The sequence below is a fragment of the Aristolochia californica genome, unplaced genomic scaffold (genome assembly GCF_029961685.1).
Source record: "Aristolochia californica isolate CCGP_79_NKW_82.1479 unplaced genomic scaffold, dmAriCali1.0.hap1 SCAF_9, whole genome shotgun sequence".
NCBI classification, from domain to species: Eukaryota; Viridiplantae; Streptophyta; class Magnoliopsida; order Piperales; family Aristolochiaceae; genus Aristolochia; species Aristolochia californica.
This window is the reverse complement of record NW_027182290.1, coordinates 2,950,761-3,088,729: the sequence shown is the minus strand read 5'-3', so window position 1 is coordinate 3,088,729 and position 137,969 is coordinate 2,950,761. Positions and strand designations below refer to the sequence as shown.

General features: G+C 39.1%; 18 protein-coding genes across 24 annotated transcripts in view; 5 read left to right on the top strand and 13 right to left on the bottom strand.

Moving 5' to 3' along the window:
• LOC137941490 (autophagy protein 5) overlaps positions 1-11,275 on the bottom strand; it is an 11,323-nt gene extending 48 nt beyond the window's left edge. Inside the window, exons 1-8 of one of the 2 annotated variants that reach the window (XM_068786930.1) lie at positions 10,983-11,275; positions 10,412-10,536; positions 10,211-10,277; positions 9,444-9,533; positions 1,630-1,717; positions 1,263-1,406; positions 773-904; positions 1-395 (exon numbers count right to left, since the gene is read on the bottom strand). The exon at positions 1-395 is cut by the window's left edge and continues 48 nt beyond it. In XM_068786930.1, the coding sequence (XP_068643031.1) occupies positions 22-395; positions 773-904; positions 1,263-1,406; positions 1,630-1,717; positions 9,444-9,533; positions 10,211-10,277; positions 10,412-10,536; positions 10,983-11,093 (1,131 nt within the window). In that variant the 5' untranslated portion in view covers positions 11,094-11,275 and the 3' untranslated portion in view covers positions 1-21. The remainder of the gene's footprint in view (positions 396-772; positions 905-1,262; positions 1,407-1,629; positions 1,718-9,443; positions 9,534-10,210; positions 10,278-10,411; positions 10,537-10,982) is intronic. The other variant, XM_068786931.1, reaches the window with a different exon arrangement.
• A 5,571-nt stretch (positions 11,276-16,846) lies between these two features.
• On the top strand, positions 16,847-18,642 carry LOC137940248 (methyltransferase FGSG_00040). Its single transcript, XM_068785195.1, has one exon. It carries the CDS (start codon positions 16,871-16,873, stop codon positions 18,446-18,448), a length of 1,578 nt encoding a protein of 525 aa, XP_068641296.1. The 5' UTR covers positions 16,847-16,870; the 3' UTR covers positions 18,449-18,642.
• On the bottom strand, positions 18,579-30,488 carry LOC137940247 (protein SHORT ROOT IN SALT MEDIUM 1-like). The gene is made up of 23 exons (XM_068785194.1): positions 30,317-30,488; positions 29,268-29,349; positions 28,933-29,115; positions 28,424-28,729; positions 28,291-28,317; positions 28,105-28,208; positions 27,169-27,855; positions 27,023-27,068; positions 26,335-26,427; positions 26,173-26,228; positions 25,830-25,944; positions 25,256-25,470; positions 25,070-25,133; positions 23,296-23,475; positions 22,990-23,020; positions 21,705-22,888; positions 20,408-20,482; positions 20,224-20,298; positions 19,739-20,119; positions 19,424-19,621; positions 19,231-19,272; positions 19,088-19,150; positions 18,579-18,962 (listed from the first exon to the last, which is right to left on the bottom strand). Exons 2-23 carry the CDS (start codon positions 29,337-29,339, stop codon positions 18,852-18,854), a joined length of 4,308 nt encoding a protein of 1,435 aa, XP_068641295.1. The 5' UTR covers positions 29,340-29,349; positions 30,317-30,488; the 3' UTR covers positions 18,579-18,851.
• A 1,713-nt stretch (positions 30,489-32,201) lies between these two features.
• LOC137940189 (uncharacterized) lies at positions 32,202-32,582 on the bottom strand. Its single transcript, XM_068785124.1, has one exon. It carries the CDS (start codon positions 32,580-32,582, stop codon positions 32,202-32,204), a length of 381 nt encoding a protein of 126 aa, XP_068641225.1.
• An 11,188-nt stretch (positions 32,583-43,770) lies between these two features.
• LOC137941004 (NAC domain-containing protein 100-like) lies at positions 43,771-45,943 on the bottom strand. The gene is made up of 3 exons (XM_068786193.1): positions 45,229-45,943; positions 44,831-45,108; positions 43,771-44,705 (listed from the first exon to the last, which is right to left on the bottom strand). Exons 1-3 carry the CDS (start codon positions 45,413-45,415, stop codon positions 44,061-44,063), a joined length of 1,110 nt encoding a protein of 369 aa, XP_068642294.1. The 5' UTR covers positions 45,416-45,943; the 3' UTR covers positions 43,771-44,060.
• Positions 45,944-48,581: 2,638 nt separating this feature from the next.
• LOC137942151 (pentatricopeptide repeat-containing protein At5g15300) lies at positions 48,582-51,197 on the top strand. Its single transcript, XM_068787843.1, has one exon. It carries the CDS (start codon positions 48,601-48,603, stop codon positions 50,227-50,229), a length of 1,629 nt encoding a protein of 542 aa, XP_068643944.1. The 5' UTR covers positions 48,582-48,600; the 3' UTR covers positions 50,230-51,197.
• A 99-nt stretch (positions 51,198-51,296) lies between these two features.
• On the bottom strand, positions 51,297-54,378 carry LOC137941005 (2-hydroxy-palmitic acid dioxygenase mpo1-like). Its single transcript, XM_068786194.1, has 4 exons — positions 53,960-54,378; positions 51,850-51,912; positions 51,688-51,759; positions 51,297-51,606 (listed from the first exon to the last, which is right to left on the bottom strand). The coding sequence occupies exons 1-4, from the start codon at positions 54,311-54,313 to the stop codon at positions 51,490-51,492; spliced, it is 606 nt and encodes a 201-aa protein (XP_068642295.1). The 5' UTR covers positions 54,314-54,378; the 3' UTR covers positions 51,297-51,489.
• A 10,754-nt stretch (positions 54,379-65,132) lies between these two features.
• On the bottom strand, positions 65,133-66,087 carry LOC137942176 (casparian strip membrane protein 1-like). Its single transcript, XM_068787870.1, has 3 exons — positions 65,802-66,087; positions 65,582-65,705; positions 65,133-65,498 (listed from the first exon to the last, which is right to left on the bottom strand). Exons 1-3 carry the CDS (start codon positions 66,026-66,028, stop codon positions 65,283-65,285), a joined length of 567 nt encoding a protein of 188 aa, XP_068643971.1. The 5' UTR covers positions 66,029-66,087; the 3' UTR covers positions 65,133-65,282.
• Positions 66,088-67,085: 998 nt separating this feature from the next.
• On the bottom strand, positions 67,086-71,351 carry LOC137941387 (WD repeat-containing protein 55-like). Its single transcript, XM_068786770.1, has 15 exons — positions 70,917-71,351; positions 70,764-70,796; positions 70,569-70,633; positions 70,387-70,474; positions 70,227-70,299; positions 69,965-70,071; positions 69,801-69,843; positions 69,663-69,719; positions 69,412-69,488; positions 69,256-69,301; positions 69,106-69,152; positions 68,921-68,994; positions 68,774-68,829; positions 68,516-68,636; positions 67,086-67,449 (listed from the first exon to the last, which is right to left on the bottom strand). The coding sequence occupies exons 1-15, from the start codon at positions 71,009-71,011 to the stop codon at positions 67,385-67,387; spliced, it is 1,047 nt and encodes a 348-aa protein (XP_068642871.1). The 5' UTR covers positions 71,012-71,351; the 3' UTR covers positions 67,086-67,384.
• Positions 71,352-71,776: 425 nt separating this feature from the next.
• Positions 71,777-81,752, bottom strand: LOC137940992 (geranylgeranyl transferase type-2 subunit alpha 1-like). 4 transcript variants are annotated; one of them, XM_068786170.1, is made up of 9 exons: positions 81,561-81,752; positions 81,128-81,273; positions 80,881-81,040; positions 80,635-80,795; positions 80,445-80,549; positions 77,919-78,683; positions 77,593-77,773; positions 72,606-72,792; positions 71,777-72,333 (listed from the first exon to the last, which is right to left on the bottom strand). In XM_068786170.1, the coding sequence occupies exons 2-9, from the start codon at positions 81,238-81,240 to the stop codon at positions 71,945-71,947; spliced, it is 2,061 nt and encodes a 686-aa protein (XP_068642271.1). In that variant the 5' UTR covers positions 81,241-81,273; positions 81,561-81,752; the 3' UTR covers positions 71,777-71,944. The 4 variants fall into 4 exon arrangements, with proteins under 4 accessions (XP_068642271.1, XP_068642274.1, XP_068642273.1 ...); XM_068786173.1 differs by having other exon boundaries at positions 81,128-81,248; XM_068786172.1 differs by lacking the exon at positions 81,561-81,752 and adding an exon at positions 81,442-81,520.
• Positions 81,753-89,796: 8,044 nt separating this feature from the next.
• Positions 89,797-90,360, top strand: LOC137940188 (probable calcium-binding protein CML45). The gene has a single exon (XM_068785123.1). The coding sequence runs from the start codon at positions 89,797-89,799 to the stop codon at positions 90,358-90,360; it is 564 nt and encodes a 187-aa protein (XP_068641224.1).
• A 1,068-nt stretch (positions 90,361-91,428) lies between these two features.
• On the bottom strand, positions 91,429-94,268 carry LOC137940187 (pentatricopeptide repeat-containing protein At5g39680). Its single transcript, XM_068785122.1, has 2 exons — positions 92,106-94,268; positions 91,429-91,650 (listed from the first exon to the last, which is right to left on the bottom strand). The coding sequence occupies exon 1, from the start codon at positions 94,266-94,268 to the stop codon at positions 92,184-92,186; it is 2,085 nt and encodes a 694-aa protein (XP_068641223.1). The 3' UTR covers positions 91,429-91,650; positions 92,106-92,183.
• Positions 94,269-94,408: 140 nt separating this feature from the next.
• On the top strand, positions 94,409-96,306 carry LOC137941818 (uncharacterized). Of its 2 annotated transcripts, XM_068787406.1 has the most exons (5): positions 94,409-94,777; positions 94,901-95,139; positions 95,267-95,415; positions 95,715-95,982; positions 96,086-96,306. In XM_068787406.1, the coding sequence occupies exons 1-4, from the start codon at positions 94,596-94,598 to the stop codon at positions 95,958-95,960; spliced, it is 816 nt and encodes a 271-aa protein (XP_068643507.1). In that variant the 5' UTR covers positions 94,409-94,595; the 3' UTR covers positions 95,961-95,982; positions 96,086-96,306. The 2 variants fall into 2 exon arrangements, with proteins under 2 accessions (XP_068643507.1, XP_068643506.1); XM_068787405.1 differs by having other exon boundaries at positions 95,715-96,306.
• A 1,459-nt stretch (positions 96,307-97,765) lies between these two features.
• LOC137942122 (transcription factor MYB105-like) lies at positions 97,766-99,945 on the bottom strand. The gene is made up of 3 exons (XM_068787807.1): positions 99,530-99,945; positions 98,966-99,409; positions 97,766-98,287 (listed from the first exon to the last, which is right to left on the bottom strand). The coding sequence occupies exons 1-3, from the start codon at positions 99,927-99,929 to the stop codon at positions 97,989-97,991; spliced, it is 1,143 nt and encodes a 380-aa protein (XP_068643908.1). The 5' UTR covers positions 99,930-99,945; the 3' UTR covers positions 97,766-97,988.
• Positions 99,946-108,909: 8,964 nt separating this feature from the next.
• On the bottom strand, positions 108,910-113,195 carry LOC137941376 (transcription termination factor MTEF1, chloroplastic-like). The gene is made up of 2 exons (XM_068786758.1): positions 112,213-113,195; positions 108,910-109,624 (listed from the first exon to the last, which is right to left on the bottom strand). The coding sequence occupies exon 1, from the start codon at positions 113,152-113,154 to the stop codon at positions 112,234-112,236; it is 921 nt and encodes a 306-aa protein (XP_068642859.1). The 5' UTR covers positions 113,155-113,195; the 3' UTR covers positions 108,910-109,624; positions 112,213-112,233.
• Positions 113,196-115,780: 2,585 nt separating this feature from the next.
• Positions 115,781-120,557, top strand: LOC137941829 (agamous-like MADS-box protein AGL65). 2 transcript variants are annotated; one of them, XM_068787421.1, is made up of 11 exons: positions 115,781-115,989; positions 116,629-116,688; positions 116,784-116,802; positions 116,940-117,004; positions 117,091-117,106; positions 117,221-117,282; positions 117,417-117,513; positions 118,004-118,048; positions 118,153-118,280; positions 118,539-118,899; positions 120,200-120,557. In XM_068787421.1, exons 1-11 carry the CDS (start codon positions 115,805-115,807, stop codon positions 120,209-120,211), a joined length of 1,050 nt encoding a protein of 349 aa, XP_068643522.1. In that variant the 5' UTR covers positions 115,781-115,804; the 3' UTR covers positions 120,212-120,557. The 2 variants fall into 2 exon arrangements, with proteins under 2 accessions (XP_068643522.1, XP_068643520.1); XM_068787419.1 differs by having other exon boundaries at positions 117,091-117,109.
• Positions 120,558-125,853: 5,296 nt separating this feature from the next.
• LOC137941228 (chlorophyll a-b binding protein 4, chloroplastic-like) lies at positions 125,854-127,108 on the bottom strand. The gene is made up of 3 exons (XM_068786547.1): positions 126,820-127,108; positions 126,321-126,736; positions 125,854-126,227 (listed from the first exon to the last, which is right to left on the bottom strand). Exons 1-3 carry the CDS (start codon positions 127,026-127,028, stop codon positions 126,094-126,096), a joined length of 759 nt encoding a protein of 252 aa, XP_068642648.1. The 5' UTR covers positions 127,029-127,108; the 3' UTR covers positions 125,854-126,093.
• Positions 127,109-129,381: 2,273 nt separating this feature from the next.
• LOC137942124 (expansin-A1-like) lies at positions 129,382-131,109 on the bottom strand. The gene is made up of 4 exons (XM_068787810.1): positions 131,046-131,109; positions 130,799-130,927; positions 130,370-130,682; positions 129,382-130,148 (listed from the first exon to the last, which is right to left on the bottom strand). The coding sequence occupies exons 2-4, from the start codon at positions 130,920-130,922 to the stop codon at positions 129,842-129,844; spliced, it is 744 nt and encodes a 247-aa protein (XP_068643911.1). The 5' UTR covers positions 130,923-130,927; positions 131,046-131,109; the 3' UTR covers positions 129,382-129,841.
• Positions 131,110-137,969: the final 6,860 nt, after the last annotated feature.

Here is a 137,969-nt window from a genome sequence, read left to right as displayed (position 1 = left end):
TCAGAGGGTATACAATTGTTTTCATCTTCCTTCAGCTCGACTTGCCAAGACTTCTAAGTAGACACAGACGTGTAGATAAAACTCAGGATTCAACAAATTTGAGATCACCCAGGACAATGGCAAATCCAAATTGGGTTCAATTCCTTGGATACGAATAAGCTTTACTCTTGACTTTGATGATGAGCAATGTGGGGAGTGTCTGTCGGATATGCCCATCGTGATATTATTAACTGTGCTGCTAACTTTCTCCAACTCCCCACTGTGTGAGTCACTTTCAGTGAACCGGGGAACATCCTCCAGTATCATGTTTGAGTTCTGCTCATCAAGAGAGGATTCATCCATAAAGATTTCAGGCAACAGAGCTTTGAGTGCATCATGTAGTGTGAGGTACATGCCTGCAGTAACGTGATCATTAGTAACTAAGCAAAAACAGATTTACTATTTATCACTGAAACAACAAGTAAGCATCATAAACTCCAAACGTCCAACAATGCAATCAAGAATACTGTAATCCAAGTAGAGTGTAACTCTTTGTTATTAGAAGCAGGCCTTTTTTCTTTGGTAAATGTCATGATTCAAATTAAAGGCAATAGTAAGTTACATGAGTTTCCGTACATCTATGGAATTTAAAGCAGTCCACCAAAATATACTCCAGATGTCTACAGAAAACATAGAATTACATATTTTAGCACAGACAGGAACAGGAAAGGTATGAAAGTTAAAGCGAGGTGTAATATCATTTATGAAACTAAAAGTTACACTTATTCCACACCTTCATTATTGCGAATCTCAATAGGTCGGTTCAGATAAGAGATCTGGTCCCAACTATTAATTGGAGTTGCATCAGTCAAATCATCCAGATGCTCCTCTATATTTCGTACATACAGCCGGACAGGAATTCTGCCTGGCCAGAGCTTCAATAATAAGAAAAGGTCAGGCCTCACCATGATTTTAAGTGAAATCAATCTGTGCTTGCACCATAAAAAGTTTATTTTAGAAACAAACAGAACAACAAACTCAATATCTGAAAGCAGTTATTAAATTTGCATGCTCAAAATAGCCCATGAAGTCTTACTGCTCCAACAATAATAAATTCAATGTTCTTGGATATGGTCACCATATGTCATCACCATGTCATTTTCTCATGAATCCAAACAAATTGGCCATCCAGCTTGATTTTCAATTCTTTTTAAACGTTGAGCCATTTTAATGTATCTCCATACCCACCTATTACATGAAAAACAAAATGGAGGAAAATATACCAGTTCGGCTTGGTCCTATATGATCAGCATCAGTAGTCCCCTGATGAGGCTGCATTGAGGAACATTGAATTCTTGCCATAAACTCTTCCATGGCTGTTCCAAGTTTGAGTTTAGATGAAATTCGATGATAGCCTTCCATGTTAGCTGATGCAAATTGATGTTAGAAAAACTTAACAACAAAAGAGCATCACAGTTCTAAAATATTTCTTCAGCACAATGGATAATATTATAGTTTAGCAAATGTCATTTTATTTTTTCAAAAAAATTTAAACAAAAATAGAAAATGGAACTGCTTCTTTTCTGTTATAAAAAAACATACAGATATTTCAAATCTCAAACTGGACTCTTAGTTCCAGTCAGCATTTACCTTTTCCAACACACTTCCACAGTTCCAACTGGTCAGACTGGGACATGTTCATTACATTCTTGCAGTTCCCATTGACTACATATGCTGCCTGTATGCAAAAAAGAGTACGACTAAGAACCTGAATGATGATGCAAGTGCATTGGCAGTTTTGTAAGACTCCGAGGAAAAACATAGTCATCATTTTGCAGAATGGTGACCTACAGTAGCTAGGAAAAAGCAAAACAAATGAACTGTTGCAATCTAAAAGCTAAAGTTGGATTTACATATCAATCCAGCTAAAGATTAAGGCTGGGATTTGTTCCCCCTCAACTGCAGAGGCTTCCCTGAGGAGCTTTATCGAAGAACTCTTCCCTAGAAGAACTTATTTGAGAGAGGAAATATGTTTTCACTACAACTATTTCAAATTAGCTTATTACATGCAAAAGTCACATATTATGATTGGTTATAGTTTAAAAAAAAAAAAAGATAATGGTAACTGCGAGAAAATCGGCTCAAGGGTATTTGGGTCATTTTACATGATTGGATATTTTATATTACAGCACTATCTTGTTCAGCATGTTTGATTTAGTCAGTGTATAAATTTTCATATTCATAGGAAGAGTAGAATGGGAATTATAAGGGAATAAGTGTTTTCTATGTAAGATAGGCACTTTTGTCATTTCTTTAATTTATGACTAAAAACCTAATAAATAGCATTCGGGGTCGTGCATAACCCCCAACGCAGCTCATTCAGAACTTGTGCCTCTTTTCTCTCTTTTTTCTCTCTTGCTCTCCTTTTTTTCTCTTTCTCTAGATTTTTCATACTTTTCACATGGTATGAAAGCAGAAATCGTTGTTGGAAGTACATCTTAACCAGAAAACATCTTTATCTGATGTCTTCACAAAATCAACGTTTTTCAAATCTCCTCGGTGACTGGTTGGTAAAAATTCAATTTTTCTCTCTTATCTTCTGCCATAACTTAGGGTTACTGATTCTATCATCCTTTAAAAGGATTATTCATACTTTGATTGCCTAAAAGGAACTCTTTTTTTAGAGATATCGGGATGTGTGTCAACTATCCCTAGGCCTGTGATCGTGTCATCAATCGGCATGTTGACGTCAGCCCTAATTGTAGTCTACTTGTTGAATTTATGGAATGAGAAAAACTTCATTGACTTTATGTAATTAGAGTATATGAACCCCTATTTATAATAGAGGAAAGTAGTAGAGTCCAATTACAATTAAACTACTATTGTCCCAATTACACCCAAACTCTAACACTTAAAGATAAGTCCTAGCATAATTAAATAACTCCACATAAATAGAAGACTAACATAACTAAAACACCTTTAAACTGAGACTCTCATGTGAGACCACCTTTTGTGAGACTCTTGTAAGACTCCACCATATTAATTCTGGCTCTGTGAGACTACTTACTATCAGAATCATGTAAGAGGCTTCCATATCTTCTCTTCAACACTATTCGTGAAGGATCTTCAATGTATTTAATGTATAGTGTTGAATTAAGCATATATCACTTGCGCACATCTCATCCTTGCCTTAACCCTAATTTTTACGAAGTGGAACCTACATCTTGGAATTTGCAAAAGTATTTGGATATTGAAATTGAATATTTTTGGTCACTCTGTACTTAATCTATGGCTGATTCGGGTGACGTTTATGTACCATCTAGCGCTATAGGTGGATCTGATGGCAAAAATGTAGTGTTTATGACATCAAAGAAGTTGACAGGACTAAATTATCTTAATTGGGCCAGGTCGGTGAGAATGTTCTTGAAGGGAAGGAAGACAAAATACATCAGAGATGACCCTCCAATCCCAATGACTGATGATTGGGAAGCTAAAGACAACCAAGTTATGACTTGGATTGTCAACAATATTGATTCAACATTAAGGATTCAAGTGATATATTGTGAGACCACAAAGGCTGTGGGTTTCTTTGGGGTATCTGTATACTCAAGAGAGCAATTTATCAAGAGTTTATGAATTGTACACCAATTTCTTTAGTTCGAAATGGGGTAACAAGACTGTTACACAATATTACAGTGCATTTGTGGGACTCTGGCAAGAAGTTAATGTATATCATCCATTCACTACGGATGAGCAGGAATTAAGAAAACAACAGAACCGACTACTAGTGACAAAGTTTCTTGATGGCCTAGCTGGGAAGTTTGATAGCATTAAGGCACAGATCTTAGCTTCATAAGAGGTACCTTCATTACCCACTACTTTCAACAAAATTGTAAGAGCATAAACAATTTTGGTATCCAAAGAAGAAAAAGGAGGTAGAGTGACAGATGTAGTGTTTATGACATCAAAGAAGTTGACAGGACTAAATTATCTTAATTGGGCCAGGTCGGTGAGAATGTTCTTGAAGGGAAGGAAGACAAAATACATCAGAGATGACCCTCCAATCCCAATGACTGATGATTGGGAAGCTAAAGACAACCAAGTTATGACTTGGATTGTCAACAATATTGATTCAACATTAAGGATTCAAGTGATATATTGTGAGACCACAAAGGCTGTGGGTTTCTTTGGGGTATCTGTATACTCAAGAGAGCAATTTATCAAGAGTTTATGAATTGTACACCAATTTCTTTAGTTCGAAATGGGGTAACAAGACTGTTACACAATATTACAGTGCATTTGTGGGACTCTGGCAAGAAGTTAATGTATATCATCCATTCACTACGGATGAGCAGGAATTAAGAAAACAACAGAACCGACTACTAGTGACAAAGTTTCTTGATGGCCTAGCTGGGAAGTTTGATAGCATTAAGGCACAGATCTTAGCTTCATAAGAGGTACCTTCATTACCCACTACTTTCAACAAAATTGTAAGAGCATAAACAATTTTGGTATCCAAAGAAGAAAAAGGAGGTAGAGTGACAGATGTTGCTGCATTTAATACTTTGGGCCCTAGTCCTAGCCCAGCAGACTCGTCTCGAGGTCGGACAAGTTCTGGGCAAAGTAGAGGTAGAGACAATTCAGGCAGAGGTGATGGTAAGTTCGAGAGGAAGTGTATCCATTGTGGATGAAATAACCATTACACTAAGAGATACTGAATAAAATTAGGAAAGCTTGCCTGGGCAAACTCTACCAACAATGAGACTAGTGGAACAATCTCAGAGGTTGTTGCTTTTGTCCCCTCAGGGGAAGCTAATGAAGTACAACAACAATAGATTATGCAACATCTAGATCAGTTATCAGTTAGCTCATCCTCAACAGCTATGGTTCATGCTCCTACTCCTACTACAACTCTAGATACTTCAAGTATGTCCGTTCTTCAAGTGTCTTCTTCTCCTACTTGGGTTATCGATTCTGAAGCTACTGCTCACATGTCAAATATGTCATTCTTCTTTTCTAACATGCAAGAGTCATCACATATAAAGCAAGTAAATTTAGTTGATGGGTCTATTTCCTTAGTCCAGGGTGTTGGTATTGTTATCCTTGCATCGTTTGTGTCTCCTCAGTTTGTTTTACTAATTCCTAAGTTTCCCCTAAATCTATTGTCAGTGAGCCAATTAACTAAGTCTATGAATTGTTATCAGTTAGCTCATCCTCAACAGCTATGGTTCATGCTCCTACTCCTACTACTACTCTAGATACTTCAAGTATGTCCACTCTTCATGTGTCCTCTTCTCCTACTTGCGTTATCAATTCTGAAGTTACTGCGCACATGTCAAATATGTCATTCTTGTTTTTTAACATGAAAAAGTCATCACATATAAAGCAAGTAAATTTAGTTGATGGGTCTATTTCCTTAGTCCAAGGTGTTGGTATTGTTATCCTTGCATCGTTCGTGTCTCCTCAGTTTGTTTTAATAATTCCTAAGTTTCCCCTAAATCTATTGTCAGTGAGCCAATTAACTAAGTCTATGAATTGTTCTCTGACTTTTCATCCTATTCATTGTCTATTTCAGGACCCTGTGACGAAGAGGACGTTTTGCACGTGAGAGAAGTGGTTTGTATTATTTGGAGGGTCACTTACTAGATAATACATTTGCTACTCCATTCCAGTAGCATTTGCTATTAGGTCATCCCTCGCTGGCAAAACTGATTCAAGTCTTTCCAGAATTTCCTTCCAATCTTACACTTCAGTGCGAGTCATGTTCAATTGGGCAAGCATCACCGGAGCTCTTTTCCAACCTCACAACATAAGAAAAGTCAACTATTTGAGGTTATTCATTCTGATATTGTCTTGTAACAAGTTTTTTTGGCTTTAGGTACTTTGTCTCATTGTTTGATGATTTTAGTAGGTGTACTTGGGTCTATCTTCTTAGGGAGAAGTTTGAAGCTTTCAATGTATTCAAACTCTTTTACGATGAAATAAATAATCAGTTTTCAGCTTCTATCCATATTTAGTACACTAACAATGGTCTTGAATTTATGAATAAAAAAGTTTGATAGTTTTTTGTCAAAATCACGAGATCATCCATCAAACCTCATGTGTGTTTTCTCCACAACAAAATGGAGTTGTAGAGCGTAAAAATCGTCATCTACTAGAAGTAGCTCGCACTATGATATTATATATGAAGGTTCCTAAGCACTTTTGGGGTGCTGCAATGCTTACTGCATGCTACTTGATCAAAAGGATGTCTTCTTCTGTCCTTAAAGGTAAAATTCTCATTCAGGATTTGTTGCCTTCAGCTCCATTGTTCTCAGTTTTGCCTCGTGTCTTTGGATGTTTGTTTTACCCATATTATGGGATCATCCAAAGATAAGTTATCTCCTCGTACTATTAAGTATATTTTTCTTGGGTACTCTCGTACACAAAAGGGGTACAAGGGTTTTTGTCCATCTATTAGAAAAACATGTGTATCCACAGATGTCACATTTTTTTAGGATACTCCTTTTTTGAGTCTAGTACTCCCATTGATGTACCATCTTCTTCCCCAGTTTCTGAGTCAGTTATTCCCTTGCTAGTTGATGTTTTTTTCTTGGACCTACACAAAATACCACTGTTGAGAAACCCTTGCAGGTATATCATCATCGACAGATGCATCCCTCTCAACCAACAACCTCCTCTCTCATGCCAGACCATGACTCATCTTTGTCTCAGGATCCTGAGATAAATGATCTGCACTTACCCATTGCTTTAAGGAAAGGTACTCATCATATGTTGTCTCATTTTGTGTCATATGATCATTTGTCTGAAAAATGCAAAAAGTTTGCATTGTCTATCTCTACTTGCATTATTCCTTCTTTAGTGCAGGATGTTATGTCCTCTCCATAATGGAAGCAAGTCATAGATCTTGAGATGGCTGCTCTGTTAGAGTGAGGAACCTGGCAGTTATGTGAGTTCCCTTCAAGTACTACAATGGTTGGCCATAGATGAGTGTATACAGTCACATATAGGGCTGATGGCTTGGTTGAGAGTTATAAAGCTCGTTTGGTGGCCAGAGGATATACACAAGCTTATGGTATGGATGTGTTTGAAACTTTTTCTCCAGTAGCTCAATTATCTTCAGTACGAATTTTGGTGTCTATTGTTGTTACTCAAGGTTGGCCCTTATACCAGTTAGACATAAAGAATACTATATTGTATGGTGACCTAGAAGAAGAGGTCTACATGGAGCAACCTTTGGAGTATGTTGCTCAGGGGAAGATGCACAAGGTATACAAACTCAAGCAAACAATTTATGGGTTGAAACAAAGCCCTTGTGCTTGGTTTAAAAAATTTAGCGAAGCAGTGATGTGTATGTGCTTTCCATGAGCCATTGCGATCATTCGCAATTTGTCATGAAAAGGCCTTCGGGGATCATAGTTTTACTTATATATGTGGATGATATTATATTGTCTGGTAGTGATACCCCTAGAATTGAAGAAGTTCAAAAGCTACTTGCTACGCACTTCCAAACCAAAGACTTGGGAGAATTGAAATACATCTTGGGCATTGTTGAAGTTGCAAGATGCAAAGAAAAACTGGTGCTATCTCAAAGAAAGTATATACCTGATATGCAACATGAATATGTATTATTGGGAGCTAAACCGGTCCGATGGAAGTTGGACTCAATCTACATGATGACCAAAGTGTAGAATTGAGTGATAAAACATTGTATAGGAGAATGATTGGGAAGCTCATACATGCCACAGTTACGCGCCCAAATATATCCTTTGCAGTAAGTGTAGTAAGCTAGTTTATGGAACACCCAAGGAAGATTCATCGTGAAGCAACTCAAAGGATCTTAAGATATCTCAAGGGAATACCAGGGAAAGGTCTTTTCTTTAAAAATAATGACCACTTGAAAATTGAGGTCTTCTCCACTGCAGATTATGCCGGGTCAAAGCTAGACATAAAATCAACTACAACCTACTGTGTCTTTCTAGGTGGCAAATTAATCAATTGAAAAAACAAAAAACAAAATGTAGTAGTTAGAACTAGCGCAGAAGTAGAATACAAGGCTATGGCACATACTGTAAGCGAGCTCATGTGGGTGAAATCAGTCCCTAGGGAGTTAGACTTCCACCAGAATGAAGTCATGACTTTATTCTATGATAACCAGGCTGCTATATTTATTGCCAACAATCCAGTTTTTCATGAGAGAACAAAACGCATAGAGGTGGATTGTCATTTTGTTAGAGATGTTGTGATGAAGAAATATGTGATCAACCCCTAGGACCTCATGGATATATATGCTCTAGCTTGAGGGGGAGTGTGAGGAAATCAGCTCAAGGGTATTTTGGTCACTTTTCACACTAACTTACTAATAGTACCCTCACAAATATATTGAATTTTATAAAAATATGTTTAATTATATAACAAATTTTAAAACTAGATTATGACCCACCATTTTATAGGACCAGGTTGGCCCCACATTCCATGACTGAAACCATAATTAATAAGGAAACATGGCTTTAGAGCACTATGGGGAGCTATAATATGCATAGGTGTACATTAAGTAGGCACACAAAAAAGTTGTAAGTATGATCACATTACATGGGCCTACTATTCTCGAATAAGATAGATTCATAAATTTTAGGAGCACAAAAACGATAGGCCATGATTTCGGCATATTGCTTTTTGGTAGGCCCCATATCAAATTTATAAGCACATATTAGATGCACCCACATCAAATGCATAAGAAAATACTAGGTGGGTCTTATTGTTTGTAACACCGGTGGGCATATCTTTTTTTTTTTATGACTACCTTCTAGTTGCTAATAATAGTAACTTTCCTGTCTCAAATAACTAATTACACAATTCGACTTGCAATTTCTAAACTGACAATACTTGCTAAAGAAAGAATCCCAGTGGCTAGTTAGTAAAAGAAGCATGAAGTAACGTTAGAGGAAGAACATAAGTCAAAAGGCAGAGCTGAAAGACAGCTAATGGGATTTGACTTTCCAAAAATGGGCAGATACTAAAAAGTCTGACATCCAAGGCTCTTTATATTCTTTTCACTGAATATATAGTTACACAGAATTTGCCTTCTATATGCAATGTGTTAACTATTAGAGCTGACAGTAGAACTTTTCTTAGAATATAAAAATAGAAGAAGAAGATGTTGTAGCCAGTTTGAAAATCAGGGCAATTTTCTAAAAATGCATTTACTGAAGCCTTTTATATTTGATCCATAATCATATTGGTTATCCTGTCAATTTTGCAGCATCAATGGCATTAAACAAAGAGGGCTTAAAATTACCCACCATCCTTCATATCTTCACAACTCAAAAATATAGCCAGAATAAGGAAAACATGCAAAGAAATGAAGAAAAAAAACCTTAATTTTGGACCAGCTAATGTTTACAGACCCTAAAAAAAGAAAAAGAAAATTCAAGGTCAAGCAATTCAAAGAAGTCAATTCTAACCTCTTTTAATGAGTTGATGAAGCTCCACTTTATGCTGTCTTCACCATCACAAGGCATCAGTATCTCTGCAGGATATCCTCTAAAATGAACCTGCACCCTGAGTCTGTTAGTCAGATTTTTATAGAGGAATGAGAACAGCAAAAGGAAATTCTAATAATTAGTCATGGCATATAGTGGAGCTAACGAACACTTCAACTGGTTGTCTATCTCTAAATCACCACAGGACATTCTCCATCCAAAATTTTAAGAGTACTACAATTTTGGAGACAGCAACTCATTTTTTATTTGAATTGAATTACATACTAAAGTAAAGCAAAGACTACAACTTGAATGAAAGTGATCGTGCCACAAAAAAACATTTCTCTTGAGATTAAAACCATTTTTATCTTATATCATGTTCAACCTCAATACAAGGAGGAAACCCAATGGGGACGACATACTGGGGCTTAATCTCCATAAGTGCAGAGTGGGTATGCTTGTGAGACACACACAAAAAAAAAAAGCCTCATGGGACCACAATTGACCTTCTCTTTTCAATAAATAACTGCCTCCTCAATGGGCAAAAGAATTTATAAGCAGGCGATTGCCAGCTCTATTACCCAAAAGACAACCATCTCTTTCAAACCGAATGGCTTTTCTCATAGATCTAGAACCTCATCATCAGACACATAAACCATACACAGGATGAACGAACAGCACAAGAAGCTGTAGCAAAAGCAAGAAAGCAGACTATTAAAAATTACGCTAAATGAACTAAAACCACTAACCGTAACATTCCAAGGCCTTTCTGGTTCTGCACATAGAAGATCAAAGAGAACCCCGATAGGTATATACCTGAAAACCATGTACAAATATCTGCTTAAGAATATTTTCCTATGAATGAGGTCACTCACTAGTAATGAGTTGACCTAATGAATCCTATTTTTAAACCACAATCATACAATGTTTTAAGTTCAGAAGAAATGTACCACTTCAGTGGCAGGCCTTTGTAGTCAAACCAAATAGTGTCAACACCAGGAGGAAGTGAGCTGTTAAAGTGAGGCTTTAAAAGAGGAATCAATAATGGAAGGTACCCAAGCCGATGACCCATTACCTGTAATGGGCATTAGAATGTCATCTAATTTCATTTGATAAAAAATTTAAAACAACAACGGTTAAATTTCATGATACGCAGAAAAATAGTAATCAAGGCAGAAAAATCCAGAACGAAATCATGATAAGCAGAAGGAGCAATGATATAGCAACTATGCCCAATTAGACTTGTCCTACTGGGACGCAATCGGTTCAGAAGGAAACTTAACATGGTACTCCAACACGCGCAATTAAAAGGAAAAAATATAAGAACAGAGAAAGAGTTTCAAATGAAGCTGCAATTGATCATAGATAGTAATAAATAATGAGAAGCAAAACATCGAAGCGTCTGAAAACAAAACGAGATATATGGAGCATCCGAAAAACCGAGTTAATAAGAAAACTGCATGTAATCGAGATGAAAGAAATCAACACTTGAAATGCAGGGTAAAGGCCAGTAACGATCACCAGGGAGGGTGGAGGAGGAGTGAGGGTGGTAATTTCGGATTCATCGAGATGGATCTGAAGAGGGATTGCAGCACCCCAGACGAGCTTCTGAGCCTCTGTGCCGAGATCCATGAACGAAATTGTGTGAGGTCAAAGACAGGGATCCTGCAGCGTCTCAATGTTCCTTTCCGCTTCATTGGGTTTGGCCCATTTTGTCATCTCTACCGAGGTAGACGAATGAGAAGACCTTCCGCTTCCAAGTTCCACCTGATCGAGTTGCTGTCTCGACGCCGGAGTCTTGTCTATGAGAACGGAGAACTGAGAACCGAAATTGTATTACTTGATAGCATAATACGGCTTTAAATAAAAGTACTCAAATTATAAATTATAAAATGGGTATCCATTTATTTATTAATGTGATAATTCTATCTCAATATAAGCGTTAGTCAACTTCAAGGACGAGATGATCTTCAACCGCATAACCCCCTTCAACACTTGAAGTTGTTAGTGGAGCGCAGATGAAGCTTCATCTCGATGCAGGGGATGAAGGGTCTTTCATCTCCACGGTTTAATTTCGATCATCTGGAAGAAGGCCTTGTTTGATCTTCTTTGAGTTGAAGGACGGGCGATGCAGATTTTTTTCCCTCTCTCCTCACATCCCCCCCCCCCCCTCACGCGCGTCGTCATTTCTCATTTTTTCTTCCTCACTCCTGCACTCTCTCTCTCGTCTCCCTGCCCCCCGCCCCCCCCCCCCCCCCCCCCCCCCCCCCCCGACATTTTGCTACCATAAAATCAATCGAATTTTCGTCTCCAACCACCGTCTCCGCTCCCTCTAGTCTCCGGCTCATCTCTCGGTTTTCTCTCGGCCTCACCCCCTCTCTCGTCTCCGTGACTCCCTCTCTTCTCTCGGACTCGCTCTTTCTCGCTTCTCTCTCTCTTATCCCTCCCGACCTCTCTTTCTTCTCTGTCTTCTCCCTCTCTTCTCCCTTTCGGCCTCCCACTCCCTTCTCTCTTTTGCTATTCTCCTTTCCCCCGAAAATACTTTCCGATTTCGTTTGATTTCCCCATTTCCATTTCGATTTTCTTCGATTTTGGACATTTGGGCATCAATTGCTTAATTTATACTTTGATTAGGCATCGATTTCCTCATTCGGCATCAATTTCACCCTTTGGCTTCAGTTTTCCCCAAATTTCAGAAGGTATGCCTAAACCCTAATTTTTTTCATTAAATTAGTGTTTTATTTGATTTAAATTTATTTTTAGTGCCTAATTGGGGGTTATTTGTGCATAATTGTGGGATTTAGGGTTACGGTTTAGGGTCTAAATTCTTGATTCGTGTTATGGATTATTTTTAGGGTTTGGTGCTCGATATTTAAGGGTCCTGTAATTAGGGTTTAGGGTTTATGGTTAAGGATTTAGGGTATTTTAGCGATTAGGGTTTTTAAGGTTTAGGGGGTTTAGGGTTTTTAGGGTTTTGGGGATTTTGTGTTTTTAAGCTCTAGAATTTTTTGGGTGTAGGGTATGGGATTAGGGTGTAGGGTTTAGGGTTTAGGGCTTTTAAGGTATTAAGTTCTGGAATTAGTGTTTAGAGTTTAGTAGGTGATAGGGTTTATAAGGTTTTGGGGGGTTTTGTGTTTTTAAGCTCTAAGGTTTCTTGGGTTTAGGGTCTGGAATTATGGTGTAGGGTTTAGGGTTTGGGGCTTCTAAGGTTTAGGGTATTGTGTTATGGAATTAGTGTTTAGGGTTTAGAGTTTAGTAGGGACTTTAGGGTTTGATGGTTTATGGTTTAGGTTTTATTAGGGGGGGTTTTAGTCCAATTCAAACAAGGCTGAGTCGTCTACATAGGCATCCATTAGCCAACGAAACCCGACCCCCATCACTAACGAGGTACAGTTCGTAGTGACTGCAAAGTTATATGGGGCTCTACCAGGGGTGTTCAGTGAATTTGGACTTGATATATGTGTTTTCTCATTGTTTAGTGCATATGCAGTAGTGAAAATAGTTTAATTAATTCTGAAATGTTTTAGAATATTGTTGAGGATTTTTGAAGTGTTATGAAATGTTTTTGCCATGTGGTGAGGAGATTCGGGTGTTATACATATCCACCACATGGTATTTTCTTTTTTTTGTGGTTTCGATTTAACCCTTCGGCTTTGAATTTTTTCAAATTTTGTAAGGTAAGTCTAAACTCTATTTTTTTTATTCATTTAGTGTTGTATTTGATTTGCCTTATAGACAGCTATTTGTGATTGATATATCATACTTTTGATATTGTTGAAAACTTGTTGACCAATGCCATTTCAACCATTGTTCTAAGATTTTGTTTTCCAATCTTATTTTTTTGGAGTAGGAGACTTTTGAGTCCGGAGGCCTGCTTGAGAATGTCTCATCAGGGCAATATTTATATCCTTATTCAGAATTTTTAGATTGTTAAAAGTAAACTAGTAAAGAATTGACCCTTTTTTTTTTACCATAATCACGTATTTATTCTGGATGTTCTTACTTGCATGTCAGGGCAATGCGGATGATGTAACAATTACAATATTGAAGGAGTTGCCTCCTCTACAAGAGAAAGATCAATCAAGGGAAAGATGTGGAGATCAGTTCATAGGGGGAAATGGGCGAGGAACAACTAGCATGAAGAGAAACAATTATAGTTTGTAAACAACTAGCATGAAGAGAAACAATTATAGTTTGTAAATTTATAATAGATTTATAATTTTTATTTGGGTGATTGTTAATTGATAGTGATATTTCATTTTAATTTTGTTGTGTTTGATTATTTTATGGAGTTTATTTATAATGTTATGCAGTGTATGAAGTGTTTAGACTATTTTTATGGGGTGTATATAAACAATTTCATGGAGTGTGTATGGAATGTATAGACAATTTTATGGAGTGTTTATGGAGTGTTTATGCAGGTTTTATGAATATTGATTATGCCCAATTTTAAGTAGAGGTCATGCCGAATTTTATACAAGTATTATATGCATAGATTATGCTCAATTTTAAGAAGAGGTTATGCCCAATCTTATATATGTATTATATATATATATAGGTTATGCCTAATTTTATGTAGAGGTCATATCCAATTTTATGTAAAATGTATACAAACTTTGACGATTGCGATGGTCTTGAGGATGTGGGTAGCCAAGTAACATGCTTTCGGAAGTAGAGTGCATTAGAATCCACAAGAGCCGCACAATTTCTAGATGCCATATCGACTTCTATGTGGAACGATAAATGATGGTTATATCTTATTACTTTTGAACATGCGTCGTTTATATGTATTAAACTTGTAACTTGATGATTTTAATATTAAAGACACGAACTCGATATTAGAATAATCTTTTTTTTAGGTTATTAATAAAGTTGTATATGCATTTATTTATTATTTTTGTTCAATTTTATTACTATATTAAACTTCATATTTAAGTCTCCAGTAAATAAAATATAATTAAAGTATGTATTTGATTAATTAATTACTTTTAATTTTTTAAAAATATATTATTAATTAATACCATGTAAAAAATTTATCTTATGTTATTAATATAATACTTTTTTATTCATTAATCATATTTATTTTTTATTTACTCTATTGTATTAGTGATTTAATAGTAGTAATTAAAATATTTTTAATTCAAACACTTGGTTTAATTAACTTATTTTTATAATTAATTAAATCAATGGTTTTAAATTTCAAAGATGAAGATGAAGATGAACTTGTCCACACTAACGCCCATTAACGCCCATTTCGAAGATGAAGATCATGTAGATACATAAGATGAAGATCAAGATCAAAATCAAAATCAAATTTCCAGTTTATTGACTAACCCCCCCAAAAGTAATTTAATTATATTTTTATTAAAATTTGTGAATGTAATAGATGACTTGATTTAGTGAGATTTTATCGAGTTATTTATTTATTTCTTCCAATACCAAAACGCCCACCTTGGACTCATTCATCGTCAATTCCCACACGGGAGTGAATGGAAGTTATCACGATCAAGTAAATGTTCGAGAAGAAAGATAACAAAGTGGCGTATACGGAAGAAATATGGCAGAAAGAAGAGGATTTTCTTCCCACCTTTACTTGTTTCTTTAATCAGATGCACAGACTGTATCAAAGTTATCGACTGTTCCTTCAAGAATTGGGGAAGGCAAGAAGACCGTACATGTGTTAAGAATCCCCAATACAGACAATTTCTCCCCTTCTTTACTTTTTCTACCTTCTGTCTGATTTTGCAGCGAATCCCCACCCCCTCTCCGACTCACGTTTATCTTCCAATCAGAGCGTGACAAGGAGCGAGAATGGAGAGTTGTCGATTGGATTGGAACAGACCCAAAAAAGTGTTTCTGTAGATTCACTTAATCAAGATATATATATAGTAGCTCTTCCAGTTCTGGCATCAAACGCTGGTTCGTTCCTTCTGTTCTATGCCTTGTGTGACGTGCTTCGTGGGATTGGTTTCAATGCTGTGGAGGGTGTTGCTCTGTCTGGCCGAAGCTGTGGCGGATCTATTGACTTACAGGCTCTGACTCTCAGACGATTGTATCTCACGTCTTGAACCGATTTGATTCTCTTCCTTTCCTTTTCTTTGGAATATGTCCAAGTGATCATACCCCTCGCCTCGGAATCGAATGAGGCAGAGGCCGGAGGGAGAGATGTTTGGGACTTTCAGGTGAGTGATGCCAAATGCCAATCCATCTGTTACCTCAACTGTTCTGTTCTTTCAATTCATGTCGTCCTCGGAAGTACTTCTGTTTTCTATTTGTTCTACTAGACATATCGAGATTTTACAGTGCAAATATTTCTTCCTCTCTTGCTATTTTGTCTCCCTGTCCTTCGTTTCTCCTAGGGAAATAGAGAACTGGGTCACGGCTGCTAATTGGAAAGAAAAAGAAAAATGTTTTCTCTTTGAATTTGGGGAAGACGAAACTGGGATTCTTCTGTTCTTTTTTTTTTTTTTTTTTTTGAGAGACGTGAGCCACCTCAAAACAGATCCACATAAACTAATTACACGTTATCCTGTCTTAGAGAAAATTATCATTCTTCGACTATTTGCATAGGATAACTCCTCAGTTGCTTTCAATCGCAGCAAACATGCAAAAAAATAATTCGCAGTCCAAATTCGATCCCCCCCTGTTCCTTATTCTTGACCGTTCTTTGTATGTATGGATTTACTTGACTGCAAGTTTCTAGGTAGACCCGAAATGGGTGGAAGCTACCATGACCATGGGAGGCGGAGAGAGAAAATCAGCAGCTGTAGCAGGCGAGCTAGAGAACGACCCAGAAATCTGAAGCTTTCTATTTGGCAAAAAGGGTGTAAATTGCTCGTTTTGGAGGTGAACATGGAGCACTTTTCGCCCCCCGAAGATCTCTCTATTCTGCTTCTGCTCAACCAGCCAACCATTTTTTTTCTGGGATTTGTTAGAGTGAATGAGTCATGTCGCATTAACACCCTTGAAATCCAGCGGTACGTCAACTTTTCTTCCATCATCTTTAGCATCAGTGTACATTCAAACAAGTGATAAATCATCTCCAATGTCTTGATATCAAAATACTATACTTGGTCTTTTTGATTTAGTAATGAAACGCAATGATAAATATATATGAAATATCCAACATTTGTCTTTTGACTCTCTTGGGATGGTCAAATCTTCGTAATAAAACAAACGAGGAAACAGCTTCCTCATTTGGCTAACCGTTACCAGACAATCAAGTATAATAAAGGGCCTAAAAGCAATTACGGCAGGATTACAAACTGGACCGTTAGCTTCCCTCCCGTTTGAACCTTTTTTTTTTTTAAAAAAAAAAAGGTTAAATAAGGCCCTCTCACTCTCAGTGCCTCGTTCTCTCATTGATCCTGCTGTACTAGGTTGGAGAAGCAGGGAGGTCATTAACAGCGATGGAAGAGACGATGCAGGATTTGCAGACGCTCAGACACAAAGCGTTGGAGCTCCTTCTCATGGAAGAATGGAAATCTTCCATCCATCTCTACGACCAATTTATCTCTCTGTGCGAAACACGCCTTTCGAACACCCATTCAGATCCTGGCGACGAAAACGTCTCCAAGATCAACAAATCCCTCTGCCTGGCATTCTGTAATCGCGCTGAAGCACGATTCCGGTTGAGGGATTTCTCCCTCGCATTGGATGACTGCGACCGAGCCCTGGAACTGGAGCGCGGCCATTTTAAGACCCTCCTCTGCAAAGGTAAGATATTACTTCATCTCCATCGGTACGCCAAAGCTTCTGATTGCTTTAAGCTCGCTCTCGAGCTTCACAAAAACACCGAAATGAACGGGTTTCTGTCTCGCTGCAAGAAGCTGGAGTTTCAATCGAGGACCGGCCATTTTGATTTGACCGATTGGGTTTTGAATGGGTTTCGGGGGAAAACTCCCGAGCTTGCTGAGTACGTTGGGCCAGTACAGATTAAAGAATCTGAGAATGGAGGTAGAGGGCTTTTTGCGACGAAGAACGTTGAAGCGGGAAGCTTGCTCGTAGTGACTGAGGCGCTGGCTGTTGGAAGGGCGATACTGCCGGAAGCAGGGGACGATTCCAGCAGAAGTGCTCATCTGGCCATGTGGAAGGATTTTGTGGAGAAAATCCTCGATGCCTCGGCAAAATGCAAGAGAACCCTTCATTTGATTTACATGCTATCAATGGGAGAAGACGATCAGGATCTCAAAGTTCCAGAAATGAATCTCTTTAGGCCAGATGCTGAAGATCACTTCTTTCACGAAGAGAAACCTGACACTGATAGAATTCTGAAGATCTTAGATGTGAATTCTCTCACTGAAGACTCCGTTTCAGCTAATGTGCTAGGTAGAAACATGGATTACTGTGCTGTTGGGCTATGGATCTTGCCTTCTTTCATCAATCACGCCTGCAACCCTAATGCCAGGCGTTTGCACATCGGGGATCACATTGTAGTACATACTTCCAGAGATGTGAAGGCAGGGGAAGAAATATCATTTGCATACTTTGATGTACTTTTACCCCTGAAGAAGAGAAGGGAGATTGCCAAGACCCAGTGGGGATTCTGCTGTAACTGCAGAAGGTGCAGATTCGAGGACGTGATTTTCTGTAAAGAGGATATGAGGGAGATCGAGAGAAGGTTTGAGAGTGGGCCAGATATGGATGAAGTAGCAGTTCGGTTGGAGGAGCTGATGAAGAAGTGGATATTGGTCAAGGGGACTGAGAAAGGGTTCTTGAGAGCATCCTTTTGGGCTGCTTTTGCCGATGTTATAGCGTCGGAGAGATTGACAAGGAGAGTCGGCAGGAGAATCCCTGCGGTGGAGATGCTGGTGAATAATGCAGCAGAGGCAACCGGTGCAGACCACAGGCTGCTGAAACTGTTGGTAGAGAGGTTACAGAAAAACAATGGTGGAACTGAGACTGAGTGTGTGATGAAGTTAGCCAGAGGGGTCTTCGGCAAGGTGGTGAAGCAACAGGCAATGAGAATGCTCTGCCTGAATGTTTAGTTCAAGGTGTTTGTCACCCTTTCTTTTATTCTTCTTCCACAAGTTAAAAAATGTATTTGGTTAAGGGCCACCTAACCATGCAGGGTAGGTTTTCATAGAAAATAAGGAAAATAGTACTTTTGAGGTTCTGTTGTTGCACAACCATCCCTTTGACACCAGATTTCTGAAGCAGCAAACCTTTGTACAAGCGCATACATGAGATAATCATCGTTTATTTTCTCATCAAAAATGTCATTCTGATACTCTCTTGAGCTAGAAAAACAAAAATAAAGGAAAAGAATTTCTAATGAATTAAGAAAGTTAAATATTCTTATACATCTAGCTTCGCCCACCAACCTTTCGTAGCATCTGTCTGTGATCATAGGCCAGACACCCGCAACTTCAGCGATCAAGAATCTGAACCTCAAAAATTGTCGCTTGCTGACCATAGGTCGGACAGCCGCACCAGCTTATTGTAAAGGATCCGGTTATCCCTTGCTGTGTTGCTTTCTAGCAGAGCACTCTGTACAAGTTCCTGAGACCAGAGAACATATTGTAGAAAAGTATCACAAACACATCCTTCTTGAAAACCAAGAAAAGACTCCAATTACATGTCCCTAGCACACTACAAATCAAAATGTCAAAAAAAAAAAGCCTCACCTTGACATTTCGGTGGGAGAGGAACTTCCCCAAGTTATGGATGATCAACCTCATATCGTCAACCTGCAAATGGAAACATACAAGTTTGATACGGTCAAAGAAGCAGTAGGCTTGCTTGAGAGAAAAATTAATGATAATTATACCTTTATGTAGCCCACCCTATTTCGATCGAAGAACCTAAATGCCTATTTCACAAACGAAAAATCTGTGTATCAGAACTTCGATAACGATGATAGTAATGACGTTCACAACAATAATAAGAATGACCAAACTAAAAGACAATGAAATCTCGACACAGTTACTCGTTGTTTTGTTCAGAAGGGAAGTTATTAGCACCTGCAATAGCTCCTTATCAACCACAGCCTCCCTTGCAGTAGCAGCTATGTTCTTCTTACACTCAGTCTCTTGTTTTTCTTTTTCTACTTCAGCGTTTGGTTGGCCATCTATCTTACCATTTTTGCTATGGCTCTTTTCCTCATCACCTGCTTTTACCTCATGCTTGACCTCAAGGTCACTTGTTTTGTCTTCATTGTTCTGCTCATACAGTTTTATCATTAGTAAAAAATAGTGCATATATTTAGTGCAGTAAAGAGCAAAAGTAATCAGGTAACAAGAGAAAACCCATTGTTTCATTAAAAGATAGAAAGGAACCTCATCAGAAGCATCATTCATGTTATGATCTTCATCAACGTCTTCCTCTACATCTTCTTCTGGATCTTCCTCTGAATCCTCATCATCAGTTCCGTCGTCCATCTTGGACTCATCATCAAGCTTTGTGCCACCATCTTCCTCCTTGGGCTTTGCCACATCATCAGTTGGATTGGTGTTTTCCTGAATTCCTAGATCAGGTAACAGTTCTTTCTTTACAGGGGTGTCATCACTCAATTTTGGGCGCTTTACTGAAGAAGACCCCTCTTTGTCACTTTCCTTCACTGAAGAACACTTCTCCTTGTCACCACTCCCTTTCTCATTATTCTCCTCTCTCTCTCTCTTTCTTTGATTTCTTTTCTTCACAAATCTTAATCGCAGTTTCTAATAGATTGCATGTATAATAACATATATATATCAGTAATTAACAACAGAGAATCAATATAAGAAAGCAAACACACTATATGAAATTTCTGCTTAGAACAAACCTCAAGAAAGGCCAAAAGACGACAACCCATTTGGTATTGAAGCATTTCATTTAACGATTCCGCAAATAAGGACAGCTGCAGAACATGTCAAGATCCATCAAATCCAAAAGTACATGATTAAAGCACCCAATTACTGATTTAAACACAAAAAAAGTAACAGAAGATAAAAGGAAAGAGTTGAAACCTCAAATGTTGACTCCTCAATGTCTTTGTCATTATAGTCCAGAAGTGCATCTAGTGAGAGAGACAATGAACGAAGCTGCAAGAGTTTAATCCACAGTAAGATAACTGTTGATTGGGAAAAGGACCCAAAACTAAAAAATGAGAAGAAAAGTTGATAAGTTATAAGTTTGAGCAATAAGTCTCCTACGTGACTAGTTACTATGGGATGGAACCAGGCTCAACCCAAAAATCCAACATGGTATCAGAGCAAGTTGTATGTAGGCTAAGGCCTAGTTTGTACTCCCCAGGTTATCTATAGGTTGTGGGCTCCATAAGGTAGGAGTCGGTGTGTTGTGGACTCCATGAAAGTGTCTGTGTGCCCCATTAGAGAGTTTATGCCCAAGTTTCAGGCCCTTATGTGTAAGCCTGGACATGAGAGGGAGTATTGAATAAAAAAATTCTCATATTGAAAAATGAGAAGAAAAGTCAATGGGTTATAAGGTTGAGTAATAGGCCTCCTAAGTGGCTAATCATTTTGGGATAGAACTTAACCCAAAAATCCAACAATAACAATCACTATTTTTGTTAAAGAATGTACTTCAATCCAAAAAAAAATACCAACCCAAAACAACAGGTGCAGTGATACGGATGGGTAATACTGGTTCAACTAGTACAGCCACCAGGCCAACCACTATATAACTTCTATCTAGACGGTATTCTAAAGAAGATTCCTGTATGTAGGCCTTTAAATGAGCAACATTGGAAATAACACAATCTGAACTGTTTACTCAAAAGCAAAATGTAAAAAAATGTCCCTGATCAAGTTGGCATTCCTTAGATTATTCAAAAAGAAATGATAACCCACACCAAGCTGGCATAACCTTAACTATCCCTAGAGGATATTATACTCCAATTATAAACATAAGTCCTAAAAATGAAAACTAGACCCTCAATTGAATAAATGCGCTTATTTATATCATAAACAATCCAAGAATATCAGGCGTTTAAATAAAAGTATAAATGAACAAATGAAATGCCCTCAGTTGAGTAGGAAAGTCACAATTAGTTCTTCATCTCCTCTTTTTGATACTTGACACACTGAAAACCCCAATCAACTCACCCATTGCCCAGGCCAGTAGAAACAATTAAACAAGTTCAGTTTTACGTAAACAACAAGGTCTGGAACATATATGATTTTTAGGAAGACAAACCAGACAGGCTTTTGGAATTGGTTCATCCAGGTTCAACAACTGGGCTGGTAAGGAGTCATGCAGCACTAATATTAAGTTCCTTTATCAAAATCACAGCTGATAACCCACCTTTGAATCCTTGGTCCACTTTGTTTGCAGAAATAAACCAGGATGCTGAGGTTCTTCATGCTTGATTTTTTCTTTTGGTTCTCCACTCAATTTTCTTTTGGATTCATCCCTGCTTTCCTTCATTTTTCTCTCCTTCTGATCCTTTGCCTTTTCCTTCTTGTCATTGTGACTGTCCTTCAACTCTTTGTCAGATTTTTGAACATCAACATCCATCTTAGTGTCTGCATCTCCTTTCTCAGACTTAGATTCAATATCTGCTATTCCAACCTCTGCCTTACCCTTTAAATCCTTGAGTTCCTTCTCGCTAACAGTAGTTTTAGCACCAGCAGCATGCATTTCCCCTGATTTAGATCCCTCATTCTGTGCCATTAGATCCATTCCAGAGTTTTTAACCTCAAGCACCTGCTTATCAGTTTTTTCATTGTTACCTTTCTCACCATCTTCCTTTTTATCACTGTTCACAACACTGACTTCACTCTCACTGGTCTTTTTCTTAGCTACAACCCTTCTAATAATTTTCTTTTTCCCAGGTGCTTTGACACCAGGATCCTGCCCAGGAGCAGAAGAAGAAACCTCAGTTTGTTTTGTATCCTCTGTTTTACCCTCCTGAGGGTCAGCTTCCTTCTGAACATTTGCATCATTCTCAGTAACTTTCTCAATCTTCTGAACAGCTTTCCCTCTAACCTTTCTAACAATTCTCTTCCTAACAAAGGTTTTAACATCAGCAGCTTCAGCTGCGCTTCCATCTTGTGATTCAGGTTTCCCTGTTTGACTTTCAGTTTTATCAATACTTTCCCCATTTCTTTCATCCAATGGCTTACTCTCTTGAACCATGGGTGAATTATCATCAGCATTACTCTTCTTCTCACCAACTTTCACTTTTACCTTGCGGATAATCTTCTTCCTCACTGGCTTCAGAGTTGCAGCAACAGAATTGACACCCTCACCGTTTGTCTCCGAGTGTATTTCACTAGCATTCAGCCCCTTATCCTTCTGTTGAGTATCTGCATTATGTTCAACATCTTTGTTTCCATCTTTCACCATCTCCCCTGTTTTCTTAACACCATTTATCTGATTAGCAGCACCATCAAGGATATCTGTTTCTTCCTTAACATCTTTTAGTTTTCCTTCAGGTTTAGGAACTCTAGCAGATTCAATCTCCTGGTCAGATTTTGAGTGATCACCTGTATACAAGGCTAATAGTCATTATCTATAACGATGATCAGTAATACAGCAAAGAAGTAATCTCTGACACATTCAAAGACAAACAACAAACAGTTGGTACCTTTGTCACCATCCTTCTGTTCATTTGAATTCTGCAAAAACAAAAAGAATAAGTTGAGGGTTGTCAATGAAACCATTTGAAGAAATTTGAGAGAAAGCAACAAAGATTAATAATTGTTGGAAGGCATAGGTTTTACTTATTTTCCAAGAAAGTGTTTTCCCTTAGAACTACATTCTTAGGCTTTACAGGCTGAAAGGATATGAATGTAATTTCTGAATTGTTTTGATTATAAATAGAGAAAATGGGTCTATCACCCTAATCTCTCTCATCTCTTTGTTCCAGTAAATTCCAACAATAGTAACATACTTTCTCCCTTCTCAACAAAATCACTTCTTGTTCTCTCTCATCTTTGACCTTCTTGAATGCAAGCCATTGACTTCGCCACGAGTCCAGTGAAGGAAGGCATTCTGATAAATTAGGAACAAACAACACAGTGATTTCTTTATGACTAAACAGCCCATCCCTGCCAACTCTATCATAGTGTATCTGCAAGACAAGAACCAGATTAGAAATTGAAATATATTTACTCGCCTACATAGAGAATGTGAATAAAAGTTGCATGGCCAAGCAGAACTGGCATAGTAATTTTAGAGTCAAACAGAACCAGTACTGCAATTTCAAGGAAGTACAGCATGTGGAATGAAATCAGATCCATAAGGAAAGAACGGGACTGAGGGACCAAATAGAACTTGCACAGAAGTTAGAACAGTACCCTGATGCAAGAAAAGAAAATTAGAAAGAGCTTGTCAAAAGCACTGGAAAAAATAAAAAAGCAAACACAAAAACCCTAGATTGGGCCAATGTCCAGAGCATGAAGTCTCAGTAGACAGATGGTTTTTATGATGTTATAAACGAGATACACAATCATAGATGGCTTCAATAAAGAAAAGATCAAATAGGACTGTCACTGGACAACAAAGCCTTGAATGGAGCAATTAAAGAGAATGAGCACAGTTCCGGAAACTAAATAGTGTCAATGGGATTCACACAGAAGGAATAACAGCCACTGCCTTGAAACATCACAGAATGAAAACAACAAGAAAAGAATGATAAGAAGAGAAAGGTGTAAACAACATAGTCAATCATAGGAGACCCAAGCCTGCGTTGAAGTGGACATGACATAACAAATGGGACATTGATAATGTTGTTAGGCACGACAAGATGTCTTCCTAAAAATAAATGGCAGGAAAGTCAAGGCATGATGCTGTGCAAAGCACAACAAAGGAATGAGGATCATCCAATAAAAACTAACCAATAGATATACAAGCACTAACACTTGATCACCTGCATGGAATACATGGATTCACAATGTTCATGAAATCCTCCCTCCCAAAACAATAAATAAATAGAGAATAAATGTCAGTGTTCAGAAGTTGGAATTGTATGCTAATCAATGAACAAATGATTGGCACCAAAAAGGGAGCATTACATAATTTAGGAGTGGCAGATCAAATAGAAAATGAATGACTAAAAACTGTGTGAAGCTACTACAATGAACAAAAGGGAGAAATACAGAATTTAGGTGTGGTAGATGAAATGGAAACGAATGACTAAATGCTGTATGAGGCTACCAACACTGGCTGTTTATCAGAGGCAACTGGCCCTAAAAAGTGAAAGATAAGGGATAATTTAACAATATTGACGTACTGGACCAACTATAGCAAAGACTGAAGCATTAGTATGGAATAAAGAGAAATGTTTTGAGACAAACAAAATAAAAGGAGTATGGAAATAAACCTTTATTTCACTTTAGTTAAAATGCATGGTCAATCAACAAACAACTCGTTGGTCATAAAAGGAAATTCAGAATCTAACATCAATAGAAACAACATGAACCCACTCAATCAATTTCAAATAAAGCAAAAATGAAAAGGAAACTGATAGCTACAAAAGAAATGAAGATAAATTGCAAAAAATAACATAATATATATTTTCTAACATCAGTAAGTATAAGATTTGCAAAAATTATGTCATTTTCTCATTAGAAAAAAAAAATCCACACCTTAAACAACAATATCAACCACACGCAAGATATCCCAATTTTCTACAGAAATAGAGCACAAAATCACACTACTAATACCTCAAGGAAGCGATTCCAATGCTGGCAATTTTGCAGATCAAGCTGGATCGCCTCTTTGGCACACCTGAAAACAAGAAGCCTTCAACTGAGTTCTTAAACATATACTTCATATTGATTGCATACATGAAGGTACAAAAGAAGTAGAAGACAGCGAATAAGAAAAAGAAGAAGAAGAAGAAGAAGCACCTAAGAGCCGTTCGAATCAAGGAGGAATCATCAACCAATGGATCTCCACCGTCTATAGTTGCATTCCAAGGGCCTCCAACAGCCAAGAAAGATCGATCCTTCCTAAGAAGCGCAAACCTCAAGATGCTGTTAACATGGGCTATCCGGTCATCAGAACTTTTGCCTGCACATAGCTCATCCAGAGAAGTGCTACTGATTCCACTCATCAATAACACCTGAAGAGGAGATAAAGTATTACTTTTCAATGGATGGAATACTTTCGGAAAAAACCAAGACAATATTTATATAGTGTAGAACTTAACAGCACATCTCATCTCATAATAACAGCTTAATGTTACCAAATTTTGACAATCCATGCTAAAATCTGCTAAACATTTTGGAACAACATACCATATATCCAAGCTTTAGTATAATCCAACCAAACAAGACATATTGTGATGACATAGCTGACAACAGTATTCAAAGACAATACAATAGCACAAAAATGACCTCTCACAAGCTCCTACTGAGTCTGTTCACTTGGAAACATGCCACAAGAAATCCAAACGTCCACAGAAGTTTAGATGAGAATCACCTTGGCATTCCACACAGTGGTTCGAGACTTTGATTTCTCTGATTCTTCAGCTGACGAGTCAGTGGTTGGTTCCTTCTCAACTTTATCGTCTGCTTCAACAAGCTCATGCTCAAAGCTGCTCCAGTCCACATCAATAGATATGAAATCAGAAAGAAATCTAAGCACTTAAATACAGAAAACCATTAAGAAAAGAAAACCACTCCGTCAAGTAAACATGGAAAAGTTAAAAATTTATCAATCCACACCAGACCTCTCAATCAGTAACAGCAGTAGAAGTGGGCTTAAAACAAACAATTCGATAAACTTAACCAAAAGAAACCAGCTAAAGTAAAGAGTAAGGTACCTGACAGGAGTATGAAATGAAAGGCTCATAGTTCCATTTGGCCAGTGCACAACAAGCTGAACAAAGTTGAAGAATAACTGTTAAGGTAACCAATGCAAGTTGATATCTGTTTTAAGCTCTCCCTAACTATTCTCTCACAAGTAATAGAAATGAAAGACGGACCTTTGAAAATTCTGGAGAAATGAAAAGTCTCGGATAACGTTTACTTATGGACAAATAATCCCTTTCAACATCCACCAAACAGGATGGGACAACCTGCCACATCACTCAATTTAACAAAGCAAAACCTGACAAGCAATCAAAAAGAAAAAGGGCAATGCGAGTCCAATATGTATAACAACAGCCACAAGAAAGACTAACAATCACACTCAACAATAAATAGAGAAAAACCAAAAACAATTAAATTGTTGACAAATTAAACACAAAATAGAAAAGAAACACGATCGTACATTACGTCCTCTTTCCTACAAGTCTTCTCTTAAGAAGGAACTACTCTGGCATTTCTTGAACAGACATGTACATCCAAAACCGAGGCAAGGGACGAATTCTAGAATCATTCCAAGCTAAGAACCAAAAAGCTAAATACGTAAATTGGTTCATTTCAGACCATCAAATGCAGAGCAGTCGCTTATACATATTTCATCGTTGTATCCCAAACAAAAAATCAATTCTTTCCAGCACAACCAAAGGAACTACAATCCTACTAATGCTCCCATAGAATCGAGCACCTCCAGGAGAATGCCAGAAATAGGAGTCAAAAAAGCAGAGGAATGTATAGAAAGGCCCAAGAACTTTATGCCTAACTAAGTTCGGTACATTATCCAACACTAATTTTCCGAGATGGTTTTACCTTGCAAACATATTCTCTCCTTTTTTCTTTAACGGGAGAATGCCGCCTTCAGCATGACAGAGCAACTTAGTTAGTTAAGAAGGCCGCAAGATAAAAGAAGCAGCGGCAAAGTAGGAGACAAAAGAAACACATTTAAGGTGGTCCACCTATGGGAAGCATCACGACGTAAGGGTGAATCTCTTCGTGGAGGTCTTTCTTCTCTTATAAAGGAAGAACCATGACGATCTCTAGCGCCTTTTGGTGGAGTTCGTTCACGCCTAAGCTCAGGTCCACGCTTGCATTCTCGTTCCCTCTCCTTTTCACGTCGATCTTGCAGGCGTTCCCACTCTCTTTCTCTCTCCCTGTCTCGTTCACGTTTGCGTTCTTTTTCTCTTTCCCTTACCCTTTCTCTTTCTTTTTCTCTCTCACGTGCACGCAAGTGCTCCCTCCGCCGCTCTTGCTCTCTTATCTCCAGTTCCCGACGAATGCCACCCCTATCATTGCCTCGTTCGTCGAGTTTGGTGCCGCCAATGCTCATAAGACCAGAACGTGGTAAAGCCCCACTTGGATAATCAGGCTCAACAGATGTGTCACGAAATCCTTTCCCAGCAATGTACACACGACCAGGAGGCAAGCCAACCCCATAACCACCTGTAGTAGACCCTTGCCCATAGAGTATATCATCCATGTTTCTCCGTGGGGCTGCACCCATAATTGATGAAGGGTGGGTTCCACCATAAGAACTACCAAGAAGATGTAAATTGCGAGGATCAGCATCTATTCTTCCATAGGAGCTGACATCCTGGGGCCCATGACGAATGGTGCCCCCCCTTGATGCAAGGTAATCAGCTGGTCTGCCAGAAATGCATATGCTACTTAGCAAGACATAAAGCTATATTGTGCGGATTTCTGGAAAACAACGCCATAGTGTGGACACCAGTACTTCCAGACAAAGGATCGATATAACAGATAAAAAGAAGGTTCAAAAGACAGATTCCCAGCTAACATATTTCTTAAGCAAGAGGAAACACTAAATGATAACACACATTAACAACAAAGCAGCAAACAGTATGCACTAAGATCCAAAAACCCATTGGGAATACCTAGAGCCCCCATCAAGAGTACCAGCTGCTAAAGAATGTCTCAAATCAGGACCAGCTTGTAGTGATTGAACCTTCACCATTTGCTGTTGCCGGAGCAATGATGCCTAGTGAAAAAAATTTACTACATCAAATTCACAATAAATTGAAAATAACGCATAACAAACATGTAAATATATTGCCTTGTACCTGGTCAATGTGATCATGCATCTCAGACTGATGCAATACACACAAAAAATAGAGGTTAGTACAACAAAAAAAAGGCTGACTGAGAATGAACTAAAACAAGAAAGTAAGAAGGAAATAACATATAAATAATTACCAGACCAAGGCCAACAGGATCAACATATCTTCTAGCCTGGTCACTTGGCAAGTCTCTCCCAATATAAGAGCTAGGCTGATCACTGTAATGACGTCTGTCCACTGAAGAGTAATCTGTAACCTTTGGAGCAGAGAAATGGTCACTTTTGTGGCCATACTTTGATGAAGAGGCATAGTCATCATTCTGTAAGCCCAGAGCAGATCCTACAGCACCAGTTGCATAACCAGGTGTCTCTCCCAGAGCTGATCCATATCCGGAATCACTCTGGAGAGAAGAACCTACTCCCTTGGTACCCATGGCAGCAATCTGTATAATAATATCTTCCCCTTAGTAAGAGAATATGAACTTAAGCCTCTCTATGAGCACATATGACCTAAAACTGAAGTTCATCTGAAACTGAAGGTATATATCATTCTAAAACCAGAAAGAATGATCACAGATCAGATCAGTGGTTGACAAAAAGTAGCAACCAAACAATGTCAGAAAGAAAATGAATGAAAAGTCGATACCTGTTGACTACCACTCAAAGCAGTTGCTGCATAAACTGAGGAATACTGTCCTCCATAATGAGCCTCGAGGGGAGCATGACTTCTATATCCACCAATATCCACATCCTGCGAAGAAACTAACATTGATGTGTTTCGAGAATGCTGGGAACTTCCATCAGCACCTCCAGAGTATCCAGTCCCAGACTACAACAGACAATAATGAATCAACACAAATCACTATTGCCAACGTGACAACAATAAGCTAGTACATATCACAATTAATCAACATTTTGATGGACATTATAATATGATGAGAAGTATTTGTACAAATTTTGCTTTAGTAGAGAATAACTTACAGCTTGTCCATATGGTTGTTGCGCTCCAAAAGACTGTTGGCCATATGCGTTACTCCCCCTTGACGAGTACATTTGCTTTTCCCTGAAAATAAAAAGTTTCACACACAGTAATAAGCTTCTCTCTTGTCATCTCCTCAGGTAAGAGAAAGGGAGAGGCAGATATAAAGAGAAAACGAGTGTTATATGAATAAGCAGAAAAAGATGATACTTGTATTAACAGGAATGCTAAATTACATATACTACAGCAATTTCCCAAAAGGTAATGCAAAGGTGCTGTATTGTTGCTATTTTATGTCAATGATGACTTTTTTAATTGCAACTATAACCTGTATGTGGGTTAATAGTGAGCTAAAATAGCAAACCGATGAAAAAACTTAAATCTTTATCTGAGATAACTCTAAACCTTATCTTCTTAATATAGAGGTTAACCATATCAAAATAGCTCTGAAATCTATTCCTGTTCGCTTCATATCAACTGCAAAAGCAGCGGAACATATGCCCTCAAAACTCGGAAGCAGAGTATCCCATCGGATCGATACCCACTAACCTTTCAGGTACAAGGGCAAATAATACAAATGAAATAAAGCAAAAAATTATTTGCTTAAGCTGGCCAATCAAGTACGTTACAAGTGCAAGCAGAGCTCGCACAAGCAATGAGCTCGAATATGTAAACAATCACAGAACAATAACTTTCTGTCCTATTCATGCACGATGAATAACCCTCCAAAAGTCAAAAGGGCAAATAAATTTCCATTACCCGATTTGCTAATGAAGGACAAGATACTACAAAAAAAAAAACGTATATAAGTCAAGGCAACCGAAATTAACCCATCAACAATTTCTAATTTTACCAACATCTTGCTGCATTCGAGCAATAAAGAAGAAGAAATCAGACAGAATTTCAGTATAAACAGGTACCAGTCTGCGAAAAAACCAAAACCTCTAGCGCACAAGACGAAATGAAGCGGTAAAGGGTACAGCTCTTTTGTTTAACTGTTTGCTAGCATGAAATTGAATAAAAACTGGATAAAAGGCTAAAACGTGCGTACCGGAAGTAAGAAACCCTAGAACGGACGTAGCAAAAAGAAGCGATGCCGGTAATGGAAAAGAAGCAGACACGGTTCCCTCTCTCCCAGATGTTTCAGGGTGTTGTAATACAGGGAGTAACAATAGAATAGAAGGCCCTTATGGGAGACGAATTATGCTTTTGCCTTTTGGCCACTTCTGATATCAGATCATTAGAGCTCTGAAGTCCATTGGATAATCCATACACTTTAATCTCCTCCTAGTTAACGCACATTTTTGGTCCTAACTAAATTATGGAGCGCCCAAGGAGAAACTCTCAAACAAACCAATCTATAAGTAATATAAATTTTAGTATCAGTATAAACTACATATATCGGTGGAAAAAAAAAAACATAAACCATGTATCTATTATTATTATTGATAATTATGTTTCTTGCACCTCTAACCCAACTATACCATTTTGTCTTAAATCTCTTTCTACCATTTCTTTGAAATGGGTGGGTGGCTCAAACTCTTTAACATCTAGGGGTGGGTATTTGTGACCCAATCTCGGAACCCAAAAAAACCCGAAAAAATCCGATGCATCAACCCTGAACCGGACTAGATCACCATCATGGTAACCTTGTCCACACAAACCCGAATTAAACCTGACTCGCTTCAACCCCGCCTTATATCATTGTCTCATATGTGGGTTAGGTTCGAATTTGGAAAAAATTGTTTCGGATTCAAAACCTGGCAGACTTATTTTCCCACCCCATCCCTAAGGTGAAATTACAAACCCGAACCCATATTTTTTGGGTCAATTTTGACTTAATACCCACCCATATTAACAACTAATTAAGATATAATTTTTAATTCCCTTGAACCATTTATAAATCTTATTTATTTCCTTACCACTTATTTGATTATCTACATATTAATGTTAGATATTAGTTTTAGTTATTACCCTTCTATTTAATATTGAAAGGTTATGACCAACAATAGGTAAAAAAGTGGAAATTAATATTTTAACTAAATTTATAGTGCTCGTTTCATGTTATCCTAACATTATCTTAACCAAGTGATATTTTTTATATACATACAATCTTATATAATATGATTGGAATTAATATTTGATGCTTATATTTTTCTATAATATATATATATATATATATATATATGATAGAGATAGAGATAAACATAGTGATAGATATAAAGATAATGATAGAGATAAAGATAACTAGTATTTGAATTAGAGATAGACTCAAATTGTAGAGTCCTAATGACCTACAATCTCTGTGTATAATTCTTTAAATAGTTTACACCTGATCAATAACAATCACGACAATATTATTCTTCATTCTTATATTCTATATGATATCAGAGTTTTTGATCGATTAATCAGAACCAGTCTGTCTTCGCTGGAAATCTTTATCGAAAGTAGTCTTCGTAGCTGCAGCCCACTGCCGTCGCTCATACCTGCTATTCTCTCTTCCCTTTCTCCGTGCAATCTAGCAGAAGGAATTTTTGAAAAAAATAAAATAAAATCTCTGTCGTCGACCATCCTCGTAGTCACTGCTGCCCCTACCGCCGCCACTGCCTCTCCCACCAAATCTGAACCCCAGACTTTGCCCGTTGCTAGCCGTTCCTCCCGTCGCTGGAATAACCACCTTCGCCGCCTACCGTCTCGCCAAAACCCTTCTTCCTTCCCTGTTCCCGTCACCATCACCAATGCGCCGACCGCCTCCAGCCTGCTAGCACTGCCCCCCCCCCCCCCCCCCCCCCCCCCCCTATTGGATGCGAGTGTGCGAACTCGCATGTGGGTTTCACACATGTGAGTTTTGCACGTGTGATATTTTTTTTAAATAAAAAAAATACCTCTTCATCCTATCCGGACGATGCGATTTCGTCCACCCCAGTCGTTGTCTTTCAATCAGACGATGCAATTCCGTCTGCATCAGCCGCCTCCAATGCCGCTGCTCTACCACCTAATGATGAAATTCCGTCCGCACCAGTTGCCCCCAGTGCCGCAGCTTTTCCATCGGACGATGCAATTTTGTCCGCACCAGCCGCCTCTAATGTCGCTGCTCTGCCACCTGAAGATGAAATTCCGCCCACACCAGTCGCCTCCAGTGCAACTGCTCTTCCACCAGACAATGCGATTCCGTCCGCCTCCAATGCCGCTGCTCTGCCACCTGACGATGAAATTCCGTCCTCACCAACCGCTTCCAGTGCCGCTGCTATCTCCAAACCACTTCCAAGAACATTATTTTTGAAGATCAAGATTGGACTCTCCTGTCGAAGCTCCATTTTTTAGGGGCATGATAGAGATAAACATAGTGATAAATATAAAGATAATGATAGAGATAAAAACTAACTAATAGTCACGGCAATATTATTCTTTATTTTTATATTATAATATATATATATATATATATGTGTGTGTGTGTGTGTGTGAGAGAGAGAGTATGATTGATCTAATAAAAAAACCATTTAGTGTGAAACATGAACTATCTTAGCCCTCCAATCGTATATAGTTATTCGTTCATTTATATACGTATACTTACAACACCAAGAAGAAGTGAACGTTTTACCAAGAACTCCGACGTCTTGCCGCCTTTCATTTCACTTCAATTCTTAGGCATTAAGCTTAGAAGTATCTGCCAGAAGCGGCCTCAGACAATAGCAAATATTCAAATGGAGTAATGGAGCGAAGTGATTTTGACTGTAATAATTCTTTAGTTGTAAGCTTCACAACAGGTCGACAAGATCAAAGAGAAGAGCTTTCTAAAGTATTTCAACGTAGCTACTCTACCATGGCGATTTCTCTAAGGTTCTTCACACTTCTAACGATAAGAAGCCAGAACTCCCCCGAGTTGTGTATATTTCGTCGCACCCAGCAGCGTTTCAAGTTCTGAGAACAGCGGAAAATGGAACTTCCATTCAAGCGTCCCTTTGAACACCACCACGGCAGGGAAGAAGAGCCGCTTGTATACCCTCCGGCGCCTCCCCTTCACATCCACCACGAGACCCACGATCCTTATCGTCCTGTTTTGAATGTACCGTGAGATCCACAATCCTCTACGTGATGATTCGAATGCACATCATATCCATCATGAAGTACATGTTCCACATCGTCACGACCACTATTACCCTTCGCCAGGAACAACATCCTTCTCACCTCCTCCTCCATCCCGTCATATCCACCACGAACATTCAGGTCAGTAGATGCCTCTGCCTCCCATTTCTTCCAACGATCAACACGTAGCTCATGAGACCAATATCCCTTTTCGTCGTCCCGGCCCTTTCCCTTGTCATAACCATTCATGGCCTAACCATCACGTGGTCCTTCCGAGAGGTGGAGATGTCAGAGTGTTCTGTCAGGCGGAGACAATTATTCGTCGACCATACGAGATGGGTCTGTTGCCTTGGCTCGGTGCAATCATCATGACGAATTACATGTACGATTACGGATATATCTCTGTCCATGTTATAAGCTCTCAATCTATCTTCTATCCCCTAAAACTGTGTTTTTTAGCTGTTCACAGAGGTATTAGAGGGAGAGACTTTGTTTTTCTTTGTGTTTTTGTCAATGTTGTTCTTACTTCACAGTAAACTAGACTGATATAGGCAACAAACCTTCACAATTTGGCGATGAAAGCTCTAAGTAACGAGTAACGAGGTTGATTTCATGCTTCTTGTTGATAGAACTTTGTTTTTCTTCCCTTTTTCGAAAGGCCTAACAAATACAGCTTCAGAAGAATCAAAACTGATTTATTTTGAACTTTGAACCAAGAAAAATAGAAACAGCAAAGCAGAACTACTTGCTAACGATAGATATAATTTAGATGCATTTTACCCATTACTTAATTGTTGTTATGTTTAGGGAATTTAACCAAAATACCAGTTCGAAACAACTTATTTATGAAAACAACGAAGATCTTAACTTATTTGCAAAACTACCGAACTTTAACCGGTCCACTGTATATGTGGACAGTCAAAGGTTAAGCTTTGACTGCTTACGCGTCGCCCGTCATTAGAGCGATACTGTAGATGAACACAAAGGCTGCCATGTCATTATTATTGACACATCATCTACCACGTCATTACATGATAAAATTTTAAATAAATTTTTAAAAAATAAAAAATCAAGTACACTTTTTATTACCTTATATCTAAAATAAAAAATTATTAAAAATTTTAATAAACAATTAAAAAATAACTCTTACTTATTTAATACCATTTAATATCAATTAAAATATTTATTAATTAAAAAAATTATCGTTATACTTTTTATTATTTTATATTTTAAAAAATAAAATAAAATAAGTAAAATAATTAGATTTATAATATTTATAAAGAAAAAAATCTTACTCTTAAGTCTTACCCACATATTATCGATTTAAAATATTTATAAATTAAAAAAATATACAAAAAGTTATTTTAGAGTTTAAAAATACAATTTATTTGTATACTTTTTATCACCTTATTTAAATAATAATAATATTTACAAATTTAAATATTTATAAATAGAAAAAATCTAGCTCTTACCCATTTATTATGGATTTAAAATATTTATAAATTTAAAAAATCTTACTCTTAAGTTTTACCCATATATTATCGATTTAAAATATTTATAAACTAAAAAAATATACAAAAAAGTATTTTAGAGTTTAAAAATACAATTTATTTGTATAGTTTTATCACCTTATTTAAAAAATAATAATATTTAGAAATTTAAAATATTTATAAATAGAAAAAATCTAACTCTTACCCATTTACTATGGATTTAAAATATTTAAAAATAAAAAATATATTTTAGAGTTTAAAAATACAATTAATTTGTATAATTAGTTAATTAAAAATCTTAAAACACCTTTTATTATTATTTTAAAATATTTATTAACTAAAAAATATAAATATTTAAAAATATGATAGAAACATTGAAGCAAAAAATGTTAAATTGTGGTCAAGGTACAAGAGAAAGTAAATGTTATACAATGACGTCAAAGAGATCGTTAATGGGAGCCATGGTGTCCCAACATATTTGACATGGCTTCAAAAGATTGAAATTATATTTCTTGAACCAAGTTATAACAAACCCAATTTTTCTAAAAACCTTCATAGAGAACGAACCAAATAGACTCAAGCTGTAAAGCCAACCCAACATAAAATTTATTTAGAAAGATAAAATTATGCATTCAACAAGTTTAAAGTTATCTCAAGTCTCAACAGCCAAAGGTGCACCTAGCTCATTCATCATCATAATGCTCCTTTTCCTCATCATCAGAGTCATCCTTCTGCCAAGTAGTTTCATCAATAAGAGAAAAATTAAAATCTCCCTGTAACTCTCCTTTGATATCATTGCATGACTTCGTGCATAATCTACAAAGTCATTCTGGTCTGTCTCCGAGTCTATCCACCCATTTCCAATCTGCACACAGTTTTCAATCTTTTTTTCTTAATTTGAAAGCTCTAAATATGATCAATGGAAAGTCATATATTAATAAATAATATTACATCAAAATATCAAAGAATATTAAAATTCTCATTCCACTCTTTTGTCTGATTATAACAAAGGGCCTTGCCTGAAATTTCTTCATTTAGATAAACGTATCGGTCTTTGTCGGAACAACTCTTCCTTCTCTATTCTAAAAAAGGAGAAGCACATTGAGGCATGAAAGTGAGGGACCATGAAACTAGCGCGACTTCCATTACAAAAAAAGTTAAAGAGGGAGAGAGAGTACTCACCTTTTACAGTGTTATCACAATGAAACTCATCGGCTCTAATTCTGATGTTTAGCCATTTTCTCAAGATAGTTTCCGCCCATGATGACTTAAAAGGATCAAATTCAAGGGAACATACTTATATTTCCTACCAAACAAACGAAGTTGTGGAGTTTCTGAAATTCATTAAATTGAAAACACAAAGATAATTACCTTCTGGTATCCACTTTGATTTGTTCTCATTTTTAACGCTCAAAAAACACTAGCCAACATTTCCTGAAACAATACAAACCTTAAAAGCATTAAGACCACATTTCTTTACATGCAAAATTAATTGAACTAATTTTATAACAAATGACTAGTCCTAACAATGCAAAAACAACCTAAGTCCAAATTCTCCGACCACCCCTGGTAGAGCCCCATATGACTTTGCAGTCACTACAAACCGTACCTCGTCAGTGATGGGAGTCGGGCTTCATTGGCTAATGGATGCCCGTGTAGGCAACTCAACCTAGTTTGAACTGGACCCAACCTACTCTTACTCAGATTCTCTACCCATCCCTAGGGACACATGAAAACTCAATAAAACATAGACAAAAAAAATACCATGTGGTGGTTTTGTATAACACCCGAATCTCCTCACGACATGGCAAAATCATTCCATAACACTTCAAAATTATTCAACAACAACTAGCAACTAAAAATCCTGCAAATTTTATCTCAATAGAGTAAAATGCAACTTCATAAATCAGAAAATTAAACGAAATTAACTAAAATTAAACTAGCAACTTCAGAAAATACAAAAAATTATACAGAAAATCCATAAACTAAAATTAAACTTTACAATAATTTTAATTTATCTGCAATTGACAGAAATTTCATTAATATAAAATCATAAATTAAACAGTAAATCACAAAAAAATAAATACAGTAATTAAACACCTAAATTCAAATCAACATTATAAATAAACATAGTAATTAGATGCAATTAACGAACGCCCTAAAAAATCACCCTACTAAATCGGCTTCTGAAATTCAAATTGGGGTTTGGAGGGTGAGTAGGGCTTCGGTTTTGAGAGAAAGGGCGGCGAAAGAGTGAAATAATATGGTATTAAGAGAGGGGGCACAGAGAGGAAATTATAGGGTTCGGTTTTGAGAGAGGGGGCGACGAAGAGATGAAATAATAGTTTTCGGTTTTGAGAGAGGGGGCGACGAAGAGATGAAATGATAAGTTTTCGGTTTTGAGAAAGGGGCGGCGAGAGGATGAACAGAGGGGAACGGAGAAGAAGAATGAGAGTCTGGGTTGAGGAGAAGAGAGAGTGGTTGAGAGGGGGACGTCGAGGGCGAGGCCGAGGCAGAGCAGCGGCAGCAGGGGAACGACGAGAGGAGAGCAGCTGAGACGAGAGGCAAGGAGAAAGATCGTGGAAGAGATTAGAATGAAAAACATATGTGAGGGCTGAAGTGGCGGGTGCTTACGTGGCCCTAGATGAAGGGGCAAAAAGAAAGTAATATATAATGATGTGGTAAATTACGTGACAGATGACGTGTCAATAATAATGACATGGCAATCTCTATGTTCATCTACAATATCGCTCTAATGACAGGGCGACGCGTAAGCAGTCAAAGCTTACGTGGACCAGTCAAAGTTCGGTAGTTTTGCAAATAAGTTGAGATCTTTGTTGTTTTCATAAATAAGTTGTTTCAAACTGGTATTTTGGTAAAATTCCCTTATGCTGATGATTACGAACAACAATGGATCAAGGACGAGACGTACAACACCAAAACAAAGGATCAAGAAGGTTTTCCTTCATTTGCTTTGGTGAACAAGGCGACAAGTTGGTTCTTTATGCTTCCCTGTAATCGTGGAGATAACGTTGCTTTGCATGGTTTTATTATTATTCTCTTCTTGTTTAATAAAATTTCATTGCCATTAAAAAGATTTATTTTTGGAATAATGGGTTGAATCAAAATACTGCATTGTTTCTTGTTGTTATTTATATTTCATATCTCTTGTTTCCTGGTGCCTTGCTTTGTGTTATGTTTTGTTGCTTTTAACAACAATCTCACCAAGTTAAAAAAAAAAATGGAATACAACATCTCACTATTCAAAATTTTGGGGATGGATATGGATATAATTGTACCTATTAGTGCTTGTTCTTTTGAACTTATTGTATTGATTTGTGCAGAACCTGAATCTTAAGATGGTGATAGATATTTGTTAAAAAAAATCCAGACACATTGATTTAGATATGGAAAGATAGTACAATTTTATGATATTTTCATGGTAGCTTGACAGACAAGTAATAATCCAGATAATTTTTCAATTCATAAATTCACTAATTTTTATATGATTGAGGGATGTTATCATACTTGAACATATAAAGCTTCATAAAAGTTTCTTTTTTTCTTTTGTAATTAATAAAAGACAGACTCTCTTTGTTTTTACTTGTATGGGTTAATGGAGTTTGTAACATTCCTTCTTGCTAGATTCACATCTAAGGACTCATTTAAGGGGAATGTACTGGAACACATACGATGGATACTTTACGTAAATTTTAGGAAACAAAGAGTCTGTAACTCATATGATGGATATTTCAAATTTAGGAAACACCATTTCAAGATGGTTTGGGTTGATGGATACTTTACAAGAAATTTGAACAGAGAAGTCACATGACTCCAAATTTATAACTGATTTTGATAGGGAATGAGGCTTTGAGGTGTAAAAATGTAAAAAACCACTTGGTTTTTGTTAGGATAGTCACACAAATATCCAATATTAGAATGGCCATATGCTTATTACTTAGAATATGCTTTTAACTTCGGTTAACCATCTTCAAATATACCTGAATTCAAATTTGACTTAGTATCAGATCGGTAACCTATTTAGGGGATTGTAATATAAAATCATCCACATGTAGGAACATAAAAAAAGCGCACAAGTGAGAAGGAATTTTAGAATAATCCCACATAGTTACAGGACTAGAACAATAAGTGCCTTCTTAGTTGAGAATAAACAACTTTGGGTACTATTTTGGGATGGACTAGGGTGTTTCATTCTTGGAAAACCTGGGAAACTTCAATAAATTTCATCCAAGTTGCACTTGTCACACTGATTAGTGGATTTTTTTTCTAATAATGATACTAATTAGTTAGATGTACGAAGTGAAAAGTGGAGGGTGCAACGTTTTTATGTGAGCTAATGTCCCTCTTCTTTTCATGTATTGAGGAGGTCATTTAGTTACAATACCAAGCAATGAAGCGGAATATTCATGCATCATCTACTTGTGTGGCTACTCATATGTTTCTTCTTTCATCTAATGAAATGTTAACAAGTCTTTTGTTTTTCTTCCCCTGAGCCAATGCCTTAGAACGAAAGTTAGGTAAACATTTTATGAAGATTGATTGTTAACTTGACCTCAATCTTCCTTTGAGCTATTGAGTGTTGCATAATGTATTTATGCTACCTTGTCCCATGTGCTGAGATCTGAAAATGGGAAGCTACTTGCCAACATCTCATTGTTTAGTAATCTTTGTTACTTAAATTCTCCCTTGAAGTTCAAAAGCTACCACTCACTATATATGATCTTTACTTTGGACAAAATAGATGTGCATGAACTATGTTGTTAAAGACATCATTACATTGGATGGTGCTCTTACATTATCATCATCTTTAGTGTCAAAGCCTAAATTGCCTTAACCAACCAAATTGCAAGCTACATGAATTACATAAAACCATGAAAACTATGAATGTTTGTGTGAGAATGTCATTATTCTCACATTAGTGTAACTATACGTGTCTTTTTTTCTTTTTTGAGAGAGAGCAGTGAGAATGTGGAACTCATTAAGAGGGCAGGAAAAAGGGCGAAATATACAAGAGGAGGTGGCCCAGCCACAAAAACAGAGAGCCAATAGAACATAATGAAAAGCAGAAATACAAGCTGGGGGAGGAGAGAAGAATTTGAAAGGAAGGGAAGCGTGGAAAGAGAGATGTGATAAATGCTCGTTTTCTTAGACAAGGTATCTCTCCATTTGCACTCTGGTAAACATGCTGCCACCAAATACATCTGGATCTAGTGATGTCCTCAATAGTGTCAGAGACCTCTGAAAAACGACCAAGAAGGGGATAATCCACTGAATCTCCCTCAAAAACTAAAAGAGGCTGAAAACTTCTCAATGTATAACCCCCCAATATGAGAGCTCTGAGCTTGGCCTCGGTGGACTCACTATGCCCAAAGGGAGAAAAGTACCCAAGGAGCCTATTGTATACCTAATCACCCCCTCCCCTTACAGGCCTAGGATTCCTCCTATAGTTGCCATCTAAATTAAGTATTATGGCATGAGGGAAATAATTATTGGTGGCACATGTACTGAACTTGTATTAAATCTTTGATTTGTCTGCAATGAGACTACTACAGGCCTCTTTGTAGAGTCTACTAGTTACCAAAATCTTTGACTATCAATAACTCCTTATAGGAAACTGAAGCATAGAAATCTATAATTTGACAGGAAACTCAAGAGGAATTTTGGTTGAATCAAAACAAGAACCAAGACAGGTCTCTAGCTGAATTAGAAGAGGAACCTGAAATAGGATTTGTAACTCAATTGGAGTAGAAATCTTTAACATAATACCTGAACATAGGAGGTAGTGCAGAGACTCCTTGTGAACTCGTTTTCTTCCTCAATCATTTGAATGTGGTGGTGTTTTCTTTATTCTTCTTCCTACTTGCATGACTCTTTTAATTTTTTTTGGTAACTTTGATTTTCCTGATACTCAAGTTTTTGACATTAAATAAGAAAAAAAAATCAAGATAACAAGATTTTGGCATCTGTTTAGTTGGTGATGAAGCCACTTATTCTTGACATCTCTGTCTCTTTTTTGTGATTTTTATGATTCATTCTCTATATGGACTCTAAATTACGACGATGATTGCGAGAAGCTGGTTGTCAATGTTTGTGGATGTCTCTGTATTCTATTGAAGTATCTTTTTTTTTTATAGATTTTTTATATTATATGTATTATTTTGTTGAAGATACCTCAGGGTTAGTGCATTTTCAAAGTGAAAGTGAAAGTGAATTATATTTTTTTGTTAGTGTACTTAATGTAAAGTGCAGTGTAACGTACTTTCTTATGTTAGTATGTGTAATGAAAAATGTAGTGGAAAATGGAGAATGGATTATTAATAAAATATTGATAGATTTAATTTATTAAGATAATTTTATTTAACTTTTCAAGTAATAAAAAAGAAATAATTTACAAAAATAAAAATAAAATTGTAATTTAATTAAATATAAAAATAATATACCTAAACAAACATGGTTATTTAAACTAAGTAAAAATAGAAAACAAAAATAAATATACGTACATAATTTAATATGAAATAAAATAAACTAAATTAAAAATTTAAATTGAAACAAAAACATAAAATATAAATATCTTTTAATAGATTTTGTATTACATTAAGCAAATAATAAACATCCATTTTAATAATTTAATAGATTTTAAAGTATTTTTCGCTTTTTTAACGAATAGATTAAACACACATAAGTTGAATAGAAAATAAATTGGTAAATAATTTAAAATAATTTTACTTGAATTAAATTAAAACTGAAAGTAAATGAACTAAAAACAGGAATTAAATAGAAATAACAACTATTGGTCATAGGAAGGGGGGCAGCGATGAGGAAGAGCAAAGAGAGGAAAACGGATCACAAGGGCGAGTCCAAGGAGCGGAAGAACAAAGACAGTTGGTATTGGCTTTCCTGATTCCCGCAGCCGTCAGCGTCGTAGAAAGGAGAAACGCAGGCAAGAGATCCTGATTCTGAACAACTCCGAAGCCCATCCCCATCAGCCAAAACGATGCGTGGCAGCCACGTGATGGTCCATTAACCGTGTTTTTTCTCCCAAAGACATCCATTTCACTTTCCATTGATTGCTCATATACATGCAATGAATCCAAACTGTCATTCTCACTCTCTTCTACATTCTCCCCGTCTCTCCTCTCTCACTCAGTCTCGCAACTCAAAACTCTTAAGCATTTCATCCTACCCATCTCCCCATCCCTCACTCTCATTCTTGTTAAACGGAGAATGCCAGCTTTTCACATCAATTTGTTTAATCTCCATCATTTTAGTCTTACGAGCTGGGACCTGTTGACTGGGCGATCAGCAGACGCGGAGAGAGTGTTCTATTCAGAGAAGATCAACTCCCCCGAATGGAAATCACTGGTATCAAGAAACCCAGTCTAGTAGATATCATTTCCTTCTACTGTACTCGGGAGAAGCTGTGAATGGGTCCATACACGGCTTCCCTGTGATATACCTGGAGAGCCGTGCTGCCTTGGTTTCCATGGTACAACAAATCCATTCCATTCCCTGTCTTATCTTCAGAGTCAGTCACAAAGGGACAACAAGCCATGCGAGTATACATCGGATTTTATCCAAAAGAAGACGAGAGATGAAGGGTTCAATCAGGTAAAAGGCTGAGAGAGGAAGAGGGATTTTGCAGCTTGCACAGCCCTTCTCCACCTTAAACTTACCTTTCTCGGCTACTTGCCACGCGCCAATAGCTGATATGTCTCCATGCTCACCCCATCTTAGAATTCGCCCAAGAATTGCCTCGTCATTCCACTGTCATCTGACAGCGACACTCCCCTCCGACTCTGTTCTCCTTGGCAAATTCTTCTCTGTACTGCTATATAAGAACAGGGTTAGTTGGGCGCAATGCAACTCATGTAAACAAGTAGAAAACAAGTCAAGCAATTCCTCCTTTCTCTCCCACTAAGTTTTCCTTTTCTGAAACGAGTCGCAGTCTCCCCCACAAAAAGATATTCCTGTTTCCGAAACTGGGAAAAAGGGATGCATACGCCTACAGCGTACAAAGACCCATAACAGAGAAAGGACGCCGCAGTTGCAGATAAGCCTCACCCCAGCTCCGCCTCATCCCAAACACCTTTCGTGTAGTCCCATTACCTAACATGTATTTTCCTGTTTTCCAGAAACAGAGCCTTTGTTACCACCATTAGCTAGAGGCGGTTGAACTGTTGTTGCAGTGAAGGATCTGGTAGACGGCTCTCACTCCCTTTCTGTTGGACGGTTTCATCATGGCTTTCGTCACACCTGACCCGACCCAAGCAAACCAACCTGATGTGAGGGCCGGGCGAGGAATCTCCTTAGGCTTGGCCGAACAGAAGGCCGGAGAGTGTCTCTGTGTCGTTCCTTTGCCACGTGGAGGAGGGGGACCTCCTCGTTTTGATGCGTTCTAGGCTGCGTCAGCCTGATCAGGGGCTTCCTGTCCATTAGCGCCACTGGCGTGGCAGTGGGACCCATCCTAACAAGCTAACTGTTTGAACGTCGTCTCTTCTTTCCTTACTGCAATGACGAACTTACCCTTGATACATCTCTTTATTTACCGTAACGGGAAAGACCGCATTTAATGTCACTCACCAACCTTAATATATAAATCACAATAAAGTTAGTTGATGGCATTTTGGTAGATTCAATCAAGGATGGAGTCAAAGATGAGGAGCGGGTATTCTTATTGACGGGACGTGGCTGACCGGCGTGTCGTGTAGCGAATGGCGGAAATATTAGCATTTATCTTATGAAGAAGAAAATAGAAAATAATTTAAAAAAGGTAAGCAAGTCACTTTTATGTGATAATGAGGAAGAGACCATTAACCAATCTTTTTCTTTAAAAAAAATAAGAATCTGATCATCAACCACTCTCAAATGAATCCCAGTTAAGTGAGAGTCTGAAGAATGTGTCATTTGGAGAATGATAGATGAAAAGGATAAGGATAGGATAGCACATGAAGAATAGTAAGAACAATAATCCAGATAACTGCTACCAGTGATTTTATTTTCTGTAATCTGTTTCTTGTTATTTGGCTTCCTGAAACTGTATACACAAGGCATCAAATATTCAAACTATTCACACTAACAATCTTCTGCTTCTTCTTCTTCTTCTTCTTCTTCTTCTCAATCTTTGTTCTAGTTTTTCTTCTGATAATAAGAATTAAAACTACAATCATAACAAATCTCTTCTCTTCTCTGTTTTTTGTATCAGTAGTTCCATAAACAATCGAGGTCCACAGGGCCAACAGGAGGGGAAGGATCTACTTGATCTTCAAATTGCCTCCTTCCCATCTCATGGGTTGAGACAACTGAAGAGATTTCAGTGTTCATATCGGTGGTGAGACCTGTTTCCTGAGAAAGGCTGACCATCTCCCTCTCTGGTTTGCATCTCTGTTTCATGATAGATCCATGGTGGGTATCAAGCAAAGCCCGCAAGATAGCCTGGTCCTGGACTGAAACTGAACTGGGGTAATGCAGGTTTGCTAGATTTGGAGCTCCCTGGGTCAAGTACAATGAGGTGGGAAGAGAGAGTTTGGAGAAAATCAATGAAGAAGATGAAACATCAGAGGGGTTTGCAGAAGTGGAGAAAAGAGGCGAACTGAAGAAATCATTCATCTCCTCCTGCCTTTTCTGGCCCTCCATTGCACTGGAGAAGCAGGTCACGTGAGGTGGCTCAGGCGCTGTGCTTTTGAACTTGTTGCTGTATGAAGAATCCATCAGTGGAGGCAGGATTGATGAACCAAAATCCTCACCAAAATCCTCACCCAGAGTCCCAATCCTTAGCAGCCCTGGAACATGGGTTTTCTTCCCGCAAGAGCTCTTCTGAAAGACCCGGGAGATCACCCATTCATTCTGTAAGAAACACAAAGATGACAGTTCCTCATCATCTGATTCAAGTGAATAACGAAACCCAAGTTCACAAGGAAGGATGGTAAAACTCTGGATAAAAATTATAGACCAACAGAAGGAAGATATACCTTGGCTGTCTTGGGGAGATTATAGAGAGAGAACTTCCCCTCCAGTCTGTATTCATGCATTACCCAGTTCGTTTTCTCTCCTTTGGGTGCCCTCCCTTTGTAGAAAACAAGAGTTTTCTTCATCCCAACAAGGGTTTTCCCTCTGAAAATTTCTTTATCCTTCCCTGTGGCTTTCCAGTACCCAGCTTCTGTTGCTCTGTTTGTCCTCAATCCGGTCGGATATTTCCTATCTCTTACACAGAAGAAATACCATTCTTTCTCCCCCATTTTCGCTCTCCCTTCATAAAAAAAAGGAGCAAAGTATAAATAAATGAGCAGCAGATCCTGCAAGCCTAGGTTCCTCTGTAACGATTTTGCCTCACTGGACGAAGAAAGAAAAAAAGCAGCAGAAAACTTACATGGCAACTCCCATGGCTCGCATTTATTCAGATCAACTTCTCCTATCGCTCTCGAAACGAAGCTATTATCAAGAACCTTCTTGGAAAGGTAGTGGGTGATCAGCTCTTCATCAGTCGGATGGAATCGAAAACCCGGAGGCAATTCAATCTCATCTTCTCCCTTGTTCAGAATGGACCCGTCTTCCATTTCTGTCTTTTTCGAATCAGTACAGAATTTTTTTCCCAGGAACGTCAAATTGATGTCTGACTACTATGATTTCTTTCCAAGTACTGGAATGAAGAGAGAGAAAAAAAAGCCTTTCTTCTGATAACTGAAACGAAATCCGTTATCTGTTATTCAGAGGCCTCAAACTCAATAGGTATGTAACCAATAACCACTAAAATTGATAGAGAACCTGAAATTTTTTGATGGATTATGAGCACAAACTGCTCTGCTATGAAAATATAATTTCCAAAAAAGCTGCGTCTATCTATATGAAAGAGAAAAGCACATTGAGAGACAAGCTCGTAAAATCTGTGTACAAATTCAAAGAGTATTCTGACCTACGAACTCTAAACTCTTAGAGACTAGCTAGGGAAGAGGCATAACGAGAGAGACAAACCAATTATATGCTCGTGGATGAAGAAAGAAATGAAAGGTGGAAACAGAGCAGAGTCGAGAAAGGCAGTTCTGAACCTAACTCAAAAAGTCCAGAACCAAGAGAGAGAGAGAGAGAGAAACTGTTAAGAGAGAAAAAGAGTTGGGAGGGAGGGCAGACTCCTAAATTTTAAATAGCGGTTTTCTGGAGAGAGATACGTGGGTGTTAAGGCAACTGGGTAGGTAGTTTTAGCACTTTAAAATTTTTCTGAAATATAGATTTCTCCTTTTTTTTTTTCCTCCGATAATTTGACCAAAGACAATCCATTTCACGAATCCGCCGTTCCAACCGTGTTCTCTGATCAGATAAACCACACCCAGATCGTTTTCCTCTTTACTTAAATCAAATTCGTAAATAAATCAGATAAAAATTCAAGTTCAGGCCTTCCGTCCCCTTTAATTACTAATTTAAGCTTGTTGACTTGAAGATGAATTTGGAGTTCCTGGTTGGTAAAATTCCAACCAGGGTCATCGACCGGAGCAACTACTGCAAGATGATAAAGGCGAGCAGAGTAGAAAAAACTGCCGCCCCTTGTGTCTTTACATGCAAAAGGACACCCGCAACAAACCTTCTTGTCATGGCAGCAACGGTCTGAATGCACAGAAGAGTACAAGAGTCACCCCCCATCCATTTCCCAGATTCAACCGAATTGTTCCTGGTTTCAGAAAGGGCCGCCTTTCTCTCTCGAAAATCACATATTTGCGTTTCAGTTTCAGCAAACCGCCGGGAGGATTACCCAATCACAAATGTCTCTGCGTTTGGTCTTCTTGCACAGATTCGGGCTCATCTTTTCTCATTTCTGTCTCTAGAAGAAGTTTTTAACATTTGGGTATGTTTCAGCAATCCCATGGTTAAACTACAAAACCCAATTAAAAAAGTTTCAGAATTAACAGAAGTTCAAAAGCCAGACACCCTTCCAACTGTTTGATTTAAATATGAGAGGCAGCAGAAACTGGCCCAAACTCAGCTTCGTAGGAGCAACCAAAGGTCATCTGTGAAAATTTACCAGGCAAACTCAAAGCATCACTCCCGTCGACTGTATCTAACTGGGACTAGAAGGAGATCAGGTAAAAAATATAAAGACAGGACCTCTCTATATTTAAGTTTTCCAGGATACGGGCTACTACCAGCGTGGTAGAGGTGAGGGATAGGACCAGATTCGCTGGAGATTTGGTGAAGAAAAATGAAAAAAAGTGAAGGCGAGGAAAGCCAGTTAGGCATATAAAAGGTTTAAGAGGAGGAGAAAACGATTGATCAGGACTTGAATGCGACCATGAAAGGAAATTTTAAGCTCCTCAATTATGAGGAAAAAAAAAAAAGAGTCAAGGGTCAAGATGGACTACGTAGGCAGCACAGTAGGGGTGACCAAAACCGAACCGGGGCAAACGTGGCAGATACGCAGTGCTCCAGCGGTCCAATCTTTACCGAACCGAACCAACACAAACGCATGTGTACCACATTCTCATCGAGTTAGGGGCACAAGCTCTGTTTCCTTGCTACCGACAGGGCACACCTCCTTCAAACATGTGGCCATGGCCACACTTCACAGTCTGCTCACATTTGGAAATAATTCCAGTGGGGCTTCTTAATCACATTCTTCATGTGTTACATCTATTAATCATGTGGTTGTAAAAAAATTGAGTTTGGAGTGAGTCTGAGAGACTAAGAACATCGGTTAGGGATGGCAACGGATAACGAATACCTGTTACTCGTTATTGTTACCCATACTTATTTTGTTACTTAATCGATATCATCTGTTACCATTTTGACTATCGAAACTTGTTTTATTATTACTCATTTGTTTACTCGATTATTTGGGTAAATAAAAAAATTAATATAATTTATAAAAGTCTTAAGGGTTTTAAATTATTACATAGACACATATAATTAAAGAGATTCAATCTTTAATTTGATATGGTGTACATAAAAAAAATAGTTGCAACCCATTATGATAAGGTTTTTATGTGGGTCATATAATTTTATGAGATTACATTGAATTAGTCCATGGAACAAGTCTTAGTATTAGTTAATAAAGGGGTAGGACTAATTAACTAACAAAGCCAACAAAGTCGTTACATCGGTTCAAAAATTCTGAACCATATACCAAACAAATGGGTTCCCTTCTTCTTCTTCTTCTTCTTCTTCCAAGCAGTCGTATCAATCAAGTGAGCAGCCTTGAGAGCTCAAAAAGGATTTGTAAGCCTGTTTTTTTCCAAGCAGTCGTATCAATCAACTTCTTCTTCTTCTTCTTCTTCTTCCAAGGAGTCGTATCAATCAAGTGAGCAGCCTTGAGAGCTCAAAAAGGATTTGTAAGCCTGTTTTTTTTCCAAGCAGTCGTATCAATCAAGTGAGCAGCCTTGAGAGCTCAAAAAGGAATTGTAATCCTGTTTATATGCATGCATGCACGAGAGCTTTTATGTTGAAAAGGGGAGTCTACGTTCATGCATGGCAACTCGCAGGTGATTTCTTTGACAAGCCAGGCTGATTGAGAATTAGGATTTGCCAAAAACGTGAAAAATTGTGGTCCTCATGTTACATGTGTACGTGTGAGTTTATTTGAATCTTTGCATGATATTAGAGAAGGTGTTGGAAATCGAATAAATTTGTATAAAAGATTAAATAAAAATTGAATAAGCTAAGATGTAAAAGGATCAAGAACCACTTTCGGTTTATTTTTTAACATTTCTTATAGGCAAGACGAATCGAATGAAATTTTTTGCGTCCCAAAAATGAGATGATCAGAAAATCACTTCGCCGGCCATTGCCGAAGCTATGGCAGCGCATCAACAGTTTCCGGACCCTCAAGCAAATCCACTCTTACATGCTTGTTCATGGATTTAACTCTGATCCCTCCCATCTCCGGGAGCTCATATACGCTGCCGCCGTAACCGTTTCAGGCTCCATAAACTATGCCCACCAGCTCTTCGAACAGATATCTCAACCCGATGTCTTCACTTGGAACGCGATCATTAGAGGCTCCGCGCAGAGTTTAGACCCTTCAAAAGCCATTTCTCTTTACACCCAAATGGAGGAAAAGCGCAACAAGCCGGATAAGTTTACCTTCTCCTTTTTGCTTAAAGCTTGCACCAAGCTGTCTTGGGTTTCCATGGGGGCACAACTCCATGCGAAGGCTGCGAAGTACGGCTTTGATGCGGAGTCTTTCGTTAGAAATAGTTTGATAAATTTACACGCCAATTGCGGTGACTTGAATGTCGCAAGCAGACTCTTTCAAGAGGCCCCTACTCGTGAGGTTGTTGCATGGTCCGCACTAATGGCAGGTTATGCACGGCGAGGTGATCTGGAACTTGCACGCAAGTTGTTTGATGAGATGCCGGTGAAGGACTTGGTTTCTTGGAATGTCATGATCAGCGTGTATGCAAAGAAAGGGCAGATGGAGAAAGCGCAGGAGCTGTTTGATTTGCTTCCCGAGAGGGACGTGGTCTCTTGGAACGCTGTTCTTGCTGGTTACGTATTGCGTGGGTCATACTCACAGGCGCTGGAGTTGTTTGGGGAAATGCAACGGACTGGTGAACCTGCGGATGAGGTCACTTTTTTGAGTTTATTATCAGCATGTGCAGACTCAGGTGATTTAGAGACTGGAAAGAGGATACATTGCTTACTAACGGAGAAAAACCCAAATGACTTGAGTATTCTACTGAGCAATGCCCTTATAGACATGTACTCAAAGTGTGGAAACATAGAGAATGCAACTGAGGTGTTCAGGAAGATGAAAGAGAGGGACGTGGCCACATGGAACTCGATAATTTTAGGATCAGCTCTTCATGGCCATGGTAGCAAATCGATTAACTTATTCATTGAGATGACGAGACAGAAATTGAGGCCAAATGAGGTAACTTTTGTAGGGGTTTTAGTTGGGTGTAGTCATGCTGGAATGGTTCAACAGGGCCATCATTACTTTAACCTTATGAGGGAGAGGTATGGCATTGAGCCCAATATTAAGCATTATGGCTGTATGGTCGATATGCTTGGGCGTGCAGGACAGCTGAAAGAAGCTTTTGACTTCATCGAGGACATGAGAATTAAACCCAATACAATTATTTGGAGGGCTCTGTTAGGAGCTTGTCGGCTTCATGGGAATTTGGAGTTGGCAGAGAAAGCAAATAAAAGAATTCTAGAGATGCATCCAGATCAAAGTGGGGACTTTGTGTTGCTTTCAAATGCATATGCATCAATGGATGAATGGGTTGGTGCAGAAAAGGTGAGGAAGTTAATGGATGATAGAGGGGTCAGGAAAGAGGCAGGTTTGAGCCTGATAGAAGCAGATAACAAAGAGCTTATGCATTTCTTGCTCGGCAGAGATTCCAACTTGAAATTGAGGGACTACTTTATTCAGCCAAAATGAGATGTGACATGGACTAATCCATTGTTCCAGATGCTGCTCTTATTTAGCCAGTTTTCAGATGAAGGCACTGTACTCAAAGACTTGTGGTCTTTATCTTCTATTCCCTCAACAAAAACAACAGAATGCCTCCACTTAAGCATTCTTGGTGGTAGAGCAGAAAAGCTCCTCTCTTAACGAATGTGGGGGGCTTGCAGAATTTCATGTAGAAATAGCAAAATGCGGATTCAAATCAAAATATATTTTTTTGATGGTCAATATCATCACCTTTGTGTAGCATCAGTAAGTGGACCCATGGATTACAGTCTGTTGAATTCGAAGATATCACACAGAGCAGTTCCTCAACATTTGTCTAAGGACATGCTGCAACAAGGGGATCGTTAACATTGATTAATTTGCACAAACAACTCTCTGCGGTTCTCCGCGACATAGGCGCAAAAAGTGGCATGAAGCTTAAGGAAGCCTTGTTCTTTCAGTTTACTCTTTAAGTTGGGTGCTCTGGATTTGGAGATGGTCCATTTTTATGTGTCTCAGGTGGCCAAACACATGCAAAATGCAGAGTGCAAGAAGCAAACAAATGTGTGGTTAAAAGAAGTAGAGTATCATTGGAACGCTTACAGAGGAAACAATAATGAGGTAACTTGGAATTTTATCTGCTTGCAGCTACTGGGGTACTTCAATGGCATGAGAAGCTCGTAGACGACAGAAAGATGTGAGATGTCATGGATACCATGAAAGATATGGGAGTGCAGAAGCCACAACCAATTGCTTGACGTCTGACCATGTAATTAGGCTTGCCAGTGAAGATTCATGTACTAGTTATTTAAGTTCATCCAGAAGCTCGTACATTTTTTTTCAAACTGCTGCTTATGGTGATATACTTCTCTAAGCTGACCAGGTGAGAGCTTGTAGTACTGTTGTGGTGATTTTGAGAGATGTCTGATTGTTCTGTTAGATCACCACTAAATCGAAACAATAAAATTCTTCACTCGAATCTGTTGCACCTTTAAAATTCTCAGAAAACACACACACCTGACTAGTTTAAAATTCTTTTTCATTTTGCCGATATCTTGTATTGGATAGAACAAGTTTATTGCAGAAGCAAATATCCAACAGAGTCTGCATATGAAGATAGTTCCAATTACATAGAGGCTAGATTATCATCAAAACTAGCTAGGCAACATTTACAATTTTTTAGTAGCTATTATAACAACCCTGACAACAAGATGCAGCTAGAGAAAACAGTGGTAAGGTCATCAAAGGTCAATAATGTTTCTTCTGTTTCTGAGCTTCCCATTCGTTGCGATTTGCAGCAATCTTTGCCACTACATTGGCATGAAAGCCTGGGTACGGCTCATATTCAAACACCCTCTGAAGAACCTGAAGTACAATAGTAGAGATGCATAAACATTCTCAATCCCTAATTCATGATAATGAAATTTGAACAGGACATGGGAGTACCTCGAGCAAGACAAAGAAAGGAGCCATTAGAAACGCTTGGGCAATGTTGTCGAGAAGAGCTGGGGCCCTTTTCTGCAAATGTGTAAATAAGCTATCAGTTTTCATGTTCGCACAGACCATAAAATAGTTATCATATGGTTAGTAATACACATTTAGTGTTACCTCAAAGACTCCATGACCGATGAACTGCCAGGTCCAGCAGAACAGTTGAGCTACCAACACGACCTGCACAGACATATTTGTTAAATAATATCAAAGTCTATGACTTCGAGGTAGCTAATTTTTAAATTTGATTTAATTATTTGTCAACAAAAGAGCCAGTAATTGAGAAACTTGAGAATCATAATGGCATGGCCTTGTTCGAATGAATGTAGTCTTGCTGAGAACTTATGATGTTTTTAATTCAAGAAACAACAAAGGACATGCTTATGCTGTTAATTAAACCATGCAATTTCTCTGTAAAATTAAAAACATAGTGAAGGAATACTTCAAGCTCATTATTTTCTGATTTCCAGTAGCCCTGCTTTAACTGCCTTCTTTCCGTGATCACTCATTATTCTCATCACTCAACAGTTTGCAGCAGTAATACCCTTCATGAAAGAGAGCTTGCAGATACGCAACTCTTAGTTTCATGAAGGCTCAACATAGCCGATCACTAAAGAGTGCATGTTACTTGAATAAATACATCACAGTTATCTATGCAACAAAAAGCTCAGCAGAACTCAAGGTCGCATAATTTCACGAGGTCAAGTGCTCCCCCAATCAACAATCGAGTTTTCTGACCTCAGCTGAACATTTCAATCCATCATCCAATTTCCGTTGGAAGAATTCTTTGGAGACCATCCCCGACATAATTGCCTCTAGAGCAGGCTATCACTAAAACTGGAAAAAGGAATGGCCAGGGCCTGCACTGAATATTCCAGAATGCATGGAGTTCTGCATGTAGATGTCAATTGAGAAAAAAAAGTGTCTTTTTACCCTAATTAATTCATTCTGACTCTCCTGAACTGTGACAACAGATATCACATGAAGAACCCAGGCACAAAACACTATGTTTGATCCAATGAGCACAAGGAGAAAAAAAAAGAAAAAAAAAGTAGTTCAGGGGTAATTTACTAACATAGAGGTACTCATACAAAAGAGAAATAGTTAGGAAGAAACTCCCAATTATCAGGAAGTAAACTCAAAATCTGCTGTGTAGGTATAAACAATTCTGGTAGCTATTTTATGGTTGTCAAGAAAGTCAAAACAGAGAAGTATACAGAACCAAGAGGGAACCTAAGGAAATAACAAGCTGATATACAGAATCACTTAATACCATGACCCAGAAAAATGCAAAAACAATGTTATGGCGACAAAATATAAAATGAGCAAGTAACACATTCAACCACATAAAATTTCAGTTAGAACCACGAAACAAGTGAATGAAAAACCAGTAAGAGGCTACCCAACTCTGAACAATCAATACTAAAGATATATGCATCACCTTCACCGACCAACAACAGCAACTCCATGAAAATCTCCAACATCAATATAAAATTGAAGCTTGTAGAGGAACGGTATGAAATACCAGGAATATGAATATGTCAGTTAACAGGGAAATAACTAAGGAGATCAAAACTCATAGAAAGAAGGAAGTTAAAGAGAAACAACCACCATAGAAGAAATATAGGAGAAAGCATTTGATTGTGCGGAAAAAAAAACCAATAAGAACAATGGTCACTAAAACGAAAGATACCTGGCCAAACATAAGAGGGCATGGTAACAACAATTCATCACCAAACATACAAGTGCACATAAACACCAAAAGGGGGAAAGAACAACCACAACAACAAGACGTCAACAGCATCAAAGCGGCAAATCAAGAATAGCCATATTAAATATTAAAGAAAAAAGCATAGAGCTGTATCTCATAGAACAGAGAAATAACCAGCGCACTTTTACACAAGCAATACAACGACAATACAGTCGAATTAGCAAATAAAGTTTACCGAATAAGAAAAAAGTGTTACTCGTAAAAAGAAAAAAATCAGAGAAAGTTCACGTTACTACCTCTACAGAACTCAAAATCAAAATCTAAAGCCTTCGGAATCAGAAGAAAAGAAAAGACACAGAACAATTTTGAAAACAAGCGTGTTGGTTTCTAAAAACCAACAGCGAAGGAAATAAGAGGGGAAACATTAAAAGTAATTCCAAGAATCAGAAGCAATCCTTAATACCAGAATCATAAATTTGACATCTACTAGACTGGTGACAAAGAAAGGTCACATACCTTCCAAGCAAGAGAAAACCCAAGGCGACTTGCAATCGAACTGCTACTAACCCAGCAGAGAAAGCACAGCAAAGCTGCCAAAGTGCCCGCTTTCATATCCATACCCATATAGAAGATTGCATATAGCAGCGCGAACAGGAACCCAAAATTAAAAACTAAACCGGTAGAACCTTGAAAGGGTAGCAAATCGAATTGTGGAAGTTGGAAGAGAGGAGGCGTGAAATAGAAAAGCATGAGAGCTGTGTAGAAGAGCGGCCAAACAAATAAGGTATGGATGAAGATGTTAATGGGGTCGCTGTGATAAGCTCCATAGAAGGCGAAATGCTTCTCGAGATCAAACAATCCCTTCGCCATTGACGTCGTCGGAAACAACAGCAAGATAAAAAAAACAGAAGAAGATGATGATGAACCTTGGAATTTAAGAACCTGGAACCAGCAGGCTGGATTAATGATGTGAAAGGATAATGGGTCCCCCATTTATTTGTCCTGCCGGCAAATTTACCCTCCACTAACCCTTTATACCGCCCAACGCGACCCCATTTTATTTTCGGCTACAGGTCAACGGGTGGCTTCGAACCGAGCCGGCTCGTATTCGGTTCGGTTCGACTCAATTATATATCGAGCTTGAGCCAAACTCAGAAATGGGCTCGTTTCCTTTAACGAGCCGAGCTCGAGCAGAGTCAGGTTCGGCTCGTCAACTCGTGAGCCGATTCCTTAATTTAACGAGTGGTGGGATGGGGCAAATTTTTGGGAGTCTTGCACTCTCTCTCCCAAAAAAAAAAATTCGGTCTCTCCCCCGCCCTCGCTCTCTTCGTCTCCTCCTTCCCTTCTCTCTTATTCCTCCGAAATTCCCTCTTTCGGTCTCCATCTCCCTTCTCCCTCTCACCGCCGGTGCCCCTTCCACTGCCACCTCAACTAATCCTTCCCCCCACTCATTGCCTTCTCTGCCTCTCATCATCGTCGCCCTCGCCTCGTCGTACCCCAACTAGAGCGACTGCTCTGGCCCCTCTCCCGTCGTCGTCACCCCCCCACCACCGCCTGTTGCCTCCGTCAAATCAGCCGGCCACCGCTCTCGCCGGAACGGGAACCCTCGGATACCTAAAGTTCAGAGACCTAAGTTGAGGGGGAGAGATTATTTTCCCCCCTCGACGCTCCGTCCCGCACAGCGTGCGAACTCGCACGTGCAGTTCACACATGCGAGTTTCGCACTTGTGGTTTTTATAAAAAAATAAAAAAATTTGCAAATCCTATTCTCAGCCTGTTTTTTCTCTGGACGATGCAATAATACGTAAAAATATAGTGTGTCAAAGTTAGCATTTGATCAAATTTTTCTGTTTATTTTTTTATTTTTTATAATTAATCATGTACACAGTTAATTGGCTCACGTAATTATTGTATTAATGTATAATAAACTGCAATCATTAAATAATATAATATCTAATTTAATTAATTAATATATTAAATTATTTTAATTATACATTAAATTACTTATTTGTGTTGTAATCATGTTTGTTTTACCTAATTTGGGGTTTAAATATTCTGTTTTAATTAAGTATACTATTATAAGTTACTCATTTTCTTGTTTTTTACATTTTTCTTATTTTGGGCACTAACATTGGAAACTGTTTTCCAATGTATATGAACTCGTCCACACTAACACCAAGTTTGAAATTGAATTTCATGTAGAGGAATTAAATGAATTTGAAGCACGAGATGAAGATGAACTTCAAATTTTAAGTTTGTTGACTAACCCCCCTTATAATTCTCATATCCACAGTAGTTTCGGAGTCATTATTTAGTACTGGTGGTAGAGTAATAGACTCGTATCGTTCTTCCTTGGTACCAAATACATTTCAAACTTTGATTTGTGGCAGTGGTTCGGTTCAGACTCTTCACGGTATAAATAAAAATCAAAAGGTGAATTTCTTTGATTAATTATTTATTACGATATTTTTTAGTTTTATTTATTAAAATTTTGTTTTAGGATTACAACCTGAGAAGAAGAGTGCAGAGATAATGCTACCAGCTACATGATTTTTCATGTTTTTCTCATCATGGTAATTTTAATATTTTTAACGGCATTTAAGTAACTACTAGTAGAAGAGTATTTTTTTATTTTTGTCATAGGTGGAGATTTTGCACAAGCAAGGACGTATATTATTTTCTAGCATGAAGAGAAATAACTATAGTTTGTAAATTTATAATAGATTTAGAGTTTTTATTTGGGTGATTGTAAATTGATAGTGATATTTCATTTAATTTTGTTGTGTTTGATTATTGTATGAAATTTATTTATAATATTATGCAGTGTATAGAGTGTTTAGACTATTTTATGGAATGTATAAACAATTTTTTGGAGTGTTTATGGAATATATAAACAATTTTATGGAGTATTTATGCAGGTATTATATATGTTGATTATGCCCAATTTTAAATAAAGGTCATGTCGAATTTTATACAGGTATTATATATATATTATGCTTAATTTTAAGTAGAAGTTATGCCCAATCTTATACATATATTATATATATAGGTTATGCTCAATTTTATGTAAAATGTATGCATAATTTTATATATATTTTATTTGATATATATTTTTTAAAAAGTTTTAAATGTATGTTGAAACTCGAGTTCGGCTCGAAGCTCGGCTCGAGCTCGATAACAATTTTAGGCTCGAGATGAGGCTCGGCTTGAAGCTCAGCTCGAAACTCGGTTCGATGCCACCCCTAATCGGGTCAGGCCGTAAAGTAAGACCTTAGGGGTCAGGCCGTAAAGTAAGACCTTAGGTTTTTACGGCTAGAACATTAAAGCTCGCTTACGAGGATTAGCAACAGTTAGGCCGATCTATTACTGGCATTGGGTCAAAGCAGGTTATCGTTTGCAAATGAGTTCTGAATCCTTACGATTCGTGGAAACCGAGTTGAAAGCATATTAGCTGAAATACTAGTAGCAGTTGGTAAACGATCAATTCAAGACTGTCAAATCTCCTTGTTTGATGATTTCATCAACCTTAATCGATAAATCAGTTGCCAAGTTTTTCTAGAACGTGTATTCATGATCCCATCACTTGTACTGCCATCGGTATTATCCTGTTTATGTATCATTTTTTCTTTTAGCTCATCTTCCATTTATAGTGTTAAAAAATAACTACCAAATTAACTAGGAAGCAGAAATAACAAGACACTAATTTTAAAGTGGTTCGCCCAAATCTAGCTAATTTTTTTTGCAGAGAGTGACACACTCTCAAATCACAACCCATAACTTCATCTAATAACAGACTAATTTTAAAGTGGTTCGCCCAAATCTAGCTAAATTTTTTTGCAGAGAGTGACACACTCTCAAATCACAACCCATAACTTCATCCAATAACAGAGAAGAACAATTTTACCTTACTACTGTAGTGTTGTCACTATTGCTACTAGCGATGGTACTCAGTCCTATGAGTTACGATTCTTGGATCCCGACCTCCTTCAAGCGCTGTCTGCTGCTATCTGAATCCTATTCGGAAAGCTCGAACGAAGGCAACCAACCGAAGAAGCAGTAGATCTCTGCAACTACCGAGCTCTGAAAACACAGATCTATCTTGAAATCTTGAGCTATTTCTCGGACCCAAAAAACGTTGGAAAGGAAGCTTCCTAATCAGCTTGTCCTGCAGTTGACACCAAACCCTTGGCGGCGATGCTCTCCCAGATTTAGAAGCCGATCCTATTGAAGTCGAACTCACACAGAAATGGCAGCCACGAAAACAGCCTCATGTGACCGTCAGGAGAAATGTTTTATTTTTCTCCTTTATTGTTACAGTAAATCCCGAACCTTCTCCGCATCTCACAGTAGCGTCTAGTCCGGAGGGTTCTCTATTACCGCAATAGCATCAAGTCCCCAATCGAAAAATTAAAATCGAGAGAGGCACATTTTAATTTTTGCTTGAGTGCAGTACACGCCGAAGAAATAAATGCCCTTTCTCCCTTGACATATAGGTAGATACCAATTTCTTATGAAAAAAATATCACAAATAATAAAAAATAAAAAAATAATAGTAAATCATGATTGATATTTTTATAGAAATATTTTGTTATGAAGAATAGGCAATATACATACTATTGTTTAACAATCAAAAGACTATATACCTATTTGTCTTAGTTTTCTCATCTTCATCAATGAATTTTGATGAACACACTACACTTTCTTGAATCCATCTCCATAAAATTTAAAATATTTTATAATATCAAATAGATTAAAAACATTTAGTAAATTTGACTAATCGAAAAGAAACAGAAAAAATTAACAAAAAATCAGTACATAAAATGGAGTGAAATAAAACAGGGTATCGCGCGGGAGGTGGACAGGGCGCCGGCGAAAAAAACAAAAGACATTGCAGTAGCATGAACCATGCAAGAGCAGGCAAAACAGAAGCATAAGAAGAATCTTAGGCTCAGTTGACCTGAGTAGAAAGCGACGAACGGAACCAGATGTTGAAGGTAGTCGACGGACCAGCATCGACGGACCACCAAGCCAGATTTAGCAAATTCTTGTTTTCAATTTTATGTATAAATATGTGATGTAATCTTGTTTCCAAATCGTGGTGAATAAAAGGAGTTTTATTAAAACTTCACATGGTATCAGGAGTCCTTCCAATCTAGTTTCCTTAGTAATTTTCTTCTTTCCTCTCCGAAGAGTAACCTTCTTCCACCGTTGTAATCCCGTTGTTCGTCACCGCCGTAGCAGCATCCAGCCCAGCAACGAAACACAAGAGGTTCCCTCCCAGAGCTATAATCGCTTGATCTGTCGAAAAAAATTTCTTCGGCCACCACCACCCTCGGCCAGAGAGCGCAATCACTCGGCGACCTCACGCGGTTGGAAACGAGCATCCCCCCACTGGCGCGAAAAGAGACGCCGACCGAAATCCGTCAAAGACGAACTGAAGCGTCTTAGACACTTGCCAAAGCACCAACTGCCCGCCGTCGGAAATGAAGGAGACGAGCCGCACATCTTGCTTCTGTCGCGCCGCCCAGAACCGGGTTCTCTCAGATTACCCGGGTTCACATAGCAAATCGGATTCTCACCGAACCCGCTTATGTTCAATAGGTTTGAAAAAACTAAAAAAATCGCCAAAACCTTTTCTCATATTCTCCCCTTTCATACCCTCGTCCATATGATTACTATTAAGCTTTCTTCCACAACATATCTCTTCTGGAAAAGCCAACTTCTTCCTCTTTTGGAGAGTAATAATCATATCGCCTATGTGGATGGAACCCTCATGCCACCACCTTAGTTTGCTGCCACAGATTCTACCATCCCTACTATTGAATATTTGCAATGGAAAACAATGGATCAATATCTTCTCAACCTGCTCCTTTCCTCCCTCACCGAGGAGGCAATGGCCGAAGCCGTTGGCCTTTCCACTGCACGTGAGGTTTGGGTCGCACTGGAAAATGCCTTCAGTCATCGGTCGAAGGCTCGAGAAATCCGACTCAAAGACGATCTTCAGTAGTTAAAGCACTGAAATCAATCCGTTGTTGCTTATACACGCACTTTCAAGGGTCTCTGCGATCAACTTCACGCGATCGGCAGACCAGTCAACAACATCGACAAACTCCACTGGTTTCTCCGTGGACATGGCATCGAATTTTCCACCTTCTTTGTCACTCAAATGGCCCTGATGCCTCTCCCTCATTTCTCTGACCTCGTTTCCCGAGCAATGAGCTTTGAGCTCTTTCAAAAATCACTCAAAAGCTCTGTCTCTCCCGTTGTTGCTTTCACTATCGCAACCCAAGGATCAGACTGATCGATCCGTCGCGGCTCTGGTCGCACCTATGAACGAACAAATGGTTATGGCCGCCATTATGCCAACTGAGGCCGACCTCATTCAACACAAGGCCGCCGCCCTCCTTGCTATGCCGTCTTGATGGTCACTATGTTGATTGATGCAATTAACGTTATGCCCGCAGTGAGTCAAATGAGTCTCCTGCCCATCTTGTCGAGGCGTTCACAGAATCATGTTCTCTCATTGGATCAGCACCCTCCAGCTAGTTCTTGGACACTGGGGCATATGCTCATATGTCCAATAACACATCCATCTTGGATCAGTCTGCTCCATACATGGGTAAGGAGTCCCTTTACCTATCTCCCATACTAGTATTCTCTCTCCTATCCCAAATATTCAGTTGTTAGATGTTTTAGTTGTTCCACATCTCACTAAAAATCTTCTCTCCATCAGTAAATTAACATTTGATTTTCCTCTCACCGTTACTTTTACTAACAATTTTTTCACAATTCAGAATCGTCTCACAGGAATGGTGGTGGCAACATGTAAGAGAGATGGAAGCTTATATTTGTTGGAGCGTGGCAACCCTGCCCTTCTTTCGGTCCTTAAAAATAAATTTTTACATGCTTCCTATGACTTATGGCATGCTCGCCTAGGACATGTAAATCATTCTATTATTTCTTCTTTACATAAACAATCTCTATCTTACCTCTTTATTGCCTTCTTCATCCTTATGTAGTTCATGTCAACTTGCTAAAAATCATCGTATACCTTATCCACGTCATGACCATAGGTCATCTCATGTGCTAGACCTTATTCATTATGACATATGGGGTCCTTCACCTGTCCAATCCCATTTAGGATATGCATATTATGTTATCTTCATTGATGATTTTCCCGATTCACTTGGCTTTATCCTTTGAAATTCAAATCAGATTTTTGTAATATTTTTACCCAATTTCAAAAACTTATGGAAAATCAATATTTGGCACATATTAAAAATTTTCAAAGTGATGGTGGAGGAGAATTTAAAAGTACTTGCTTCTAGACTCATCTTAGTACCTCTAGAATCCATCATCAAATTTCTTGCTCATATACACCTGTCCACAATGGACGTGCAGAACGCAAACACCCTCATGTGACTGAAACTGGTTTGACACTTCTTTTTCACTCTCATCTTTCTCCTTGCTTCTGGGTTGAAGCCTTTAGCACTGTAGCTTACATCATCAACCGTTTGCCCACATCACTTCTTGACGGTAAATCACTGTTTGAACTTTTATATGGTTTTGTGCCAAATTATGAAAATTTTCATCCCTTTGGTTGTCGTGTATATCCTTGCTTACATGATTATATGACCAACAAATTTTCACCTCATAGTCTTTCATGCATTTTTTTAGGTTATAGTCCCTCTTATAAAGGGTTTCGCTGCCTTGATCCTATCATCTCACGAATCTACATCACCAGTCATGCCCAATTTGATGAAACCAATTTTCCTTTCATAAAATCATCTCAGGCTCGCTCCCCTTCCTCTCTCCACTTTTCCAACTTTCTAGAACCCAGTCTTATCCATACAAAAACTCATCCTTCCTCCTCACACCATTCTCCGCACATTACTCAATCCAGATTAAACCCATGTTCAATTTGTACTGATCTGATCGATGCATCCTTGGAGACTATTGATTCTTTTGCAGGTCCCTCCTCGTCACATTAGATTTCCAGTCTAACACCTCTCGAGACACAAATCACTCCTCCTACTCCAATCTCTACACTACCATTGGGTTCTCATTCTATGCTAACCTGAGGTAAAGCTGTCATTTTCAAACCAAGCCATCCGGCCAACCTCGGCATCGTGGGCTCCTCTGGACTTTTCTCTGCTCTCCTTGTCTCTACTGAGCCTAAAAGATTCAAATCTACCGCTAAGAATCCAGCTTGGCTTGCTGCCATGGATGAAGAAGTTCGAGCTCTGCAAAATAATCGGAGTTGAATTTTAGTCCCTCGACCTACAAACACCAATATTGTGGGTTCCAAATGGGTGTTTTGAACAAAATACCTGCCTAATGGATCCATTGAGCGTCTCAAATCACACCTCGTTGCCAAGGGCTACACTTAAATCCCTGGTCTTGATTACACTGACACCTTTAGCCCTGTGATAAAAGCTACTACTGTCCGGGTTGTGCTCTCTCTTGTTATGACCAACAAATGGCTTATTCACCAACTTGATGTCAAGAATGGATTCCTCAACGGTACTCTAACTGAAAATGTATACATGGAACAACCTCCTGGGTACATTGACCCTCGTTATCCGCATCACGTATGTCAATTGAAAAAATCTCTCTACGGCCTCAAGCAAGCTCCTCGTGCCTGGTTCCAGCGCTTCAACTTCTTTGTCACTCAACTTGGATTCTCCTACAGTCGTGCTGACACTTCTCTATTTGTTTTTCATCAACATTCAGACACTATATATATATGCTCCTCTATGTTGATGACATAATTATTACTGGCAACAACTCAGCCCTTATCACCAAGTTCACTCGTGAGCTTCATTCTGAGTTTGCAACTAAAGATTTGGGTCCGCTTAGCTACTTTCTTGGTCTTGAAGCTTCGCCAACTACTGATGGCTTATTTATCGGTCAACTCAAATATGCACAGGATATTCTTACTCGCGCTCGGCTACTTGATAGCAAGCCGGTTCCTACGCCTATGGTCATTTCACAACATCTGTTCGCCGATGGTTCACTATTTTCGATCCCACTCTCTATAGGTGTCTCGTTGGTGTTTCCAATACTTGACCATCACTCGCCCTGACATCGCCCATGCGGTCAACTCTTTTAGTCAATACCTGCATGTTCCCACTGAAGATCATTTTCTTGTTGTTAAACGTATTTTGCTCTATGTCAAAGGTACCATTCACTTTGGCCTTATTTTTTGTCCATCCGCTACTCCTGTTGCTCTAGTCGCTTACTCTGATGCTGACTGGCCTGGCTGTCCTGATACTCGTCGCTCCACCTCTGGTTACTCCATTTATTTTGGGGACAATTTGATTTCTTGGAGTGCTAAAAAGCAGCTAGTGGGATCTCGTTCCAACTGTGAATCTCAGTATCTTGCTCTAGCACACACTGTAGTTGAAATTATTTGGCTTACGCATCTTCTTACCGATCTACATGTTCCACTTCCACAACCACCTCTACTCTTATGTGACAACAAAAGTGCAATCTTCCTCAACTCCAATCCAGTATCTCACAAACGTGTCAAACATGTTGAGTTAGATTATCATTTCCTTCGAGAACTTGTTGCTGCAGACAAACTTCACACACAGTATGTGCCATCTCACCTGCAAATTGCGGATATTTTCACCAAAAGTATTCCACACTCTCTCTTTGAATTTTTTCGATCCAAACTTCACATATGTTCCAATCCGACACTCAGCTTGTGGGGAGGGTGAACGACTATGCAATGGAAGCCTGCATACTAGGCTTTCGTCCACCGGAATCGACCAGATCACCAAGCTAGATTTAGCAAATTCTTGTTTTCAATTTTATGTGTAAATATGTAATATAATCTTGTTTCCAAATTGTGGTGAATAGGGGGGGGGTGGGTGGTTGTTGAACGACTATGCAATGGAAGCCTGCATACTAGGCTTCCGTTCGCCGGAATCGATGGATCACCAAGCTAGATTTAGCAAATTCTTGTTTTCAATTTTATGTATAAATATGTGATGTAATCTTGTTTCCAAATTGTGGTGAATAAAAGGAGTTTTATTAAAGCTTCACAACCAAGAAGAAGAAGAAGAAAATAAGAGAAGAGTGAAGAAGAGGAGGCCAGAATGTTGAAAACCGAACGTAGGAAAAAAAATCAGAAAAAAAGAGAAGAAGAAGACGAGAGGAATTACCTGAAGGCAGCCGAACTGAAAATTGAATGTAGGAAGATAAAAAATTAGAAACGAAGAAGAACAGGAAGAACAGAAGAGAATAAAAGATCAAGAAGAGGAGAAATACAAACCTGAGTGAAGAACCGAATCGAATGTTGGATGCTGGATGCTGGAGTACTAAAAAACGAACGTAAGAAAAGAAAAAATCAGAAAGAAATATAGTTAAGAGGAAGAAAAAGAAGTGAAAATAGTTGAGGAATTACATGTGTGAAGTGTTAGTGTTTGTAGGCTGTGTTAAGTATTTGGCTTTCTGCACCTAACAAACCGGTCTTTTGGGTTATATTGGTTAGGTGCTTACATGGTATTAGGCTATGTTAAGTATTTGGCTTTCTGCACCTAACAAACTGGTGTTTTGGATTGTATTAGTTAGATGCTTAAGAGGGAAGAGGGGTTTGGCAACAAAACCCAAACAGGGTTGGATAAAATGGAATTTAGAAAAAAGAAAAATAGAAGAACGGTTGTATGACACGCGTGATGGAAGAGGAGACAGTCGCTCTCGTCTTCCCTTTGCTACTCTCTTCTCTTCCCAACTTCGCAGCCATGGCCATCTTGGCCAAGCACCTGGTCACCTGCCACACTCATCAACCCACTTCTTCTCCCTCGTCTCACAAGGACAAAATTACCCCATCTCCACCGCCACCAACAAGGAGATTCGTCCGCCGCGGCTGCCGCCCCTGCTGCCCCCTCGCTCCCTCATCACGACTTTCTTGGCAACTTCGGCGTCTGTAACAACGGCGACGCCCCCAACGGCCCTCGTCTACTCCTAGTGCACCAAGTCCTTTCTCAAGGAACGGTTCTTCGAACCCGGGTTCACCCCCGAAGAGGCTTCCAAGCGGATCAGACAGACGACTGGGGGCTCAAGTCCCTGAGAGAGATGCTCGATACCATGTCATCGAGGTACTTCATCTTCTACATACGGCTGAAATCTTCTTACCTCTCCTCCGACCTCAAAAACGCCTTCTCCACCGTGCCGGCGAGCCGCCGCAGTACTTACGTCAAGACTGCTAACGAGCTCGTCGATAACATCACCGAGGTATTATCTAATTATCGAAAAAAAAACTTTTAATTAAACTACTGCTACTGCTACTGCTACCTGCTGCTGCTGCTGTCCGTTTGTTTAATTTCTGCAGTTGGATCATTATGTTCGGACCCCCAAAAGTGTATGAGTCGTACTTGTACTATGAGAAGACACTCAAGTCACTGGACGATATAGTAGCTCTGTTGGCGTAGAAGAACATTTTCCTACCCGCCATTGCAGACTTAATTTCCATGTTTGTAATTCTCCTTGGTGGGCATATAATCCTCAGGCTGTAATTTATTTGAAATAGAGTTATTGTAATATTTTTGGTTTGTAAAATTTTCCATCATTTAAAATCTCTTCTCAATCTTGTGTCGACCTATAAATAATAAGGTATCTGCAATGGCGCTCTGTTTCCTTTAAGAACAGAGCAGAACTGTAGATATAAAGCCTTAAACTAAGAAATCACAACTCATACACATTCAAGAACAACATTACTAGCATTTCTGAACAACCTTCAGGAAAGAAACTGAGAAAAATCAAACACAACTCTACATATTGCAGAGAGAAGACAACACACCACAGTCGACTAGACCGACGTCTGGAACCGTGTCTAACGCCTGGAGACGGCAACGGAAGACAACAAGATGATCAAAATGAAGACGACGATTCCCACGAAGGAGCCGATCAAGGACCCCGAAATGCGTTCACAGAATGAATTGAACTGCTGGCAAATGGCGAACCAGTTGGCCCGTGCGTTTCCCTTGTGGGCTAAGTACACAATTGCCGCTGCAGCGGAAGCTCCGGCCGTCAACAGCGCCAGCATGGCCTAGCGGAAGAAAACGGAAGAAAAAGAGTCAATCACAGTTTTTGGCCCATAAGAACACTATGTCAAAATCTCCATTTTTTTACCGTGTCTAATAGGATCAAGATAATCCTACTGCCTCTGGCTCCGCTCCGCACAATATGGAAGATGGATAGGGGGATGGAGAGAACAAGGTAGCCGGCAACTATCGAATTAGCAATCACAAAGAACCTGAGAAAGACATGGATTAGATGCTCTGTAGAATCAACAACCGAAAATTTCAGCCACAAGATGATTATTGTAGGGAAATTGAAAAATGGTGCTTACGTGAACGACGGAAGATCATCATATTCAGCCTTGAAACGGATGAACTGTGTGAAAAATGGGAGTGTTTCATTAGTGGTCCCCATGGAAATGGCACTGCCCAGAGCGCCCATGAGAGCAACCAATCTCAAAATGAAATCGAATATGGAGAGGCCCCTGTTCACCCCTCCTGCCCTCTCAGTGGCTGCCCTGGAAGCCTCTCCATTCTCGATGGCTAGCCCTCCCTTCATTGTTAAAAATGCAGAATTCCTTCTTCTGAAAGAATAACCAGTTGAAACTTGAAACTCCCTCTGAGCTGATTCCTTACTGGAACTTGAATGGGGTGATCACAGAAGAGTCAGTATTTATACAATGTCTGCTGCCCATTTGAGAACACAAATTAGGTTGATTGCTGATGAGGCTATAACGTGATATGATCCTACTTGCTAAGCTTTGCTGGGTTATCACAATTATACCTGCTCTCACTTGCCCATTTAATTTATGGAGAGAAGACATCTTCCATCACTCTGAACTGGAGCTCTTCCAACTCCAACAAACAATACCATATATGGGAAAATTCTCGAAAGTCTCTCAAACCACTCCCTTACAGTTGCTTGTTATAGGAAAATGGTGTAGGGTCAATGGCACACCCGGAAGCTTTTAAAACAATCCACCAAATTCTTCTGCTGATGAATCATTGACCTCTTCCCTAGGCTAGATATGTCAAAGGAACCCATTTTGTACTGTGATTCTGTGAAGTTGTTAAAGACTTGTATGCCAACCAATCAGACTTAAAAAACTTTGGGGGACCTCTATATAGAAAGAAGACATGAAGAGCCAGACTGCACACATGTATTTGCCATTAGTAGAGTTGTCCTATGTTCCTGATAAAGCATTGCTCACGAGGATACGGTCTGATCAACTTGACGAATAGTTTATGGTAACTGTTGAAACGGTGTTTGGATTAAGCAAAAAATGCTGCAATTTTTTTTCCTGAGGTCTCCTAGTCTTCACCTGTGGATTAGATTATAATGGTCGAACCACGTTAAATTCCTGTGTTGTTTTTTCTCTTCCGTCGTAACAGTAACATGAACTATTAAAGACTTAAACAGTAAGTTTCATTAGTTGAATATGATACCTTTGTTTTATCTTTATAAAGATATGGGTGTTCATGGTTTAATTCGAAAGGAATTGGCTGAAAACTGAAGAGGAAGGAATTCAGATTTTCTGAAGAAACAATGAGCTCTGTTATCACAAATCCGCAGCTCAGGTACTACTGAAAGTGTCTCAGAAGATGAGAGAAAAATATGATCTAGTAAAGAGAAGAGTATATTCATAGGGGATCATCATTGGAGGACTGGAATGCTGATGGCATTTCAGTTAAGAAGAAAAATTAGAAATCAAGAAAGAGTACCACTGGGGTTTTATCAAGTTACCAAATCTGCCGGAGTCTCACTATAAATCTTATACAAAAACTCAATAAAGATCTCTTCTTTTCCTCATGGATCGTGTTCTAAAGGAATCTTGAAGAGTAAAATCCCGCTGCTAATTTCAAAAAATGGGTATATCCACAACCACCAACAAGCCATTGAAACAGCTGGAGCTCTTTACAAGTCTGCTAAGAAGTTGGATGTTGATGCATTGGAGGCTTGACCCGCCTTTGGCTTGGATCCTGGAAAAATCATCTTGTTGTCAAGAATCAACTTAATATATATAGTCCTGGAAAGATCATTGATTCAATTTGTTAACTTCCACCTTTTTTTTTTTTCTTCTCACGGTCAAACATTGCGGTTCTTTTCTCTGAAGAAAATGGATGACCAAATTGAAATAAACAGCAGAAGGCAAAAAACTGTCAAGCATATCCTATGCCAGATCAGCAAATTCCACAAAGCTTGGGGACCTGCCCAGTTATGTTATCAGAGAGAAATGGTGGCTTGGGAAATACTTATTTACCTAAAGCATTGTTGCTTCCCTTGACCAGTTAAACCCCCTGATTACATAAGCTTTAAGCTCAACTTTCATGGAAGCTCTAGAGGTAATCTTGGACCAACTAGTGCCAGTGAGCTGTCCATGAGTCTGCAGTATATGGCTTCCTTTGTTCTTTCAGTCATTGTAACTCATAGCTCAAAGGGTTGAAGGTTTATATTGAAAATTTGAAAAGGATACCATCATCATTAACTAGGTTTCAAAGAAAAAATCCCTTCAGTGTGCATTGAATAAATTCTTGAGGAGACGTGAAATATTTGTGCCCCATCATAGCCACTCAGATTCACACCTATCAAAGTACAAATTTACTTGATGAGGAACAGCACTTCCAATACTTTGTGAAAGCAATTCCTAATTGATTAGCTTTCTTCCCTAAATTGTATTATGCGGTTTACTGCTTTAATTTGTTTTGCTTTCCTCACTGTCTATTTACTTTTTTTTTTTTTTTGAAAAAGATGTATTTGTATTAATAAGAGAAATTACAGAAAATGGAGTATATCCCTGACAACCTGCGATTGTAGGGTAGCTCCCTGCTTAGCTCACCGTCCATTTACTCCCTAGCAAGTCTTATCTATCTTCTCTTTTTAAGGGAATCTCATTAATATTTTTACAAAAAACAAAGAAAAAAGAAAGACTTTATTCATGACAAATCAGAACAGCAGAGACAAATTTATTCACGTGACCCCAACAGGTATTGGGTAAGGCAATGATGATGATGAAAAAACCATAGAAATCCCAACATAAGAACTGACCTTTCGAAGACGATGAAGCCTTAATATCCACATCCATTCCATCATCATCACTCTCAACAGCCGCCAACTGGCTTTTAGAAGCATTCTGGTCACTTCCTAGTAACTCTTCTAAGTTCCACAACTACATTAACACAAAAATAAAGCATAGATTTATATGATAAAAAGCTCCTCACTGAAAATAAATGATCTGAGAGTATCTGAAGAATTGCAGTATCTTCAACAATGAAGGATTACATAGCCTTCACTAATGCTACCAACCTTTAGCATTTGGTCATGCGAAATACTTCCCAGAAATTTTCTATCATGAGAAAAAGCTGTAGCAACCAAAAAATAGGACGAGCTGCATAAACAATATGAGGCTACCAAATCAAAGTGCATATTGAAGGGGAGCAGATTAAGACACACCGAGGCGTTCAACAGGGTATTCTGAATGCTCAGCGATTGGTTGAATTATCCTGTTTGGTAGAATGCCCATCAACCTACATACAACAAGTTATATATTTGCCTTAGAGATATTTAGACGCTAAACATGCAAATAGAGAAGCTAGTATAGTCCAGATGCTAATTACACAACAAAAACTAAGAATCACCTGATGACTCCATCCTCGGACCCAGAAATCAGTGTATCTTCATCAAGCTGGCACATGAAGACGCATATTTCAATCATCTACCACATAACAAGCTTCTTTCTGTTTGCATTTTACACTGAAAACATAGAAATTTAATATAAATTGGCTCACTTTTAGTAATGCATCAATTGAAGTTGATGGCCCCCGGAAACAGTCACTGGAAGCCACAAATCCAAGAAAAGAGAGTAATATGTTAGCTCTTCTCACTAATTATTAGCATATAATTAGCAGTGATGAGTTTGTACATATCAGAGTCTTTCAACTAACCTCCAATCCTGGAAGTAGCCCCAGGAGTAAAGAAGCAGAGCTCCAGTCTGGGTTCCACAGACAACTTTCCGGCCATTCTGTACACACCACAAACCCTTAAGATGGACTGTTCAATTGGAATTTTGACTTTCGGCAGAGAAAAACATTATGTCCACAGAATGAGTTGTTTGACCATTACTGGGATTTGGATAACCATCAGCCTTTAACCTACTGAAAGAGTAACACATTCAGGAGATGCTGAGGAACATTACCTTCATGATGACTATGGACAAAAGTTCATCTTCAGAAAACTCTGAACGACTTTGGACCTGCCATTAACAAATTATCAAGGTTTACCTTATACAGTGCAACATAAATAAATAAAAGTCCACTTCAAGATGGCAAACCACCTTATTTTTGCGTAGGTTGCAAACCGATAGTGTCCCATCTCCACTATAAATAAGAAAATTTGTCAAATTAGAACTATCAACTGAATGATGCATGATTAAATTATATCAACATTTGAAAACTAGAGACTAGGGAGGCAGGAAAATATGATATACCAAATACTTACCTAGTCCCAAGAAGTTGCATAGAATCAGACACAAAGCACATATCTGAGACATACTCGGCATGTGCATTAAAAGTGTTACAGCACGCATGGTGTCGAGTATCCCACACCTTGCAGATAAAGCATCCAAGGATAAGAAAACTAGGAAGAACAATAAATAAAACCATCAAAGATGGATGCTTGTACTATATAAGAACAGATGGTCAAGGGAAATATACTAAACAATGATATAAAGAACAAAACCAGGAGGTAACTAGACATCAACCTTTATGCATCCATCATCATCTGCTGTACAGAAAGTTGTATCCGTCAAGTTGATCAAGCGAGAGAGTGCAGTCCTTCATCAAATCAAATCTTCAGGAACACCCAAATGAAGGACGCAACGATGAAAAAGATTAAGTTAAAAAAGTCGATGAATAAAGTACCCATGAGCATCTACTAAACGAGTAATAGTATTTCCAGTTTCAACGTCGGTTGCCAGAATTGAGCAGTCACGGGAAGCCGTCGCAATAACTAAACAAGCGTATGCATCCAGAAGCGGAAAAAGTCAATTAGCTCATCACAAACTAATAGCTTTGAACAAGCAAGATTGAAGTTTAAGAAGTACTTCGCCCAGAGTCAACAAACCGAACAGCTCTACAAGATTCTTCGTGTGCATTACAATTCAAAAACCTAAATCGCAAGAGTTGGAGAAATATTAAGTAAAACTGAAATTTACAAGTACCCAGTTGCTACTTGTACAATTGCAAGGGCGAAAGGAACTGAAGAGTTAAAGCAGATGAGAGAACAAATGCTACAATACCTCTGCGGCAGTGAGTCCTCCGCATAGCGATACCTATTTCATGGCAAATATAGAATGAAAACATAAAAAAAGAAAAAAGAGAACATCATTGTATTGACAAAAAAAAAATTAGAGTGAACAAAAGGCAGAAGTAGCAGCTGTGGGAGAAGGTACAGGTGAAGATCGCCGGTTATGAGGCCTGCCGCTACAAGAGAAGAGGATGGGTGGAAATCGAGATCGAACGGAATTTTGCCCAGATTAACCTCCATTGCCCGTTCACGTGAAAGAGAATAATAGTGAGCCGTAGGGTTTTAGACTGGAAAGATAAATCGCAGAGTAAGCTTAGGAAGATGTAAATGTTTTAAAATATAAACCCAGACATCGGATTATGAAAAGGGCCAGGAGGGATTGGACTCTTTTGTTCCTGTAGAATTCCTTTCGAGTTGCCATGAGTCTGGATACCGGACCAGCGAGTCTCGGGTGCTCAGTTCCTAGTCGAAAAACCCTAGTTACCATTAGCCATTGCGCCTCTAATACATCGAGACACTGGCCGTAGCATTTTCTTGGTAAATACTTTGTAATCAGTACTGAGAGTATGAGACGAGATCCCTACAAAGGAAAAAAATGTGATTAGCTGAATTTTAAGTTCCTAATATACTAACCGATATCAAGACACTCACCCTTAGATTACTTCAATTTACAACCTACAGCTTTCTCTTCAGCCAACAATAATTTACAGAGTTTGCCTACCCGACTTCATCTAGTGATTTATTAGAGAAGTAACCTTCAGTAGATCCTTTTTTCGAATAAATAATTCATACCCAGATTCCAGCCACACTACTCACTTTATCCTGTGTATATATGTGCATTTTATTGTGAGTTAAGCTGTCATTCTGCAGTTTCTACTAGCTATAGATCCAAGCAAGTGCAGAACTGCTAACTGGGATGAAACCATTTCATCCTGTGTAGCAGTACTTTCTATAATTGACAACTGCAATATAATATAGATAAGAGGATGCTGAATTGTACACCCAAAAGCAACCAAAGAAGCCAAAATTGCTTTTTTGCTCAAGAGGTTATCAGTAATGAATACATACAAAAATATGTTCAGGTTTTACAAAATAGTCTGTCACAACCTAAACATAAATACTATGCTTTAAGGAAATCAAAGAGACTTGAAGTTATTCAATAGAACTCCAAGATTATCGTATATACATGTCATCTAGCCATTTCAGAGTGGGAATAGCTTTCAGTGCCAACTTGCCAAAATGCTCCATGTTAATTGCATTGCCTACTACATCCAGTTGAGTCAAATTAAGGTCCTCCATCATCCATATTGCTTCCCAGTAATCTGATGCTTCGATGTCAACACTCACATACTCTTCAAGCTTCTGATTGGCTTCCGTAGAGTGAGAGAAGGGCGAAGAACACAGATACCTTGCAGTGTCAATGTGATGCAAACCAATCTCATTATATGAGATATCCAGTACTCGTAGGGACTTGATCAGTCTCAATGGTTCTAAAGCACTGAAACTGCAAATTTTGTTGTTGCTTAGGTTCAACCTGGTGAGAAGTTGCATGACTTCAAGACCTGACACGAGATTTTATGGGAAAGTCAGCAAGAAATCCACACCACAGAACCATCCTGAACAAGCTAATTATTAATCTTTAATCTTGCCAAACCTGCCCTTCCACAAAAATGAATTGTTGAGTGAGGACATGGAAAAATACACTTAATATGCTTTTTATGCTTTTAGCAATAACAGTTTGTGACGAAAACATGCATTATAGTGAATATCATTGATAAAAGAATAAAATTTGTCTTCAAATCCAAAATATGCCCAGAAGACCAAATCTTAGTACCTTCAATTGACTGAAGCTCATTGTGACTGAGATCCAACATCTGGACCCATAGCAAACGCTCAACAAAGCCAAGCCTTGTGATTGATAACTTGCTAAGATGCAAACAGATGTTGCCAGAGGAACTCGTGGGCTTGGATTCCTTATAGTAAGAACAGTGCTGCACCAAGGACTCTCTACTGGAAGTCACCTGCAAAATTATTTGCAAACAATACATTACAGTAAGGTTACCACCATAGGAAAGACAAACAAACAGGTCCAAACAAGTTTTCTCAAGCTATCAGCCCATCTAGACCTCCATAAACATATGCTGCAGTAGAAAGAAAGTTAAACTCACGTTTATCTTTAATGCGTTTCTCTCTTTACAAGATTAAGATAGAAATAAGTAGCTGATGTCTATTTATAACAGAGTCATCCTCTCTGTTCAGCGTAGTAAGAACCAGAACCTTCCAAGAAGTCGCATCACCTCTCTGATAGCAACTGAAAATTCATCAGTGTGGCTACGGAAGAATGTTCTTACTACCTAAGCATACTGAATTTTATCCCCATGGGAATACTGTCAAGTGTATCAGAGAATTGAATTATTGGCCATTGGAAGCCTTGCCAACTTTTGACAATGTTAACAGTAACAAAATGTTCAAAGAATTTAATGAGAATTATAGCACAATTATCTACCCAGAAAACAGGAAAAGGCATTATAGATAAAATCAAGAGCATATAACTACCTTTAAGACGAAAAAGCCATAAAAATACAAGAAGACAGAGTATACTAATGGCTGCTTCCAGTATCTATGTCATTCTAATGCATAACTACTGGCGAACAATAGGAGAAAAAGGACTACATCAGCATCCCAAGGATGGCATAAACAACTCCCAAGAAAAGTTGCCCCAGATCAAACATCACTTATCAGGATGTTGAGAGCTCTGTCTCAACATCTCTAATTTCATTCTCTCTGCTGCAGAAAGGAAAGGTTGTCAATGGTGTCTCACCCAAAAGCCACCTCGTCTCTGATTGATAGAAGTTCATGGAATGTGCACAAACTCTAGGTTAATCTAATTTAACCTAGGCTAATCAATGGATATAAAGTTTTTCTCTCTAAACAGGCTCCTCCAATGGTCATAATATCATTCAGAGATTCTCTTTCAGTTGAAGAAAGAAGTAGGTTAATCTAAAGGTTCTCATTTTTCGATATTTCAGTAAAAGAAATAAGTAGGAAAAAGAGGACACAGGGAAAGAGAAAGTGAGAGATTCATACATACCTCTAGGTTAATCTAAATTAAAGGTGGAAGACGTAGAGGAGAGGCTGTGTTGGCAGACTTGGTAAATCCTTCTAAGTTTTTCATTCCATGAAAGATAAGTCACAGATGCGACTGAAATTTCTTGAAGAAGGCTCAAATCACTACTAACTTCCGTGACCTGTTCTTTGGATGGACCAAACAGTTTTAGTCAAAATCCCTGACAGAAGTCACTCAGATTTCTTCAAAGCCTTCGCAAAAGAGGGCCTCTGACAGGAAATGTGAGAAATGCCGCTACCACTACATGACGATCATGTGAGCTAGAATATATTCTCTAGTCTTCTATGGTTAGAGGTAGAAAATTCAACACTTCTTTAATAGAAAATGACGAGAAGGGTGAGTGGTAGCAGCTTATCAGCTAGAGCTCAGAGATGAAGCTTGATTTTTACCTCAAGGCAGGCATGAACTAGACCGTCAAACTGGAGCGAAAGGCGAGAGAATGAGTAACAGTATCAGGGATTCAATGTATTTTCCCAACCATTTTTTATGGGGGCAACACTGGTTTGGCCATTGTTTTAGTTACACACTGAACAGGTGGAATCTGGAGGAAAATTTTCCAAATCCAAAAATCTGCACAAACAATAAAAAAATTTGGTCAAACAAAAATCTTTCCTATGACACTTTTTCCAACACTCTCTGGCTGGCACAAATACGCACTACGAGGTTTGAGTGTAAGCCTAAGGGTACTCTAAAAAAGGAAGCAACAATACCAGGTGTCTCCACAAGTGTAGTACCTAATGGTAAATCGATTTATTTTTCCAGTTATGAAAGATACATTAGCTACAATGGCACCATAGTAAGAAAAATAAAGTGGCAAAGAACGAAAAAAAATGATGCAGCTAAGTGGTAGCACAGCAAGTCAATGGAGAATCCAACCTGCTCAATAGAGAGACGGGAAGGCTATCTCATGCACAAGGAGGGGAATGGATTTGGTGGAATTAATGACGAGAATAGTGTTGCTAACCCTGAAGAAGCAAAAGTTAAAGAGAGCAGACTTCCCTATTTTAGTTTATTTCCATTGAAAGATGATTTGAAAGTCTCATTTGGAAAGTCTAGATAAGGGGAAATTTTATGTTTTGGTTAAAAAACTGAATTTGCATTTTTTCATAACTATTTGGAAAAAAAAATTATTAACAGAAGGACAAGATATATAGAGCTCTCAAGAGGAGAAAGATAAGAGCTGAACAGCAATGAACAAGAGAACAACATACTGGCAGAGTAACAAGAGGCACCACCTCCCCTGGCCAATCCAGATTACGTCTCAAGCTTCTATCAAATTGAGCTTGAGCCAACTAAACAAGGGGGTGACCTCTCGATGAGAACAAAAGTCTGAAGTTATGGAAGAAGACATCTTGAGGTCCTGGCTGACTGGTGGATTGGTGAAGGGGATATCAAGGTTACTCACCCAAGGGTCTTTAACCGGAAGGATAGGGTCTCCACATCTGTAGGGGCCTCTCAATGAGGAGGAAGTTGTTGATGCTGGTGCTCTCTCCAATTTAGTTGAGAGAGTCTGCTTTAAAAGAAACAAGAAGGACACCTTAATCTGAACTTCAGCAGGCTGCCTCTGCCTATAAGAGGTTGGCAGGTTGAGAGAAGGGCGAAGCGCAAAAGGCAGCTGTCACTTGGAAGATTCCAACACCACCACCACCCCCACCCCCGCAAATAAATAACTAAATATCTTTTGGAGTGCTGCAAGGGGCAAAATCCTCACCTTTGACAATCTCAGAGGATGGGTACTCCTACTGTCAATGGCTCGTGTACTCTTTGTGGTTCACCTGAGGAAAAGGTCACTTATTTGCTCCTCCACTGCCCTGACACTTGGGTGTTCTGGGCACACTTTCTAAACAAGCTGGGAGATAGTGTCTGTCCAGCTCAGCACCTACCAGAAATGCTCAATGGAGTGGTATGTGGTTGCCGAAATTCTGTTCACTGCTCCTCTCTACCTGCCTTGCCCACGTACCCAAGGGGATTTGGTCGGAGAGGAACAACTGCCAATCCATTAATAAATCCCGTGGCCGCAAGCAGGTGATAAACGACATCTCAACATCTATTCTGACCTAGCTCAGCACAAAAAAGGAATTTCAGAGTCCAAATGGTGGCATCCTCGAGAGCAATTGGAACCAAGTAGCTCAACTTTCAGATCCAAAGGCCCATCATGTGGTGGGATGGCTGCATTCCCCACAAGGAATATCAACCTTAACTATGGGTGTGCACTTGGGAGCCCTAGCCAAGATGGAATTGGTGGAATTTTCAGGATGCATGAGGGAGTCACAGTGGCTTCCTACTCAGGTCCAATCGACATGACTGACTGCACTATTGTGGAACTACAAAGTCTCATGCAAGGCATCCTCTTGTACAAATTCTCAATTGGCGGTCCCTAGTGGATTGAAAGTGACTGCAGCGTTATGGTCAACTGGTGTGCTAACGAGGCCAAACCACCGTGGAGGCATTGGTAACGCATCTTGAAATTATGGAACTAATTTCTAGTTTTAATTATATTTGGACTCATGTGCATCGATCAGCAAATAATACAACTGATCTTCTAGCTAAGCAAGGAGCAGCCCTTCAATATCACATTGGAAGGGCCCCTCTACCTAAGTTTTTATTTCTTATCTCTGGAATAAAACTTTACCTTACAAAAAAAAAAAAAAAAAAAAAAAAAAAAGAAAAAGAAAGGAAGACTGCCTCTCTCCAGATGTCCCAACTAATGGAGCAGGACAAGTGATCATGCTCCAGGAGTTGACTGCCCAAAGAAATGAGATGGGTAGTCCTCTCTAGATTAGGTAGTCTAGATATAATAATTCCCTAAGTTATCACTTCAAGATATGAGTTAGTTCCTGTTAAAAATTTGCTAGAAAGCAAGTAAGAGTCTATTTTTAGTGGAAATTGAGTAGACCTCTTCTTCTAATAGTAGCAATCTTACCTACTATAGGCGAGAAAAAAGAGTTTCCAAAGCAGGTAATCTAAGTGCCTACAAAAGGCCTCATATGAAATAAGAAGAGCATCTTTTGATTAATTGAACATAATTTTGAATATACTACTGGCCACATAGAAGTTATTTCTTTTTTTTTCTCTCTCTCTCTATCATGCTACATTTCCTGACACCTGAAACCCCTAGTTCTTGCCTTTCAAGTTTTACCTGTAAACTTAAAGTCAGACTGTAATTTCTTGTTGTTCCTTAAAACTCTGTATGACCCATATACTTAAGAAGGCTTCTATTTAATTATTTCTTGAACTAAACCGCATGCAGTTTCACTACTTCAGTTACCTATTCTAGGCCAATATCTCACTTAACATGTTTTACTGGCAGTGCACTTCAATAAAATTACTCTTTCAAATACCACTTTCATGCTATGTCTTATTTGTCTGCGGAATTGTCATTGCAACCATCAGGACCCACAATGTAGCTTGATGGTTGATGCAACTAGAACCTACTGAATCAATAAAAAACAACCATGTTTATTAAAAATTATTTTGGTTCCTTTTCTAATGTCTACCTTGAAAGCCAGGAAATAGGTAAGTCTACCATTTGGTACAACGAACTCAGTTTTGGACCTTCATAACTGTCTTTAGGTCTTGAAAGGTTTTTAGGTTGTGTATTCATAGGATGAACTTTTCACAGTTCAACCAAACCTAGATATGATAAACATTAAGAATAATTTGAAATGAATATCAAACAGGATCTGCAACTCACCTGCTCTAGTATAAGTAAGCTGCGCTCGTCCATGTAGTATCTGGAACGTACAGGATCAAGCTTCATCAAATCATTATAGAGTTCCAAAATCTCTTTAGAGTGGCTCCTTCTGTCGTTGGATAGGACCATCAACTCATCAAGAGCCATTAATAAACGTGCAAGTGTAAGCTTCCCTATTTTACTGAGAATGAAATAAATTAAAGAAAATCAACAATGCAATACTAGGATGTGATAAAGAGAGAGAGAGAGAGAGAGAGAGAGAGAGATTCCTCAAAATAAAATATTCACCAACAAACTTAAAAAAATAATAGTGAGAAGAGACTAACCAGTCCATTTCAGACAACAACTCCCGGAACAGATTTATGTCATTCTCAATGGCTTCAATATTCCACTTTGAAACCATTGCATGATGCTCCTTATGGATTTTTGTGGTCTCAAATGAAACACCAAAAAACAATAAGTTCTTAAGAATATCTTTTTCAATATAAAAATTTTCTTCTTTCCATACAACCACCTCCCCCTCAGATTTTTCACCACAGACCACTGAATGATCTTGTAAGTTAAGGGAAAATTCTAACTGAGAAGGATATCCACAGTGGAAACCATTTGATGAAACGATGCCCACAGCATGTCCAATGACAATCTCAACAGGATAAACTTTTGAAGGGTAAGATTTCATATCAGGAATTTTCAGGTATGTCAACCAAGCTCGGGCGAGTCCTGATTTGTTCGTCGATATGGCCTTCCACATAAGATCATCACATATACTAAGCTCAGACTTAACAGTTACAGTAGACAAGTTAACACCTCCTACTGGCTGATTGAAATATAAAATTAGGGGAAGAGCTCCCTCCATAATGGAAGTCGTGAACAGATGCAAAACAGAACCATGAGCCGGAAAGGAAGAAATCAGGAACGGAGCTTCTGGAGTGACTGTTTGATCTAGAAGCCAGAGATGATAAAACCATCCACTCTGATCATCTGGATCTGTAAAAATAGCTTGGTGTATGAGATCGTACTCTTCCATCAAGACCTTTTCCCTTGGATAGAATCCCTTAGCCTTCTCTCTTAGCAAATTAGACAGAAGAACACTGCAGGAGAAAAATTAGCAAATTATGAAATGCATATTCTTAAAACAAAAGGAGATATAAGATCTGCATTAAACATCCTATACATAGAGCAAACAAGAACAGCCAAAAGGTAGCAATTAAGTATTCTGCAATAGACTATACATACAAATCAAGTAGAATAAACTATCCTTTTCAAGTAGTTAACATTTAGATAGAACTTTTATAGATATTGAAGGGATACCTTTCTCTGGGTGAACACAAAGGAGAAATTTCTCAGAATGGACTTAACATTTAAACTCCTCTTATGTTTCCATCGATACAACTATATCTTCTGCTAAAGGTTGTCCAAGAACCTAGGAAGTTGAAAAGGAAAACAAAAACTTCCCCAGAAATAAAGAAAAATATAAGGGCAAAGAGCTTAAATTGCTAAAAGAAAAATAAAACCCTACCCACCTAATTGCAGTTTGAGTAGTAGCTTCACCTGGTTCAATTTTTTGGCCCAAACACACTCAGTTACTTCTAAATATGATTTCAGTGATTCGCTCAGCTGCGTTGTCCAAATTCCTGTTTTCAACAGTTTCAAACAATGTGTCCTAGAAGCTTAAGACATTCAAGCTGAGGAAAATAAAGTTTTTAGGCAAAAGAATAAAATCAATGATTTTTCTTAGTTTTTTTTTTATTAAGATGTATTAATAAAAACAAGAGAAATTACAAAAGAGGAGGGAGCAAATCCCTTACAACCAGCGATTGTAGGGTAGCTCCCTGCTTGGCAAGTACATCTGCTGCCGAATTTGCGGATCTCGGAATGGGGGACCAAATACAAGATACAATTGAGGTAATTTCTAAAATCTCCCGAAAGATATCCCAATGTCGCCACAGGGGAGGGGATGCACACTCACACCATCCAATGACCACCTTTGAGTCCCCTTCAATATGAAGAGGACCGTTGCACTTGTCTCTGAAAACACTGAGCCCAGAGAGGAGGCCATGAAGCTCTGTTTCTTGCACAAGAGTACTTGCTTCTTAATGCAAACATCAGTTTTGGCTCAATAAAGAAGCTTTTGGAAAAGCTCTAAAACAATCAAAAGTTATGTGGTCCCAAAAGGATGATAGCAAAGAGTTGCAGGTTCACTTAAGTTGACTGTATTATTAAAGATTTTGAGTCAAGTTGACAAAAAAAATTGAGGTTCATAGTCCACAAATCAGTAGGCCAAGTAGCTGAAAGCCTCGAACAAGGTTTCATCAAACAACAGAGGGAATTAGCTAGTGCAGCCATCAAGCAGATCTATATGTACCTATAGCCCTAATGTAGTGAAGGTCTATGTAATGAATGGGCTGTGCCAATAGCACTGGTCCATTGTGTCATTTCATTCTTTATTTTTAAGTTTTCTAAGAGTACATAAGGTGGTTATGTCTTTTGAGTCCTAGTTTTAGTGAAACATAGAATTAACGGTATGAGTCCTACTTCTGAGCAAGTCCAGAGAAACCACTCAAGCTGTCCATTTAACCGATGCAAGGGAGAGTCAGAGGGCCCTTTGGCATAATCCAATTTTATCATTCGCTCACTTTGTATTTCCTGCAATTCATAAGATGAAGACCAATAACATTCAGATTGTTGCAGCTGAATTCCCTCAACTAGTGGTGTCCCCCCATGTTTTTTTGTTTCTTGAGTTACATACTATAACACATGTGTAATCACAAAAAGCACCAGAAAGGGGAAGAGAAATAGAAAAATAATACGTAATAATAATATGAAAAAAAATGGTAACAACCTTCTCATACCATCGATTATGCCATGCAGAATAATTGCTGAAGTTAGCATCTATCTTCTCTGTCGTGAACTTTAGCTCTTCTTCTGCAGGAACATTCTTCAATGCTGCCACAAATCTTGAAAATGAACAAATCCGAGAAAACTTCCTCATCAGAGATTAGATTATCCTAACAAATATAAAACAACAATATCAATTCTCACCTTCTATAATTCCAACCATGGAAATTCCGTGAATCAAGTTTCAACAACTTATCCAGAAGTAAAAATTCATTGTTTATTGATGAAAAGCCCTTGCTTAAAACCCATTTTCTGTGATGCCATGCTCCATAACACTTAGGATTCCGTCTCAACGAGCTTTCCACCTTCAAAGAGGAAAAAAAAAAATAAGACTAGCCTAACCACCGGAAAATCAAATAAAATGCAACCTTTTATAGCATCGAATCCCACCACTTTGAGCTCTTCGTCAAGAATAGCTTTGATAGAATCACTATCTGTCAAGGGCTGCAAACGATTTTCAACAACAAGTTTTCTGTAATTCCAAGCGGTGTAGATTTCAGGATTGATTTCGAGAAGCTTGGAGGAGATATCGAGAGCTTGCTTGTCATATCTGAAAGAACAACGAAGTCTACAATTCATCAGAAAACCTATAACATCTAGTCATAGAGAGAGAGAGAGAGAGAGAGAGAGAGAGTACATTTTGTTTTGGTGGTTAAAAAGAAGCTGAGATTGAATATTGGCGAGCTCAGTAGCCTTGGCGATCGAATCTGCACTTTCAGGGTTCGGGGGCTTGCGAGGTCGGCCGTGCATCTTTGTATCTTATACAGGAAAAGAGACCAACACCTAAGTAAAGTAAACAAGAGCAAGCCCAAGATCTGAGAGAATAAAAATTGAAAAGGGAGCTGGATAAAATTTCGGGTTGATTACTCTCCCGTCCCAGAATATAGAAATGCACAAAATTTAAAATTTATTTTTTTCCATGAAAAATCTGGCTTTATTAGAGAACCATACCGATTCAAGTTTTGATGTCTGCTCGCTCTATAGAACAGAACAGACTATTAGAGAAAAAACGGAACGGCTAACGAACAACAGAGCTGGCATTTGCAGAAAGAAAAAGAATTGAGACTCACCGCCAGCTGACTTTATAGAGCACTCGCTAAGCAGTAAAGGGTCTTGACGAGCTTGAGACACGGGTGGCAACCCAGAATCAGACGCACATAGCAACGAGTAGGAAGAGGAATAAGAGGAAGGCAAGGTAGTATCGAGTACACCAGCACGGTAAGTGTCGTGTTCAAGCCCCAGAAAAAGGAAGAGGAACAAAAATTTCGACTGTGACTGAAAGATGGAAATTCTCGAGACGAGAAGCGTAAACGCGTACAAGAAATCTGCCGAAAATATGGACCGGGGTGGCATCGAGCCCATCGAGTTCGAGCCGAGCTTCGAGCCCATCGAGTTCGAGCCGAGCTTCGAGCCCATCAAGAAATCTGCCGTGTTTGATTTAAATATTTCGATTCGAGTTTTGAGCCTAAAATTATTATCGAACTCGAGCCCATCGAGTTCGAGCCGAACTCGAGCCTCAACATACATTTAAAACTTTTCAAAAAATATATACTAAATAAAATATATATAAAATTATATATATATTTTACATAAAATTAGGCATAACCTATATATATATATATAATACACGTATAAGATTGGGCATAACCTCTACTTAAAATTAAGCATAATCTATATATATATATAATACTTATATAAAATTTGACATGACCTCTATTTAAAATTAGGCATAATCAACATACATAGTACCTACATAAATACTCCATAAAATTGTTTATACATTCCATAAACACTCCAATAAATTATTTATATATTCCATAAAATAGTCTAAACACTCCATACACTGCATAATATTATAAATAAATTTCATACAATAATCAAACACAACAAAATTAAATGAAATATCACTATCAATTTATAATCACCCAAATAAAAACTATAAATCCGTTATAAATTTACAAACTATAGTTATTTCTCTTCATGCTATAAAATAATATACATCCTTGCTTGAGCAAAATCTTCACCTATGACAAAAACAAAAAAATAAAATTAGTTATTGTCAGATAAAAAAATACTCTTCCATTAGTAGTTACTTAATGTAGTTAAAAATATTAAAATTACCATGATGAGAAAAACATGAAAAATCATGTAGCTGGTAGTATTATCTTTACACTCTTCTTCTCAAGCTGTAACCATAAAACAAAATTTAAATAAATAAAACTAAAAAATATCATAATAAATAATTAATAAAATAAATTCACCTTTTGATTTTTCGTTATACCGTGAAGAGTCCGAACCCAACCACTGCGACAAATCGAAGTTTGAAATGTATTTGGTACCAAGGAAGAACGATACGAGTCTATTAACTCTACCACCAACACTAAATAATGACTCTGAAGCTATTGTGGATATGAGAATTATAAGGGGGGGTTAGTCAACAATCCCAAAATTTGAAGTTTATCTTTATCTCCTGCTTCAAATTCATTTAATTCCTCTGCATGAAATTCAATTTCAAACTTGGTGAGAGTATGGACGAGTTCATATATATTGGAAAACAGTTTCCAGTGTTAATGCCCCAAAATAAGAAAAATATAAAAAACAAGAAAATGAGTAACTTATAATAGTATACTTAATTAAAACATAATATTTAAACCCCAAATCAGGTAAAACAAACATGATTACAACACAAATAAGTAATTTAATGTATAATTAAAATAAATTAATATATTAATTAATTAAATTATATATTATATTATTTAATGATTGTAATTTATTATACATCAATACAATAATTACGTGAGCCAATTAACTGTATACATGATTAATTATAAAAAATAAAAAAAATAAACAGGAAAATTTGATCAAATGCTAACTTTAACACAATTTACAAGTTTTTTTTTTTTTTATATAAAAACCACACGTGCGAAACTCGCATGTGTGAACTGCATGTGCGAGTTCACACGCTGTGCAATACGGAGCGTCGAGGGGGGAAAATAATCTCCCCCCCTCAACTTAGGTCTCTGAACTTTAGGTATCCAGGGGTTCCCGTTCCAGCGAGAGCGGTGGCCGACTGATTTGACGGCGGCAGCAGGCGGTGGTACGGGGGTGACGACAACGGGAGAGGGTCTAGAGCAGCCGCTCTAGTTGGGGTACGACGAGGCGAGGGCGACGACGATGAGAGGCAGAGAAGGCGATGAGCAGGGGGAAGGATTAGGTGCGGCGGCGGCGAGAGGGAGAAGGGAGATGGAGGCCGAGAGAGGGAATTTTGGAGGAAGAAGAGAGAAGGAAAGGAGGAGACGAAGACAGCGAGGGCGGCAGAGAGACAGATTTTTTTTTTCGGGAGAGAGTGCGAGACTCCCGAAAATTTGCCCCATCCTGTCACTCGTTAAATTAACGAGTCGGCTCACGAGCCGATGAGCCAAACCTGGCTCTGCTCGAGCTCAGCTCGTTAACCTAAACGAGACCATTTCTGAGTTCGAGTTCGGCTCGAGCTCGATATATAACGAGTCGAACCGAGCCGGAACCGTGCCGAACACGAGCCGCTCGTGAGCCGGCTCGGTTCGAAGCCACCCCTATTGCTCATCATGTCTTTGGCATCCTTCCCTCCATTCCCAGCTCAGTTATTAGCAGAAACTAGAAGCAAATTCGTCCACTACAGAGATCATCCCCTCCCACATCAGTTGCCTCCATTCCCAGCTCAGTCATTCGCAGAAATTAGAAACAATGTGTTAACTACAGATATCACCTTAGTTATATTTGGAATTATAGCATCATGCTATATATTGAAGTTACCCTTTAGTTTTAATTGTTGGTGTGCCCCTCCCCCGATTTCCTACTGGTAGGGTCGGAGAGTCTCATCTCCAATTTCCAATTTCTTAGTGGGAGTAAGGGATCCTGCCTCCCCCTCTCCAGCAATAGGTGAGAGCAGCCATTAAATTCAACCGGCTAAATCTTTCTTTAACATGTAAATAAACTAAACTACTCAAATAAGAACGATATCGTGACTCTTTAGTCTCACAGTTTACTCAGTTATTTAAAGTCGGCCAACTTTAGTGTTAATTGTCAGGTCAGCCTTGATTTTTAGATCATTTTATTCTTTCTAGACGTCTGGATAAGCCACCTTTTTTGTGTTTAGCTGTCCCTCATCTCTACAATTACATTAAAATGATGAAGTATGGCATCAAAACTGAAGTTTAATCCATTCACCTCTTAAAATGAAATCCTATTTAGGAATATGGCGGAATTGACAATGCCTGCTGTAAAGTGCCCAAACAGAGTTACTGGCAAGCTTATCAAAGAATTCTGTTTAGGAAAGACAGGATCATTATCTCTCTTATCCTTCACATTCAAGTGATTTAACCCAGAAAAACAAATTTCTTTGTTCCAGTTTCACCCATCTTCTTATAAAGCAAGCTAAATGATATAAAAATAGTTTCTTCGTCCAACTTAATAGCAAAATGGACAAACAAAGAGAGGAAAAGAGAAGTCAGAGACACAGTAAGGAGAAGAATCTTTACAGTCTCATTACTGGTGATGTTGGCATTGACATTTCACTGTCTGCTTACTCTCAAATTCACTTCACCTCCAACCAATGATGCTTTCAAATTCACATTTCTCTCTAAAGTTTTATCTGCTTTCCTTGTTTTGCCCTAGCAAAGTGGAACAACAAATATAGGATCTTTGATATAATATCTAGCTCTGTTAACATAATAAGCAATCTCGATACTGATCATTTGCCAATTCGCATGGTTGGTTGAGTGTCTCAAGAAAATTAATATCATGTAGGATAAAGTAACAGAGGGACCAAGTTTTGCACTACAAAGTCAAAGAATACAGAAGGAAAAAAGTTAAAAAATTGCTCATTTGCCATGTCTAGTGCTTATTGAAGATAGAAGTTGTTCACTTGCTTTTGCTTTCTCTGGTCATAACCAAGTCCTTCAACTATGTAGCAGCCATGCAACATCCATCTGTTATAGTTACTTTCAGCTACTAAATTTATGCTTTAGGAAGTCGAAGCAGCTCCTTCATGTGATGATTTACAGAACCAATGTTTCACAAACAGGTCTCCCTTTTAGCTTCTAAGATTACTTCAGGTCTCACAGATTTTGTTTTTGAAAATCGAGTGAAATCTGCTGTGGAGGATGGCCTGTTCAACCAATTCATTTGGAACAGCAGAAAAGGGAATTTGTTTCTCCAAATGACTGCATTCTGAAACCATTCATGAACCAACTGGTGTTTGAGTTGTTTATCCAGTGATTCATACACAATGGGCACCAAAGTTCTCCATCTTCTTCTCTAGATCTTGATTTCTTTATAATTGTCATCCTGTTCTTCTTTCCTCGCCGTCTGTATCCCCTAGTTTACTTCTGCTTGGTGCTTTCCTCTGAACTCCAAATGAAAGGGTAACGAAACTACTCAGACACCCAACTGGCGTTTGTGCAGTGATTTACCCACAAAGGCAGCAAACTTCTCCATCTTCTTCTCTTCGTGTTGATATCTTTATCATCCTATTATTCTTTTCTCACCTTCAGAATCCTCCTGTCTATTGCAGCTTGATTAAACCATAATGACGAAGACCCATCAAAATTTATGTCATTTCGGTACCGCAGTTTTCCACTCGTATCATCCAATGGCGTGCTTTCGTTGTAGGAGCTTGACCAGTAGTGGCGACGAATATTTTAATGAGATTAATCTACAGGAAGAAGCTCGAAAACTAGCAAATGAAGGAATGCTTTTGTGTAACTGTTACCTTCGTGCTCTTATCGTCAACTAGTCAGAAGGATAACTAAATACAACGACAGAAACCTCATCGTAACAGTTTCCCAATATCACTGCAACGGTTTTCAATCTCGAAGTTCAATTGAAAAAACATCAGAATAATCTCGTGTACCCATCTCCTTCCTGCCTATACCACCGAAAACTGAGAAGAGATGATCAATTACATCGACCGGTTTCGTAAATCTCGCAGAAACTTCATTGTAACGTTTTCGAAACACGAAGTTCAATTTCAAAAAACATTAGAATGAGATTTTTCACACGTAATACTAGAAATGGAGGACCCTATCTAGTTGCAGGTGAGCCGGATCTCAAAGTGGTGTCGTCGAATGCGAGAGTTTCGGGCAAAAACGAAGTAAAATTGACCAAAAAGCGAGAAGGCCGATATATCGTCCGACACAACCCCGAAAGTATACCGATACAAACGGGATATCGGCCGTTACAAATCCTTCGTAACGGGTTTTCTTCTACGTAACGGCAACTAACCTGACCGAGTCACAATGAGTTGACACGATAAATCCTATTGGAGCCGAGTTGACCTGATCAGTACCTATCCGCTATGCCTCGAGTTTATTTGGTTACATAAATATTGAGTTAACTCGATCGATCTATACCTATTTGAGCCGCGTTAACCCGGTCTATACCTGTCGGCCTCGTAAAGGCCACTAACCAGACCGGGTCAAGTTTGAGTTAGCCCGGGCCATACATATCCGAGAAGAGTCGACCCGGTCTATAAACCTGTCCATAAATAGCTGACTACTCTCCGGCTTTCTGTCCAGACATCACCGGAGCGGAAGAAGGCGACTTCAATAGTATCTTTGATCTCTACAGCCAACCGTTTTCCTCCTCCTCAGACTTTAAACAGAGGCGGCGCCACCCATCTCGAAACCTCGTCCGTTAATTATACAGAAACTGTCGAACGCAGACAGTAGACAAGGCGATCACTCTTCAATTGTCCCTCCAACCAAAAGTTTTACCGTAGAAGCGATTTTTGCAGATAGAAGCAATTTCAACAGGAAAGAAAAGAGTGAATCGTACGCCGAAAAGAGATGTCCACAAGAGAGAGGATCTTCTGAAAATTCATGGGGACGGAAACAGACTCCAATTGTCACAAAACCTTTTTGTTTCCCTAAACAGAACGACTTTGGCAGGGTTGAGAATCCACACGATGAGGCTACGTATGAAAACGGATTATTTCAATTCACTGGTTGTGGAGAACTTCTCGGTATTTCAACCAGTGACATATCTTCTTAGGGGTTGAATGAGAACACGAAGAGAGGTGAAGATAACACCGTTAATGAGAGTGAATGTGGAAAGAAGAGGAAACAAAAGAAATAGAAAGGAAAAGAAAGTAATCTTACACACTGAGATATATCTTCGTAGGTGATTAAGAATTTATAATCTGAGTCTATCTCTAATTTAAATACTAATTTTTTTTTATCTTTATCATTATCTTTATATCTATCACTATATTTATCTCTATCTCTATCATACCCTTGCAAGATGGAGCTAAGAGAGTCTAATCTTGATCTTAAAAAAGAATGTTTTTGGAAGTGGTTTGGAGAGAGCAGCGGCACTCGAGGCGGTTGGTACGGACATAATTTCATCGTCAGGTGGCAGAGTAGCGGCATTGGAGGTGGCTGGTGCGGACAGAATTGCATCGTCTGATGGAAGAGTAGCGGCACCGAAGGCGGCTGGTGCGGATGGAATTTCATTGTAAGGTGGAAGAGCAGCGGCACTGGAGGTGGCTGGGACGGACGGAATCAACGTCAGAATAGGATGAAGAGGTTCTTGATTGAGTTTTTTTTTTTTAATAAAAAAATTCCGCATGTACGAAACTTACACGTGTGAAAGCCCACGTGCAAATTTGCACGTTGCACACATACATGCGCGGGACGACACATCCAATGGGGGGAAATAATTTTTCCTCCTTAACTTAGGTCGTCTCGTGCTGTTGAGACAGGCAGCGGGGGGACAGCGCCGACAGGCTGGGTGCAGTCGGCGCTGTGACCGAAGGGGCGAACGACGGTGACAGCGAGTGGCAGGCGTCAGCGGGGTCGACCAATTTCGGCGGTAAATCGATGACATGAGAAGAGAGACAGAAGAGCTAGTTCTGTGCGGCGTCAGCTGGTTGAGGGCAGTTGACACTGTGGCCGGAGGGGCGAAAGGCGACGAGACTGAATTGCGCTAAGGGGGGGGGGGGGGGGGGGGGGGGGGAGAACACTGGGCAATTGGCACTGTGGGCGTCGGGGTGAACGGCATGCGGCGACGTAAGCACGTCGCCGCAAGACCATCAAAACAGAGTGTTGGAACTCTGGCTCACAGCGGCGACTGCTTGGCGATGGCGAGTGGTAGCGACGACGGTAGTAGGACCAGAGTGACCAGAGAGGCTCACGGTAATGTCTACGGCAATGGGATCAGAGGGACTGCAGGGATAGACAGAGAGGGACCAAAGGTCGCTAGAGGTTGAGTTCAGTGTCGGGAGGTCGAGACTCAAGTGGCAGTCGTCAACGGTGGGGCAGCTGCGATTTTTTTTTTCAAAAATCCCTCCAGCGAGATTGCACGGAGAATGGGTTCAGAAGATACTAGATATGCCGATGGTAGTGAGTTACAACTACAGAGGCTGGTTACGATAAGGATTCCCAATGACGACAGACTGGTTCTGATTAATCGATCGGAAACTCTGATACCATATAAAATATAGGAATAAAAAATAATATTATCGTGATTATTATTGATCAGATGTAAACTATTTATAGAATTACACAGAGATATTGTAGGTGATTAGGACTCTACAATCTAAGTCTATATCTAATTCAAATACTAGTTATCTTTATCTCTATAATTATCTTTATCTCTCTTTATATTTATCTATATCTCTATCGATTAAAAGAGAGATACGAGATTCAGTCTCATCGGGTTCTTGGTAGCCAGCAGCAAGGTCATCCGGGCCACTGGCTTTACTTCGTCGGCGGTAGTCAATAATCAACTCAAGTAATTCACCGAAGCTTTTGGGCAGTTTCCCTGCCTGTTCAGTTTGGTCATATGTGAAACTTAAGGGGAAATTTCGAGGGCGTTTCCCTCTGTTTTTCCACGAAATCACAAAATGAGTCAAGCAGAAGAGACAAGAAAATAGGCCTGCCTGCCTTTTCTTTCTTTCTCCACTGTGATTTCATGAAAGTTTCCATCGGTCAAGCCCGAAGACGGCTCTCCCCCTAGACAGACGAAGCTTCCCTCCCGTTTGTTAAATTCCCATGACCCTTTCCATTCTTTTGATGGATATGTTTCTCGCGTTCTACCAAAGAAGAAAAAAATTAAAGGGAAAGAAAGAATATGACACTTTCTTAGCAGGCTGCTGCATCAAGCGAGCACCTTCCTCGTTGATTTGGCTTTTGATGCCTTCAAATACCCGTCGTACTACTCAGTTTTAAACATCCACCTCCCTGGAAAACCCTTCCCATTAAGTTTCGCCTCTCAAGTTTTTTGGAGAGGATACTCATTGGCTAATTCGACTTCTTTCGTCGGAATACAATGGAGAAGAGATTAAGAAGCTCACGTTCGCAGTCTTTCTTTGTTGGGTTGTTTCTGTTCGATAGAATTCTTAGCTGGGTCTGTCAAAACTTCTACTACGGTTTTCTCTCCTCCTTTTCCAAGCTCAAGATTTGTTGCGAAGACGAGAGGACCCTGAATTCAGAAAATGATGACACGAAGCGCAACCAGCAGTGCTTTGTTGAAGACAAGGAAGATGTGCTCGACGGAGAAGAAGTGAGAATGGTAATGGAGAGACTCGGAGGTTTTTGCAAACCCGAAGGCGAGAAGCTTCGGGATTTGTTGGGTTGCCGCGAGTTCTCTGTCCTGTTCGAAGAGAAGGAACCCAGCCTGTATGAGATCAGGGAGGCTTTCTCTGTGTTTGACCAGAACAAAGATGACTTCATAGACGCAAGAGATTTGCAGAGCGTTCTCTCTAGTTTGGGTTTCAGGCAAGGATCAAGTCTTGATGCATGTGAGCAGATGATCAGATCATCCGATGAGAACGGAGACGGGAGAATAGACTTCAATGAGTTCGTGAAATTCATGGAGAAAAGCTTTTGTTGATTCAAATTTAAAATCCTCCTTTTTATCCTTTTCGTATATTTTTTTCTCTTTGATCGTCTGTACACAGAGATATGTAGCGAAAAGAAGAATCTGATTCAACTGAACCTTGACATATTCTCTAACTTCAACTAATTTTATGAATACAGTTGAAAATTATGAACATTAGTCTCTGTCTGTTAAGTTCTTCATGTTCTATGTGGTTGCGTGGCTGAATCATATAAATATATAAATGACTAAAGTTAAGGGAACTGAACATGGATCAAAGCAATGGACAATCACCAGAAAAGGTAAAGGAGAATCGGTGGGAATAAAAAATACAGAATAGAATGGAAGGAAATGAGGATTAAAATGGTCGGGGAATGGAATAAAAAATTGAAAAAAAAGGAGCAGCTAAAACGATCTCCAGGGCTTACGGAAAACCAAGTAACAAGAGGTGGGCTCGTAGGGAGAAAGGCAAGTAAGGAGGAAAGACAATATCATAGTTGCATGGCCATCTCTGGATGCACTTTTACATTTTTTTGTTGTTAACTGAACCAATCAAAATTTTGGTACTCATCTCACATTCCACGTCAATTTAAGGCAGTCAGTTGGATGGTGCAACTAGAGAGCAGAGCAAGTGATTGGCAGTAACTGCAGAAGCCCTTAAGCTTGAACTGTCCATGTCTCCCACCTCAATTTGCAGGCATTTTGCATATCCTGTAAGAACACAAGATTATTACAGATGGCTTCATAATAATTAACAAAGGAAATGTACAACCATCTAGATGTCACTTACACTTGATGAATGATGACTTGTAAACATGCCATGATATGAAGTAACTTCAGGTCCACCTTTAGCAGGAAGAATTATTCAACCCAAACTTACATAAATTGTACAATCCTAGCATGAAAATATGGTCTTATAAGTGAACACATCAAACAGCTCCATACTAGTCATAGAAATGAACTGATAGGTTGTCTGATGAATAAAATCTTCCAATCATGGCAATAATATGAGAATGCCCTCAATCAGCTCACAGCAATGTTTATAAGTACTTAGTTCAACTGATTTTTGGCAGGGTACTGTCTTCCGTCCACAAGGCACAAGATGATTATGGCCTGAGAAGAGCTTCATATTGAAAGTAAAGTTCCTGTTGATGGATACAGGATTTCTGGTCAGAGACTTTCATTCTTCCCCAGCTTAATCAGTGAAGCAGATAAGTACATGAGTCAAGCACCAGCACTATTGAAATCTGCTTAAATCTCCTTAAAGATGGTTCAGAAGATCACCCACGACAGTTGAGGCAGACACTGAAGCAAAATAAGTAAATACAATATATAACTCAGTAACTAGATGATGAATTAGACAATTGGAAAATTGGGTTTTTAGCAGTCAACAAAGTCAGCCAGCTGCTTAATTTTGGGCAATTAAGCCTAAAGTATCCCAGTTGAAGAATCCATAGCAGCTCTCAGCTCCACTACGGTGCAATCAACTGGGAGAGATACGCAGTTAGGTGAGTGCTTTCAGTAACAAGTCCGGCCCAAATGTCATTTAAGTATGAAGAGTCTTTGAGAAGAAAAGAAGACCTTTATATGACAGAAAAGTTTACTCAAGTCATCTAGCAACAGAAGACAAACCAGTAACAAATACAATAGGAACTCATTATGAAATGAATTGCTCAGAAGGTCTAGTACTCCAGTCTTAAGAAGTAACTTATAATTCCCAAACCATAAAAAAACTTGGAGGAAATATATAATGTGCTTACATTTCATAGTTCTCCCAATCTCTGGAAACAAAATGAAAGCCTGAGAAACCTTCCTGTGAAACAGAATCCTTTTCACAATCACCAATAATCCCCGCAAGCACATATGCCACCTTGAAAGCAATGAAACCGGTTTGCATCTCTAATGATTATCTTTCTTCTAGTGACATCTGAAATCAGCTTTGCAGCAGTATGGCAATCCTCACATATTCGAAGGTTCTTGATGACATGAACTGGTGCTCTTGCAGGTAAGGTTATAAGCCCAAAAGTAATTGCTAACTTCTCACTATGATACCTAAGAGACTCTTCTTTCTGTTCATCTTCTACATCATGGAGAGCATTATCAAAATCAGGGACATATCCTACAAGTTTAATTTCTGCAATTAATTCTGCAAGTTTCTTGTAGATGAGAGCTGACTGAGGGTGGTTCCGATCTTCTGAAACAAACACATGGGTGTGACTCCTCACTTGAATCCAGCTAACCCCTGGTTCCTTCTTGATCTCTTTACCTCTCATCAGTGTCCGAATCTTCGCAACCCCATCCCACCTCTTGGCCTTTGCATACATATTAGATAATAGAATATGTGTGCCTACATCATTAGGATCTAACTGGAGGATGATTTCAGCCACTCTTCTTCCCAGACCAAAGTTTCGGTGAACTTGACAAGCACTAAGTAGGGTCCTCCATGCCACAACATCCCATTGGACAGGTGAAGATCTCATCAACTCTTCAGCAACATCAAGCTGGCCTGATCGACTCAAGAGTCCTATCATGCAAGTATAGTGTTCCACACCAGGTGCAATTCCCATATCTTTCATCAAATGATTTAGATAGTAGAAACCTTCATCTACCAGACCCAGATGAGCACAAGCAGATAATGCACCAACAAATGTTACATAATTGGGTCTTTCAAATGTCATAGACATTTGGTGAAAGAGTTGTAGGGCCTTAAAACCAAGGCTGTGATGGGAATAACCAGAGATCATTGAATTCCATGAAACAATGTCGCGATGTGGCATATTTAGGAATATCTGATATGCATCTTCAATGCTACCACATTTTGAATACATATTAATCAAAGCATTTCCAACCACTAAATGTGCACCAAAGCCCAACTTAAGAAAATGGGAATTTAATAGATCTCCATGTCTTAGTGCAGATAGACTTGCGCAAGAATTTAATATAATGACACAAGTGAGCTCATTGGGCCTAACACCAGCTGATTCCATTTCAAAATAAAAATTTAGGGATTCTTCAAAACATCCACTATGTGCATATACAGTCATCATTGTTGTCCAGGAGACCACATTCCGGCATAATAATCTATCGAAGACATTTCTAGCACTTATAACGTTTCCACATTTACCATACATATCTACAACTGCACTGCCCATATACACATCCAGTTCTACATTTCTTGTCAAAATTTGGCCATGAACTTGCAAACCAAGTTTGAAGTCTTTTGAACTGCCACAGAGACCAAAAGCAGTGGCATATGTAACAGGGTCCCACTCGATGGAACCCTTCACCATCTTACCCAAAACTTTCCATGCCTCCTTCAAGTTCCCTTGATCAAGAAACCCGGATATCAGCAAATTATATGAAAAGCAATCCACTCTTGCAATAGCCTTAAAAACATCCAGAGCACTTTCCATGTCTGAACATCTTGAGTACATATTGATGAGTGCATTTCCAACATAAGAATGAAATATAAATCCAGATTTCATCACATAAGCATGGCACTGCTTACCTTCCTGTAGAGCTTGCATATCAGCACAGGATGAGATCACTGTTGAAAATACATACTCATTGGGCAATGAATGAGAACCATTGTTCATCGATACAAACAATGCTAGAGCCTCAGAAGAGAGCCCGTTATGAAAATAACCTGCAATAAGAGTGCTCCAAGACACCAAGTTTCTTTCAGGCATTTCATTAAACAACTGGATGGCTGAAGCAACTAACCCCGATTTCACGTAGGAATTAATAAGAGTGTTTACTTTTGTTGTAGAGCCACTGTGGGCTTTTTTTATCAAGTCAGCATGGATGGCTTGGCAAAATTTAACACTATTATCAGGAGCAGTGAAGTTCTTACTTGGTCTGGACCTTCTGGTTGAAGAAGGTAGCACAGACAGGGCATCTAGGGCGAGCTTTCCAGCTCGCATTGAGCCCCGATGGTTTCTCAATTTTGTAGTATAGATGCTTAGCCCACGAGGCTCGCTTCACTGTAAATTAAATCTTTAAAAGTGAACTCGGTTGGCACAAACACGGCCGGATAAGAGATGCAGTTGTTCACATCCTGGCCTTTTCGCTTGCGAAGTACGATATATACTATGTGAGTGGGTCCCAGATTCTCCACGATACTCGTCAAGTTAACGCCCTCGGTACAAGAATACTGGTATCGACGCTTCCTGGTTTCAGCAGCTGCTTGGGGGCAGTTTGAGCAAGAAAACCTAAGATTTGCTCACTGCGAACACACTCACAGAATCGAGATGACCATCTTTCGAGCAGCCAGAGACGTCGCCTTGCCATTTATGAATCTTCTAAGACTCAAATCGACTCCAATTTTGCAGCAGCTGAACTTGGAACAGAGACTTCTCCGAACGTCTACGGAGAACTGGTGTATCGTCAATCATGGCGTGAATCCTCCCACAATAGTCATGGGCACTTCTGGGTACCCTTTTGCAACTATGAAAATTCGATTTTTATTTTGCCCACTTAGTTCTCAGTTTCTCAGTTTCCCTTCATTTCTTTTTGCCCTGAAAAATTGAGTTTTTCACTTTCTTAAGTATATCAGGAAACTTTCTGAACTGATCGAAATCGAGTCCGTTCTGCAAGAAGGTGTCCCCGTCATCAGAAGGTTTAGCGGAGGAGGCACTGTCATTGTCGATGAAGGCACGATTTTTGTGACTCTAATCTGCAGCAAAGATGCAGTTCCTGGTTTACAGCCATATCCTCGCTCCATAATGTCTTGGACTGGTGAGCTATACGGTCAAGCTCTTGAAGGAATAGCTGATTTTCATCTCCGCGAAAATGGTAAGTGGAAACCTATCAACCCGAATCAAGGATGCTGAAATTGATCGATTATATTTCATCCCTTCTGAAGCAAGAAGAAGACTAACCAGTTATAATATACTACCAATTTATGCAATTCCGCCCTTAGATTATGTTTTCGGGGACCTCAAGTTCGGCGGAAATGCACAATCCATTACTAAAGACCGGTGGCTACATCACACATCGTTTTTATGGGATTACGACGAGAGGAACATGGCCTACTTAAGGATGCCCAGAAGATCTCCCCAATACAGACTGGTACGCATTTGATTTAGTTACATTTTCACTGGAATGATATCTGCAATCTCAATCCTTCTGAAGTTCATCATCCCCGTTTTGAAGTTCACTTTTCAACAATTAAGTTTGCTGAAACACAACTGATAGAATGAACGCGATAGATTGCTGCTATATGTCGATAGATGGTGTTTGAAGCAATTAAATTAGATAATATGTTGCTAGTTGACAGTTCGTGAGCCCGATTTCTATGATCAAATACAGACAATTTCGGTGTTTTTTTTTTTTCCGAAAGTTCTAAGATGGTTTCGACTTTCTCTCAGGCGAGGAACCATCGAGAGTTTCTATGTTCAATGAAGAACTATCTGTCCAGTAGGTCTACCTTCATTGACAAAACGATTGCTACCCTCGGGACCCATTTCTCAATGAGACCAGTGCCGCTGGATATTGTTGACAGTCAGTGCGATACAGAGTTTCCCAACTCTACTGTGCTGCTACCAAAGCAGGAACTGGAGGGAGCGTTGGTGTCTCATCGTGAAGAGGCCAAACTACTTTTGCAACAATCGTGATCAAAATTGATTTTTCTACCTGGTAATACTATTCCGCCATTATAGGTGGCTGGCATTTATTTGGTCTTTTGCAAAATTTAATATTTGGCATTGACTTGCAATTTCGATTCTATCAATTGGAGCAGCCAGGTAGTATTCTGGCGCTCAGTCCATTTGGTAAAGAACAACTCCAAAGGAGCCAAATGTGAAGGATTAATCTGAAGAGCAACCTTAAAATTCCCAAATTCCTCTCTTGACTTGTATTTATCAGTTGTAGGATAGAACTCTATAAACGTTTAGAAACTGCAGGAGGAATTTGCTCTTGAACGGAGTACAACAACCAATTTATTGTAATTTGTTTTCAAAATTTTTGTTTTTTTTTTCTTCTTCCTTTTTCTCTTTCTGTAAGTCTCTCGTGTAGATTACCCTGTAAAGATGGAAGCTGTCACTGAAGTGAGTTAGGGTTAGATGTAATTCCCTGGCTTAGCTCATGAAGGTTGCAGGTTTCTTTGCTTGGAAAGACCTCTAAAGTCCCCGCAGTCTACAGAACAACTGGACTTGTGAAGAGGTCAGACTGGGGCTACACCCAGCTTCAACATTTGTTACCTCACCTCGTACCTGATTATGACTTTGGATCAATTTTAGGGCCTGTTATTATACTGTGTAAATGAGGAGTTAATCACTCGTTCAAAGTGAAAAACGAATGAAAATGAATTCACTTTCACTCGATGCTCCTCGTCATTTTTGGGGTTTGTTTAGAGTCTGCCTCGGATTTAAGTTGAGGTTGCTTGGGTTGCGGAATTGGACGGATGTTCGGCTCAACTAATTGTAGGTTTCGATTCTATTTCTTGGACATTAAGGTTTTCTTCTCTGTATTGATTGGATTTGATCTTTCTTACCTGCTAACGGAGAGAAGTTGTGGACAATGTTCTTGGTATGTGCCTCCTTGGATTCTCCGTCAGTGCTAATCTATCTTAGACTTTCTTCTTAGTCTGACAGTTTCTTTTACTCCCTTGTTTTCTGTTCTTTGGTGTCTGAGACATTGTCTTTGTCTTGTTTGTAATTGTATTTTGTTTGAGCTCTTGAATCCTTGCAATTATTGTTGCCATAGTTGTTAGTTTACTCTGTTTCCTGCCTGTAAGTTTGTTTTTGGTTCCTCTATTTTGTTGTTCGAGCTCTTGAATTGTTCAAGTGATTTCAATTTCAGAATCCAGAAAGCATTTATTAGTTCCAGTTCGAAATTTCCCAGCAATCTTTGCACAATACTAAGAGAACTACGTCGTATTTCTGCACGAAATGCCTGGCAATGAATAAAACCTTCTTCTGCTTTTTCTTCACTGTATAAGCATTTATAAGGGAAGCTAGTTTCATATGTTGATCGTTCGAAATAGGAATTTTGATGCCTGAAACGAATTTAATTAAATGTCCAAGGATGCCTTGCAAGATCCATAAAAGCCTTCTAAAACGTGAAGCTTGTGCCTATTAGAACCCACTTCAAGGGATTATTCCAGTTTATGGAAGTACAGATTGAGAAAATTTGGCCTCGGTTTGAAGTTTAAAATTTGTGACCTTATACCCACAGTTTCAGAGTGGGAATGGTGACTCTGGAAGTAAATGATTACTGTAGGGAAAAAACGAGATGATCGATTAAATCTGGGTTCATGAAGCTTTTTGAGGTTGGTCGCGTGTAGCTTTTCATGGGGAAAATCATGAGACGACCTTGCTAAGTGTAATAATCTGGAAAGCGAGTAAGATCACCATTGAAGTTAATTTAGTCGGGTTATTTCTGCAAAAAAAAAGAAAATGAGATGAATGATAAAGGGAAGAAATCGCATGAGATGTTAACCAGTAACATCGTCAGGATCTGATCACTCCCTACCCGCTTTAAGTGGGGAACATGGAACGGAGATTTCAGATGTCTCTTGGTTTTAGACTACCTTTTTTTTTACTTTTAACAGCATGAGAGATTTAAGGGAGTGTTCAGGTTTCATGAAAATCTCCGTGTTAGGAAAGAAATTTTCTAGCTTTTCTCCAATGGTGGGTTCCCCATCATGTTGCTCCAACTCCAAGAAAATCTATAAAAGGAGGTGAGATCTTGGGGTTAAAATGGGTGTTCTTGGCTGATCTACGTTCTGCTGCAGCTACTGATGACGACGATGGCTCAGAGACCGAAGCTTGGGATGTTGATGGTGTGGAGTCAGAAAAATAACAAGGCGAGTTGCTCAACTGTTGCATTGGCAGCAGCAATGGCGGAGGGAGACGATAGATGCCAGGGGCCGCATCATCTCTTGGCCTATCCCACGGCCTGTTGTGGCTATAAAAGCTTGACTGGTCATGGTTCTTGGGATCTGCAACACAAACCAACCACAGATACCCCATTAACAGACTGTAAAGAGTTTGAAATCAAAATATTTGGAAAAGAAGAAGAGATTTTCAGTAATTCAGTTTAACCCACATATAAAATAATATAAACAGAAGAAAGGTACAGTACAGTTACTCAATATGTGCAGAATTTGCAGGTTTTGAGCTTCAGTCTTATTTGACTTCTTGGATCAAGGAAACAAAAGTTTTTACAAGCGGGAATAGCATGATCCATCGAATTCCCACATCTGAGCAGGAGGAAAGGAGTTAGAAGCCAGAAAATATATTTTCCTGACACAGGAGTCTCCTTCCAAACCTTACGAGTAAGAAGGCTGTTGGGAACTTAGGTTGTCATATATATGACGTGATAATCAAAGATATCTAATCGTTGGTGCAGTGGTGCATGTTGCAGGCAGGGCATAGAGGCAGGTATATCTTTGGGATAATCCATAATGGGAAAAAAAAAAAAAACAGCAGCAGCAGCAGCAGTAGCATAGAGCAAGGAGAAAAAGAATAAATAAAATGGTGAAAACGCAAATCAGAAAACCAATAAGAGGGAGCACAGAAATCCATAAGCAGATAGTCAAGCGGATATAACAGAAAATCAGGATCAAAGGACAAACCAGAAAGAAAATCAAAAGGTGTCTGCTCCGCGAAAGACCCACCACTATTAGAAGGAAACCTGTTGGTTGTTGAACCAATGAATAAATCTCTGTAGCCTGAAACTGAGTCATCGACTCCAGCAGTGGCCGGATTGACGAATGGGAAGTGAGAGATATTGGAGAGGTTGAGGCGCAGGGTTTCTATCCCACTGTCTGCATCTTTGCATCCAAAGCCTCCAGCCTCTTCCAACCTTTTCTTAACAGCCTGACTCAGTTTCCTTCTCCTGTAAGCACTGGACTGCTCTCTATATTTTCTCGCCATTATGACATGCCAATGGTTCTTCACAGCATTGTCAGTTCTCCCAGGAAAAAGCCGAGCGATCATGGCCCATTTGTTGCCATACAACCGATGAGCAGCCATTAGCCTCTCCTCTTCTTCTTCTGTAAAAGCTCTTCTGTTGATCCTGGGGTCTAACTGGTTGAACCACCTCAGTCTGCAGCTCTTACCTTCAAATGTAACATCAGGGGAGGAAATGAGATAGGAAAGCGTCATTACCACAAAATCAAGCAAAACTCTCAAGTGTAAAGAGATCAAGGATAAGGACGAAAGAAACCATGCTTTTTTACCTGATCTACCCTCCAGCTTCTCGGCTATAAGGTTCCAGTTTTGGGGACCATAAAGAGCAACAAGCTCTTTAAGCTTGGTATCTTCTACAGGTCTCCAATGACCTCTGGCACAAAGCCTCGACTGCCCACTATCAGGTTTCTTGCCTGCACCACCTGTGCTCTCAGCGGGATTTTCTTCATGTGGGTTGATGGGCTCCACGGGACTGCTCTCTCCTATTCCATCACTTGAATCAGAGCCCTTCCCGTCAGCCACCTCGCCATTTTCGTTAGCGCATGAAGTCATAAAGGGATATGCCCAACATGCTCCTTTATTTTTCTCACAGCTCTCTCCTGAAGCAGCAGCTTCTGCTGCATAGCAAGGGCTGATGGCGAGAGAACCAATATCGGCAAAAACACCCATTGAAGAACTGTTGTAACTCCTCAGGCTGCTAGAAGTCTCTTGTGGAGAGTTTCTATTATACTGGATGGACATGTCTTCGTCTTCATTGCTGAAGGAAAGAGGGAGGAAAGAGAGAGACACCCAGGTAGGTAAGGAGGAGGAACTGCAGAAATATGTAGACAGAGAAAAGAGAGAAGGGGCTGAAAATAACAACTTGAAATGGGAAAAGCGTCTTAACAGAAACCCACACGGCTTCTCCTTCTCTCTCTTTCACTCTCAGAGAGACTTCAACTTCACCATCCCGACTGAACTCTGACTCCAAATTTAAGCAGTTTTTTTTTTTTTTTTTTAACTTCTCTCCTTCAACCAATAACTACCTCTCCCATCTCACACACCAGGAGATGTCAATTCATCACACGTGTGAGCTCTCTGTCTTCTCTCTCCTTCGGCCATCCCTCTCAGTTTGACAAAAATCACCTCTGTGCTCCTGGTAGCTTCAGTCTCACAGACCTATCTAGCTTTCTTTTCAAGGAAGGAAATAAGACACCCACCCCTCCCAGGATGCCTTCTCTCCTCAGTCTCTTTCTTTCCTTCTTATGGCATAAAATGTTAACCTGGGTTTCAGTTAACACAGCTGAAGAAGACCCAACAAGAAAGCCATAACGAGAATGATATGAACAGATTATTGTATCGATTGGATCAACTGTCCAAAATGAGATACCACGTTTATCATTTTATAATCAATCATGCTTCGAGTTTTTTTCTTTGTTCATGTTTTTTTTTTTTTTTATCTTTAAGACCTTCACTCGTGATCCACTCTCTATCTCAGCACATGGAAGAGGAAAGTTTTTACAGCTAGTAGACATTTCATTCCAACTAGAGTTCTTCTCTAAGTCCCCAGAAGTAAAAAGCAGCCTTAAAAAGAGTAGCAGTGGCGAGAAATGACTCGAATGAGAATAAAAAAATAGGCTGCCTGCAACTGCGAAGCAGGCCCCGGAGAAACCCACCAAAGTGATTCTTCCTTCCCGCAATTAGGAATCACGTCCCCCGGGCTGGATTTTCGTCATCTCATTTCTGAAACTCCTAACTGATTCTAAGTCCCTGCAGCTTATAGTTTTTCTTTTTCATGAAAAGCTAACGGAGTTCTAAAGTATTAATATCATTTCTCATTCTGACTAACCCTGTTGCAGACGTTTCATTAAGTGATGTCACAGGCAACTGGAATGTACTATCCTGGCAGGGAAAAACCAGGGAATTGCAGTCAAGCACTTTGAAAATTGAAAATGGAAAATGGCTAGTTATGGAAAATAACCTTACTAAACGCCCCAAAAATTTTAAAATTACTGAAGAGAACGTTCAAACACTAATCTTAGGTTAAATTCAGAGCTCTTCCAATTACAAAAGCTCTTCCAGTTGAGAGATATCACTGGAGAAAATTCACTCTTACCTACTTGTACCACTGCTGTACATCTTGGTTGCAAGGGGCATGCACATGGAAAACTTAAAAAGTTCTAAGAGTTAGAAAAACATACTGTAGATCTGGTGGCAAAACAGATTTCTGTTCTTATGAGATTTGACTGCAACTGAGAAGAAAACTGAGAATTTTTTCCTACTTCTCTTTACTGTCTCTTGTGCGTGGGGTGGGAACTGGGAGCCAAAGGTGACAGTTGGAAGCTCTCCCTGATCAGCATATTTAAGTGGAATTAGATGATGGAAGGACAAAGGAGTTCGTCATTATGGATGTATCCGGTAAAGATTCAAAGCCACTTTATTTGCAGAGATAAATATCTATGGTTTAGAAGGAAACCAAATTTGCCCCATTCTCCTTTGTTCTTCTGAGAACTATACTGTAGAACTACCATGTTGTATACTTGTATGTGCTAAAAGATCCATCTTGGGCGGCGTCGTATGGCAGATACCTTTCAAACCCAGATCAGTATTTCTGCTGATCAGCTATCGCACGTCAGTATGAAAGAAAGAAAATAATGGCTTGTAAGGTTTTTAGGTGGTTGCTACTTGTACTGTTTAAGTCTTGGAAGGGGGTGTTGGCCCTATACATCGGTTAAAAGAGTTTTTGCTGCTGATGCTGTGCAAACAGACGAATTAAACACATGACTTCACAACGGATTTGAAGCTTTCAGAGCCACCAAAAAGGATTCTGTAATTGGGTTTTTTCTTCTGAGAAGTTTGTTTGGATAGAGAAGCCAAAAGGGGTCAGGAGGATTAGTTATTTATGCTAATGAAAGAGAGGTCACCGCTCACCAACGGCCACCTGGTTTTTATGAGACAAAGACAAGAGCCCCTTTGGTCTCCAACTCTTCAGACCAGCCAAAGAAAGGAAAGAGAGGAAAATCGTGTCTGGGTAGCCAAGTGAAAAAATAACAGAGAATATCTTTGCTTTCATCATGCAATCTTCATCCCTGGCCAAAACAAGCAAGTTTGTTTTCTTCTCCAAACCTCTCTCTCTCTCTCTCTCTCTACCCCTCCCTCCCCTCCTGTATTCCATCAATCCCCACCCATCACTGGCAAGTGATTGTCACAGGGTTCTCTTCTCTTTCCTCTTTTGATGGCATTATCCATTGAATGTGAAGGATCTTCTTATACAAATTATAACAACCTCATGCATTTGTTGGCTTTTGACACCTAATGGGTTTGCATCAGTGTCCATCACTTATACTTCAATTGTGTTTTCAAGCTACCAACTTCAACCCCATCTCATATATAGATAAAGACCATCTGCACTCCCTCGATGTTTTAATATCACATGAACTGAGAATACTGAGAAACTGATGCTATTCTGTTATCAAATTAATAGAAAGATATGTTGGGAGGAAAAATCTTGGGCAGGCATCAATAGATGAGATCTGATGTGAGAGTGGCAGTTTCTTACAAGAATGAAAGTATGGGTTGCTAGGGCATTCCAAACTTGTGGATGCATTATTGGTTACAGAAGGCATAAATAAAGAAACATGCCCTTGGGGTGATATATATAAAAAAAAAAAAACAGATCAGATGAGATCTTGAGGCAACACCAAAGCCACAAACGCATTGTTAATGAAGCAGCAGATTATGAGGAGACTTGCCCCATGCCATTCTGTTGGGCTTGTCCCCTTGGAACCACAGAAGAAGGATATTATGGTTGGCTTACAATAATGGTTGATGTTTCCCTCAGACTAGAGTTGAAATTGGGAACAAGTACTCCTCAATACAAGACAAAAGCCTAACCTCCCAGATAGGGTGGAAGAGGAGAAGAGGGGAAAAGGGGAAAGTTGTAAGATGAAGGCAAATGTGGAAAACAAATACTGTAGAATTTCAGAAACAAACTTCAAAAAATCAATTGATTTGGCCCCTTCCTTAGCCTGCACACGTGATACTCCAACCATACAAGCTCACACAGCTCTTCTACCCAGTGGTTCTTCATGTTTCTCATTGATGAGATGGCGACACATAGAGATATAAATACAAAACCTATGTAGGTATTTCAAATTTAAATAGGGATACCTGAATTGAAGTATAAAACCCAAGTAGGTATTTCATTATTACAAGGGTGTACACTGCAGTGAATAAGCAACAGAGTCCATTAAAAAGGGCCTGGGAGTATTGATCATTCACAGTACTGCATTTCAGGGGACATAATTAACAACCCAACATTTTCCTTAAAAACACTTGATTCAATTTCAGTATTTTTTTCAATAGGATAATAATGATTCAGCTGGACAGAGGTACAAGAAAATTAAGAGACTTGTGTATTACTAGGAACAAAAAAAAAAAAAAAAGTAGTTGTCCCTCAATGGCCCTGGATTTGGAAAGTGATCCACTACCCCTTAGTAAGTGAGAATTTAACAAGACACATGTACCAAGCAAAGAAGCAGATGCTATTCCAATATTTAGCTTCCAGTGTCTCCCTCTTCTGTTTCTTTCTAGGGTTTCAGTCTGCCTCAGAAGGCAACTCTGTCTTCATCACTCCCAAAATCACAAGATGTGTAACAGCCACTGAAGAGAGTGCAGAAGTTAAGCCACTTGTTGTTCTGTAGAACTGGTCGGTCAAATACCACTTACAGTAGGAGAAGGCTTCAAAAGCATTGGGAACCCGACTACAGCATTTATAAATATCCATTGACTTGGTGGATGGGAACCAAAAGGTTTTCAGGAAGGATGGACCACTTGATGAATTTGTTGTAGCAGAGGATCAACAGTGATGCAGGGTCGAGGTGAGAGGGCAGTTCATTCACTGTCAATCGCGCCGCGTCTAAACAATCCCCATAAAGAATGCAAATCGAGCATTACGAATGGTACCTAAAAATTTGTACAATTATCAGTTTGTTCTGTGATTTCAGTTTTGGCAGTTGTTGACACTGGACTCTGTAAAGCAGCTAAGTAAATAGCTAGTAATCCTTGATAAGGAAATAGCTGAACCATCTCTTTTAGTGAAAAAAAAGTCGTGTACAGTAAAAGCTAATAAATCCGGACACAGACTCGGCTGAACCATCTTTGTCAAGTGAATTCAAAAAGCATTAGTGGGTTGTGTAAGTGGGAAGTAAATGTGAATTCCCTCTCGTCGTTTTGCTCGATGCTCGACATTGAGACATTAAACCAAAAAATAAAAAAACTCCTGTTTTTCTTTCCTCTTCGTGCTCGTCTTGTTGTTCCTTGTCCTTGTTTCTGTTCCAGTTCGACCAGTCGGTCCTCCACCACGATTTCTCTTTTCGTCGAGATTTTACAGAGTCAATGAAGTCCTCATGTATGATTTCTCTTTCCAGTGCTTTGATTTCTCCATTAATTTTTACTCTCTTTGATCGTGAGGGATTCGCATTTACAATACCACATCTACAAATTTGGTTCCGACATCTTCATCGATGTAAACTAGTAAATAATCCAGCTATTTTTCACAAGTTAGAAGAGTTGTTTGACCATCATCGTATCACCTACTGTCGGTACTCAAAAAGGCATCACCCAGGATGGCAGCCATGATTTCAATGGGGGCTGCTACCTCTCCTCCTGTTCACTTCACATTGAATTTACATTGTACACACTAATAAATAAAAATACTTTATACTACATTTTCTATTTCATACATTAATAAAAAAAAGAATTCACTTTCAGATTTATTTATGGTAGCATTAATGGCAGAAGACAGAGAAGTGTACCGAGGAAGAAGCAGCAGATTGATTTTGTGGAGATTTCCTTGCATTAATTGGGGAGGAGACGATGATACAGAGGAGGTTTACAGCCACAAGGAAGTGGAAACTCGCCTCTGTACCTCAGTCCACGTGTTTCCTCTCCACAGTTGTATTCTCGGACAAGTCCGGTCCGGCATTTCCTTCAGGAATCAGGTCCTTTCCGAAGAGCTCAGTAAATGGGACGGACCCACTTCTTCCTTCTTCCTTTTTCGAAAACCAGACATGACCAACTCCATGAATTCGACGAGGACTCTGGCAAGACCTTCCAAAGTTTTACCATGTATCCACCCCATTCAGATCATACTGGATACGGACGTAAGAGAGAGAGAGAAAGAGAACTTGGTGCAGTTATCTAACGTGTTTGGAACACTAAAAATGATCCATTTTACAATAATTCGAAGGAAAACAGAAATGGAGGATCTGGGGCAGGATTTATAATTGTTCAACCCCTGTTTGTCTACAATACGACCTTTCCTGATAAGATTACAACCGACAATTTTGTACATACTAAAGTACTACTGAACGGAAAAAAAAGTAGTCAAAAAGTTCAACAAACAGAGATCAGTGTGAACTAATGAATTTGACGAAAGAGGCGCCGAAGAAAATTAGTTCCAATTTAACTCACTGGAGCAGCGTACATCACTCGGCATGCCAGTCTGAAAACTCTGAACAGGGTCATTCAAACGGGAGTGATTTTGAGGGCTGAAAGGACTTCCAGGATTCAGAAAGAGTAATGGGAAAGGAAATTTTCATAACGATTACGGTCTTATTCGACCGAAATGACTAAAAGCAAATGAGCAACAAAAGTACCCCTTTACTGAACCCAGAATGAAAGAGAAGAAGATCGTCTGGAACAGAACCAAGTGCGTGCGATTTTCCGGCACGCACCACAGGAACAACAGAAAAAATATACATTTCAGCAGTAAGGCCTTCTGTGACTTCATTTGTTCGTTTGTCACAGCAAGCTTCGTTAGAGAATCTCTGCAAGCAGAGCACCTGACACTTGTCCAATCAGTCTCCCTCAGTTAATTCAATCAAATCCTCCCATTGGCCATTTCTGAGAAAGATGGTGTTTTGTTTAATGTAGTTAATTTATGCGTAGCTACACTCACAGACGGATTTCTGGATTGTTTGTTGCCAAACCAACATTTCCAGAAGCAGTAATGTCATCACTTTGGCAGATTCTGGAAATGGGGCGAAGCATCCCTTTACACGTCTTAAATTTTAAACCTATCTGCAGGTAGCAGCAGAGGAGCCGAAGCAAATAGTCCTGAAAAGATCTCTCTTGAAAAGGGTCATCACTCATCACTTTCAACGAATTTTCTACACTGTTAATACTATAGGGAGCCCTTACTGCGGTGACAAACTAATATTTCAATCCACTGTTCATCCACCATTGTTATCATAAGCAGGTAGCCTACGCTTTAGATATCAGAACACTTGAAATCTGTAGATAAGTTATGAAGAGTAGAGTCTTGAGTCTTTAATCACTTCTCAAAGTTTTTTACAACCCATCAGGTCCAGTTTTTTCCGACTTGACCAAAGATTTTAGCGAGGGTGAATCAAATAGAGTCTTAAACCAACTTTTCAGTGCTACTATCAACAAAAGTATAGAGAGACCATTTCTCGAACTATGGGGGAAAGCACCACCTCGTATGTCTTCTGCCCGCTTAGCTGAACACGTTTAAAAATAGATAGAACTTAGGAAACCCAGACCTGAATGCTTCACACAAACGGATCCTATGGCCAGTGGCTGTCCGTAGAGATGTGACGCTGTGATCACGCCATGGTTGCAGATAAGAAAGCTGAACCACCCACGAGCTCTGAATCTGTTCCACGTTTAAAGAGAGAGACTTGTCAGGCGATGAACCAAGGTTACATAATAATGACCCCAAAAAAAAAATGCATTACTGTGATTTTGTTTTCTACCATTTACCGCCACCCCTGAGCTCCCTCCCTTGAAAATGCCAAAAACGAAATAGAAAAAGTTGCTCCCGTCATGATTCCATTCTTCACAGAAACTAATTGCAACCTCCTTTTCCACATTGCCCACAGTTTTCTCAGGTACATAAGAGGGCCGAGTAGAACACCCAGTGCGTATAAAGAGCTAGGTTTGCATCAACCCTGTTTTAACATCTGCATTTCCTGAAAAGATTATGGTAACTGGTTGGTTGGCTTCTTCATAATACAAAAGACACAGCAGCAAACAGATGATATCAAATTCTGGACAATATTACAGCTCTGGATTACTGACAAAAAGTGAACGTCCGAGAGGAACTGTTACTTAGCACTCACTGCAGTTACATGACAATGGAATTTGGAAATAACCAGTCGAAGTCTGTCAGGAGTATGTTTCGCTGTTCTGGGGAAGGCTGGAATTGAAGAAACTAATAACAAAAAAGTACAGATGATAACCCAGTATACTCGGACACCAAATTTTTAGCATGGTCTGTCAGTTTGTACTCTCCCTTTCAACCACCAGGGCCAAAGATTTTCTGCAAATAGAAGGCTTCTCTGTGTGATCAAAACAAATTCATGGCCACCGCAGATGCCACTATTTCACAAGAGATGAACGACAAGAAAAACCATGATTCTCAAATCTACGAAGAGACAAGGCATTTGAAATAAACAGTAGTCTGAGTTTCTGGTGAGAAGCTTGTCTTCTCCTCGATGAGGCTCTTCATCAGTCACGTCAAAAAAGAGGGATAGGAGGTCTTGAGAAGCTTGTCTTCTTCTATGAAGATCTTTTCATCAGTCACGTCAAAAAAACAAAAAATAGAGGGGTAGGAACAAGGAGGTCCTGACCAACTGCCTAGTATGCCTCACTGTACCAAGATTCCTGTAATGGAAGGGAAAATACTTAAGGGTAACTGAAACAAGAAAATACACGAGAATGGGATCCGATTTTGCCAGAAGCTTCCAGGCGATGATTCAAAAACACACCCACAACTTAGAATCAGCCAAAACCACACCTCAGACCAACTTGAGTTTTGCACCCGCAACTAGTCACTTTTTTCATTTCACAGAAGTGAAGAGGGAAATTTTGTGGTTTTCTCAGACAGAGTGGTGCCTAATAGTAAATTATTGTTAATTTAATTGGAACAAGATAGGTACAAAACAACTAATATAATAACCCTCTCAAATGAAGCAAGGATCCGGGCAAAGATGGCAAACAGTGTCAAAGAATGATATTTAGAAGCAAAGCAGTTATATGCTGAGAATAATCATACAATTATATGAACTAAAATTCACCCAGTTCAACAGGAAATCCCGAACTTGATGGGTCTTTCTTTTGGCCAACAACCAATTTGGAAAACTTCTTACTGCCGCATTTAGTCAGTCATCCTTACTGCTGCATTTCAGCTGCATACTTCTTTCATTTTCTGGCAGCTTAAATAACTTTTTTCAAAAAGTTGACTGTTATTTAACATATTTTAAAACTGGTATTCAGTAGAACTTTAAGTGAACCTCAATGTTTGATTATAAAAAACAGAGACATCTCTAAATCTCGTTGAACTTGTAGCATCATTTTTTTAATGTGAAGTAAACCAAAAGCACAAATGGCCCTTAACAGAGTCCATTCCTTTGGAGACAAAGCACGAAGAAGCTTAACAACAATAATATGAATGATCATACTCCAAAACGCACATGACGTTATGAATGATGCATTGAACTGCATAAAGGAGTATAAAGTATTATCAGAGTTTTGACAGAAAGAAGCAAGTCATCAGATGCAATGTAATTAAGTTACAAAATTAAAAACGAAAAAAAAAAAATGCAACTTCATCTCCATTGAACTCATCACATCATCATATTGAGAGTCTTAATCCAAGAGTATTGAAATAGGTAAAAGAACGCTTTTATTCCATTTTTAACAATGACTGGCTAACTGAATTGTTGGATCCACCTTTTCCAATTTTTTGCCTCACTAGCTTACTTTGCTTCTGGCATCACCATTACAGCCTTGTCCATGCTATGTTGAGGTGGCTAGAATCCTTGTCCTTCATCCTGCTCTATCATTTTCTTGCTCCACCGGTAGGTTGGTCTTGAAATATCCTCACATATCAATTCATGTCACTTTCAGCTTTCTTCTTATTCTGTCAACCCATACACACATTCACTAAACCCTTCTCATTGGTGCAAAGGATTCATGTAGATTATACACAACAAAATTTGCCCCGAAATTTTTCATGACATATAAGCAATCTTCCAACAGCTAGCTATAAACCCTTCAATTCAAAGACCTGCCCACTTTTCAGTTCACATCATCTCTCAATTCATTAATCATCAATCAATAACCTGCTTACAGCATACACAAGGGATTGCCTCCTCTATATGGTAGTCAATTCACCAGAAAATAGTGCATAACACACAGACAAGTTATCCTCGGAATGAGCCCTCAATCACACGAAACACTTGTTTCCTTTGCCATACATCTCATATCGGTAACTACAACCTTTTTCGTATCCATAAGGAAATCAAAGAAAACTTCCCATTGCAATTGAAGCCAGCAACAGACCAAATAAATTGCTATCACTGTAGAAGGAAGGGAAAGTAACACATATAAACACCAGAAGTAGCTTCTAGCAAATGCAGCATTTCTGTTAAGCTCAAATTTAATTACAAAAGTAAAACCTATTACTTAGACCACATTTACATAGTCTGAAAGTATTTCCATGTGGGGAGTTGCAAGTTCCACTTCTAAGGATCCGAGCTTGTTGTATTTTATTGGCTGTGCCAGATGACAGCACAGCAGAGGAGATGAAACAAAAACTAGGGAAGGAGCAGGAAAACAAGAAAAGAGAAAGAACTCTAACACCACAGCACATAAATGTTGGAAAAATAAACAGGTGGATTTTCCATGCAAGAGTAGTTTGCAGATTTTTTTTAATAACAATGAGGAAAAAAGATTCAATTAAGAGAGCAGCTGAGAGAGACGAGCACAATCGGTAAGGATACACTATAAAATAAGCAAACAAGGTCCACAAGAACATAAGATAGCAAAAAGCACCTAAGCTAAAAATACAAACGGGAAAGATCAGTGAGGAAGAGAGGTTCCTACAATGGGTTACAGATTTCCTTCAAGCAGACCTAACTTCCATCTCTAAAATTAGAAGAAATAGATAGAACTATTTTACTTCCCATAAAATTATGTCATGGTTTCATACAAGTAGATTACATCACAAACTTTCATCTTTCTAGATTATGACAAAACGAGTCTAGAATGACCTCAACAGATCATGCAAAGAAGAAGATTTCCAACATATGAAGTGTTTACCTGAATTTCCTTATTCTTTGTTCTTTTGTTTATTTTTGAGAACAGTAATGAGAGATTTTATAAAGAGAGAGAGATGCCACACGGGCTACAAAGCTCTCCAGAGTACAAGAGAAAGAAAGAAAGAAAGGCAATGGCTAAGAAATGGTATGGAGCTTCCCATTTAAAGGAGTTGCAAGGACACTTCACTATTATCCAGGGAATTAACTAGACTCTGTGCACTCACTGAGGTGTTGGTCCATTTTCAAGAAGTAATTCTAGCACAAAAGCCAAAATCAAGCTACATGTTGAGGCTCTTTAAAAGAGAGTTTTTATCTTTCAGAGAGGAAGTACATTGGTGTTAGTAGACAAAATTTTCCTCTGATGTTTACATATTTCTCTCACATGAAAAGGCATCTTGCATTAGTATAACCACAAAAAAAAAAAAAAAAAATCCTCCAACTAGGGTAACTAAAGAAGAGTTCCTTGCAAAGTTCTTTTTAGGGGAGTTATACCCTAATATTAGTATAATCAACTCCTTGTTTATACACTCACACTTCTTTTAGTATCAAATGACTCACCAAATCTAGATGCCCATAAAACTACGATTTACATTCCATAACAGTAGAACTCAAACCTACATAAGATGTCAATATTAAGCTAGGAATAAATCTAGGAGATTCAACTGATCCTAGTCACTAAGCACGATAACTTAGAACTACTTTTCTAAGACTGCTGAAAGCAAGGAGAAATAGAAATCACTTTTCAGTAGTCACTGATAGCCAAAAGAAAATTACACAAAAAAATTCAATATCTAAAAATTACATCAGACTCCTGCAAATATAAAAGATATCACACACCACATGAACACAACTCCTTGGAGAACAAGAAGGGATTTTTTCATTATGCATGTGAGAGTGAGCAGAAAGTTCAATGACAGCTCAACAAACTCGTGGCATAATCATCATGTTAATGCCATGACATTGTTGTTCCAGCATCATCTATCAAATTCGTTGCAAGGAAACTAGTGCAGATCAAGTGTGAGCCATCAAGAGATTAATCCAAGTAATTATAATGAATTAGGGTGAAGACTTTATGATTCAAACTCAAGATTAAGTAATTATAACGAGTTAGGGTGAAGACTTTAAATTTCAAACTCAAGACTATATGAATTAGGCTCTCTAGTGATGCGATTAATATCAGAATAACATGAATTTCTTCATCATCCTTGTTTATTTTGATATTCAGAATAGAACACTAGACATTTCATTCATCATGGTAGACAACCTCCATAACAAGTCATAAACATGAACAAGTAGTAGTGTCAAAAGTCAAAAAAGTGTGAGAAGCCTTTGGCACCATTTCCAATGAATGGTTTCCTCAGCCATTGATACGATCATAAAAGTGTTCTAATGTCACCATATCGAGGATTGAGTTAATTGCTTGTTATAAAATACGGATTTGTGCAACACAACCTTGCAAAAGGCTTGAAACATTTTGACAAATACAACTTTAATTACTCATATCTGCTGCAACGTCATTCGAGAGAAAAAAAATAAAAACAATTATGCCTTAGTTGCTCCACGACTAGATGCGAATACATTATTCAGTAATAGTCTACAACCGAGGAAGAAGAAATTTTCTGAGGCCCTTGCACCAAGGCATCATCAGCTGACTATATACTGCAAATATTTCTCTTACCATATACTTTTGTCCAATAGGTTGTTATCCCATTAGCACTCACACTTTCTTCTCCATCTCCCCTTGGAGCAAATTACATCACAAAATTAGAGGTAATATACTGTCAACTCAAAGGCATATACAAGAGTAGTTACCTAAATTTAGAAAAGAGCATACAGAAATACTCCACCTTTAAAGAAACCAGTAGCCATTACGACGGAAACTTCTCATCAACCAATCTCAACCGCATCTCAACAAGTAGATCATTAAACTCTCCATCACTAACCTTCAACATGTTTGAGAGTCTCAAAGAGAGCCCGTGCTCCAGTAGTAACCGGTGTCTCGGCTTTATTTTCCGCTCCAAGCTAAAAGAGAAATATTGTGGAAACTTCTTCAGTTCTTCCACATCTCCACTCATTTCATTCAAAAAATATTCAACTTTCGGTCTGAAATTTTTTTCTATACTAAACGTCAACAACCCAGGCGATCTCAAGACCATTTTCACGGTCTCCGTATAAGAAAATCCCAAACTCTGCAAATACTCGAGCTTGGGCGTCAGCGTTGACTCCACGCTGGACACTAGCAGGAGCGTCGTCTGGCAAGTGATCTTATGGGGCCCAACGAAACCCAATCTTCGCAAGAAGAAGAGGGTCGGGCGAAGCTGATCAGGCACGCTGGAGATGAGTAGCCTCGGGCATCGGGTGACGGATCTCCGAATATCCGCAAACGGGATTTGAACTTCGGTGAGGAGAAATTCAAAAACCGGGTGGAGGTCAGAGGCGGGATGAGCGGTCAGGAGCTGTGGAAGCATCCCCAAGATTCGACCCATATCGGAACGTTCAATGCCGAAGTGTAGAAGACATTTTTCGACGGATATGACGGAGTCGAGGGAGGTGGAACGGAAATTAGGGTTCTTTGCAAGGGCCTTGGCGGAGTCGACATTGAGGCGTTCTAGGTAGAGGAGCTTCTGGCGGAAGCGGAGGCCGGAGTCGGAGCTGGTAGGGGGGAAGGGAGACGAAGGAGTGACGGGTTTCAGAGGGTTGAAGCCGTCGAGATTAAGGGTCTGTTTTCGCGGGTGAGGATCTCCCGAAAATGGGGTTTGGAGGGAAAACTGGAAGGAGGGGATTATCATCTCGAGGCAATGGCATGCATTGAGGAATCAACTCGAGAGGAGACGATAACAGTCGCAGAGTCTAGCGGCCGTCTGTGTGTGTCCGTGGCTGGATAAGGGAGGCATTTTCTCGCACGTGCGAAAAAACTGAGAGCAATTTTTTAATGCAAAAACTCTTTGCATAGGTACCGTGAATTTGGGTCGAAGATATATCCTAAAATAATTAGCTAATTTAAGAAGCCTTTTTTCTGTTATTATTTCTTAACACTCCTCCTCACATGTAGGCCCTTTTTTGTGGCTCTACAAGTAGATAATTTAAGTGTAGTCCCTATTTTGGCTCTAGTTAAAAGAATAGTCTCACATAGATTAGTGAGAATAAATATATTAAATTTATTAGTTGGAAAAAAGATTTCTTAAGATCGCTAGTCATTTTGGGATAGGCCTTGGACCCAACTTCACGAAGGTGACTGGCATTGGATATAATATTTGACAAATATTTATGAATGTTTTATATTTAGATAAATATTTTTACATATTTTAATAAAAAACTCTTTTAATAGTGATATTCTTAAATATTTCATAAATTATTGAAAGATCAATAATCATAATTCACATCATTGATTAGCTTAATAATTTTTTACAGTGAATGGAAAAGCTAAATATATACAAATATTTTAATATATAATTTTTTTATAAATAATGAAAATTTGAGTATGCAACCTCCCTTTCTCCGATCACTTGTAAATTTGCAATGGAGAATATATCTATCACGTTAACGTGAATGAGTCTCATTCATAATCCTATGTTATTGAAATTTACTAACCTAATTGGCTCGAATCTCAAGTATTGTAATGCAACAACTTCTCCTTCTCATCCTAAAATGATATAAATGAGTCTTGTCTAATAGTTAAACTATAACGACAATCACAGTAGCCTTTACCAGTAATGATTTTCACCCATCTACTCCTCTCCTCTGTCATAATATTTCTATTTTCATCTTTGTTGGCTTTTATCTTCAGCTTCATGTCATATAATTATTCGTTTGAACTTTTTAACGTCACCATTGTGAAAAAATGAGACGAGGTATTGGATAATTGAATATAAAGGAATGTTGCAAGAACCCAGAGAAGGGAATCAAGTAATATGTGGGATAAACACCAGCATAAGTAGTTGATACTAATTTGTGCTTGAAAGTTGGACAACGATGGTGGACCATTGCGTTGCCTTTATATAGGCCTGGCAAGATAAATGAAGAACCAAACTCTGCACTCTGTAGCGTCTTTCTTGAAGAGCTGTCCACTTTCTCAAGTTAACAGAACGTAGACTTTCTTCATTGAGCTATTCAATCGTGGTATGCAAGATATGCCATTGAAACTGTGAAGTTCTTTCTTTTTCAGCGTTTTTTTATTTTTTATTCTGTGATTGATCTGCTGAGAGATATGCAATGGGTACGAGGGGAAGAATTGAAACGTGTTTCTGCGGACGCAGGACGTTGCGTTGCACCGATTAATTTCGTTGGAAATGTAAGGATCCATGAGTTCATGCAGGGTTTTGGATGCTGTATTGGAGGGTATCGGAGTTTGACAGTGTGGGGGGGGGGGGGGGGGGGGGGGTGTGTACATGACAGAAAAGGCCCCGCCCCGGTTACACGGTTAAAAGACGGGGCCTGGGAAACCAGTTAGATGCGTTTCGGCCGCAAAAAACCCGATACACGTATTGAAATTTCGGAGCTGGGCCCTGAGAAAGAGGAGCTTTCATGGCTGCGAGTTTCGAATGATTTGTTCATTAAGCAGGTCTCGTCCGTTAGAATCTCGCGGTGGTCCCCTCGTTTAATCTGATTATTTTTCTTTCTTGTTTTAGAAAAAAATTGATGGTTGGTTTTCTAAATCCCGGACGCCTCCCGATTCTCCCGCGCGTTTTAAAGACCGATTTTGCAGCCTTGCCTATCATGTAACGTAACTTCCCATTTCTCGATCTCTCCAGCCTCTTCCTCTTTTACTCTCTGCAATTCTTATTGTTTTCGGGAATTCAGAGTTTTTTGGTGGGTTTTGGATTGCTCCGTTTTCATCTGTTGTAGGTTTTCTTACTCGGGTCTTCTTTAGTTTTTTCTTCCGCTGTTGCCTGATATTGCTTATCCTGGGACTAGAAAAGGGTCGAATTTGCTTTTACCTTTATTTCTTTTCGGTTTAAAGTTGGGAGTTTTTACCTTCTGGACGTGGTGGATGTTAAATTTTGTTGCCCGACTCATGGAAGAAGCTGTTCCCGTTTTCTTATTTTCCTAGAATTGTGGAGAGTCGGTTCTGTCGAATGGTGATTGACGCCTTTGAATTTCCAATGGAGTGCTATTTTTAAGGTCAATGCTTTAGATTTTCCTGGCGATAGATAGCATATTTATCTATCATGCTGGATTCTCTTGCGTTCTAAACCCAGCTTGGAGTGTTGTTTTGGCTGATTTTTCGTAGTATTGGTTAAACAAGTCCGCTACAATGTTTTCCAGATGGTTGTCGTCGAATTTTGAGTTATTGTGTTTGAGTATGTTGGTTGGATTTTGGAGATTCTGTCCTTGTAGATGTTTCATTTGATTATTTGTAGGAGATTTTTTTAGTGAGAATTCCCGGTTTTGAATTGATGAAGGGATCGTGATTAAGAGGTTACCACAATAGTTTGCAGGATGGGAAGGGTGAAGCTAAAGATTAAGAGATTGGAGAGCACAAATAATCGTGCCGTGACCTATTCAAAAAGGAGGACTGGAATTTTGAAGAAAGCAAGGGAGTTATCTATTCTATGTGACATAGACATTGCCCTTCTCATGTTTTCACCCGCTGGGAAACCTACATTATGCCTTGGAGAACGGAGGTACTTGAAAGTTTCTTACATTTACTAGATCATGAGTTGCAACAAATAATTTGATTGTCGTAATGGAGGAAACACCATGGACTTCTTTGATATCCCTGGATCGGTCTTTGTGGCTCACGAATGCATTTTGTTCTGGATGTAAAATGGGTCAATGAGGACTACTCCATTTTCCAGTGATTTTATTTGTTTAGTTGCCTCCCTCTATTCATTGAAATGGAAACTTTTGGTTCAGATGATTTAAAAGCTCTTATTGGGTATGTTTAACTTAATAGGAAGAGCAATGCTCAAACTTGAGTTTTAAGGTGCCCGCACTATGATTTCAGAAGAACTGTTGAAGAGATACATCTTTCCCTTATATGAAAACTGTGGAAGTGCTCTTTACTCAAGTATGTGGAATTGTTATTCTCATCAGATATAATAATATCTAGTACAGCACACTAGAAAATGTATACCAAAATGTCTGTTCATTACTGTGAGAACAAATTAGTGCCGGCTGGTTGGATTAAAACCAAATAAATTGGATTAAAAAAATAGTGTCAGTTGTTGACCTCAAAAGTTATCTTCCTGTTGTTGTTAGAAGTTATCTTTCTGTTATTGTTAGAAGTTAAGTCCGAATAATCATTACTTTTTATGTTTCAGCAATATTGAAGAGGTTATAGCAAAGTTTGCTCAATTAACACCACAGGAGAGGGCAAAAAGGTGAGATGGAACTTATTTAATTCGTGACATTTGGGTTATGATTTGGGATTGATTTTGTATTGAATGAGCTAAACTTTGTATCTTTTTTGGAACAGGAAGCTGGAGAGCCTTGAAGTACGTATCAGTCACTCCTGTTCTGCTCTTTGATGGTCTCCTTCACAAATTGTTAAATAGTAACTGGTTTTTCCATGATGCATCTAATCAATAATGTTAAGTTAATATTACCAATTTTTTGTATTGTTTTGATATAGGCACTCAAAAAGACATTCAAGAAGTTGGACCATGATGTTAATATTCAAGATTTTTTGGGTACTGGGTATGTCTCAAAATAGTCTTAGATGAGGAACTTTCCATTTAAATATGCTGGAATTCTCACAAAAGTGTTTTCTTTTGTTCTTGCAGGACTCAAACAGTTGAGGTGGTAATCTTCAAACTATTGAAGCTAAATTGAATTAGTCATTTTTTAATGTTCTTTACTTCTTCTTTTGGTTTATTTTATATATTTTGTTTTTAACAAAAAATTATTCTGCAGGAATTGACTAATCAGTCAAGGCTATTGCAATCTCAACTTGCAGAAATACATAAAAGAATAAGGTGTGGTTTATTGATAAGTCATAACATGGTTTTGGTATGCATCAGTTGAAATGTCATTATCAGTCTCCACATAATATCTGTCTCCATATGACACTGCAACTTCTAGTTTGCTATTGTTGTTCTGTTTGTTTCAGCTATTGGATGGATCCAGATAAGATCAATAGCTTAGACCATATTAGGATGATGGAAGAATCTCTAAGAGAATCAATCAATCAGATTCGAGCTCATAAGGTATGTTTTTCTATGATAGTTATGATGTTTCCTTGGTCATTTTATAATGCATATGTTGTATGAAGTTTTTACTTTTGAAACTGTCTTGCGTCAGTATGATCCCCATGGAAGTCAAATATTTTGAACTTGAAGCAGATCTATGATAAAGCTTCCTCTTATCAGAGCATGTATGCTCTAGAAGTTGAAGTCCTTTTGGTTTTGGTTAATCACTGTAGAATTCAGTAATTGTCATACATAATCTCCCTTACCCAACCTGAAGCACCCAGCCAAATGGCTGAACTTTGAAAAGTTGAATTATATCAGGGTGCATGTGAACGCAATTAGAGCCATCATATCAAGAGTCCTACCCTCTTGCCAGTGAATACATGTTTCACAATTCTACAATTCTACAATTCTAAATGATCCACTTCTGTGGCCGTAGCACAATTGTGAAGGATATTAATTGTTCACGACCTGTTTTTGGTATTTGATTATGATTCGTGCTTTGCAGGAAAATTTTGAGAAGCAGCAACTTATGTCCCTAGAATGTGGCCAGGTAAAACACACTGTTTGATTTGTGCAAGAATTTTGATTGACAGTGGTATCAAATCCGGCAAAGAGTTGTATAGATTGCAATGTAAGCTGACCTTGATTTTGCAGTTTCAAAGTAGCGTGCATTTACCGTTAGGGATGGGAGGTCAACAACAAGCACAAACATTGTCTTGGCTTCCTAGTAATGATGGTCGACCTATACTATTGACAGAAGACCCAAATTTATTGCCTCACAGGTGAGCACGTTAATGAACTGTCTTTGGCTTGGATTAATGATCTGCATCATTGTTCTCACTACTGAGCTCATATTGGCTTATGACCGAAGGGGATATAATAATTTATTAATAGGGAAGCTCGTAAGTTTGACAATAACTGATATTTAAACTTTCAAGAGGAAGCATTTGATCCACCACTGAGTAAATAAAATTTTTCTCATGCAACTGCTTCTAGTGGTTTTGGTATCTGATTGTGCAATTTGACTGGTCTGTTATTAGGGACATTGAGTGTTCTGCAGGTGCCTCTGTTCCGAGTTTTTCGAGCTACTTCGACACTGCAACGCCGAATGAAATTGACAGATCTGGTCAAGAAGGTGGAGCCATTAACGAGCTAAACCCAAATGAGTGCTTGAGGTTGCAACTTGGAGGCCAGTTCCCATATGAACCATACAATCTTAATTTGATTGACGAAAAGAAGTTCAAGCCAGGAGGGGACATGACCTTACATGAACAAAGTATGGATTACCAAGTGAGTGGGTTTGGGCAGCCCAGGCCAGAGTATGATGCAAACCATCATAATTGGGCTTCTATGTCTGGATCTTGTGGAGTTGCCATGTTTGAAGAGCATACTTATCAGCAGGTGATGCTCTCGTCTTTATTCATGTCTGAGACATTTGAATATCTAACCACACAACAAGGACGCTGCTGTAGTATATTAAGCATCTGAAATATCATCTGTTGTTGGTGATCAAAATCCAACAAGGAAACCATCGATAGTTTTCTTTAATTTATGCTTTCAATAAGCTTTACCTGTGCATGCTTCATGAGGTTCCTTGGAGCCCCACCACCATGAAATTATTTGAGACCCAACAATGTTGGGCTCTTTTCCAACGAGTATACCATCTTGTCATCTCAATAGAATAGGTGGTTTTCCATAAAGCTGTTCCAGGTCATAATTATATGAATTGATCACAATTAGTTGTTATGGGTTTGCTTTATGCAAGATAGTTTACCATAATAATAGATACTGGTTCTTTACGGTTGGAATTTTTTTTTTTTTTAGCCACATAATCAAGGATATTTCATTTATATTTGATTCTTTGAGAGCAGCTCAATTTCTAAACTTGGTTACTCCTATGACTTGCGAATTCATAAAGTCCTCTAAGCACTAGATGTGAGATATACTTGCCTTGTGCTCAATTTCACCTTCACTTTCCAAATAAACACAATCAAGAAGTTGGGTGGCATTCTTCTTTCCTTTCTCTGTGCTTTCAAAAACTGTAATTGGAGAAACATCATTTTTTCATGTGCCATTTGTGATCTATGGCAGTCAGTAGTGTTCCAATTATGAGTCTTCACTGGAAAGGACTAAATTGCATGAAGTTTCTAAACGCTAGGAGCAAAGTCAAAATTGGAGAATAATGACAGAAATTTCTAAACAGAACTCTGTTTTGGCCTTTCATGTTCACATGTAGGTGTTGGTTGTGGTTGTTAGAAGTAAGATCTCTTAAGGTGAAAGTGGTTCCTTTTTCTAAAAAAGAAAAAAGAAAAAGTTGGAACTGGTTCATCTTCCATGGTGCATTTCCATCCTCTATTTCTATAATTCTTGTAACTGTTATAATTTCTTAAGTCCCGAGTTCAGCTTTTATATTTGCTTGGGCTTTGGTCCTGCTTCCTTCTGTGAGCCGTCCTTTTTGAAATCCTATGTCTATGATTTAATTGTAGAGCACCTGTTCACATAATTCCCTCTTACATAATCATTGCTGCTCATATATGCACTGGTAGTTCATTGGATCATTATGAAGCAAACATTTCATCACTATTGAAAAAGCCAGACATGGATCTGTATATGTTTCTGCAGGAAACTGAGGTCATTCCTTTGACATATTCAGCTAAAAATCTCTATCGTTATGGTTTTTTTTTTTCCTTGTCTGTTTCAGCAACCAAACTGAGAGGCTACAGGGTCATCACTTGTTAAAAGATGTCATAGGGTTTGGTGACCTCCATCGCCAAAAAACTTTACTCATGTAATCTATACTTGTGGGTGGATTTTGAAGTTGAGACGGCTTTCAACTACAAGTCATCTTATTGTACATGTACAGAAAGGAGCGATAGGTAGGCTGAGAGGGAAGAATGCTGATTCTCTGTGCCTTCATGCACTGGACTGCATTATCTGTTATATGAAAATCATCTTCTATTGTAAATGACATATCATCTGGCTCATTCACTTCTTTGCCAGCATAGTTAGATTGTCTTATCACAAACAATCCCATGTTCTCTATACAACTCTCAATTACCTGAGGTGTAAATTCAGATTTATACATGAAATCAATACTGCTTCCAATATGCAATTCTTACCACTAAGTTTTCAGTTGTTGTTGCCATATCATATCAGTTGACCTTCTCCTGTTTGGTATGATCACTTTGCTATAAGTTGAATATGTAACCTCAGAATTTGCTCACATACTAAACTAAACCTTCAGAATTTTTCTACTCAATGATGGTACTAGTCACAACATAATTGAACCCTTCTTTATAGCAGTCTTTTCTTCATTTAATAGCAGCCAAGATGTGGTTGCAGTAATCGGAGATGGATTTCGTCTTCTCCTGCTCCAATAGCTCGAACTAACGTGTCAAATTCTGAAGAAGCATTTCTTGAACCTAGGCTACAACCCTCGTAGATCTTTATATGAGTGACGCTTGCTTCTTTCGCCATCTAATGTTAGAAATCCGATACTCACTCTTAGAAGTGGCCACTGATGACAGACATGGAAGAAAAGGAAGCAACCATTCGAATGAAATTCATAGTTTTCTCAAACCAATATAAATATAAAAACATGAGACCCAAATTTAGTCAAATAACAACCCATGAACATATTTTTACAATTTTTTATGTATATAAATAAAAACAAAGTCCAGAAAGAATAAGACGAAGAAGCTAAAGAAAGAAGAAGAAGAAGAAGAAGAAGAAGAAGAAGAGGGAGGAGGTTGCATAACTTCCTTCCTATTCATATTTTGCTCAAAAGATAAACCAAATACAAATCATTTAAAAAATAAATCTCTTAAAAAGAGTATGTGGAACTAACTATACATGACCTGAACCAGAAAACATAAAAGGGCCAAGCTAATGTTCAAAGAGCAAAAACTAATTAGTAGAATGGATCATGCTTCTAATCAGTAACCCTTCAAACACAGTGAAGACCAATCCAAAAGTTGAGTTTAGCACTGGCAAAATGGTCTCGAGTTACTACTGCATTATTCTAGAATTTACTTACTGAAAATTATAGTAAAAGAATGATAAAAAGGTAAGGAGATGCTCCTATTTTGCAATGTTAGTATTATTCCGGTAACCTACATTAGACTTTATACGGAAAGTGGAACAGAGAAAAGTAAAAACTTGGTTTTATCACATATCATACACTACAACCTGGTTGCAAAAACCAACCTCCTCTTGCATAAACGGTGCACAAAAAGAACTGATTCGGGAGATTAGTGTTGAAATCCAGAATTTACAACATGGTAGAATATTAGGATTGAAAACATACCTGAATCCATTCCGTGAATTTCGTCTTCTAATGCGGAATTTATGTGATGAACGATAAGGATAGATATTGATATTGTAGTCTTCCTCAACTAAATCGCCTTATTCCTCAATGAGACCTTCGTCTCTCTTCCGGATGGGGAGAATAAAAACTGTGGGTGATCTCAAACATGCCTATTTCCAACTGGTCCTTCTTTAGTCTTTAGTGAGATCTTTCCATAGTCCTTAATGCAATGTGAACATTGCACATAGAAAAACACAAACAAGTTCATAAATAAAATAATAAGCAATCAATTTTATTAAAAAATCAAATAACTCAATGTCTAAAACAAACATATAGTACAAAAATGACTCCCACTAAACCAAGGTATCCTAAAAAATAACGCCTATATGAGCAGTGTGCTCATAAAAGACCTTAGGCGGTAAACCCTTGGTTAATGGGTCTGCTAGCATAGAGTCTGTCCCTATATGTTCTATAGAAATCTGCTTATTCTGAACTCTCTCCTTAACAATTAGAAACTTGATGTCAATAAACTTAGACTTCGTCGAGTTCCTATTATTGTTGGAATAAAGTACTGCCGAGTTATTGTCACAGTAAATTTTTAATGGCCTGTGAATGCTATCTACCACTCGCAGCCCAGTGACAAAGTTTCACAACCATATTCCATGGTTGGATGTCTCAAAACAAGCAATGAAATCTGCAGCCATGGTTGAAGAAGCTATGAGAGTCTGCTTAGCAGACTTCCATGAGATAGCTCATTCACCCAACATAAAGATGTAGCCTAATGTGGAGCGTCTGCTGTCTTGGCATCCGGCAAAGTCGGAATCAGATAACCCAATAATCTCTAAACTATCTGATCTCTGATAAGTAAGCATGTAGTCTTTTGTTCTCCTCAAATGATGCATCACACGTTTGGCTGCCTTCCAATGTTGCATACCCGGATTACTCAAATACCTGCCCAGAATTCCTACTATAAATGCTATGTCGGGACAAGTAAAAACTTGAGCGTACATTAAACTCCCTACTACTGATGCATAGGGAATTTTCTGTATCTCTATTCTTTCAAGATCATTTTTAGGGCACTGTTTGAGACTAAACTTGTCTCATTTAACGATGGGTGTGTCTCTTGGTTTACTATCTTTTATGCCGAATTTACTCAACACCTTATCAATATAGTTCTTTTGTGACAACCTAAGGATACCTTGAGAATGATCTCTAAGTATCTGTATACTTAATACAAAAGAGGCATCACAAAGATCTTTCATCTTGAATTTCTTCATCAAAATTTTTTTGGTTTCGTGCAGTAAGCCTATATCGCTACTAGCGAGTAGAATATCATCGACATATAATATCAGGAAGATGTATTTTCTCCCACTGAACTTATGATATACACAGTCATCAACAACATTCGCCTCAAAACACTACAAGGTTATGACTTGATGGAACTTGTGATACCATTGACGGGAAGCCTGTTTGAGACCATAAATGGATTTCTTCAATTTACAGACCATAGACTTTGGATCACCAGATACAAAGTTTTCTGGTTGTACCATATAAATCATCTCATCAATGTCTCCATTGAGAAACACAGTTTTGACATCCATCTGATGTAGCTCTAGATCTAAATGAGCCACTAATGCCATTATTGTTCTAAAAGAGTCTTTCGACGATACCGGAGAGAGAGTCTCTTTATAGTCTATGCCTTCCCTTTGAGTAAAACCTTTAGCGACTAGATGGACCTTATATCTCTCGACATTGCCCTTTGAATCCCTCTTGGTTTTAAATATCCATTTACAACCAATGGGCTTCTTACCTTTAGGCAACTCAATGAGATTTCAAACATCATTGTCTTTCATAGACTTTATCTCATCCTTCATGGCATCAATCTACTTTTGAGAGTTAGAACTGCGCAAGGCTTGGCATAAGTTAATTGGGTCATCTTCTGTCAATCCGACGCCATCCTCATGTTCTTGGAGAAATATGACATAATCATCTGGAATTGCATTTTTCCTTTCCCTAGTGGATCTCATTAATAGCACTTCTTGAGGTTGTTGAGTTTGTACTAAAGGTGGTGCAAGAGGAAAAATCTCATTATTGTCTTGATCTGGAACAATGTCAAAAATAGGAGCCTGAACATTGTCCTCTAGTGCCTGAACTGTGTCTTGAACAGTATTAGGTATGAAGACCTGATCACTATCAATAACAGATTCTTCTTGAAAGACAACATTCTTTATGTTTTCTTCCCCTCCAAACTCAATATCCTCAAGGAATCTCACGTTTCCCGTTTCAAAGAAGGATCGTGATGTGGGATCGTAAAACTAATAACCCCGAGAGCGCTCAGCATAACCAACGAAATAACAGCTAACCGTCTTTGAGTCCAGTTTTCTTTTATGTGGCCTATAAGGCCACGCTTCAACTGGGCAACCCCAAATGTGCAAATGCCTAATGCTAGGCTTCTTGCCTGTCCAAAGTTCATAGGTTGCGCTCTTGCTCAATGTCATAGAGCCCCGAAATGCCTCTGGAATGGAGTATTTCATGATCATCAAACACATTCGGTTAGAACGCTCCCACTTCTCAATTTTAACCTCATTGAGGTTAGCAAGAGTAGAAATGGGTGGCTCTGCCCGAAGTGCAAGATCCAAATCCATACAACCGAGGACAATTTCCACGGTATCTTTCCAGGCCTTAAAATTCGTACCGCTTAACATTGGAATGCTGCTTATTTGAACAGTAACATTTGAAGCAGTAACAACAGAAACTGTATAAAGAACAAAATAAACAAGCATACTCACATTAACTAGCATGTCATATAAAGAAAAATAGACAAGTACAAAATAAAATCCAAATTAGGGACCTATCTCAAGATACCTAGTACAACATTAATTCCTAGTATTTGGACAGAGAAATTAATTATAAGTGGTACTCTTAGTGCAATGATCAAATACTGACAACCAGTTCTGTCAAATAATAGCCTTTCTTTGGACCCACTATTGTTCACATGAAAAGTCTTTATAATTGTCACACATTTATCATCACAGGTACGTTGTTGAGTTGGCCAAATTGTGTCTTCATTTGGGTCGAACACAATTTGCATAAATAATTCCGTACAAACATCTATGTATGTCTAAGTAAATTATTCTACAGTAACAAACAAATATGAACAGCCTTATTGGGCATATACGCCAAACGCAAAGCTTCAACTCGGTCTAGCCAGCTCAGCCTGAGTTGACCTGATCTGTAGCAACAGGTTTGAGTTGACTCACCCGAGTCAATCTAATTAGGTAAAGCTACAAACCAAAGTTTTTTTTTTTTTTTTTTACGGCGACGCTGCAGTTTGTCTAATGGACACTACATTGCACACAATGGTTGTCCAACGGATATGACATGTCCGCTACTGTGAACGGGCACGATAGTTACCCAATGGACAAAGCATTGCGCCCACTACAGTGACCGGGCACAGCATTTGCCCAATGGTCATTGCAACGCATCCGTTGCCGTGACCAGGCACGGAAGAGTGGCCGATGGGCGCTACAGCGCATCGAGTCCCAGTGCTTGCGGGCACGGCATCGCTCTCGACGGGAATTGCTATCGCCCAACGGCACGACAGCACTCCCGACGGGCACTGTTGTCGCCCAATTGTCCTCCGTCGGCCGATTTGTCGTCGCCCAATCTTCCTCCGTCGCTCGTTCCCTTCCGACGACGAAAAAATTGATACCCTCGCCAGATGGATGTTGCAATGTGTCCAGGCATCCTCCGTCACCATAACCATGTTGTGTCTCTTTATATAGGGTTCCCATAATTCCCTATGGTATCTACTTAATTGGCCCATTCCTTAATGGGCTTAACAAAATTAAATCACTTAATTTCAACCCATTCTATTAATAATAAAAAATATAATTACATAATAAATATGTTACCTAAATTAGAATAGAAAATGTTAATTTCCTAACAATTAGACTTTGTAAATGATATGATGATATTATGTGAGGTGAGTTACCGATCCTGTTTTAGAGGTGATTCAGGATATTAGACCACGTTTTTGCATAAAGGGATTGAGAAGCACCAGTTGCATTACTTGTAACCGGACATGGATGAAAGAAAGGGAGTGGAGAAACTGAAGTAGGTGACGGCACATTACAAGTACATTACTTTACCCTGTACATCTGTTGACATCATTTTCCCCAGTTTTTTATATTCAATCTCGATGTCATCCCAAAACCAGATCGTCGTTGTTACATCGAAACAGAATTACACCGGATCCGTCTTTCAGTCTTCAATCCTTTGAGATTACTTCATCCACTGAGTGTTTGAACAATGGTGTTGTGCCATGGATCGGAAAGGTGCTGCAAAAGGTTGTCGAAGGGGCCCTTACCAGTCACATTGTACTGGACTAGGAAACCCAGGAACGCCAGCATTGCCAATCTCCCTGCAAACAGAGCGTTCAATCAGCCTTCGCCTCTCCTTCTGCCGATGAACAAAAAATGAAAAAGAAAAGAAAAAAAGAGAACCAGTTAATTACCGTTGGCGAGCTCCTTCTCTTTGGCTTCTTCAGAGGGAGTGAAGTTGAGAGGGTTGAAGATTCCTCCCGGGTATCCGCACTCGTTCGGCGGCAGACTGTAATTCTTGAAAATGGGGTCCTGGTTAACGCTTCCGGGATTTTTTATGTCCTGCCACCTCCGAATCTCCACGTAGTGGAACAAGATGAACTCGATGACGAAGAGGGTGGAAGAGGAGGCGAAGTACTCGGCCTTCCCGGCGTCGTACCACTTCGGCACGTTGATCAGACCAATATTGGTCAGAATCTCCGGAATCAACATACCCGCCACTCCCAGCATTGCCCATCGACTGTTAACCAGCTCTGCTTGCACATACCACTTCAAGTTTTCTGGGTCCTCCGCCAGACCCAGTGGATCGAACCCATTGTCACCTGGAAGACTGCCTCCCATGCAGAATCAAACCATTAATTAATACATGATGGATTCATTAGAAATACACACCAAGCTAAACGAACGACTCACCTGCCGTTGAGATACGGCGGAGAAGTCAAACCCGGCAGCCACTCTCCTTTCTTTGCCTCCACCTTGAAGGAAGTAGTATTGGAGGTCGACGGCAGCGGCCTGAAGGACCACGCTCTGGTAAGTTTACCCGAAGACCCAGTAAGGAATCTCGACCTCGAAGCCAACGGCCGGAAGCCGGCGACGGAAGCTTGAGTCGTGACAGTTGCCATTTAGGATCGAAATGAAGTCCCCGCGAAGAAGTTCCGTCTTCGGCGAGGGCGAAGGAAGAATGTTTTGGCGACTGTGGGCTGAAACTCTCCTTTGTATTTCATGCGGAGGCGGATATTTGTGGCTCCGATTGGTGGACAAAACGGACGGTCGGATGGGGAGATGTGAGAGAACCAACGGGTGAGATCTGTTCAAGGGGTGGAATGACCAATAAGAGCATTTGGTCCTTATCCGTCTTATCTAGTTCGCCAAATCCGGAAATCTAACCGCGTGACGCCATTGGTGAATAAAATTCACGTGGGGTCCACATCGAAATGCCATGTTGGAGATCTTTCGTCGGCGTTTTGCCACGCGTAAACATTAGGACGAACCAATCATTGCCAAATGGCAGTAAAGCTTGTATACCACGTAAGTCGATGCTTTCTCGCCTAGCCAATGGGTTTTCACTGTATGATCTGCCTTATCTGACTCTAACCTCTGAAGTTTTGGGGCCGCGTTAGAAATTTACGATCCACGTTAAGTTGGGCTACTTTGGGCTGGGCTTTTCTGATCCACTACTTAGTGCATGGACGGGCCCGAATTCCTAGATTGATTGTTGAATCATCTTCCCTTCCCTTCCCCTACTTCTCTTCCATGTCTTCTCTGCAAGTTTCAACGCTCTTCTTCTTTCTCTCTTCCTTTACTTTTCAATTTTTATTTATTTTTATTTTAATAATAGCAACATGATCTGCCTTAATGATTTCACTTCTCTAAGTATCTGCGGTAAACAAATTTCAGATAGCCTCACAACATCCACCAAACAGCGGCCGAAATTAATCGAATTTTGAGTTATGGAAGCTTTCCTTGAAGGCAAATCAATATGTTTTACCATGAATAGTCCAACACAGGAGCCCGAATTGCAGAAATGGAATCTTTTCTTTTCAAAACGATGGAGGGTTGTTTCACCATTTTCGATTTTACACGCCATAAAAAGTGGCAAAAACGACTCCGTGAAACGTTAAAGAACATGGAACGGGGCCGACTGAAAAGGAGAGGTGATCTAACAGATGGACAGCCATGTGCATACCTTTGTCTGCCGCTCCCCTTCTGAGAAGAAGCCAAAAGCTCGACGAGATTCTACCCAACACCAATTCAAATCTAATCGTAAAACCCAAAAAAAAAAAAACAGAAAGGACGGATGGTGAGTTTCTGTTTGTACAAAAACCAGGAAAAAGGAAGGGGTCTTCACTTATTCTGGCTCAGAAATTATGAAGTACCCTGGAACCTGCAGAGATAGGCTTTTTAACCTTTTTCTTGGGCTTTGTCTTCTACGTTTTAGACGTTATCTTACGACAGGCCATACGCAGTTTTGTGTATCTGCTCTGCTTCAAAGATTTGGGTTCATGTGAGAATCTCAATAACAGCAACATATCACTAACATTTCACATCCTAAAACAAGGCGAAGGAATAAAATAAGATAGAAAGAAAGAAAATAAAAAAGTGTAGTCACTGAGCATCTATGCAGTTACAGTTACAGTTCCCTGGCTTTCAGATTCAAGCTGCAAAAGTTTCCCACGATTTTAGATGTTTGCTACTGTTGTAATTTTCAAGACGCTAGCAGTATGTATGTAATGGGACCCGATCTTCTGCTCCATGGATTTCTTTTTCAGATAATCATACCTTACGGAAGAAGATGGTTCAGATACAGCACAGCTATACCTGCTACGACTCGCTACAAAACAAAAGAGGCGGAGGCAGAGGCAGAAAATTTCTTCCTGAGTACAAGAGACAAGCATCTGAAAGAGAGAAGCAGAGCCATGAAAAAGAAAAAAACTGAGACTGAAACTATTTTATTCATTGATGCTTGTAGCTTGATTAGCCATCTTAGCGTTCTGGGTTTTGATTCTATTAATCCCCATGACAAAGAACACCGACAAACATAGCATTTATTATTGCAGTAAGATAGACAAGAACAAGCAGGTAGGAACTGTTCAGTAGTTTCAATTAAAACAATGTCGGATTCTTCTTCAATGTTTACAACAACTTCCTCTGTTCAACTTCCCTATCCATGATACAAGAAGAATGTGCAGTTTGTAACTTTTAGCTTGCATTCTTAAGTTGAAAACCCCAGTTGCCCACAAACAGAAAGATTCTTTCAAGAATAGGTATCAGAAGAAGAAAAACAGTCCCAGGAACAGAAGCACCTCCCTCTTAACACGATCAGGCAATCCATGGGATGATAAAGACAACAAAAGAAAAAAAATAATGGCCGCCTCAGCAGAACTTATCATCATCGATAAGTCACTCAAGTCCAACAAAGGGATTTTTTAAAAAAAATTAGAAAAGGAATGGATGAGAGAAAGTGGAGAAACAGAGTAGGAGAAAACTTTTTTTCCCATTCATAGTTGCAGCTTACATTTACATTCTCATATATAACTTCTCTCATAGATATAACAAGGACAAATGCATCAACCTGCTGATTGCAATGCCGAAACGAAGACTCACAAGAAAAAGGAAAAAAAAAAAGTTTACTAATGGCGGGTAGTAAGAGTCCACCTCTGCCAGCTCCTGTCTTGGATGGAGTACATAAGTTTTTTTTTTTTTTTTTAGTTTTTCTATCCCTTGAAACAAGGCCTTTAAGAAATTAAGGCCCAAGAATAGAAAAAGAAAAACTCCAATGGCAGTCAAATGATGAGAGCCATTTTAAAATATGAAGCCCTTTCATGTTGACTTAGACATACCAAACTAGTAAGTAGTAATGTTATTAGTCTTCCTCCATGAAACTAGTAGCCCTGAGCTGAAGACTGCAAGTGCTTGGACCCATTAGTGAAGCAGCTCAGCGGAACTGGCCTCCACTGTAGGTCTGGCCGAAGGACCAATTTGGAGAGGCAACATTGTAAGACACAACACTGCGTCCATCGCTTGTGGTGACCTTGAAGGATAGGGCTTGGCCATTGAGGTAAGTGTTGCTTTGCCAGTTCTGACCCCAGTTCCTGGACATTGCTTGCCAGCCAGTCCTGGAGCCCTTGATGAAAACAGCATGCACATCACCAGCTCCACCAACGTTAGTTATCAGGACCAGGTTGAAGTAGGAGTGGCCATTAATGGTGAATCTGATGCCTCCCCTCTTCCTGCAGGGCACCCTGCAAAAGACAACCCAGATAGCAAAAAGATGAGTTTATGTACTTTATATTTTTGTGATTTGAGCTGAAATATGCATGCCAAAAGAACAAAATTGACGGTTTGAAGCAACTGTAGAATCTCAGCGGTTAAACAGAGTACCAGAGGCTCTCCTGCAAAATCAGATGAAAAACAGAGGACCTGCCATGGGGAGTGGTAGAGTAAAAGAAATAAAAAAATTCACCTTCTGTATGCCACAGGAACAATCCCTGCTCTGTACTGTGCAATGCGCTGAAAGACAGGCTGGGAGAGGTCAAAATGCTGCTGGGGAGGGTTGCACCAGCCCCCGGCATTGTTGGGGAGGGCATTGTTTGGTGGGCAAAAATTAGTGGCCGTGACCATTATGGAGCCCGGAAGGCACCATTTGGAGTCACTCACGCACCTGATCTCAAAGCAAGCTCCGCAACTCATGCCATTGTTAAACAAGGCTGTGCTTAGAGCCGCAGTGTTAGTTCCATACCCCTGGCTATAAAGGTTCCCATACCCACAAGCGCCCCCTGCAAACACAGAAGAGGGAAAACATCAGCAACACAACATTTGCCACTAAACTATATCTTCAAGAGAACTATGGCTGGCTGAAAGAAAATTTCAGCTCATCCGCGAAGCTACATACCCATTGTGCCTGATGCATCACCACCTCCGTAGAAAGTGGCATGAGCATTAATCCAACCACCGTAACCGTAAGCTACTCTGAAAATGGAGAAGAAGCCCACCAAGAAAAAGCCGAGGGGAGACATTTTGCCTGCACACATTTTCAAACAGCTTAGACCCATTTGAGCTCTCACTGATATTTTACTGCGAGATACAGAAAAGAAGATCAGAGATGAAACAAGGAAGAACGGAATGAAATGGGTTTCTACCTGCGGAGAGCTACGCGGAGGTTTTTGTGAGGGAGAGGGAGCGTTTGGGTGAGAGTAACGTGAGGGGGCGAGGGTATTATATAGAGCTTCGAGGGAGCAAAAACCGCTTCGTGGAGGCGGTTTTGTGAGCTGAAAGGACCCCACTTTACCAGGTCTTGGGACCTCTGCAAGCAGTTTGTCGCCGAAAACCGCGTTGTTTGGCCACTGTCCATGTGTGTCAAGTAAGCCAATAAGCGGTTTTGGGCCTGACTGGTAAAAACTCCTCATTCACTCCATTACAGCTTAGCTTACCCAGTTACAGTTTACTGCTGAACAAATTAAAAACCAGAAAGCTTGCTTTTCTTCTCCTATAGCTTGTGGGTCGACAAGAGTTTTAATCAAGGCATGAAATATATTCAAATAGAATATGATTTAAGAAAGAAGGAAAAACTAAGAAATCTGCGCACAAGTACAGAAAGTATCAAAGGCTATCAAACAGTACGAAGGCATAGAAGAAGATGCAGCAACTCTTAGTCATTATTATTGTTTCTTTAAAGAAGTAAGCAGGAGCTTTTGGTTTTATTAAATGGACAAAGCTGCTACTTTCACGGTTCAGCCGTTTATTAGTACTCAAGACACACAGGTGAATTTAATGGAGCTTTGACCAGACTGAATTTTCAATTTTCTACGGATGCAGTTTCTTTGAAATATGAACCTGATCCTTTTACTTTATCTCTCTGCCTTCTCCACGTGGTTGATGAGATTAGAAGCAGCATTCCCACTTGAGAAACAGATACCCAGAAAGATTAGATCTTTTTTATTCATTTAACTGCACCTGGCAGATTTTTTACAGGAGTCCAAATTCCTCTGATAACGGACCAGCAAGCTGCATGGCATGTGGGAATGTGTAATACGAAAACAAGTCCTTAAATGCTTTTCCTTCTACAGCTGGTTTTATGGAATTTTTCTGCTCCACAGCTGGTTTCTCAGTTGAGCTACTTTGTTCACTCTTCTAAATCAATCTCCGAGCGAGACAGAGTAGACCCAGAATAAAAAAATGGAAAGAACAATAGTGAAGTTTACAGTTATCTAGGACTTACTGGCATAACATAGAGAAATAAACCTAAAATCTTGAGCAAACTTCATTTTTTACTGGAAGACCCAAATTAGAAAACTGAGACTACTAGGTCGGTTGATCGTAAAATAGTAGGTCCGGGAATCCCGGCATGGAATAGAAGTCAACCGTTGATGAATAGGGTTTTTTCTGTCTATAAAACCAAAAGAAAATTCATGGGGAGAAGAAACAGAGAAAGTCAAGTCACAGAGTACTATAAATTAGTATATTATGTAGTTGTTGTTATAGTTCTGATTCATGCCACTTTATTCGCAGGTTTAAGCATTGGGAAGATAAGGAAACTACTACTAGATAGGTGCCATTGCACCTCTGTTTTGGCCATTCCATGAGAATTCCTTGAAATTTTGAACTGGGTATATCGTGTCCAGAGTTTGTAGAGATGCCTGGTCATATCTTATCTCACCTCGGAGATTTTAACGTCTAGCTTCTCATGCAATGATAGAGAACGATAGGAATTTCAATAGGGTGAAGTTGTTTGTTGAGATCAGATGGTATGCGCCGTAGAGGAGCTCTTGATAGTGATTTGCTACAGGTTATCGGCTCCCCACCATCCCACAAGCAAATCTGTCTAGATCTTCTTTCGTCTCTAATGCCTAGTTTTTACCTCTTTAACGTCACTTTCTTTCTTTGAAAATTTTTCATCTCTGTAGATTCTTCCACCTAATGGAAAAGAAAGAATTCCCCCAACTGAATTCGGTGAAAGAAACAAGGAGAAAAGACCAAAATTCAGATACAAAGTAATTGGAAACAACAGTTTTTTTCTCTTGTCCACTGGAAAAATCACATCAATCCCTTTAGGTGTAAACTGTAAACTCTCACAACAGTCAGTTTTCTTGTGACAATTTGAAAAGGGTGATCTTTACTTCTTTGCTTAATAGAGAATCAGAAAAAAAATGAGAGGCTTGGGTTTATAGCCTTTTTCTGTTTTTTACATATATATACCTCCGTTGTAGCCTCATGACTGAAGGGAAGACCCCCAACAGATGGATTCTCCTCCTTGAACAGTCAATCAATGGATAAATTACGTCTCTCAGTATATTTTTTTCAGTTGATTGTTCAAATTGTGCTTTTTTTAATGCCGACCACCCTATGTGAAAAGCTGATACTCTTCATGAGGAAGAAAACCTCAACCCAGTTACCACTCCTTGAAAAGAGAAGAACAAATCCTATTCTTTTAATAATGGAACAAATCCTCTCCTGTCTTCCACCATTTTCGTTTTAATGTTGAGTCATATTCGCATGCTTATTTGTCTAACTGTGATTGTTCCTGTCATAAATATTATATTAGCAGCCCACGAAGATTATTTTTGTCTGCTTGCCTTTGACGGTGATTTAGTAATGTAGCTTCTTTACTTGATGCAGAATAATCTTCTCTTTAGCAGAAGGAATCGGCCGGCTTTTGGTGGTGATGAGGAAATACTAATACTTTTCTCTGCTCAACCGTCGATAACCAACTTGTTCTTTTGCTTGTCTCCCGTCTTCTTTTCCTTCTTTTTGCTCTCCTCCTTTCTCCTTTAATCCAAACCGTTGTGCTGTTATCTCTAGCTGACCCTGATTCGATGCCCAATGCCATACTGGAGTTTTCAGAAAAAGATGACTCTGCCCACATTCCTCTTTTTGCAATTCTTCTTTAATCCAAGTCAAGGTATAACATCATTCCTTCTGCTGACGGAGGAGGACCGCTCTGTACAGAGACTAACCGTGGTTACTTTGAACTGAAGATAATTCTTTGGCTTTCAGCTCTGAAATGTCAATCCCTCGTTCACGTGTAACACTAGTGGCAATTGACATGCATCAAAAGGGAAGACACCCGGTGGGTCCTTTTTCACCTTTCTGTTCCTCAGTGGTAGTTGCACAGTTTTCCCAGTCATCAAACTTTGATCTCCTTCTTTCTTCACTTTCTGTCTTTGAATGCTTCTTCGCACTCGATTCATCCCTGTTAAGGTTAAGATGTAAGAAAGTAAGTTTGTGGAGGACGATTGATCTGAAAGTTGACTGAGCAGAAACAGAGCAGAGTTGTGTGGGGAAGCTAGAGAGAGGGAAAGAGGCAGAGTGAGGATGGGGGCAAGAATTTTGAATGCTGTCCAGTCACAACAGAAACTTTACACAAGGAATCAAAGCTGGATTTCTTTATAGAAAAAGGGATGGCCATGATCACCAAATGTTTGGACTTGGATACCATAGACACCCCCGTGATCAGTGGGGTAGCTGCCGAAGAAAGAGAGTGCTGAAATCTCCTGATAGATTAGGTGGGTCTTTCAATCCCTGGTACCTAATCCTAACTACTAAGAAAGAAAATTTTGGTGGGGGAGCTCAAAAGTGCTTTAACTAACACGCAGTGTTTCATGAAATGGCTTGTATTTGTTGACTTTCGGTTATCATTTGCAGCTGAGCTTTATATATTTCTATAACAACTAAGAAGAGTTTTTTATGATTCATCAAGGTGACAAGTAAACGAGAGATGGATGAATGGTAGAGCTGATTCTTAATGAGACCCAATTGAGTGCTACTCATTGGTGGTTGAATCTGAGCCGTGTGCATTTCATAAATCATTCATGAAGAGAGACCTGTACTCTGCCGACAGTTTCTCAAGCTTCAGGAATTCAAGATAATGATAGCAATCTCACAACTCATCAAGACAAGAAATAGAAGAAACTGAGTTTGGATTGAAAATGGTTTTTTTTAAAAGGCAAGGCCATGGATGATCTGCTCGAAGATGCTGGAGTACTAAAGAGGGTTTTAATAGATTATCTGCAATTGCCATCGTTGGTTGATTCTGTATAAAGAAGGGCTTATATGTTCCTGCATTATCTTTTCTTCCACCATCAATGGAGCAAATTCTGGAGGTGAGAGACAGCAGCTGATTCATGTTAGTCCAGAAAAGCAGGAAGTACTCTGCTTGTTTTCTTCTGCTGTTGTTGAATCATCAATCAAAGCAGCCGTGCCAAACATTGACAGTGCTTGTTTACTTTTCTTGTTTTCCCGTTACCAGTACAGAAATTGCCCCCTCGAAAGCAAAGAAAAATTCCTTGTCTTTTCTAAAATGTAATTTCAAGTAGAACAGAATCATTAAGTCATAACAAGAAAATGTTTTCTTCTTTGCTCAAATGAATAGAGTTTCATCCTGAATTTACTGTCTAATTTGTGTTTTAATGGCTATTCTGCTTGTGTCTGTCACCCCTGCAATGGAATGGCCGTGTAGAAGAAATACTGATAAAGATTCTGGTTGAATGCATTAAATTTTAGTAACTCGATCTGTAAACTGAAAGAACACCTCCATCAAGGGGAAAAAAAACTATATCAAAGATAGTGACATTGGCAAAGCACCTCCACATAAATCTTGTGATACAATCAGCACTTGATCTCCTCTGGATTTGGTTAATTGATACAAGAATCTCTTTCCCAATAAATTTGAAACCTGAGGGACCATCTTCGATTAAACTCTATATATTTAACTTACCCACTTAATTTAATCCTTCAGATAAAACTCAATAGAAAGGTTTCCAGACAACAGGACAAAACACCATTTGAGGCAGATTTGGCCTGATATACTAATTGGGCTACACGTATCCACGATGAAAGGCAATTTGTCTCCCTAAAATCAAATTTATTAAAGGTCTGATTCATTTGTTTCTCTTGGGATTTAACATTCCATCACTTTCTAATGTCATCCCATGCAGAGATTAGCATTTAATTAAGAGGAAGCCTTCCTATGAAAGCACCCTCTTTCAGCAGAGTCTACGTGGGACAAGGAAGGCATCAGTTCATCACGGAAATCGCCAGTCCACAGGGAAATCGGTGGTAGATATTGACTGGTTTGGATGCATATAGGTTGGAGCACCCCTACAGCAGAATCCTACCACTTCAATACATAATTGCACTTTGTTGCTGTGCAAATGAAAGGGGCATTAGGATGCACCGTGAGCCCTCTCTCTTGGCATCTTTTCCTTGAGACTGATTGCAAAACACGCTTCTATGATTGATTGATAAGCACATGTTTACCAGTGCTGATAAAGAAATGAGGCTATAACAGGGAGATTGGTTAATGATCCCTTCTAAATCAAGTGTAGCACACTTTTGGCTTCCAATGTTTCAGAGTGGAAGTAAGGTTTTATTTACTTAATAAATCAAGTTAAACAAGTCTGTTGAATGCTGGCATTGTACTCAAAGTGGGTTCTGGCTTACAGTTTGAACTGTGGCTATAATGCTAACTTTTTCTTCATAAGGAAAACCCTTCTTCATCATGAATAAGGCAGTTTCCCAACTACTTGGTCTTCATTTTTTAAGTCAATGGTCCTAAGGTAGCCACTGTATCCTCTTTTAGTTCATTAGTACTGCATGCACAGCTGGTGGTTTTTCAGCTAAAACAAACCTCTCCAACCACTATAATGCTTCAGAAAAGAGTTAATTGAGACAGAAATTATGGGATAGAAAGAGGCTTTAGAATAGAGTTAGTGCAGCTTTTAAAAAAAGAGTTTTTCTTTTGAAGATAAGACTTGAAAAAGCATCAAAAGCATGAGATGGGGTAGACTTTAAGTGCATACCGAGTCGAATGAGTAAATGCTTCCAGCTACACACCACCACCATTCAATCCACCGTTTCTCTGCTGGATTTGAAGACAATGACCCTAGCCACTTCACATCAAACGAGGTATTCAATGTTCTAACAAAAGAAAACTTCATAGCTGTACACAAGTTCAAAGAGTAGAAGCATTCAGGTGCAGAAAGACAACCGTGACTATATTTGCCTGTATCCTCAAGCTTTATATCAACCAAAGAACATGGTGCCTTGTTGTTGTTTGCAGTATATTTTGTGTCTCACGGAGTTGACTTGGATTTGGGCTCAGGCGATCCCATTTCAATCGAACCTCAATATCACTCAACAATCAGTTTAACTTGAGTTTAACTCGGTGAGACCTTGTCTTATTTTTGTTTCCATGTTCAGCCTGGTAACTCTGTTTTTTTAGGATTCTAACACTAAACCCAGATGCAAAAACCTTGACTTGCAGCTGCAACCAAGGTGGTATCTACCCTCATTCACTCCCCTTTGAATTAAGGGAACTGATGTAGAGCTGAAGAAAGCTTTTGGTGAGAGAAAATTTTCCACAAATGGAGTTGGGGAATGGCCCTCCACACATGGGTTCACATGGTGATCACATAAGAAAGCTTAGCTCAAGTAAGTGGCCATGTGCAGCAATCGACGCAAGCAACTTGAGCTTTTTCTTCGCTTTCAACAAAAGAACGATCTACTTCCGAGTTTCTTCAACTGCAGAGTGGCAACGACTCCTTATCATCATCATTTTTTCAACAAAAAAAAGGAAAATACCAGTGAAGAAGCAGCAGCAAAGCAGATTTATTTGGAGCGACAACTCTAAGCAACCCAACAAAGACCACTTGCCAATGATGTGGTTCCCTTCTTTTCAGTATCAACTTGTGGCCTCCATCAACGGGGTTAGTGTCGCTTTCTATAGAAAAACAAAAGCAAACCAATATAAAACTAATTCAACATTAAGATTTTTCATTTTTCAAAGATACCCAACAGCAACTCATATTCAACATTGATGCATCTTCACCGTGATAACTCACCTCATCAAAGATTTCTCGTTATCAAAAAGACATCTTCACTGGTACTACAATTCCTAAAAATTATAGCAGACAAGATATTAATGGTGAGATGAGGTTAGAGAAGCTGTCTATCTTCGAAAACAACGGTGTGTTGCTACATGTGATGCACCATTGGGGCAAGTAAGGTAGGTGGGTAGCTTGCAAAGGAAGAGCAAGCAGGGCATTTAATGGAGGTGTTACTCCTAC

Excerpts from the sequence above, each read along its gene's own strand:
- LOC137940248 (XM_068785195.1), top strand. The coding sequence starts at position 16,871 with ATGGAAGAGACGATGCAGGATTTGCAGACGCTCAGACACAAAGCGTTG.
- LOC137940247 (XM_068785194.1), bottom strand. The coding sequence starts at position 29,339 with ATGTACTCGTCAAGGGGGAGTAACGCATATGGCCAACAGTCTTTTGGA. Across the intron at positions 25,471-25,829 it reads CCACTGTGTGGAATGCCAAG|GTGTTATTGATGAGTGGAAT; the intron begins GTGATTCTCATC and ends TCTCCTCTTCAG. Across the intron at positions 19,151-19,230 it reads ATAGGGTGGGCTACATAAAG|GTTGACGATATGAGGTTGAT; the intron begins GTATAATTATCA and ends TTCCATTTGCAG.
- LOC137940189 (XM_068785124.1), bottom strand. The coding sequence starts at position 32,582 with ATGGAGCTTCGACAGGAGAGTCCAATCTTGATCTTCAAAAATAATGTT.
- LOC137941004 (XM_068786193.1), bottom strand. The coding sequence starts at position 45,415 with ATGGAAGACGGGTCCATTCTGAACAAGGGAGAAGATGAGATTGAATTG. Across the intron at positions 45,109-45,228 it reads CGAGCCATGGGAGTTGCCAT|GGAGAGCGAAAATGGGGGAG; the intron begins GTAAGTTTTCTG and ends TTTTTTATGAAG. Across the intron at positions 44,706-44,830 it reads ATCTCCCCAAGACAGCCAAG|AATGAATGGGTGATCTCCCG; the intron begins GTATATCTTCCT and ends TGTTTCTTACAG.
- LOC137942151 (XM_068787843.1), top strand. The coding sequence starts at position 48,601 with ATGATCAGAAAATCACTTCGCCGGCCATTGCCGAAGCTATGGCAGCGC.
- LOC137941005 (XM_068786194.1), bottom strand. The coding sequence starts at position 54,313 with ATGGCGAAGGGATTGTTTGATCTCGAGAAGCATTTCGCCTTCTATGGA. Across the intron at positions 51,913-53,959 it reads GGTTTTCTCTTGCTTGGAAG|GTCGTGTTGGTAGCTCAACT; the intron begins GTATGTGACCTT and ends ATGTCTGTGCAG. Across the intron at positions 51,607-51,687 it reads CTTTCTTTGTCTTGCTCGAG|GTTCTTCAGAGGGTGTTTGA; the intron begins GTACTCCCATGT and ends ATTGTACTTCAG.
- LOC137942176 (XM_068787870.1), bottom strand. The coding sequence starts at position 66,028 with ATGAAGGGAGGGCTAGCCATCGAGAATGGAGAGGCTTCCAGGGCAGCC. Across the intron at positions 65,706-65,801 it reads GATGATCTTCCGTCGTTCAC|GTTCTTTGTGATTGCTAATT; the intron begins GTAAGCACCATT and ends TGTCTTTCTCAG. Across the intron at positions 65,499-65,581 it reads TCTTGATCCTATTAGACACG|GCCATGCTGGCGCTGTTGAC; the intron begins GTAAAAAAATGG and ends TTCTTCCGCTAG.
- LOC137941387 (XM_068786770.1), bottom strand. The coding sequence starts at position 71,011 with ATGGAGGTTAATCTGGGCAAAATTCCGTTCGATCTCGATTTCCACCCA. Across the intron at positions 70,300-70,386 it reads CGTTTAGTAGATGCTCATGG|GACTGCACTCTCTCGCTTGA; the intron begins GTACTTTATTCA and ends GATTTGATGAAG. Across the intron at positions 69,844-69,964 it reads ATGCAACTTCTTGGGACTAG|TGGAGATGGGACACTATCGG; the intron begins GTAAGTATTTGG and ends TCTTATTTATAG.
- LOC137940992 (XM_068786170.1), bottom strand. The coding sequence starts at position 81,240 with ATGCACGGCCGACCTCGCAAGCCCCCGAACCCTGAAAGTGCAGATTCG. Across the intron at positions 80,550-80,634 it reads CATGGTTGGAATTATAGAAG|ATTTGTGGCAGCATTGAAGA; the intron begins GTGAGAATTGAT and ends TTCATTTTCAAG. Across the intron at positions 77,774-77,918 it reads TTGTTGTCTGAAATGGACTG|TAAAATAGGGAAGCTTACAC; the intron begins GTTAGTCTCTTC and ends TTTCATTCTCAG.
- LOC137940188 (XM_068785123.1), top strand. The coding sequence starts at position 89,797 with ATGGAGAAGAGATTAAGAAGCTCACGTTCGCAGTCTTTCTTTGTTGGG.
- LOC137940187 (XM_068785122.1), bottom strand. The coding sequence starts at position 94,268 with ATGCGAGCTGGAAAGCTCGCCCTAGATGCCCTGTCTGTGCTACCTTCT.
- LOC137941818 (XM_068787406.1), top strand. The coding sequence starts at position 94,596 with ATGACCATCTTTCGAGCAGCCAGAGACGTCGCCTTGCCATTTATGAAT. Across the intron at positions 94,778-94,900 it reads ATAGTCATGGGCACTTCTGG|GAAACTTTCTGAACTGATCG; the intron begins GTACCCTTTTGC and ends TAAGTATATCAG. Across the intron at positions 95,140-95,266 it reads TTTTCATCTCCGCGAAAATG|ATTATGTTTTCGGGGACCTC; the intron begins GTAAGTGGAAAC and ends TTCCGCCCTTAG.
- LOC137942122 (XM_068787807.1), bottom strand. The coding sequence starts at position 99,929 with ATGGGTGTTTTTGCCGATATTGGTTCTCTCGCCATCAGCCCTTGCTAT. Across the intron at positions 99,410-99,529 it reads GAAGCTGGAGGGTAGATCAG|GTAAGAGCTGCAGACTGAGG; the intron begins GTAAAAAAGCAT and ends TTACATTTGAAG. Across the intron at positions 98,288-98,965 it reads CAGGTTTCCTTCTAATAGTG|ATCCCAAGAACCATGACCAG; the intron begins GTGGGTCTTTCG and ends TTTGTGTTGCAG.
- LOC137941376 (XM_068786758.1), bottom strand. The coding sequence starts at position 113,154 with ATGATAATCCCCTCCTTCCAGTTTTCCCTCCAAACCCCATTTTCGGGA.
- LOC137941829 (XM_068787419.1), top strand. The coding sequence starts at position 115,805 with ATGGGAAGGGTGAAGCTAAAGATTAAGAGATTGGAGAGCACAAATAAT. Across the intron at positions 115,990-116,628 it reads TTATGCCTTGGAGAACGGAG|CAATATTGAAGAGGTTATAG; the intron begins GTACTTGAAAGT and ends TTTATGTTTCAG. Across the intron at positions 118,281-118,538 it reads CCAAATTTATTGCCTCACAG|GGACATTGAGTGTTCTGCAG; the intron begins GTGAGCACGTTA and ends GTCTGTTATTAG.
- LOC137941228 (XM_068786547.1), bottom strand. The coding sequence starts at position 127,028 with ATGGCAACTGTCACGACTCAAGCTTCCGTCGCCGGCTTCCGGCCGTTG. Across the intron at positions 126,737-126,819 it reads CCGCCGTATCTCAACGGCAG|TCTTCCAGGTGACAATGGGT; the intron begins GTGAGTCGTTCG and ends CATGGGAGGCAG. Across the intron at positions 126,228-126,320 it reads AGAGAAGGAGCTCGCCAACG|GGAGATTGGCAATGCTGGCG; the intron begins GTAATTAACTGG and ends CTCTGTTTGCAG.
- LOC137942124 (XM_068787810.1), bottom strand. The coding sequence starts at position 130,922 with ATGTCTCCCCTCGGCTTTTTCTTGGTGGGCTTCTTCTCCATTTTCAGA. Across the intron at positions 130,683-130,798 it reads TGATGCATCAGGCACAATGG|GGGGCGCTTGTGGGTATGGG; the intron begins GTATGTAGCTTC and ends CTGTGTTTGCAG. Across the intron at positions 130,149-130,369 it reads GTTCCTGTGGCATACAGAAG|GGTGCCCTGCAGGAAGAGGG; the intron begins GTGAATTTTTTT and ends TGTCTTTTGCAG.